The sequence below is a fragment of the Nicotiana tomentosiformis genome, chromosome 8 (genome assembly GCF_000390325.3).
Source record: "Nicotiana tomentosiformis chromosome 8, ASM39032v3, whole genome shotgun sequence".
In the NCBI taxonomy this organism is placed as follows: domain Eukaryota; kingdom Viridiplantae; phylum Streptophyta; class Magnoliopsida; order Solanales; family Solanaceae; genus Nicotiana; species Nicotiana tomentosiformis.
The window spans coordinates 141238590-141382088 of NC_090819.1; the positions used below are offsets into that span (position 1 = coordinate 141238590).

The 143499-nt window shown below is 37.4% G+C and overlaps 8 protein-coding genes and 1 non-coding gene across 14 annotated transcripts in view; 1 reads left to right on the top strand and 8 right to left on the bottom strand.

Annotated features, from left to right (window-relative positions):
- Positions 1-5479, bottom strand: part of LOC104089508 (GDSL esterase/lipase At4g10955-like) — a 5967-nt gene extending 488 nt beyond the window's left edge. The window contains exons 1-3 of the mRNA XM_009594425.4: positions 5231-5479; positions 3709-3791; positions 1-740 (exon numbers count right to left, since the gene is read on the bottom strand). The exon at positions 1-740 is cut by the window's left edge and continues 488 nt beyond it. Of these exons, the coding sequence (XP_009592720.1) occupies positions 1-740; positions 3709-3791; positions 5231-5266 (859 nt within the window). The 5' untranslated portion in view covers positions 5267-5479. The remainder of the gene's footprint in view (positions 741-3708; positions 3792-5230) is intronic.
- An 11437-nt stretch (positions 5480-16916) lies between these two features.
- Positions 16917-21210, top strand: LOC108943237 (uncharacterized). The gene is made up of 7 exons (XM_070184299.1): positions 16917-17554; positions 17735-17883; positions 18046-18279; positions 19441-19635; positions 19798-20168; positions 20289-20538; positions 21146-21210. Exons 1-7 carry the CDS (start codon positions 16917-16919, stop codon positions 21208-21210), a joined length of 1902 nt encoding a protein of 633 aa, XP_070040400.1.
- Positions 21211-32235: 11025 nt separating this feature from the next.
- On the bottom strand, positions 32236-36927 carry LOC104084705 (UDP-glucose 4-epimerase GEPI48-like). Its single transcript, XM_009588629.4, has 9 exons — positions 36416-36927; positions 35501-35550; positions 35067-35202; positions 34875-34976; positions 34377-34604; positions 34078-34156; positions 33645-33727; positions 32980-33071; positions 32236-32705 (listed from the first exon to the last, which is right to left on the bottom strand). Exons 1-9 carry the CDS (start codon positions 36596-36598, stop codon positions 32606-32608), a joined length of 1053 nt encoding a protein of 350 aa, XP_009586924.1. The 5' UTR covers positions 36599-36927; the 3' UTR covers positions 32236-32605.
- A 6066-nt stretch (positions 36928-42993) lies between these two features.
- TRNAA-CGC (transfer RNA alanine (anticodon CGC)) lies at positions 42994-43066 on the bottom strand. The gene has a single exon. It is a non-coding gene; the product is annotated as a tRNA-Ala (tRNA).
- A 3253-nt stretch (positions 43067-46319) lies between these two features.
- LOC104084708 (nucleoside diphosphate kinase 3) lies at positions 46320-50453 on the bottom strand. The gene is made up of 7 exons (XM_033653036.2): positions 50280-50453; positions 49326-49460; positions 47500-47537; positions 47338-47388; positions 46953-47120; positions 46753-46865; positions 46320-46672 (listed from the first exon to the last, which is right to left on the bottom strand). Exons 1-7 carry the CDS (start codon positions 50362-50364, stop codon positions 46549-46551), a joined length of 714 nt encoding a protein of 237 aa, XP_033508927.2. The 5' UTR covers positions 50365-50453; the 3' UTR covers positions 46320-46548.
- Positions 50454-52740: 2287 nt separating this feature from the next.
- LOC117273838 (uncharacterized) lies at positions 52741-60279 on the bottom strand. Of its 4 annotated transcripts, none has more exons than XM_070182901.1 (8): positions 60114-60279; positions 58628-58820; positions 58406-58517; positions 58202-58284; positions 56884-56947; positions 56671-56791; positions 54690-54844; positions 52741-53122 (listed from the first exon to the last, which is right to left on the bottom strand). In XM_070182901.1, the coding sequence occupies exons 3-8, from the start codon at positions 58466-58468 to the stop codon at positions 53090-53092; spliced, it is 519 nt and encodes a 172-aa protein (XP_070039002.1). In that variant the 5' UTR covers positions 58469-58517; positions 58628-58820; positions 60114-60279; the 3' UTR covers positions 52741-53089. The 4 variants fall into 4 exon arrangements, with proteins under 4 accessions (XP_070039002.1, XP_070039003.1, XP_070039005.1 ...); XM_070182902.1 differs by having other exon boundaries at positions 58611-58820; XM_070182904.1 differs by having other exon boundaries at positions 58628-58767; positions 60114-60271.
- A 5356-nt stretch (positions 60280-65635) lies between these two features.
- Positions 65636-66561, bottom strand: LOC117273837 (uncharacterized). Its single transcript, XM_033653035.2, has 2 exons — positions 66070-66561; positions 65636-65980 (listed from the first exon to the last, which is right to left on the bottom strand). Exons 1-2 carry the CDS (start codon positions 66559-66561, stop codon positions 65636-65638), a joined length of 837 nt encoding a protein of 278 aa, XP_033508926.1.
- Positions 66562-73824: 7263 nt separating this feature from the next.
- LOC104084703 (uncharacterized) lies at positions 73825-81683 on the bottom strand. Of its 3 annotated transcripts, none has more exons than XM_009588628.4 (5): positions 80497-81683; positions 78186-79302; positions 75198-76596; positions 75032-75118; positions 73825-74568 (listed from the first exon to the last, which is right to left on the bottom strand). In XM_009588628.4, exons 1-5 carry the CDS (start codon positions 81155-81157, stop codon positions 73942-73944), a joined length of 3891 nt encoding a protein of 1296 aa, XP_009586923.1. In that variant the 5' UTR covers positions 81158-81683; the 3' UTR covers positions 73825-73941. The 3 variants fall into 3 exon arrangements, with proteins under 3 accessions (XP_009586923.1, XP_009586922.1, XP_009586921.1); XM_009588627.4 differs by having other exon boundaries at positions 75032-75115; positions 80482-81683; XM_009588626.3 differs by having other exon boundaries at positions 80482-81683.
- A 42074-nt stretch (positions 81684-123757) lies between these two features.
- Positions 123758-124983, bottom strand: LOC104110476 (NAD(P)H-quinone oxidoreductase subunit S, chloroplastic). Its single transcript, XM_009619977.4, has one exon. It carries the CDS (start codon positions 124845-124847, stop codon positions 124119-124121), a length of 729 nt encoding a protein of 242 aa, XP_009618272.1. The 5' UTR covers positions 124848-124983; the 3' UTR covers positions 123758-124118.
- Between the last annotated feature and the right edge of the window lie 18516 nt (positions 124984-143499).

The following is a 143499-nucleotide window of genomic DNA, read 5'->3' on the forward strand; positions in this document are numbered from 1 at the left end:
TTTCCCTGTGTTGAAAGTAGCCAATGTATTCTGCGCAGATAGGATCAGACGGGTTCACATATAGGCATGGTGTCCATGCAGATAATGCAACGAATGTATCTCCAGATCGAGTATTCACATTTTTAGTCTTTGCAGCAAAAGCAAGTCCAGCTGTTATAACACTGGTTGCAAATCTGATCCCGTGTTTCACTTTTTCGTGTTTAATTCTTTCTATTGGAGCCGCCAAGAATGGTGGATTAAACAAAAATGCATCTAGAAATACACCGGTCTTTGCCATCGTTTTTCCAGCAAGCATTGCCATTGCAGCTCCTAATGAATGACCGGTTAGCCAGATATTTGAGCTTCCAAATGTGGCAACCACATGTCGAACAGCTTGAATGGCTGTTTCAAAGCGAGATGTCTGATGAAGTCCATTTCTGATTATGTGGACATCCAATTCTAAATCTCGTGTAAATGCATCACCTTTGGTTAAGGTTCCACGGAAAGCAATAACAAACCGCGGGCTTTTATCTTTGGAACCATCATCATAAGATTTTGAGGGTGCGAATTTATATATAGCACCAAAAATGCAGGAATCAACATCATCAACAAGCACGCGATATAACTGAAATTGGAAATATTTCCACCACGGAGGAGCAAAAGCTTGAGCTTCCTGCCGCTTTTCTTGCCGGTCTCGCTCTAGGATGTAGACACCCTGAACCAAACTCGCAGCCACTGATCGTCGATGAGCAACATTTTCCCTGCATTAGGTAGCAAATAAATGTCACCAGTAGTCAACTTTCAAGCAAGAGAAGTGTCGGGCAGGATTAGAGTGAGTAGTCCTGAGTAGTCTTGCCCAAAACAATAGCATTAAGCTTCATAATTTGGAAAAGATAAGAAAAGAATGCAGAGTTAAAGCTAATTTCAGCTCCTCCATTCTTTTTTCCTGCGTGCATCTATTTTGTTCATCGGGTGAAAGATCAAGGAAACTTGTTGCTGAAAGAGGACTGGTACACCACCCATTCTATTAACAATATCATGCTAATTTAGGCGCTTGCAGGCATGACATCTTCAAATCCTTAAAGAGAACTTGCCTCTCTCTTCTCACTTGGTAGATGCAGGGCCATAAAGGCAAAATCACCCCGTCCATCCCAAACCAACTTTCTCCTTTGACTATGCGCACAGGGATAGAATGTTGTATACCCTCATTCCGACACTAGATTAGATAGATCTACCCTTATTTATTTACTTTTTGAGAAACAGATCTACCCTTATTTATTCATATTTGAGATAAACATCTTGAAAAAGGGTAAAATATGGAGAGAAAATCTATTATTATAAAGGGGATTTTCTATGACATCCCATAAAGGAAAAGTTCAGAATCAATCTAGATTGGAGGTAGTAATTTGAGTATGAATCAAGCCATTTGATGTTTCGACATCTTCCTGTTACAACCCATATTTTCGTACATGAAAGTATGCCATAAGTGAATTAATGAATGCTCGGGAATGGGATGTTACATCCCGCATTTTCGGACATTAAAGTTTCGTCGTAAGTTATTCGACGCAAGCTCGGGAATAAAATTATTTTGAGGTTACAAATATTATGCTATTTCAAACAAGTGATGAGTAAATTGGTGAAGATGAGAGGGTAAGCAAATCGAAGAAAATGAATTTCGTCGAAGTTTGCCCGGTATTTATGGACTAGTACCCTACAAGGTACCACATGACCATGATAGTGAGGTGTATAAGGTATGTTAAAAGTGAGTAGTATTTAAGTGATTTGAGATAATTCTTAATTATGTGGATAATTGGTTAATTATTGGTTAATGGGGGATTAATTAGTTAAATAAGATAATACTAATTAACTAAGTCTTTAAAGATAAGCAAGGAAAAGGAACGTGGCAGCAAGCCACTTTCCAAATAAGTGACTCTTAGCCACTTTTGATTAGGTGGCAACCTAATTGATAGTTAACAGACACTTAATTCCTTAGAATTTGTATACAAAAGTACTATAATCAAAAACGTTAGAAATTCTTACAAGTTGGTCTCATAAGACATTCCAAGTTTGATTTCCTTCTAATTCAAACTCAAGACATTTCCAAACCAGACGCTAGAACTCCATCTGACAAGCTTTCAACAAAATTCTTGCAACAAAACAATTCCGACGAAATTTCTTAGCACATTAGCAACGCGAGATTTTGTGATTCTAAGAGAGTACGGTGCAACCTTTTCCAAGAATATCATACGGATTTTTCCCTACTCCAGGTATGTTAAGGTTATCCCTTCTTTCTTTTGGCATGATCTATATGACACGAACGAAACGAGCAAATGCACAATTTCCATAAATGACTATTCATAAAAAAATTAGGGGTGTCTATATTCTTGATTCCCCATGTGAATTATTATTATATCTTCTATTCATGGGTCTCAGAAAAATACGGATTTGATAAAATTTATCCGACAGGCATATTATTTTTATGACATTCTGAGAAAATCTTATTAACGTATTTCTTATGCATTTCATGCATCTATACATGTACATTGACCCATGACCATATGGCGTTATATACGCGTATATTATATGTATATGGGAAAAGGTTAAGGCGTTATATACGCACCACCACCTGATCAGCTGGTATACGTTGATGATTTGCCCACAGTGGCCGAAATGATATGATGGGATGCCCTCAGAGGCTTGATGATGTTATGAACGCATATACCAATGCATGGTATGACATTTATACGCATATGCATGACATTATAAAAATGAAATGATTCACAGAGCTATGCAGACGTACATGTCGAGTCTTTTACTCCATGTTTCTCTCGTGTCTATTATTTACGGATTTTCATTCCTTACATACTCGGTACATTATTTGTACTGGCGTCCCTTTTGCCTAGGGACGCTGCGTTTCATGCCCACAGGTCTCGATAGACAGGTCGAGAGTCCTCCAAGTAGGCGATCAGCTCAGCAGAAGATATTGGTGCACTCCATTTGCTCCGGAGTTGCTTGTTTGGTCAGTATGATTTAGATGTGTATGGTTTGGTATGACGGGGCTCTGTCCCGACCTTTATGACAATTATGTACTCTTAGAGGCTTGTAGACATATGTCGTGTACGTGAATGATTGTACGGCCTTGTCGGCCTATGTTTTGAGTTTATAAATGATCATGTTGGCCTATTAGGCCCGTATGTCACGTGTATATGATGAAGTAATAAGAAAGATATGTTACGTTGTTACTCGGTTGAGTAAGGTACCGGGTGCCCGTCGCGGCCCATCGGTTTGGGTCATGACACTTCCTTTGCAAGAACTTGACAGTAATGGCATTTTTAGACTAGTCACTCAGTGCAAAGCAGATCTAAAATCGAAGAGCACAACACTCTTGTGTCCTAAAATGAATAATATTGCACCTGACAATCTATGCCCAACTCCTTACTGGTCCAAAATTTAGTTTTTGCCTTTATCGTTCATGAAAAAGCAGCATAATACTTTCTTCAAGTCTAGCATGATAACTTAGAAAGCCAAGACTAGGGAAACTTGTGTAATGCTGCTTCAATATTCAGTACACTATTTGTCATGGGTTTCACTAATGTCACTTTAGTTACATTCAGTGTTCCATATATAACTAGAAGTTTTTCCTATATTACATCTCTGATAATTCCATCACCTTTATATATGCAAAACCTCTATTTAACTTTTAAAAAAATTGGCAAAGAACTTACACACCAGTCAATAGCAGTTAGATGCAGAGGTCCACATAGGTCAAAAATTTCCCTCTCTGAGATTAATATATTTTGCTCTTCTTGACCCTGCAAAACACAATCAGGAAACAACGCCGGTGAAGATCATGACAAGTGTTGCATATATAAGTAGACTATTGTAACCATAGTATTTTCTACATTTGACTAGCCATACATCTACCAATAGCACTAAGCCATCTGAAGTCATCCAGCTCGGAATAGTCCTAGCAAGATCAACTCCATTATGTAACTTGTACAAAGGGAAGATGATGAGTATTAACCTCAACATTCCAAGTGTCAAAACCATGAATTTGAATATGAGTGTCCAACTTCAAGAAGGTTGGTTTTGCTCTAACCAGTGGTTCTTGTCCCAAATGGTCTTACTCTACAAATAACACTAATAACGTTTCCACAGATAGTCGCGTCTCTAGAGACAATCTCGTGTCTCTAGAGACAATCTCACGTCTCCCCCTATTTAAGCACTCATATGAGTTATAAAGAAAATTATAAGTATACCAAACTTCAAATTCATGTTTTAGGTTATCTCCTGGGGTTCAAATTCAAGGTTCTTCAGCATTCTTCTGTTTTCTTAAGCATCTCGTAAAACATTAGTTTAACATTGCCATCAAAAGTTTCACTGGAAATGAAGTGAACTGCTTAACAAAGTTCACCAACTTCAATTAAATTCTTTGGTATGAATTATATTTATGGTTGATAAGGATGCTTATAATGAACTAGAACCAAAAGCAAGATTTAAGGAAAAAGAATATCAAAGGTAATTCCCATATCAAATGATACTCCGAGTTACTATTTACTCTCCTAATCAAAATATTTGTACATGGAGGGACATTGCATTCATCAATCATATTATCCTATTGATTGATAACCGTTATCTAATACATTGTTCACAAACAACAACTCTAAGCCTAATGAAACATCTATGTAGCAACTGACAAAATGAGGGATGAGCCTAATCGTAATGATCCTCTACCTCAAACCATAAGGTTGGTATTCGAGTCGCCCAAGAAGCATAGTTGACAATGGCTACTCTATGCTCCTGGATGCAGGGGTTCTGCTGTTTTTTTTTTTTTTTTTTTTGGGGGGGGGGGGGGGGAGGGGTGTTTACATATAAAAAAAATTAAAAAGACTATCCAAATAGCAACATTTGCTTTACAAACAAAACCTCTGAATAGAAAAATGGGCAACCTACCCTCAATTTTTGCAAAAAAGATATAGCAAAGTGGAATATCCACATAGTAGCATTTTCTTTACAACTCAAGACACATCTCAAGGTATACAAATTCAAAATACCCTTTTGCCAGCAAGTTGGATCAATCAAAAACAGAGAATAAAATACCACGAACATAAAAAAGATACAATCTTTATAATAAAAATGCAAGGAATACAAAAAAGCTGCAATCTTTAGGGGGGAGGGGGGGGGATGCCAGAAACATAAAAAAAGATTGAATCTTTAGTGAAAATGACAGAAGGGTTGAACAAGATCCGACCTTAGTAGTGGTTAAAATGCCATTTCCGGTTGCCATTTGCTGAGATTTGCTAGAACCCACCTTTGCCTCTATCTCAAACAGCCAAAGGGGGGGTGTTGTGTGCAGGAAGTTGGAGAAGGAGGTGGAACGTTGGCGCTCAACTGTCGTTTTCGATTGTACAAACAATTGATGGTTCTGTCTCTTTCCTCTATGAATGACACAAAAAAGTGATGTTCCTTAATGTTTACTTTGTCCTAATTTAGGTTATTCACTTTCCTTTTAGTCTACTGATATATTTTATATTTAGACGAAATATAATGTTACTTATTTTGTACTTAATGATATGATTTTATTGCATTATATAAAATGGGACGGAAGGAGTAATAGCCCTTTTAGTCCTTTAATTATTGGTAAATTTTAAGTTTGATTATTGTAATATTTGGCAAAGCACATTTAACTCTCAATTAAACTAAATTTTGCATTTATCCATTCATAGTTTATATAGGAAATACATTTTATTTAGACTGTTTTGAAGTATATTACTTTTAAATATGGAGTAACATTACAATAACTGGGCCTGCTGAGTCTGTTTGGAACTCTGGCCCAAATTCCAGACCTGGGTTGCCTTTCCTGCATATTGGAGTCTGCCGCTGTTGATCTAAACCCTACTGGGCCTAGTTTGCTTACCAGCCCAATCGTCAAAGAGTCCAACTCTCTTTTCCTTTACCTTAAAATAATATTCGTTGTTGTTTGCCATTCTATATATGTGTATCTCTGAAAGAGTAACTTTGCTATTGGAGTATTTTGATACTTTGATGGTCTAGGAATAAACCCAACCTCATAGGTAAAAAGTGGGTCGAATAGAATTATCAATAAATTAAAAGTTAAATATGTCTAATCAGAAATTACAAGGACCAAATCAAGAATTTGTTGATATTTAGTCAGAGGCGGATCTAAAATTTGAATATCATGAGTGCACTCTAATTTTAAGTAAAACTGATGTTGATAATAATGTCAAGTGATGCAAAAAATTTAAAATATTTTAAGAGTTACTACATGGTACAGTAAACTTCTGTGAAAATTTTGGAGGCAAAAATCCAATAATCTTATTGGTATTAATATAAATATGACTCAAGGAATTAAATCTTATAGTCACATAAATTATTTATAGTGCTCAAGATAGAGACGAAACACTGATTTAATTTGAAGTAACCAATAGCTAATTCCTAATCCTTTGTTTTTGACCATGAAACCTTGCGGAAATAAAGTTTAATCGGATGAAGTCAAGCAGATTTGGAAAACAAACATTAATAGAAAGGGAAAAGAAAGATAAAATTAAAAAAGGAGGAAAGGAATTACTTTGAGAAAGCTCAATTGTGGATATGATGAAGTGAAGAAGATAGAGAATTCAAAAAAGAAAGGAAAAAGAAAGATATTATTTTAAAGTAGAATGCGAAAGAAAAAAGAAAAAGAAAAAGAAAAACAGAAGAAGAAGAAAGGATAGAAGAATTTATGGACCCGTCACGGGTAGGGTAAGGTTTGAAGTTAGCTTGTTGGACCTATACTATTGATTTTCGAGATTTTTACCTTCCTATACACTATTTGAAATTTTATTATTTTTCCTACTCAAATTTTAATTTAATTACATGATCATATATAATTTACCAATTATATACAAATAAATTTTAAATGAGTATCCCTTTATATTAGGAATTTAATAAGGAATATCGGTTATTTCCTTATCCATTTATACTTGCCCACTTTCTTTCTCTATCTCTCTCTCTCCGTCTCTCTATTCTCTTCTCTGTTTTTTTCCCCATTTTTTCTTCATTTGATGTTCTCTGTTTTTTAATGTTTTCTTGTTGTATAGAGTTTTAATGGAATTCATCAATGGATTTCAATCGTTTTAACTTAGCAATTTCTTTTCATGTTGTACAATTGGTGATCAAATTGAAAGTGTCAATCAATAAATTTTGAAGGTATTTGACTTTCCACCATTGACAGCCATTAAAAAGTTTTGAAGCTTTGAAATCGAATATGGATTTTCAAAAACCATTATTTGTTTGGATTGGGTATTATTGCAAACAATTAAAAATATTGTTTGGAGTTTATATTTCAATTTTGAGGGTGTTTTGGTGAAGATTAGACTTGATTTTGGTTAAATTTCAGATTGAAACTAGAATAAGAAGTAAAGTCGTATTATAATTGTATGTAAATTGTATTCTGTTGTAGTTATATTTTTTTTACTTGAATGTTGTATGAAAGTTAATAAATAGTTGTATAATATATGAATCATTGTATAAAATTTGTATTTAAGTTAGCAATACTATCTTCTACATAAAGTTGTTGATATGTATCAAAATTGTATTAAGAGAGTAAGATTTGATTGAAATTTTAGAGAGGAAAAGGCACACACCACAGACAAAATATATACAAATCAGATACAAAATATATACAAAAGATATACTGTATAAAAATTATATTTAAATTGTATGATATTGTAGTTGTATTTAACTGAGTAGAAATAATGTATAAAAGTTATAGATAAGTTATTGTGAGCACCTGATTTTTGCCCCACATATGAAATTACTCCTAAAAAATAATTCAAAAATAATTTTAATTGTTTTATGAATTTTAAAAGTTTTTCTTTATTTATTTTGTATTTATTCGCATTATTTATGCATGTTAGGAATATCGTAAATCATAAAAAATATCCAAATCTTAATTTCATAGTATTTTAGATTTTAAATTGTATTTTTAGGATTTAATTACATTGTTACATGCATTATTTAAATATCTAAAAATCAAAAAAATGCATTCTTATACTAGTTAATTAATTAGGTCATTAGTCAATTAGTGAGTAAAATATATATAATAGTTTAGCCATACAAATTGGTTTAGTCAAGCCCGTCCCTTTAGAAACCCAATTTTCATGACCCGCCTGGCCCAACCGAACCTCCTCTCTTTAAGGGACCCTAATTCCCCTTCCATTCTCAACACCAGAGACAGACGACCCCCCCCCCCCATTTTTGGAAAAACCCTAACCTAGCAGCGGCACATCCCTCCCTCTTCTTCCTCTTCATCTTCTCAAGAATGAGACCCCCCTCCATTTTAGAACTAACATTAGCCGCCTCTGTTGCTCCTTCTTTACTCTCACGGACATACACATCATTCTCAGCAAAAAATACAAACTCCCTCACTCATTGATAATACACACAGCTGAAACAGAGTTAGGAAAACTTCAAATGAGGATATGAAAATCAAAAAGCTTGAAAAACAAAAGAAGAACCGGAATTTCTAAAGGAAGATTGAAGAAAAAGTTGATTTCAAAACTCGATTCCTTCTTTTCTGGTTTATCGTTAATTCTGGATCTAATTGGAGTTGATTTTGCTATTGCTGCTATTAAACACTCACTGATTAGAAGCTGATTTTCCACTTGATTTTCTTTGACCTTTATTTGGTTTTTGGATTTTCTGCTGATTTCGCATTGATAGGTATGTAGCTATAACTTTGTATGTTTCTGTTAAGATATTAATTTTAAGATCTGAATTTTCAGTTCTCTTTCATATGATATGTTATTCTTACTGTTTGATGAATAACTTGGTTTAATTATAAGGATTTGGTTCTTAGTTTAATTCGAAGTCAAAGTAAATAACCTTGTATGTGTCAATCCGCCAAACACCGTTAAATTTTAAGTCATTGAGCATTCTACATACTTTGATCTTTTATATTTAATTGACCTGAATATTTATAATGTGGGATCTTCTTTCTTGTGTGAGAATTTTACTGTACAAGTAAATTCTAGTAGCTGAAAGACACGTGATTAGAATGGTATATAACTTTAAATGGTGTTATTAACTTATAACTGGGTTTAGTGTATTTGAATGTTTTTTCATGCATACGTAGGTTGATTTAACGTGGTGATGGTTTAGTTTGGTTCTCAATTGTAATTAAACAGTACTGACTTTCATAATCCTCTGAGAATACATAGTATTTACTGCATATATGAGAACTTACAAGTTCCATTCCGTATATTGCAAGCTCTTTTGTGCTAGCCTGGTTGAACTAAATGCACCTCTTACAAGTTATTTGCTGCTATTCCGTCGAGTCTTGGAACCGTTTATTTCTTGACGTTGTAGTCTTGCCATGCCTTGATACTGTTGACATTTTCTTTTATTTAAAAATTCTACTTGGGCATCAGGATCATGGTCATGTGCACTGTTCTTTAGCTTTCAAGTCCAATCCCAAATTTTAGGAAATAAGACTTATAAACACGCGTAGTGTGCTTAGGTGCGATTAATAATGAACATCGTGACTATGGGTACGGTTCCCGTAGCATGGTCACGATACGTAAATCCCAATTCGAGTGTGCGTTTCACATGACTCGACCAGAACTTCAAACAGTAATAAAAATAAGCATGTCGTAAATCGCGGGTGCATTTCATGTGGCGCGGTTTGCGACGTGTGCCAAAACGACAAGTGTACGACATCCTGACTTATTCCAAAAATAATTTCATAAATAATTAAAAGCGGTTAAAAAGTAAAAATGCACAATAGGCTTTAAATATGTAATAACTCAGATAATTAGGTCAAGTATTAATTGTTAAGTGACCGTGCTAAAACCACAGAACTCGGGAGTGCCTCATACCTTCTCCCGGGTTAACAGAATTCCTTACCCGGTCTTCTGTATTCGCGGACCAGAAATAGAGTCAAATTTCCTCGATTTGGGATTTAAAATAAACCGGTGACTTAGGACACCATAAATTATTCCAAGTGGCGACTCTGAAATAAATAAATAATTCCATTTCGATGCATGTCCCTTAAATTGGAAAAATTCCCTATCTCACTGCGGAAAAAGGAGGTGTGACAGCTCTGGCGACTCTGCTGGGGATCGAACCCAGAATCTCTGGTTCAGGGTTTAAAATTCGAGCTTAGAATAACTGTTATACTTGGTTTTTGTCTATTATCTGATTTTTACGTGCTTGAGCCTAATGTGCTAAATGCCATTTTTTACCGCTTTGATATTGTGTGAATTGTATATAAACTGCTACGAAACTCTTCTTCTCTCTAAGTCTTCTAAATCTTCTGGGAAGCGTGCGCTTCGCGTGGCTTCTTTTCTGTTAGAGTCATATCCTAATTTTAGAACGAGGTTCGGACAAGTTGCAAAACCGGTGAAGCTTCTGTATTCCCGGTACGCTGCCCCCCCGACTCAAGTTATTCGCTCGGGTAAGCCAGGTCTAGAACAATACACCCAGGATTTAAACTTAGAATAACATAGCCTCATGCCGGAGCCCTAGTAGGTACGTTTGCTTGCATCACGTGCATTTGACTTAGGGGACTCAACACAGGGGTTGGGTCCGTCTAGGATAGATGTACCCAAAATTAAAGGACCATCTTGATGCATTCTTTACGTGCTACTCGTGCATTAATTTGCTTGGCTTGTATGTTGACCATCTTCTTTAGTTAGAAAAAAAATATAAAAAAAAACAATAGAAGAGAAAAATCAAAGAGTGAGGTAGGATAGAAAAACGTCTGGTTTTGATAATTTCGGTATTCAAAAATCCCGTTAATCTGTCGAAATTTCAAAAAAAAAAAAGAGAATCATTTCAAAACAAATCATATTTTTCTGTGCATCAAAATTGACCGAACTACGCGGGTTTGATTCTCACCGGATGTGAGATACGTAGGCAACCCTCATCGAGTCCGTCCCCGTTTTTGCAAAAATAACCAAAAAATGCGTCATTTTGTCATAAATAAATTTAGGGGATGCCACTTTCTGTCCAAATAGCCAGAAACGTCCCGACGGGACGCCGAAAGGCTTGTTTTGCAAAAATAGCCACCTATGGCTCTTTTTCTAATTTTGACCACTTAGCAAGCACAATTTTAAAATCTTCATTTCTGAAGGGCTGAAGGGTCGTATTTGCAAAGGTGGCCTTGAGTTGTTTGAGTTTTATTTTGCACAAATAATCTTTCTTTTGGGGTCAAAAAAAACATATATAAAAAGTCACTTGTTTTTCACCAGTCGCCTTAAATAAAAATGTGCAGGATGAGAATTGTTGAAAATATACCTTTTCGAGTCATAGACGAAATTCCGCTAGGACTCCATATGTGGTGGAACGACCTAGGGGAGGTCAGCAAGCGTTCTGTGAAAAAGGATTTAGGTGGGCTCACTGGTCTTCTGGAGATTAAACCAAGGGTTGATATAATCGAAGCTTTGACACCGTTTTGGGACCCGACACACAATGTTTTCCACTTCTCTGATTTCGAGTTGACCCCTACACTAGAGGAGATAGCAGGTTATGCTGGTTTCGAAGGGAAGCTAAGGCATCAATATCCAGTAACACCAAGAACTGTAACCCCTCATAAGTTTTTGTACCTCTTGAGTATTAGCCGGCAGGTCAAAGATGAAAATTTAGCCGGAGGATCCTGCACATTCCGTTTCTTATACAGCCGGTATGGGGACCCCTACGGATTTGAGGCTCCGGACACTGGTTTGAATCATCGGGGAAATAAAGACAAATGGGAAGCACGCAGGGGTTTGGCCTTTGTGGTGGCATTTTTAGGCACTCTGATATGACCAAGGAGTGACGGACATCTAAAATTGGGGCTCGTGGGATTGGCCGACTTTATGGTAAAAAAGGTTAATGGCACTATCATACCGATGATTCTCGCAGAAATTTATCGAGCTTTAACCGCTTGTCGAGCCGGAACAAAGTTTTTTTAGGGTTGCAACTTGCTTTTACAAATGTGGTTGGTAGAATATATTTGTCATCACCTAGGCTACATGAACTACGGTCTGACCGGACTCAATTGCATCGAAGAATATGAAAACCGGGTAAACGATCATGAGTTGCCAGAAGGTACTGAGGCATGGTTCGCATATCTGGGTTCTTTAAACGCAAATCGAATTGAGTGGACTTTTGGTTGGCTTTCGGTCGACGAAGTTATTTACATGTCCGCTAGAGTGTGCTTTCTTTTATTAATGGGTATTCGGAGTATTCAGCCATATGCCCCGCATCGGGTCCTACGCCAATTGGGCAGATACCAAACAGTCTCATATGATGAAGATTTGAGTCCACAGGTTATTGAACTATGCCCAAAAGCCATATTTCCAGAAGAAAGGGTTCGCCAGATTTGGCACCAATGTAGGTTCCTGGAACCACAGACTCAAGTACGAGATTTGTCCATGGGTGAAGTAGGATCCAACTACGCCACATGGTATGGTAAAAGAAGTCGGGTCGATCAAGAGCCAGAACAGCCCGCCAAAAGGCCCCATGTCCAACAATTCACTGATGGAGCACGAGAGCAATGGGTTTGGTTAGCTAAAGAAAAGGAATACCGGACTACTATAAACAAACTAGAAGAACAAATTGAAAAAATCAAATTTGATAGTAGTTTGGAAGCAGTTGAAGATGAAGGGGAAAAGAAGAGGTTGGCTAAGGAAAATGAAGCCCTTCGAGCCCAAATCTAGAGAATGAAAACAGCCGCTGAGACACCGGTAAGAAGTGAGAGAGATGAGAAAATTATAACCAACCTAAGGCGGAAAGTGCATGATTATGGTTTTGACTTGACAAAGGCCGAAAGGGACTTGTTAAATGCTCAAGCAAAGTTGGCCAAAAGTGCGGAAGAACATGCTAGATTAGCCCACCAGTTGAAGCAGGAATATGACAAAGAAGTAGCAATTTTACAGAAAAAGTTGGTTGCCCTGGAAAATGAAATGGTCAAGCAAATAAAGGATTTCAAGACAGAAAGAGAGCATTGCTATGCATTGATTTACCAACTACAAGAAAGCCTGCAACAGTTACAAGACCAAAACAATACAGATACACAAGTGTTAGAGGCCCGGGCCCAGCAGATTGGACGTTTGCTTCAAGAAAAGGGTGTCATCAGAATGAGGATTAAAAAGATAGCTGATTATGTTGTAATGAAAGGTCATGAATATGAAGACATGACCAAGTCTATATTTTTTGCTTCTGTAACGACATTCGTTTGACAGGTGATGGTAGACCTAGACCACCTTCAAGAAGATATTGCCCGTAGGCCCGTGCGGAGACCGGCTGATGTCCCGTAAGTCCCCGGAGTACCAGTTGAGGCTCTTATGTATTTTTGACTTTTTTTTTTAGTTAGTTTTTGAGTCTGTATTTTACTTTCCTCAAGTTTTGTTCGTCCTTGTCAAGTGCTTATTACTTTATTTCGAGTCTGTAGATTTTTCTTTTGTAGTCATCACTATTTTTAAGTCATTGTAATAGAAAATCCAAAAAGATGTCTTTCATTAATGAAGTATTGAAAAAAAAATAAAAAAATCTTCATTTCGGATTATATCCCTGAACTACGTAATGATCTGATTCATGCGGCGTCATGATACGTAGGCAATCCCCATAGGATTTGATCATAGTCTTAAAAGAAAATAGAAAAAAAAATAAAAAAAAAGAGGAAAAGAAAAAAGGGAGGGAAGAAAGAAAAGAGGGGCCAAACAAAAGAAAAAAAAGAATGAGAATTAAAAGAGCGAAACACAACAAAAGGAGAGAGGAAAATATCAGGATTCGAAATTTGGGAAAAGAGCCGGGATGAAGCACATAAGCCGTCGCAAAGCATTTAGAAACGTTTAACTGCTGAGGTGCATTGCATCCCCAATATGCGATTCCCTATCTCTTAAATGCTTCAAAACTAACCAAGTTATTGTGTGTGCATAAAAAGACAGGTTCTGTTTAGGTGGTTAGTTTGTTAGCATCCTGGCAAGTCACCCCTATAATACCAGATCAAAGCGCAAGGCAGTCATGACTAGCAAAGAGTCGGACACGGGTGTTGTTGACCCGCCGAGGGAGATTGTAGAATCGGAGTCTGAATTGAAAGAGGAGGTCCACAGGTTGAAGCATCAAATGGCTGAAATGTATCAAGCCTGGATCGTGGGGCATCCCCCACCTTCATTTCCCGCTAACTACACAGAAAATCCCGCTTTCATCCCACCACTGGCACAAGCCCAGAATCCCACTACCGTTGATATTTCCCCTCAGCATGCACCGGGTTTTACCCCTTTCCACCACTACACTGACACCTCGTCCCAAACTTTCCATGCTCCACCAGCCAAAACAACCGCATACCCGGCTCCGACATCTGCTCCTATTTTCGTATCCCCTCCGCGAGCTACCCTCCACCGATCTTCTAGTGAACCCGCGTTCCAAGCTCCAGATACCCAATATTATGCTCTGGAACCAACTTTCAAAGTCACGGATCCTTATTCTTACACCCCTCACTTTGAACCTCCTGTTGAAATTGAGAAACCATCCCGGAACGTGGAGCAGGATGAGATATTCAGGAAAGTGAAGAGTCTAGAGAAATCTTTGAAGAACATGCAAGGGATAGGAAGCCAAGTAAGTGTGGCTTACAAGGATTTATGCTTATTCCCTGATGTCCAACTGCCCGTTGGGTTCAAGATGCCCAAGTTTGACCTGTACGATGGACATGGAGATCCCGTGGCCCATTTGAGAGGCTTTTGCAGCAAGATGAGAGGCGGCAGTGGCAAATAGCGTATTTCAGTTAGAGTCTGAGTGGGGCGGCTTTAGAATGGTACACCCGCCAAGACGCTAGCAGGTGGTACACATGGGACGACTTGGCTCAGGCCTTTGCTCGGCACTTCCAGTACAATATAGATATTATCCCGGATCGCCTATCTTTGACCAAGGTAGAGAAGAAGCCCAGTGAGAGCTTTAGGGAATATGGTTTTATATGGAGAGAACAACCTGCACGGGTCAATCCTCCAATGGAAGAAGATGAGATGGTCGAGTACTTTCTTCAAGCCTTAGAACCTACTTACTTTGGCCATTTGATCTCAGCCATAGGTAAGTCCTTCAACGATATGGTAAAGATGGGAGGAATGGTGGAAGAGGGACTCAAGTCAAGCAAGATCATGAGCTATTCCGCCATAAAAGCAACCACACAAGCAATTCAAAGTGGCACCGGAAGCCTATTAGGCAAAAAGAAGAAATATGATGTCGTTATGTTTGTCTCTGGATCAGGGTGTAGCCCAAGGGGTTCGCCTCACTAGTACACCCAACCTCGCCCCCAACCTCAAGCCTATACCCAATCTCCATATAATCCATCCCAACATTAATTCCCACCTCAAGACCCTCAATATTCAGTCAGGCCACCCCAATACCATGTTCACCATGCACAGTCATATGCGCAACCCCCTCCTTACCCGCAATGGCATGCTCCAACTCCACAAAATCCTTATCCATCCCCACAATCATACCAAAACCCTACTGGTCCAAGCTTTCGATCAAGGTCAGATTATAGAAAAGAGAGGCAACAACGGAAAGAAACCTTCACCCTTCTTGGAGAGTCGTATACCAGTTTGTTTCAAAGGTTGAGGCAGTTGGACGCTTTGAGGCCGATTGAGCCAAAGGTACTAAATCCACCTCCAAGGAACCTTGACTATTCCCTCTAATGCGCATATTGTTCTGATTCCCCAGGGCACGACACAGAGAAGTGTTGGCATTTGAAGAGGGCGATCTAAGAGCCCATAACCCGGAGGCACCAAACATCAACCAAAATACTTTGCCGGCCCATGCAGAGACACATATGATTGAGATAGTTCATAAGGATAGGGAGCCCAAGAATTTTTCCAAGTCTGTCATGATGATCCGGTCTAGCGAAAGTAATCCAGTTAAAGCTCCAAATTCTTCAAAAGCAATGTCGTTGATAGTTGAAGGGGTGTTAGAGAAACTAAGCACGCTCAATGTGAAGCCATCTATATTAGTTGTGAAAGGGCCTCCGACTGATGTTGAAGCGAACCAGGAAAAGCAAAAAGTGGTCGTGCCAGGGGTCCCGGGCAAGCTTGTCATAATCGTGGAAAGGGCTCGTATTACCCCCGTTATTATTAAGCCAGTGACCCAATCACCAATGGTTGACACAAAGGTCCTCCCGTGGAATTACAAACATGTGATAGTAACATATAAAGGGAAAGAAGTAGAGGAAGAAGTCAATCAAACTGGAGGACTGACAAACCGGAGGACTGACTCGTTCTGGGAGATGTTTTACCCCAGTAGAACTGAGGAAAGCCAAGCCATTCAAGGATGGCCACATCCCAGTAAAGAAGCCGGTCACCGAAGAAGAGGCTGAAGAGTTCCTGAAAAAGATTAAAAAGCAAGACTATTCCATCGTAGAGCAATTAAGGAAAACACCAGCTCAGATCTCTCTTTTGTCTTTGCTGATACATTCAGATGAACACCGCAAAGCTCTGATGAAGATTTTGAATGAGGCCCATGTTCCTGATAAGATCACGGTGAACCACTTGGAAAAGATTGCTAACAAGATTTTCGAAGCAAACAAGATCACTTTCTCAGATGATGAACTTCCTATGGAGGGTACAGAATACAACCGAGCTCTTTATCTCACAGTGAAGTGCGAGGATTCTACTGTCTCAAGGGTACTGGTTGATAACGGTTCTAGTACAAATATTTTCCCTCTGTCCACTTTGCAAAAGTTGAAGATCGGCACTGAAAGGATCCACATGAACAATGTATGTGTTCGAGGCTTTGATGGAGGAGGGAAAGATTTTGTCGATGATATAATGCTCTAATTGTCAATAGGGCCAGTTGAGTTCACTATGAAGTTCCAAGTGCTAGATGTGGTTGTCTCCTACAACTTGTTATTGGGAAGGCCCTAGATACATGCTGCCAAGGCAATCCCGTCTTCTCTGCATCAAATGGTAAAGTTTGAATGGGACAGGCAGGAAATAGTTGTGCATGGTGATGAGAACTTATCTGCTTATAATGACACAATTGTTCCATTTATTGAAGTTGAAGATGATAAAGGGGCTTGGGTGTACCAAACGTTTGAAACAGTGTCTGTCGAGAAGATTCTTGAAGGAGAATGCATTCCAGGTCCAAAGCTACCCTCCACGTCCGTCATGGTAGCAAATGAAATGTTGAAGAATGGTTGTGTGCCGGACAAAGTCCTCGGTTCATCTCTGCAGGGTATTGCACATCCGGTGTGTCCACGTGAAAGTTTCGGTACATTTGGTTTGGGATTCACACTCACAGGGAAGGACATGGAAAAGGCTAAAATTTTGAAAAGAAAGGCATGGTCACTTCCTAATCCTGTTCCACATATCTCCAAGTGTTTTGTCAAGCCAGGGGTCGCAAAACGCCCAATATCAGTGGTCCCAAAACCTGTGGTCGACTTTGATGAAGAGATAATCAAGAGGTTCCAGAGTTTGTTTGATAAGGTTAACATGGTGGAAATCGGGGAAGGTTCCAGTAATGCCGATGTGCAGCTCGTTGGGCCAAATGTGAAGCTTAGCAATTGGAAAGCTACTCCTCTCCCCACCCGGAAGGAGTTTTGGTAGTTTGCTTTGTTTTCCTTTCTGTTTTCTAGGTTATTCCACGGTTCTAATCCAGATTTTTTGTTTTTTGCTTGTTTAGATGTACAAACCCTTCTATCATTTTATTTTCAATGAAATACAATTTCCCATTTTCCATTATTCCTGATAGCGTTTCAAATTTTTTTTCTTTTTCTGTACAGTTCTTTTTATGTTGGTTTCAATGACATGACATGCATGAGGAATTTTCAGCCAAATCTTAAAAGCCAATCTAATTCCGAAACAACAATCCAAGAAGTAGAGTGTGATGGTGAAACAGAATATGATGAAGAAGCAGCATTTCAGGAAATCAGTAGAGAACTAAATCACTTTGAAGAAAAACCCAAGCCTAATTTGAATGAAACTGAAGCAATCAATTTAGGAGATCAAGATAATCTCAGGGAAACCAAGATAATTGTGCATCTGGAACCACAAATCAAGGAAGAAATAATCAAAGCACTGTTTGAATATAAAGATGTTTTTGCATGGTCGTATGACGACATGCCGGGTTTGAGCACTGATTTGGTAGTTCATAAATTGCCAACTGATCCAACATTCCCTCCAATCAAGCTAAAGTTAAGGAAGCTTAAGACTGACATGAGTGTGAAGATCAAAGAAGAAATCACAAAGCAGCTTGACGCTAAGGTCATTCGGGTCACTCGATATCCCACTTGGTTAGCTAATGTCGTGCCAGTACCAAAGAAGGAAGGTAAGACCAGGGTCTGTTTTGATTATCGTGATCTTAATAAGGCAAGTCAAAAAGATAACTTTCCATTGCCGAACATCCATATTCTGATCGACAATTATGCCAAGCATGAGATTGGGTCTTTTGTGGATTGCTACGCAGGATATCACCAGATCCTGATTGATGAGGAAGATGCAGAAAAGACAGCATTCATCACACCATGGGGGACATACTGCTACCGGGTAATGCCATTTAGTTTGAAGAATGCTGGGGCAACTTACATGAGGGCAATGACTACCATATTTCATGACATGATACACAAGAAAATTGAGGTTTATGTAGATGATGTGATCGTAAAGTCAAAGAAGCAGTCTGACCATGTTAGAGACTTGAGAAAGTTTTTCCAAAGGCTCCGCAGGTACAACCTCAAGCTCAATCCGGCAAAATGTGCATTTGGTGTCCCGTCCGGGAAACTGTTGGGATTCATAGTCAGTCGACGCAGTATTGAGTTGGACCCATCAAAGATCAAAGCCATCAAAGAATTACCACCGCCAAAGAACAAAACCGAGGTAATGAGCCTTCTCGGAAGGTTAAACTACATCAGCAGGTTTATTGCTCAACTCACGACAACTTGTGAGCCCATCTTTAAGTTGCTGAAGAAGAATGCTGCGGTTAAGTGGACTGATGAGTGTCAGGAAGTATTTGATAAGATCAAGAGTTACCTGTCAAACCCACTTGTGCTGGTCCCGCCAGAACTTGGGAGACCTTTAATTCTCTATTTGACGGTATTGGATAATTCTTTCGATTGTGTGTTGGGTCAACACGACATCACGGGCAAGAAAGAGCAAGCCATTTATTATCTCAGCAAGAATTTCACTCCTTATGAGTTTAAGTATACTCTTCTTGAAAGGACATGTTGCGCCCTGACTTGAGTGGAACAAAAGTTGAAGCATTATCTGTCATCCTACACTACTTACCTCATTTCTCGCATGGATCCTCTAAAGTATATTTTTCAGAAGCCTATGCCCACAGGAAGATTGGCAAAGTGGCAGATTTTACTCACAGAGTTTGACATCATCTATGTGACTCGGACCGCGATGAAAGCCCAAGCCCTGGCCGATCACTTGGCCGAGAATCTGGTGGATGAAGAATATGAGCAACTGAAGACTTATTTTCCTGATGAAGAAGTGATGTATGTTGACGAGGCTGATCATGATGAAAAGCCAAGTTGGAAACTCTTCTTTGATGGAGCTGCTAACATGAAAGGTGTCAGAATAGGGGTTGTACTCGTTTTTGAAACAACGCATCACTACCCCATAACAGCTCAACTTCGATTCTATTGCACTAACAACATGGCTGAATACGAGGCATACATTCTGGGTTTGAGGCTAGATATAGACATGGGAGTTCAAGAAATATTAGTTTTGGGAGATTCAGATTTGTTGGTTCACCAGATTTAGGGAGAATGGGAGACTCGAGATTTGAAGCTCATACCGTATCGACAATATATGCATGATCTTTGTCAGTGATTCAGGTCGATAGAATACAAGCATATTCCCAGGATTCATAATGAGATTGCCAATGCCTTGGCTACTCTGGCGTCAATGTTACACCATCCGGATAAGACTTATGTCGACCCTTTGCATATCCAAATCCGTGATCAGCATGCCTATTGCAATGTGGTTGAGGAGGAACCTGATGGTGAGCCTTGGTTCCATGATGTCAAGGAATACATCAAATCGGGGGTATATCCGGTGCATGCCACACGCGATCAAAAGAGAACCATTCGACGTCTGGCTAGTGGATTTTTCTTAAGTGGGGGAATATTGTACAAGAGAACTCCAGATCTAGGATTACTAAGGTGTATAGATGCTAAACAAGCCTCGACTATCATGGCTGAAGTGCATTCCGGGGTTTGCGAGCCACATATGAGTGGGTATGTCTTGACGAAGAAGTTTTTTCGAGCATGTTATTATTGGCTCACCATGGAACGAGATTGCATCATATTCGTTCGCAAATGTCATCAATGTCAGGTGCACGATGATTTGATTCATTCACCGCCATCTGAGTTGCACACAATATCTGCACCTTGGCCCTTCGTTGTTTGGGGCATAGATGTCATTGGACCAATTGAGCCGACAACATCAAACGGGCATAGGTTTATTCTGGTAGCCATTGATTACTTTACCAAGTGGGTCGAAGCTGTAACTTTTAAGTCCGTGACCAAGAAGGCGGTGGTAGATTTTGTTCATTCAAATCATTTACCGGTTCGGAATTCCCAAGGTAATCATCATAGATAATGCTGCTAACCTCAACAGCCATTTGATGAAAGATGTATGCCAACAGTTCAAGATTATGCATCGAAACTCCACTCCGTATCGTCCTAAGGCAAACAGAGTTGTTGAGGCTGCTAACAAGAACATAAAGAAGATACTTCGTAAGATGGTGCAAGTTTCCATGCAATGGCATGAAAAGTTACCTTTTGCTTTACCGGGTTATCGCACTACTGTTCGCACTTCAATAGGTGTAACTCCCTATTTGCTGGTATATGGAACTGAGGCAGTTATACCTGCGGAAGTTGAGATTCCATCCCTGCGGATTGTTGTTGAAGCTGAAATTGATGATGATGAGTGGGTCAAAACCCGGCTAGAGCAATTGAGTTTGATTGATGAAAAAAGATTGGCAGCAGTATGTCATGGTCAATTGTATCAGAAAAGAATGGCAAGAGCATACAACAAGAAGGTGCGTCCTCGGAAATTTGAAGTGGGTCAGCTGGTATTAAAATGCATCCTTCCACATCATGCTGAAGCTAAAGGCAAGTTCGCCCCAAACTGGCAGGGGCCGCTCATTGTGACAAAAGTGTTGCCTAATGGTGCTTTGTGTTTAACAGACATAGAAGGTAAATGTGTGGATATGGCTATCAATTCCGATGCAGTCAAGAGATATTATGTATGATTTCTTTGCTTATCTTCAATCGCATTTTGTACTAGGCATATTCAAAGTTGGAATGACGAAGGCATTTTATTCTGCTATCCCAAACACTTTTATCATTTGTTATCCCTTTTTTAGCCTTATTTATGTTCTTTCATACCCCTCTTTTAGAATCAGAAGTAGAGCTGGAAATAGAAAAGAAAAGAAAAAAAGAAGAAGAGAAAATCAAAAGAAAGAAAAGAGAAAAAGAAAGGAGAAAAATAAAAATAAAAGCAAAGTAACAAAAACAAAATAACTTTTACTAGTTTGAACTACGTTCGACCTGATTCCTTTTAAGGATACATAGGCAGCCTTACACGGTTCGGTCCCATCAAAATAAAAATTTAAAATTCCCCAGATTCGAAGAAACTGGGACAAAAGTTTTAGTTTTGAAAAAAAGATTTGATTCCAAAAGTTGTAATTTCGAACCCCTTCATCTTAGATTATTTTGAGCCTTCATGCCACCCTTTATTTCTATCCCTGTCCAAAACCTACACTACAGTCCAAAGAAAGACCTTCTGATCAACTTTGAGGATGCCAAGTCAAGTGAGATGGAGGTACTATTTACATCATGGGTAGCACCTTTGTTCATGGGCACAAGGAAAAGTGAATAAATGAGAGAGTCTTATTGGTGAAAACCCTCACGGGCACTATAGGACGATGGTGAGTCGAGAGAAAATTCAAATGAGAGAGTCTTATTGGTGAAAACTCTTATGGGCACTGTAAGGCGACAGTGAGTTGAGAGAGGAGCAAATGAGAGAGACTTGCTGGTGAAAACCCCTCGGGACATTACAAGCCGAATGGGGTTCATGACTTTACAGAGAAATTGAATTATGGAAACCCGGTTTTGAAGTATGAAGACATGGCATGAACTGAAATGTGATTAGTTGGATGGATTAGGCTGTTTAATCTGAAATGCATGTCATGATCATTGGAGCCAGTTGCTTCATTCAGATAAGCCTCTTTTCCATTTTTCTTCAAATAGTCATCTCTGTTTTTTCTTTTTTATTCCTAATTCTCGAAGTCACTTCGCTTCGTTTCTTTTGGGTCTATTTTTCTAAGTCTCTGTTAAATTAGTCTTTTGTTAAGCAAGCAAGAAAGGACTTCAAAACTCATTACCAGTTTTTTATTTGCACCAAGCAAAATTCGGCCAGGCACATCACAAGTGACATGATTTAGAATGAGCAATGCAGTGGTAACTGAAGTTCAGGTGGTCAAGAGATTCGTGAATTTGTAGGAAATGCAAAAGTTCAACAGTTGTCAGAATGAAAGTGCCATACGACGAGTTGAGTGTAAGGGATTCAATACATTCAGAGGTTTTGTGGTCGAAGTCCGATTGAAAGGTCAAATAATTCTTTGTAGCCTGAAGCAGCTAATCAAAATGAAGCGGGGTAGTGGCAGAAGCAGACACTTTCAGCAAGGATGCCACAAACTAACCGCCACATTTTCAAACTGACAAAATTTTCTTTGTTTTAAGCAGGGTCAAGAAATCTTGTTCGCTGTGCCAGGAATCCCCATGAGGAAAACATGTTCCAGATAAGTTCAGTTTTTAAGTTTTCAGGACCCTCCTGGATAATGAGATTTAATTTTAAGTTTTCAGGACCCTCCTGGATAATGGGATCTAGTTTTAAATTTTCAGGACCCTCCTGGATAATGGGATTCAACTACCACTCAAGAATGTTCTTGGCATAAACTGGGGCAGAAAATTTTCTCTGTTTTGTCTGTGTTGTCATGATTGCAGGCGCTCACCTGGAGAACGAGAGAATTCATTTCAGTTTTAAGTCAGCAGGCACCCGCCTGGAAAATGAGGGAATTTATTTCAAGTTTTAAGTTATCAAGCGCCCAACTAGAGAATGAGGGAATTCATTTCAAGTTTTAGAGTCATCAGGTGCCCATCTGAAGAACGATGGAATTTATTTCAAGTTTTAAGTCAGCAGACACCCACCTGGAAAACAAGGGAATTTATTTCAAGTTTTAAGTTATCAGGCGCCCACCTGGAGAATGAGGGAATTCATTTCAAGTTTTAGCATCATCAGGCGCCCACCTGGAAAACGAGGGAATTCATTTCAAGTTCTAAGTTAGCAGGCGCCCACCTGGAGAATGAGGGAATTTATTTCAAGTTTTAAGTCATCAGTCATCAGGCGCCCACCTGGAGAATAAGGGAATTTATTTCAAGTTTTATGTTATCAGGCGCCCACCTGGAGAACGGGGGAATTCATTTCAAGTTTGAAATCATCAGGCGCCCACCTGGAAAACGAGGGAATTTATTTCAAGTTTTAAGTCAGCAGGCGCCTACCTGGAAAACGAGAGAATTTATTTCAAGTTTTAAGTCATCATGCGCCCACCTGGAGAAAGTGTGAATTCATTTCACTTTTAAGTCAGGAGGCACCCACCTGGAAAATGAGGGAATCTATTTCAAGTTTTAAGTCAACATCAGGCGCCCACCTGGAGAACGAGGGAATTTATTTCAAGTTTTAAGTCAACAGGCGTCCACCTGGAAAACGAGGGAATTTATTTCAAGTTTTAAGTCATCAGGCACCCACTTGGAGAACGAGGGAATTCATTTCAAGTTTTAAGTCAACATCAGGCACCCATCTGGAAAACAAGGGAATTCATTTCAAGTTTTTAAAGTCAGCAGGCGCCCAACTGGAGAATGAGGGAATTTGTTTCAATTTTCAAGTCATTAGCAGGCGCCCACCTGGAGAACGAGGGAATTCATTTCAAATTTCAAGTCAGTTGCAGTCGCCCACCTGAAGAACGAGGGAAGTCATTTCAGAATTCAATTCAAGTTAGAAGTACAAAAGCTCGCCTCAAGAATGCAAGTCGACAGTCCGAGATGACCAAAAGAAGAAGTCTCAATCCAGAATCAAAGAGAAAAAAAAGTGAATTCAAAATGCAGAAGCAGATGAAAGATATGGGCTGCTCAAGACATGACTGAAGTCGCAAGCTTTGCATGTCCGGTCTTAATTCAAAAAGCCGAAGAAGAATGAACTAGCACCTGCAGCTAGCAAGAATCGAGGTTCAGATCAGAGTCTGCATGAAGAACCATCCAAGACTCAAGATCACACTTCAAAAGACTCATATAGGAATCTTGTAACTCGTAGCTCATAGGCTTAGTTAGTCTTTTTTATTTTGACTTTGGTGTAATAAGGAACTCAGCAAGCAGTAAACAGCAGCAACAACAGTGAAATCACAGCTTCTCGGTAGTCCTAGCTACCTAAACTTTCAGAACTACACTGACCTGATTCCTTTATAGACAATGATATATAGGCAACCTCCGAAGCAAGGTTCGGTCAAACTTTTCAAAAAAAAAAACGCTTCCCATGGAGTATCAAACGGGCAAAAATTGTTCATGATTGCTCACTTTATCTTTGCCCGAAAATTCTTCGTGTTCCCGAGCAGAGAGGGGCAGCTATGAGCACCTGATTTTTGCCCCACATATGAAATTACTCCTAAAAAATAATCCAAAAATAATTTTAATTATTTTATGAATTTTAAAAGTTTTTCTTTATTTATTTTGTATTTATTCACATTGTTTATGCATGTTAGGAATATCATAAATCATAAAAATCATAAAAAAACCAAATCTTAATTTCATAGCATTTTAGATTTTAAATTGCATTTTTAGGATTTAATTACATTGTTACATGCATTATTTAAATATCTAAAAACCAAAAAAAATACATTCTTATACTAGTTAATTAATTAGGTCATTAGTCAATTAGTGAGTAAAATATATATAATAGTTTAGCCACACAAATTGGTTTAGTCAAGCCCATCCCTTTAGAAGCCCAATTTTCATGACCCGCCTGGCCCAACCGAACCCCCTCTCTTTAAGGGACCCTAATTCCCCTTCCATTCTCAACACCAGAGACGGACGACCCCCCCATTTTGGCCCATTTTTGGAAAAACCCTAACCTAGCAGCGGCACATCCCTCCCTCTTCTCCCTCTTCATCTTCTCAAGAATGAGACCCCCCTCCATTTTAGAACTAACATTAGCCGTCTCTCTTGCTCCTTCTTCACTCTCACGGACATACACATCATTCTCAGCAAAAAATACAAAATCCCTCACTCATTGATAATACACACAGCTGAAACAGAGTTAGGAAAACTTCAAATGAGGATATGAAAATCAAAAAGCTTGAAAAACAAAAGAAGAACCGGAATTTCTAAAGGAAGATTGAAGAAAAGGTTGATTTCAAAACTCGGTTCCTTCTTTTATGGTTCTTAGTTTAATTCGAAGTCAAAGTAAATAACCTTGTATGTGTCAATCCGCCAAACACCGTTAAATTTTAAGTCGTTGAGCATTCTACATACTTTGATCTTTTATATTTAATTGACCTGAATATTTATAATGTGGGATCTTCTTTCTTGTGTGAGAATTGCACTATACAAGTAAATTCTAGTAGCTGAAAGACACGTGATTAGAATGGTATATAACTTTAAATGGTGTTATTAACTTATAACTGGGTTTAGTGTATTTGAATGTTTATTCATGCATACGTAGGTTGATTTAACGTGGTGATGGTTTAGTTTGGTTCTCAATTGTAATTAAACAGTATTGACTTTCATAATCCTCTGAGAATACATAGTATTTACTGCATATATGAGAACCTACAAGTTCCATTCCGTATATTGCAAGCTCTTTTGTGCTAGCCTGATTGAACTAAATGCACCTCTTACAAGTTATTTGCTGCTATTCCGTCGAGTCTTGGAACCGTTTATTTCTTGACGTTGTAGTCATGCCTTGATACTGTTGACATTTTCTTTCATTTAAAAATTCTACTTGGGCATCAGGATCATGGTCATGTGCGATGTTCTTTAGCTTTCAAGTCCAATCCCAAATTTTAGGAAATAAGACTTATAAACACGCGTAGTGCGCTTAGGTGCGATTAATAATGAACATCGTGACTATGGGTACGGTTCCCGTGGCATGGTCACGATACGTAAATCCCAATTCGAGTGTGAGTTTTACGTGACTCGACCAGAACTTCAAACAATAATAAAAATAAGCATGTCGTAAATCGCGGGTGCATTTCATGTGGCGCGGTTTGCGACGTGTGCCAAAACGACAAGTGTACGACATCGTGACTTATTCGAGAAATAATTTCATAAATAATTAAAAGCGGTTAAAAAGTAAAAATGCACAATAGGCTTTAAATATGTAATAAATCAGATAATTATGTCAAGTATTAATTGTTAAGCGATCGTGCTAAAACCACAGAACTCGGGAGTGCCTCACACCTTCTCCCGGGTTAACAGAATTTCTTACCCGGTCTTCTGTGTTCGCGGACCATAAATAGAGTCAAATTTCCTCGATTTGGGATTTAAAATAAACCGGTGACTTGGGACACCATAAATTATTCCAAGTGGCGACTCTGAAATAAATAAATAATTCTATTTCGATTCATATCCCTTAAATTGGAAAAACTCCCTATCCCACTGCGGAAAAAGGAGGTGTGACAGTTATAAATAAGTTGTATAATATATAATTAGTTGTATGGAATTTATTTTTACTATGTATGTTGTTGTAGATATTCAAATTTGCATTAAATTTGTATGAAATTTATTTTTAATTTGTATGTTGATGTACCATATATTATTCTTAGAGATAGAGATTTTATGTGTTTAGATTGAATATAAATATGCAAGTAGATTCAGTAGAAATTCTCTTTTAGATCTTGCTAAAATCTGTCCCAAATTCTCCTTAACTTTCTATATAAAACAGTTCACACTATGCAATATGCAGTTCAAAAACTAAAAGCAAAATTTTAAATTTTTTTAATAAAAAAATTTAAAATTAATAAATAAACTTGCAAACTTTATTAATTTGCATGTGATTCTTCTTCAAAAATATCTATCATATAATAAGCAAAATATATTTCGATGGTAATGTAAGATACTATATGTGTTGTCAACAGTGAGCTTTTTCTTTGGGATAAAGTCACAATGAAATTTTTTATACTCCATGCATCATATTTCTCTGATGACCCGATAGGTCATCTTATGTTTTAGAACCTAATTCTGCGCTATGAAGCCTTAAATACCTCATTCTAGCCTTCCTCGATTTGCATGCGCATTCTTGGTATTTTTTCGGAAAGCTTTTATGTTAAAAACTGAGAAAATATGAAATTTTTGCCTTAAAATCCATTTGAGTTGACTTCGGTCAACGTTTTGAGCAAACTGACCCGGATTCGTATTTTGATGGTCCCGGTGGATCCGTATCATGATTTGGGACTTGGGCGTATGACCGAAATCAAATTCGGAAGTCCCTAACCCGAGTTTTCGCGCTTTGTTGAAATTTGAAAGTTAAAGGCTTAATGATTTTGAAATATTTGATCAATGTTTGATTTTTTGGATATCGGGTCTGTATTTTAGTTCCGAAATATGGTATAGGTCCAATACTATATTTATGACTTGTCTGTCAAATTTGGTGAGAAACGGAGTTGGTTTGACGTGATTCGGACGTCCGGTTGTGAAATTAGAAGTTCATGAGTTTTCTTGAAAAGTTTCTTGATTTGATGCTCAATTCATAGTTCTAGGTGTTATTTTGGCGATTTAATCGCACGAGAGAGTTCGTATGATATTTTTAGACTTGTGTGCATAATTGGTTTAGAGCCCCGAGGGCTCAGGTGAGTTAAGGCTACAGAGTGAAATTTGGACTTAGGAGTGTGCTCGTGTGTTTCAAATCTGGTGCACGCCTCAGACCTCGCAATTGCGAGGTCAGGCTTCGCATTTGCGGCCTCTGATGGGTTCGCACTTTCAAGCAACTTATCGCATTTGCGAAGAGTATCTGGAACACCTCAAGTTCGCATTTGCGAAGTGGGTCCGGGGGGTACAGTGGTCGCAATTGCAATCAAACGGTCGTAATGTCGGAAGGTCGAAGTTCGTATTTGCGAACAAACCATCGCAAATGCGATGTTAGCATAGATGGGGGAGTCTTATCATTTGCGAAGCAATTCTCGCATTTGCTTCGTAATTGCGAACCCCGAGTCACAAATGCGACATGTGCAACTAACCAAATAGCTGAGAAAATGGAATTTTTGTTCATTCTCTCAAATTTTCAAACTTAGAAACCCTAGAGGCGATTTTTCAAAGAACTCTTCTTCCCCAAATCATTGGTAAGCAATTCTAAACTAGTTTCTTTCAATCTTTCATTTCATTTCCTAAGATTTCAACCTAAATCTTGTGTTTTCATAGTGAAAATTGGGGGTTTGGATAGAATTAGGGATATTTGTAAAATGGGGATTTAGACCTCAAATTGAGGTCGAATTCCAAAATAAATTATATAACCGGGCTCGGGGCGTAATCGGGTTTTGGTCCGAATTTCAGGTTTGGACCAAGCGGGCCCGGGAGTTGACTTTTGTTGACTTTTTTAATAATGACCTAAATTGAATTCTTTGCAATCGTGGGTAGTTCCTAAGGCTTAATTTGAATCATTTGGTTGGTAATTTTCTAGATTCTATTGGTTCGGAGGCTTGTTTGAAAGGCAAAGTTGTAATTGAGCTTTGAGTGGACTTTTGGAGCGAGGTAAGTGTCGTGGTTAACCTTGACTTGAGGGATTAGGACTTGTTTGTCTATTTGCTACATGTTTAGATATTGGGTATAACGTATATGTGAGGTGACGAGTACTTATGCGTTGTTGTCAGGTTAAAGCATGCGGGTGAGGTCTTGTTTCTTATAGTTTATTGCTTACGTTGACCTTGTTATCCATGCTTAGACTAGTTACTTACTACATTGATCGTTCTTATTGTGTTTACGGGATTTTTTAATAATTGAGTATTGATTCCAAAGTTGAGATTGGTATTGTGGGACCATTGTTGAAGTAAGGCTTGTTCTTGTTGATTCTAGCTCCCTGCTATTACTTGTTCATTGTTATGTGGTAAGGGAGAGTGTTAATGCACGAAGGGTGATGTCGTGCCATATTGTGAGTGTTAATGCACGAAGGGTGATTCCGTGTCATATTGTGAGTGTTAATGCACGAAGGGTGATGTCGTGCCATATTGTGAGTGTTAATGCAGAAAGGGTGATGTCGTTCCATGTTATGAGAGTTAATGCACGAAGGGTGATGTCGTGTCGTATCTATTGATTTATATTGTGAGGTTGAGAGTAAAAGCACGAAGGGTGATGCCGTGCAATTTTCTTCATTGTGTTTAGTTATTTTCACTGGTTAAAAGCATGTTGACTGTTCTGGTTATCATTTCCGATGTATCTCTTATATCTTGTGCCCCTTTAGCATGTCCCCCTTCCAATAGTACATGTTTAGTTGTTATTGTTATTTTCTTGTACATATACCGTTATCTGCACATGTTTATTATATGGGTGTTTTGTCATAGCCTCGTCCCTACTTCGTCGAGGTTAGGCTCGACACCTACAGGTACATGGGGTCGGTTGTACCCATACTATACTCTGCACTTCTTGTGCAGATTTTGGTATCGGCCCTAGCTGATCGTGAGACTTGGCAGTCCGGACTTGCTTATCGGAGACTCAAGGTAGATCTGCTGGCGTCCGCAGACCTTGGAGTCCCTTTCTAGTTTCCTTATTTTACTGTTTCTTTTCATTTAGAGCAGTTGTATTTCATTCAGACTCTGTTAGTAGCAAATCTTAGAAACTCGTGAGTTGTGACTCCAGATCCGAATTGTATCAGATATTACGGCATTTATGTTATTCCGCATTTCAGTTTAACTTCTATTTAGTTTAATTGATTATGTTATTGAAATTGACTAAAATTGGTTTAAAGAATCCTCTAACACTGGCTTGCCTATCAAGTGAAATGTTAGGCGCTATCACAATCCCGAAGGTGGGAGTTCCGGGTCGTGACAATTTCACTTTTATTCTTTATGTTAAAATCCGTCCCAAAATATGCAATTACTTGATTTGTTTTGTGAAAAATGTTGAGTGTTGGGAGTATCTTTGGTCTCAATATTCGGGAGAGAGGAGGGGAGAGAGGAGAGAGAAAAGAAAAAGGGTATAATTAAATTTCTTGATTGGAGGCACTAATAATGGATTGAGAGCCTTTTAAGGCAGAATGTATATAATTTGTAAGTAATCCTTATTTAGTGAGGGTAATATACAAAATTAGAACAATTTTGGTAAATAAGTTTCAAATACTGTATAGGAACGAAAAAATCCCTTGATTCATTTTGGGTTATTGGCAAGTTAGGTTAGAAATTTATTGAAAATTTTATCTCCTATAGCAAAGTTATACACCCTATTTATTATAAATCAAAATCATTTTAAAATATTATTTTCTATAACTACCTTTTATATTTTATAGCAAAAAAAGTATTTATGGTATATACTATCATTGAGGCATGAAATAAGGCATGAAATACGCTATTACGTTTTTCCTATCTCTTAGACAGCTGGACATATCTATTTTAAGGTGATTGACGTTACTGTATTCATGAATACATGACGCAAATGCATGTGAATACATGACGCAAATGCATGTGAATACATGCGCATACAGCTGGACTGCCCTGATTTTAGGCGCTTTTTACTGCTATATTCATAAATACAACAGCGCGAATACATGCGCGCACAGCTGGACTGCCTGATTTTAGGCGCTTTTGCTGATGTATTCATGAATACATGGCGCAAATACGTGTGAATACATGCGCTAATTGTTTTGTTAAGAAAAACTCCACTACACATGATTTTGATACTTAATGATGAAGCAAATATCATGTACTCGTCTAGTGTAGCTTGACCAACTTCAACATATTATTTTTCTTCTTTTAAATAATCTAATGGTACAAAAAAGAGAGATTACTCTATTCAAATTTAAAAGTAAAAATGTTAAATCATTCTAAAAAAAAGTAAACGTAAATTTTTTAAAATTTCCCATTTGGTATGTCAGGTACTTTCATTGGAATTTTGACTAATTCGAATTCACGATGGTAAGACTATTAGAAGACAGAAGCGCTCTGTACTAAAAGAATTCGTCCGAATTCACGACACATAAGACCTACTAAAAAAGGGAAGCGGTCCGTACTCAAAGAAATTTTATATCCAAGGCTTAAACCCGAAACTTCTTACAAAACGAAAGATCCATATCCATCCAAGACCTTTGGTGATAAGTAATTGAAAACTTACAAAATGGTAGACATATAGTGACGTCGAAAAAGTAGTCAGCAAATTGGCAGGATATATAGTGCACTTCATGAAACTATTTTGCCTTCTAGCCAAATTTAGATAAGTGTATTAGTTAGTTAGGGTCAAGCATTAGGGTTGTAGGTTAGAGGTAGTCAAACTTTTTTCTTCTTCGCACCGGGAATAAGGCTAGTTTGATAGGGTTGATCTTAGACGGCTAGTGGTTAATATTGTGTTCACACTATCCTTATGTTTTTCATAGCACCCGACATTAATTACTAATTATTGTTATTGCTTGTCATCTATTTTCTGGTTTTTATAATGTTATTTCTATGATTTCTGTTGTCGGTATTATCTCTTCTCGTCTTTTCCGTCTTCTTGAGCCGAGGGTCTATCGAAAATAGTCTCTTTGTTCCATCGGATTAGGGTTAATGTATGTGTGCATACTACCCTTCCCAGACTCTACTTATAATTTTTTACTGGGTCGTTGTTGTATTAGTTAGCTAGGAACATAGAACTTAACGAAATTGACTTCCTTCTTTCTTTCTTTTGTTTGTTTAGTCTCTTTTTGGATTTACACCGTCCATCAAGTGACACTTTACATGCGGGCTGCAACATATTATATTGGGAATTGAATTGACTTTTTTCTTAATTGAATAACACCAGCAATTCTAATATAATCGGACAAATGAAATGGTAGGGTGAATGCAAATTTTATCCCCACGTTACGAAGGTAAAAATGTTCTTTTCGAAAGACCCTACTTAAAAAATAACATAGTCACAATATAATTTTAAAAAGCAGTAACTTTCTTCTTATCGAAGAATTTACCAGAGATATTTATGTGAAGATGACTAAAGTAGATATGTCAAGTGAGTCACCACGATAATAATTGTTGCACCATAATAAAAGGAGATAAATAAAGAACATTTCGCCTCAATATAAATCAACCACGCCTCAATCCCAAACAAATTTGGGTCGGCTATAGTGTTCTAAAACAAGAAGACTAAAATGCTGATAATTACAAGGAAAGGAATGAAAGAACAAATGAAATGCTGCTATAACCTTAAACTGAACAAGCTATTATTCATCAACTTTCCCTTTTTATCTTTCACTAAATAATGAAAACTCCACTTACTACATTCTGAAACTTTAAGTTAGATAATATAAACATTCCCATCCCTCTACAATCCTAATACTTATTAGTATATTCTAAATCATCCCTTCAAAGACTGATGGCCACTGGTTGGTAGAATAATTGTATGGATACATTGTGCAGTTTGACTTCAGTTACAATTTGATTCTGGAATTCCTTCATAACCATAGGGATTATTACTAGCCCAATTCCACTGATCTCTGCACATCTCTTCGATGCCATATTTCGCCCTGCAACATAAGTCAGACTGTTTAAAGGCGGATTCACGATTTAAAGATAGTGCGTGTATCTATTAATACACATCTGTATTTTTAAAATTTTCTCTCAATCTTCTATATTCATATATATTCTGAGTTTGGGATGAAGGTAACATGTGCACCCATTGCTTATATGTCGGAACGGCCTATGCTATCGGTGTGTTAAGAACCTTAAAAAGGCAATGTAAACAGATCACTTAGTTAACTACATTTTGCATGAGTATATATATTTGCAAATGTCACTTACTTCCATTTTAATTCACGTTCTGCTTTCTCTGTAGCAGCATATACAATTTCAGCATCCCCAGGCCGTCGACCAGACATCACCAATGGAATTTTCTAAAAGAAGCACAAAGAGAGGTAATTAGTCCACCACCATAAACATTCATAAAGGCCTTTACAACAACTAGAAAGTTCCAGAGGCTGAAAAAGAAAAATGAATATCACTCGGGATGACATGGAAAAGAGCTAGCACTCGCCTAAGCCTTCATAGAAGGAGTTACTCGATACAATGTCCTTGTGGGAAGTAGCAACTATCTGGTGGATTAGTTGAATTGTGCCTAAACTAGCTCAGACACCACCATTTTAACTAAGAAGAAGGAGGAGGAGGTAGCATTTGTATGAAAACACTAGTAACCACAAAACAGCCTCACAGTTTTAGGGGTTTAGGAAAACCATGAAATCCCTTTCCTCCACCATCGAGAATAAATGAAAGTGCTGCATTATACACCCATTTGAAGTTTCAGGAACATGCTCCAAACTCACAAAATCGAAGGACAATTATTCGAGATAGGAAGACTGAATTTAAGAAAACCAAGGAGTGTACATTATCCTCAACAACAATCAGAATATAAGCTTGCAAAGGTGGGCCTAACGATATAAGTATAAAGGAGAATGCAATAAAAAGACTACCTTTCCTGATGCCTTCTCAAATGCAGCTACCATTTCCAAGACCGAAGTTCCTTTTCCAGTTCCCAAGTTGTACACTTCACAGCCTAAAAGGATCAATCAAAATCAGCATAGCCCAACAACTCTGAATCAAGCCAATGCTAAAAAAATTAAACTACCATGATAAAAACTCTTGACGTATCTTCCATAATATCACGTATGGCAGATTTGTGTGGCTGCCTTGTTAATGACACGGGATCATAAAGCAGAAAGAAGCATGCATTATTTAGAAAATAAACTTTGTGATTGGAAGAACATGAATCCGAAATTATACTTTTCAAGCATATGGTATTCTGCAATTACATCTCAGGTAGTTCCTAAGCAAACTAGCACCTGACAAGAAATTTAAACACGAATAGAAAAAGAAACCAAGTATAAAAAAATAGCAAATACACACCTATGGAAGGATCGGATAGCTTCTGTAAGGCAGCTATGTGTCCATCTGCTAAATCCACAACATGAATATAATCACGGACCTGAAAAGACATCACGATATAATCATTCTCCGAGGAAAAGCTCATACATGAACTGTATTGCAAATCACAATTTTATAATCAATTAATTTAAAAAGTGTTTGAAAAAATGTTGACATCTTAAATCATAATTTTGTCATATAAAATAGGACGAAGGAATAAAACTGGAACTTAAAACATTTCTAACACAAGTAAAGATTTGCTATTGAAAATACAGTCATACCCCTGTACCATCCTTTGTTGCATAATCAGTTCCATAAACTGTCAGCGCTGGTCTTCTGCCTACAGCAACTTGTTGAACAAATGGCATAAGGTTGTTGGGAATTCCACGCGGATCTTCACCAATGTGGCCACTTGAATGAGCACCAACAGGATTAAAGTACCGCAGTAATATGATTTTCCATTCAGAGTCGGAGGATCGTACATCACGGCATATTTCTTCAATGAAGAGCTGACAATTGAGTCTTGTTAGATTATGAACAGACAGGAACAGAAACAGAAATAGAATTCTTTCATACATGGGAAAGGAACTACAGCTTTCCCCTGTCAAAACCATGAAAAAAGAGGGGATATACATTTTTTGACAAATAATAGGAGGATATACAAGACTTGGCCTTTTATCAGCAAGCTAGATAGAAAAGCAGCAAAATGAGGCTACATTTCAGTGTTGGACTTCAACAAGTTGAGCGCTAAAATTGCGAGATCAAACAATTGAAAGTACCTTTGTCCGTCCATAAGGATTTGCAGCACTTAGCGGGAATTCCTCAGTACAAGGAACCTCCTTTGGCCAACCATAAACTGTAGCTGACGATGAAAACACAAGCTGCAGATATGGAGAAGTAAACCAGTTAAGACAATGACTTGCAAGAAAAGAAGATGTATCTTAAAAGTTCACTGAAGTGTGAGGAATTACCCTCTTGCATCCATGCGCTGCCATGACTTCCAGGAGAGTAATTGTTCCTATAAGGTTGTTGTTAAAATACATCAAAGGTTTCAGGACACTTTCACCTACTGCTTTTAGTCCAGCAAAATGGATAACAGCATCAAATCTGCATCGAATACGTAATTGAAGGCAAACCAATGTATCAAAAGGTAATATATTTGAGCAAAAGAGTCAATATGTTGATGTAGACATTAAACACCTCCATAGCTTTGTTTCATGTGAAACAGTACATAATTCATGCAAAAACACTGATCAAATTGAGACTCAACACACCAAATAAACTATCGCACGTACAATGTAACTATGTAGTAATCAATATTGAGGAAGTTTGAAATAAAAATCCAGTTTTATAAGAACCACTGAGGCAGATATTTTTTCTTTTTGTGAGGGGTGATAGAACTTACTTGTTAGACCGGAAAATCTCCTCAATTGCAGGCTTATCACGTAGATCCACCTGCAGTATAAGACAAAACAACCATAGAATTCAGTCACCAACTTTTAAAAAAAATAGAAACAAAAAATCAGCTTAATCCTTGTAAAGTAAAGGTACTGTTATACAGGAAAACTATAATGAATTAGAGGCAATAACGGTAAAGGTGTTCAAAAAAGAAAATTTTACTGTGGACTACACAATTATTACCACCAAGCAGAAAACACCAAACTAAACAGACTACTGAGAATAATTTGCACCCAAATTTCTGGATTGTTAACAGTTTTTCTACATATGAAAAGAAAAAACAGTTTGACAGTTTGTTAAATGGAGAAAGAAGCACATGATACACCAGAAATAATTATTCTACCTTACAATTCAAAAAGAAACAAGAACACAGGGATTGACCCACATACAAAACTTTTTACTGATTAAACCAATTTCAGAATCTAATAAAAATCCAATCTTTACATTAAAAAACAAAACCCAAAGCTCAAATTTATACAAATCCGCCCTTTTCCACAAACCCCAGAATAATTCTCCTTATGTTCATGGCATAAAATTCAAAGAGAAAAAAAGAACAAAGAGATTGACCACCTAGCAACAGTATACTGACTCAAACAATTCAAGAACCCCATAAAAATCCAAACTTTACATTAAAATAAGAACCCAAAACTCAAATTCATACAATTCCACCTTAACCATAATAATTCTGAACACACACACACAGAGACCCATGAAAAGGAAAAACAGAAAAATTCAAGAACCCCATAAAAATACAAAATTTACATTAAAATAAGAACCTAAAACTCAAATTCATACAATTCCACCTTATCCTTAATAATTCTGAAAACACACACAGAGACCCATGAAAAGGAAAAACAAAGACCTTGTGAAAGGAGAGGTTAGGGCCACATTGAGAAGCAAGTTCCTGAACCCTTTTGATAGCAATTTCAGAAGAATTATCCAAATTATCAATCACCACAGTTTTGTAGCCACCAAGCAGTAATTGCAACACAGTGTGACTCCCAATATACCCTGCTCCCCCTGTCACCAATATACTCTTTGACATGATGGTATATCCCAATTAAAAAAAAAAACTAACTCCAACAATAAAAGAAGAAGAAGATTTGGGTTTTGGTAAAAAGAAGATATAAAAATCCAATCTTAAGTTATTGACAAGACTCAGACTTGAAAGACTCCTGGTCTCCAAGCCTTTTATAGGTGAAATTATGGCAAAATAACAAATAAAAAAAAAGAATTACTTTTAAACTGTTTACTTAAGTTGGGTCAAAAGAATTTTCAAGGGAGACGCTAAGAGAGGAAAAGAGGAAGAAGAAGATGAAGAAGAAAAGGGACACGTGTAGTGTAGGTCTAAAGTCTAATGGTGGCTTGAGAAAAAAGTGTTTATATGGGGGATTGTGTCTAGACTTAGCAGGACTCTCTAGATTCTTGATTCTTATTTGCTCCAGAATATATTCTTCTACTACTGTTAACTCATGATTAACCCAAGTTCCAAAAATAATATAATTATTTTAACTATTTTTTTCTAATATTTTATTCCACTTGTGTCAGTTTCTATGTATGGTGACTAATTTTAAATCCGAATAAAAAGAAGAATTATGGTAAATAAATTATTTATTTAAAGTAATCTAGTTATCTGAATACTATTTTGAATACATGTCATTGACCTTAACCGGTTGAAATTGGTAAATAGTTGATTGATTAAAACTATTTTCTAATATTTAGTTTCACTTATATTAATTTATAACGCTTAATTATTTTTACATTTTAACCATGAAAATATGTAATCGAATGAATGGGATCCATCTTTTCTTAATCGGGATCTCAGGTTCGAGCCATTTTGGTTAAGCTATGAGTCCTGAGAGTGACCAAATTGTATTAGTAGAATCAATGCTAGATAACTAAATGTGTAGCCCAAAGAAAACTAGCTTTCAAATGAATAAAAAGAAATATTAACTTTAATTCTGAAATTAACGAGGTAAGTAATTGGTTGATTTAAATATTATGTAATATTTGTCTTTATTGTCTTTAATTCTGAAAATAACGAGGTAATAGTCACCTAGATTCGTGAAAATATATTTTTTATTTCTTCTTGTCCAGTCCCAGGATCTTTATTTTCTGTTAGCAGTTCTTTTGGATCATATTTTATACAAAAAAATACAACATTGGAAGTTGTGGCGAAGGTAAAAAAAAATTATTATGTGGTATGTTGATTTTCGAGGGGTATGTTTCCTTGTGTTCTTGCTTCTAGATTTCTCATTTTGACATTCTTGTTTTTAAAAATATATAATATATTTATATATTTGACATTGTCTTTTTCTATTTGTTTTGGTTGAGTCATCAAGTCATTTAATGTTTTGTTTTTATGCAAATCTTATCAACAAAACCTGTAATCCGTTGAAATTAACGTTTTTTCTATTTTTGCAAATCTTATCAACAAAACCTGTAATCTGCCGAAAGTAGCAACAATGCATTTTATTATTATTCTTTAACAAACTTTCCTTACGTATGATATTATTTTGGCAGAATGGTTTTAATGCAAGTATATGACCTTTTTTGGCGTTTTGAAATTCAATGCAATTGTTAACAATCATATGACACTATAAAAACAAAAATGACGATACATATTGGTACTGAAATTCATAAATACTTCATAGTTATCCTTAGTATAACAAAATAGTATTATCAATTATTCTCAATAATTTATTAGTTGGAGTCGAATATATCGTTAAGAGAACTGATAATAATCGAATTAAATTTTTTATGTTTATGTTAACTTACCATACCTTCATCTTTTATTCTTTTTGGGACTAACTATACTTTATGTAACTATAGACGGAATATCCTTAATATCTAAATGGTGTTAAATTTTCACATTTGTGGGCAAAGTAACATAAATAATATTGATGACATTGTACAATCTTTTGTCAAGAGAATTTAGGCATATTCCAAAGAATTATTTGTAAAAATTGGAGTCATATATCATGTTAGCATAATTTGTTACTGAAATGCGTTTATTGTTGTATTTGTTTTTCCAATAAACGCATGACTTATAAAAGTTGGAGTCACACTAAAACGCTAGCATATTAGTTACCAAAATGCGTTTACTGTTATTTGTTTTGGGGGGGCTAAAAACACATAAATTACAGAATTTTTTATGTTAACATTTGGTATTAAACTTCCAAAAGATAATAGAAATTCTCATAATCAGAATCCATATTGAAGCTTAATTTCAACTACAAGGATTATGGGGAAATGATAAGTACTCCGTCATCTTTAATTAGAGGTCTGGGGTAAGTACCCTTAATATGGGACTTCTAAGTCAAATTTGAATTTTATCATACTCTAGTGTAGGCAGTAAATACTGAACGGAAAACAAAAAACTTTCCGTGAAATTTTTTGGAATTGTTACACAAATAGCCGGTCAGATTCAATATTTTCTTTTTCTAGCTGGTATACATATATTGATTATAGACAATTACACATATATTATATATGAATTATACATATATTATATATCTACCGACTATTTATAGTTTACAAGATTAGATTGACAGCTATTTTGGTTAATTTTTTCTTTCTAGGTTTGCCAATGGGGATGGTGCAGATAAATAGTATGTTCAAAATTTAGCTGTACACATTGTGGTCCAGTTTGTTAAGCAATTTGAGGGTACCACACCTTTTACATGAATAACAACCAAAGAATGTTAAAAGTAACTTTATCTTTTTTGCCACATTAGCTTTATTCCAAAACAGAGTAAAAGTATGGTTTATCACATTCCAATGGGATCTTTAAAATTCTCCCTTCTATTTTAAAATACCAAAAGAATTTACTAATAGTAAAAGGCCAAAAGATTGTCTTGATGTACCCTACACAAAAAGGGGCAAATTAAAGGGTTCCTCCTAGATTAAAGGAATGTTTTTTTGAGCCCTAATTTTTTTTTTATCTTTGATTAAATCCCCAAAATTTAATTTTTCTAGTGACATACTATCTACTTAATATGTTCTACTTTATGTGTAATAACTTCCCTATTAGTGCGTTATAAAAAGAACAATATATTTAAAAATAATTTAATATTAAACTTATTTCAATCTTAGTATACTTTTATAGACACCAAATCTCACGATATATACAACAACAATAACAACAAAAACTCAGTGTAATCTTATAAGTGAGTTTGGGGAGAGTAGTGTGTATGCAGACCTTACAGCGGTCGATCCAGGATTTAAGCTTTATGGGTTTAATATTCAAGATTTTTGGCATTGAACCTATTATATTTTTAAAGTTATGGGTTCATATATATTATTTATTGCAATTTTAGTAATTTTTACTCATAAATTTATGATCCGCATCGAAAATACTGGGTTCAGTTGAACCCGATAACTTTAAGCTCCATCCGCCCCTGATACCTTATCTCTACCTTGTAAAGATATAGAGACAAAAAATCTCATGATATATATAAGATCATAAGTTTCCAAAAAAAATATTTAAAAAAAAACCCCTCATATTTTGTACCAAGTCAAATATCGCTACATAAACTGAGAATGGACGAGTAATTAAGTATTCTTTTGAAGAGAATTTAGTTGAACAACTAGGATAAAAGTCATGAATTATGATTCATGAACCACCTTTACTGCATTTCCAAGTGTCAACTCATAAGTGATCGTATGACTTTAGTCTATTTTAGTCTTAATTAGGAAAGACTTATATTAAATTTCCTTCCAAGAAATTTACCTTTTTGGTAGTTGTCAACTGTCATATTGTCACCTTCCTTTAATTATGGCTAACGTGTTGTAACTGAAAAAAACAGTTGATTTCTTGAGGATAATGAGGTATCATCCTCCCTTTTTGACTGTCACATTAATTTAGTAATATCAGCCACGTGAAATCCACCCACCCTCTTGGAAAAGAATATAAGTAATATAATTAGTTCAAGAAAAGGCAACTTTCTTTTGGTTTGAAGGAATTAGAAAGGTCTGAGTCAAACCTGTAAATGGCGCAACAATATACGTTGTGTATTTTTTGTTACGATCATTTAGTATTCGAAATCCTCTAATTTAATTAACGAGTCTAATTCATATTCACATTACGTAGAGCTTATTATAAAAAAAATATTTTTTATTAAATTAAAGTTTTAATTCGAGATCTCTAATCATCCTTTCATTCATTCTTCATATCTAGAAACTATTTTATTTGGAAGATATTTCGGAAAAAAAAAAAAAAAAACACTCGCACTCCATCTTTGTATCAACTAAATTAAAGATGTAAGACATGTGTTCTATATATATTTTTTACTTAATCCCATGGTTAGATAATGAATATTTTTACTTTTATTTATAGCTCTCATGATTATAAATTGATTTATTCGTGGTAAATACAAATGTATATATTTCGTGATCTTTTCTCTCATATATCTCACTTTTTGAAAAAGTTTGAATATAGCGATGTTTACCTAACTTCATAACTATAATAACTACTAGTTAGAAGGCGACCGGCCTAGCTTCCTAATTGGACCACGAATTTTACATGTAATTAGAAGGACAAAGAAAGATTAAAAGATGAATGTGGATTAGGAGCTAACTTCTAAGGATTAAATATTTAAAAAAATAAATAGTTCTTACAATGAAGATTTATTTAAGAGAGCAATTTTGGTGATTCATTACCTTTGAGAATGAAGGAAAAAATAGATTTATATTTTAATAGGGAAACTTGGTTGATATTACTACCATTTGAAGAGTTGAACAATTGTTTTAACTATGATTTATTTAAATTAGAGTGTGTAAAGTATGTAAAGTGTTTTAACTCTTTATGTAATTTCTAAATATGTAAAGTGCACCAAAATTATCAATGAATATATTGATATTTAAGATTTACACAAAATTAGATATATTGATTTTCGTATTTAATAATTCTCCAGTATATTCGTAGGAAAAGAGAAGGAAAGAAAATATGATAATTGATAACCTAAGATTTATAGCAGGAACAGTCTGTTTCTTTTTATTTTCTTATTCAAAACTCAATAATGTCGAAGTGAAGTAACTTTTGTCTACTTTTCTTTCTTCCATATATATTCCTTTTTTATTCATTACGTAGTCAATGCTAAACATCACATTAAGACTTGAACAGTCAGCATACGAGAATCTTTGGTTCGGTTCGATCAATTATTTATATTTCTTTTTTATTCATTACGTAGTCAATGCTAAACATCACATTAAGACTTGAACAGTCAGCATACGAGAATCTTTGGTTCGGTTCGATCAATTATTTTATAAAATTTGTACCATATCAATTTTTTGGTTATTCTATAATGTATAACAAAAATTAAACTTTTAGAAACCATACCAATCAATGTCGGTTTCTCTTCGATAATGGTACAGTTCGGTTAATTTTCTGTATTTTTTTAAATGTCATTAGTAGAAGCAGAATGCAACAACATACGCACTTTTATAGGACTTAGCAAAACTCTCTAAACATTTTTACTATTTAAAGGCTGATGAATTAAGAAAATATGAAAGATGGTCAGAGTATAGATCCATCAACTATTCTAAAACAGAAAGAAACTAAGCAAAGAAAATATAAATCACACGAATGGAAAGATATTAAGTAAGTTGGGACTAAAGAATAAAGTCTACAAAAGATTAAATATTCGAAAATATAAATTTACGAAAGAAAAAATATTCAATACATTGTAGTTTGCTACTCATAATCGCTAGAATACCTTGTGTCATGCTAGTGAATATGTTGAAGATAATTTAGTTTCAATAGTAGCATAATATGTTTGGGAATAAGGATTTTGAGTTTAATTAATTGTTGGCTCGTAATCGTTTTCATAATTTCAAGGCCCAAGAAAAATGTTAATGCTTTATTATTATTAAAGTTAATATATAAATATATATTTTTCATGTAAATTTATTAGGTACGGTCCGATATTCTTTCGGTTTATTTTCATAAAATAAAAAACTTACCCTAATTATCGGTACGATTATATAAAAACCTACGGTTTTATTAAAAAAAACTTAAAATTTGGTTCGGTATAGTACAGTTCGATCGATTTAGTCAATTTTTAAATATCCATTTACCCCCTACTTGCATCCCACAAATTCATTTATCAGTTCTGTTGACATAAACAACATAAGTGTATCTTTACAAAAAATGCCAAAAGAATGGTAAAATGACTGAGTTTAACTTCTTTACATTATATATTATTAGATCATCTAAAAGGTAAATAAATGTGACTATTCCTAACAAGTGAAATTAATACTCTATAAACAAGAATAATATGTAATAAAGGGTACACCTGCAAAGCTTAATTTTTACAGATTGGCAGTGGTAATAAAATTCTTCAGAAAAATGGTAATAAAAATTCTTTTATTTATCTCAAAAAAAATAAAAAAAATGAGGCCATGTGGTGCTACAAAAAATTGGAAAAAGATTTAAAAAAATGGAGGTGCGGGGAATCGAACCCCGTGCCTCTCGCATGCGAAGCGAGCGCTCTACCATATGAGCTACACCCCCTTACTATTGAGTAATTGAAATCAATTTATATCAACGTGTTTCCGAGAACCCTACATAATTAAGTCACTAAATAAGTATTATCATTGTTTTAGTTTATCATCTTGTATTCGGAACCCATTAGCCAAGTAATCATGATCGAGCCTATTAGGGAAGCACTCTCTGCCTTTTTTCGATCCCTAAGACTCGAATCCAAAATATTTATTTAATAGCGGATGGATTCTATCAATCCCGTCACATATATTGATGGTACTAACTAATTATATTCTTAGTTTTGTTTTACTATATCACATGGTTATTCATTGTTCTAGTATTACTTCAATCTTCCGTGTTTTATATTTTTAAGTTCCAAATAGTAGAGTGACAAAAAAGTTAGACGGATCAAGTACCAGTGGCGGAATCAGAATTTTCGTTAAGGGGTGTCAAAATATATAAAAATAAACATACTAGAAAATTAAAGGGAGTCAATACATAGTATATTTACATATAATTTATTTTTTTACCTAGCTACACAGTGTATTTTTCCCGCAAAGGGGTGTCATTTGACACCCCTTCGTATAAGGTGGCTCCGCCACTGTCAAGTACAATCAAACTTCTTTATAACAATTATCTTTTATAATAACATTCACTATAACAACCAAATTTTCTTTGGAATTATTTTTTCATATTATGTTATATTATATATTCTCTATAATAGTATTTTATTAAATATAGCAGCCAAAAAATATCGAAACAAACACGATTGTAATAGAGAGTTTTGACTGTAATATTTTTATTCTTTTTTCCTAAAAGAGACGTATAGGCCACCCCGTTTTCAGTTGTCTTAAAACCGTCTATGCCTTTGAAACGTAAAAACATTTTGGTTTTCCTTTTCTTTTCCCACCTTATCAATATATACTTGGTAAAAATTTACCCACACTCATTATTTATACCAAACTAATGAAAAGATATTTGCACATAAAATTTTATCACGTAACCATTTTTGATTAATGCATGTTCTTGCTTTTCTCATCTTCTACCATCATCTCATTAAATTGGTTAGAGTCCTCGGAATGAAAAAATTCATGGTTGTTAGGTTTCCCCTTAAAAAAAGAACGTCCAAATACCAAATGGTTAAACAACAAGAATAAAGATGCGTCATAGGAATTAGGACTACCTTTTCTACTTAGAAATTGCTATTACCGTCTAGTTGTATATCAAATTCAGTCGTTTAGAACTCGTTGATCTTTTCTCATCTTCTACCATCATCCGAATTAATATTGTACCTCAAAACCGAAATGGGACTTATTTTTATTTTTACCAAGCAGGTAAGCACCCTCATACCACTTCTAATCGAATCGAAAAGCACTTCACAACTATCCTACATTCAAAAAAAAAAAATCAGGCCGGTGCACTAATCTCACGCTATGCGCGAGGCAGGCTAAGTAAAATAATATACTGGTGCTATTGATTATAGAATCTTATGAATCAAGCACGTCACACTTTCTATATCTCCTCCGTCTACAAGGTAAACAACTTTTGAACCAGTTCCTCACAGGTGCTTTTGTGGCTCTTCACTCCAGCCCTGAAGTAGTCTGTGAGCCCATTTTAACGTGGTTTCTCGATAGTCCAAAACTAGTGATCTAGGCTTCTCCAGCAAAGAATCGACGCTTGCCGAGTAGATTACAATTTGTGGCACCATATCCTACCTATCCCGAAGGGAAGTCTCCAAAGTGGGATTGTCTATTAACTCAGTCTCTGACGAAGAAGGTTCAGGCATGCTTCGACTTAGCCCTATGATCCGCTAATTCATCTCTTTTTCTGGTATTCCGCAAAGGAGGTGGATAGGGTCAGCGAAAGAAAGCAGGGAAGAGGACTAAGCTCTGTTCGAGAAGATCGGGTATTCAACTTCATTCATGCCGAGCGGCAAGAGGGGTAGCAGGAACTGGAACGGATTATTCGACCTGATCGATTTGTCTGCCTTCTACAGCTTAATCCGCAGGCGAAGGAGCAGCAAAAAGAGCTTTTGCGGCAGCAAGTCTCAAGGGAGACTAGCTCTACAGAGCCTTACTGCTTGGGATACTGTGCCATAAATGAGAATAGGTCCATATGATCGAATAGGGTCTCTGCCAACCAGTGAGGAGGGCTTTACGTTCATTCAACACTGCTACAACCTCCGCACGCATTCGTCGACCGGCAGAAGTGCTTTTTCAGTTTGTTATGGGTTCCAACCCATGGACTTGGTAGCACACGGTTCGGACGATGGTTATGTCCTGAACCCAGTCAGCAGCACATCTCCTATCTCATAGAGAAGTGGCTGAACAGCTGCGAGCCGCTAGTTTCCCGAGCAGCCTCACTCCTTAATCGGCGGGGAGGAGCATCTCAAAGTATGGGGCAAAGGATGTTGCGTTTTGACTTTGTCTCCCGGGATCCACCACAGGTTGGGTTTGAGAGCCGTGTGATGGGTGACGAAACCATTTCTCAAAATAAAAAGGAATCCTCTTCTTGAGGTTGTAACCTAGCCCAAAACCATGCTCATGGGAAAAAAGTATGGGGAAATTAAAAGAGACCTTGATGTCTTCGCCCTAAGCGCATGCCAGGAAACTCATTCCTCTCATGATTTCCATGACACGAATAGAATTTTACTTTCCGGAATCCTTGCTCTTAGCTTATATTCACATAGGCCACTCATAAGAATAAGACGTTCAACTCCCTAAAACACGTGTAACTGAGAGAGTCATCATATCAGTGCCTTGGGGAAATGCCTACCTTCAGGAGAAGATTACCGAATGAGTTTCAAACCTGTCCTCTTCGCTTCCCGCCGGACCACAACTATCTTGCATTCCGCCACGAGGAAATCCGGCCAATAAACGAATCCCCGTGGAAGTTATTTTTGACACCATCTCTCATGTAAACGTCAATGTGTCGTGTAGTGGTGGCAAAATGGGTCGGGTCAGATAATTATCTTTTTTTGCCTTTTTTGCATTACCCATTTTGACCCATCCATATTCGAACCGCCCCGCCCGCTTGCCACCCCTAGAGTCGTGTATGCCAAAATTGCTAGTATTATTATTAAAAACTATTGAGTATTTGGAAAAAAATCCCAACAAGTAATGGGAGATGGAGGACCTGTACAATAATCATTTTGCAAACTAGGTGCGAGTTAAATAGGAGTTGGAAGCGAGTGTCAATGATGCAAAAGGGTGCGACTTATAACATGCCACAATCCATAACGTAGTGTTAACGAGTTAGTTAAAGTAAAAGCAAAATGGATCAATAGTTCCAACTGATCTTCCCATTGGGAACAGGAAAAAAGATGTTCACGAAAAATGGGTCCAATATTTGAGTACAAATGATTATTGGAGTGATTCACGTAACAGTATGCTAGAGGTAATGTTGCTACCAGCCTAAGGAAAAATGGCATCCGATTTATTCTGATAAATTATGAGTATGCTACCCTTCATGCCGATCTAGTGGCAATTTAGATTAAGGTAGAATACGTTCGCTCAGTTGTCACCATATACCCACTTCTCTGAATTACTTGTGTAATTAACCAACTCTTCTGGTTTAAACCATAGGTTGATCTCATCCTTGGCAGTCTCGGGGCCATCGCTACCATGGATGATGTTCCTGTAAAGCAGCTTGTGTTAACATTATTATGAAATCATACGAGCAGAACGACTTTGGAATCAAGGGAAAAAATTTATTACCTTCCGACTACAACAGCTAAGTCACCTCTGATGGTTCCAGGTTCGGATTTTTGTGGATCTGTGGCTCCGATAAGCTTCCTTCCATATCTGATTACTCCTTCACCTTCCCAAACCTGAAGAAAAGTTGTATGGAGTTACTCATAAAGAAACAGTTTTGGCAAAAAAGTAAAATGACATTTGACTGTTAAAATTTCTCTAACCATTGCTAGGACAGGGCCAGAGCTAAGGAAATCACATAGGCCATTAAAGAATGGTCTCTCTGACAAGTCATGATAGTGCTTCTGCGCAAATTCCTTGGAAGGAATCACAACTTTGATTGCAACCAGCTTGAAACCCTTGCGCTCAAAGCGTGCTATGATTTCTGAAATCTAAAATGCAACAACAATTTATCTACCAATCAGAAAGAGAATATATTTTCCCATCACACAAGTGCTAGACGGTAGGATTGTGACTAGAGATGAAGAGAAGGAAAAGGCATCAAAATATGAAAATGGCAAGTACTTAAGCTGCCACTTCAATAGGGGAAGCACATTAATGTGAGGTTATATAAGTAAAGGAAGCAGCAATGAAAACCAGTTATCATACCAGGCCCCTCTGCACTCCATCTGGCTTGATGGCAATAAAGGTGCGCTCCATCTTAAAAGAAGGGAAAAACAGATCATGTATGTTATTAAAAAGAATGAATGTGATTAAAAAGAGAAGAATGATATAACACCTCAATCAAGAGGAAGGCTGAGTATAGGGTACCTGAGCAGCATGTGCTTCTTGCTCTTGGAGCATGTAAGCTAAACAATGAAGAGAGGGAAAAAGTGAAATTAGAATACAAGTTACTATTTTCCCGATAAGGAAACAAAGCAATTGCCGTGATCACTCGTAGAGGTGGCAATGGATCTTTGAAAACCGACTACACCAAACCGAACCGTACCGATTATTAGGTTTATTTTAATAAAATCGTAAGTTTTTATATAAACTTATAACCATACCGAATAATAGGGTAGGTTTTTAGTTTTATAAAAATAAACCAAAAAAATACATAACCGTACCGAATAAATTTATATATGAAAAATATATTTTATATTCATTAAGTTTTTTTTCCATGGGTCTTGGGATTATGGAAATGGCTACAAGTGACCAAATAATTAATATCCAAAGTCTCAACTTTCAAACCTATTCTACTACTCATCTTGAATAGCAAGCCACTAGGTATTCCAACGATCTTCAGTAGCAAGCCACAAGGTATTGAATATCTTTCCTTCTCGTATAATTTAGATTTCTTTTGTTGGTTACTAATCTTTCAATAAGCTCTATTCTTGAGTCCCAAACTTCGATTAGTATCTTTCCACTCACATGATTTATATTTTTCTTGTTTTTGCTTAATTTATTTTACGCTATCATTGAATAGTAGGATGAATCTCTATTCTGGACGTCTTTCATGTTCCTTTGATCATCACTTTTAAAATAGTAAAAATGTCTAGAGAGTTTTGCCAAAGTCCTATGCAAGTAAACATTATCGAATTCTAACTTCGACTAGCGACTCTTGCATGACATTTTAAAGAAAACACCGAAAAATTAATCGAACCGTACCGACATCGAAGAGAATCCGAGATGATTGGAACGATTTCGAAAAGTCTAATTTTGGTTGGAATAACCGAAAATTTGCTATGGTATAAATTTCATAAAATAACCGGCCGAACCGAAGCATTGACACTCCTAATCACTTGTAATATGATTCTATTCTTTCCTTTCCTTTTTCTTTTTAAACAAGTTCAAACATGATTTCACTCTTAAAACACTCTGTATATGCATGTGCTAAAGGATAGAGGAGAAGAGAATGTGAGTGAGTTTTTTTTTTTAGAAGATAAGTAGCTTGTGCATTGAAAAGGAGAGATGTGAGCGAACATTCTTATGACTCGAGAGGCATATATAACCAAAATGAGAAACAAAGGAGGACAAGTTATAGCTTTTGTACGGGAGAAATGGAACGAAATGCTCATATTATGAGCACAAGTACAGCAAACAATTTCACCCCATACCCCTGCACGAGCATTGACTATTTGTTATAGAAGAGGTTCCAGATGCCATAATGCCAATATTAAGCAAGAGACAAGACTCCTCTTCTTCTGATTTCCCACTTGCACCACATTAACTATAAGGAGAAAAAGAAAAGAACTTTACTCTGAGCCACATGAAGCAATTAACCATTATTCTTCTAAGTATAGGTGATGGTACTTAACCCTCACACTTTCATGGAATTTTACTTTCTTAATACGAAGACCTTTTCCCCTAGCCCCACCACTAAACCGAAAACAGAAATAAGGAAAACCGGTAATAGAACTGAGTATTTCTGGCTCCTCAAATAGGAGCAGACGAGGTTTTGACAAGACTCTTGTTGTAATTGTCCTAGCAAGGCGTACATAGGCACATAAATGGCAATAACTACTTCCTAGAAAAGGTACACTGGTACAGGAAAGAAGTTCACTCAAAAATCAAAATTTTGCCACAAGAGGCTTCACATATGGGCGGGCAACAAGTCCATGAGAAATAAGCTCGAGGAGCAACATTATAATACAAACCTGCTGCAGGAAGGGCAAGGACACCAGAAATCCAAGCTCTAGATGCATTTCCAGATTCCGTCCTGCCATATGAGGCTAGAGAAGGCACCACTCCTCTCAAAGAAACTGTGGCTGCTGCAGCTGCCGCTCGCCCCCCTGCAACAAAGATAGCTCAGAAATACATCTTTTATTCGGACTCTTCTAATTAGTATTCCCTTTTAATGGAAATCAGCCTTTTTTATATAAGCACATATATATAGTCTTTAAACATAAATGACACATAAGGGATCCATTCCCAACAAGTAATCAAACACATAGGAAAATGGATCATCTTCAATTAGCAAAGCTAGGTGACTTAAACAAGTTGCAAAAGAAACACTATCTTGATCACTAGAACAAGAAGACGTACAATACATTAGTCATACAAATCAGTGGGAGGTAAATCCATAATTTGAAGCCACAGGTACACCACTTAAAATATAAACAAATTTTAGCTTTTCTACTTAATTTTTTAAATACAAATATATAGTCCAAGTTTGAGGCAGATGCACATGTTGGATCCACAGTATACTAAAGATCAAAATTAATCCTCTTTTATACACGAATATAAATGTTGAAACAAGTAACAACCACAATCTATAACTAAAACATTTACAATATATATATACTAGAATATTTTCTAAACGCGAAACATATATACTACTCAAAAGTAAAATAGCTCCTTCTCCCATTACTAGTTTTGAAGCATTTTCTAAAATATTATTCACTAAATAGATTTTGATTCTTATGGTACTTTTACATAATTTCTGAGTATATATAAATTTTACATTAAAAGCTCAAAACTGCACATTTTTTTAAATAACCAGCTCAAAATCCATCAATTAAAAATGATTGCAATTACAAACATCAATACATCCTCAGATTATAAGTTACATAATTAGCAATGAAAATGAAGAAATGGAATGAAAAATTTACCAGAAAAAGCACGAGAACCCTGCTTGGAGGCAGAAATAAGAGACTTAGCAGCTCGGGAAGCAGATCTGCAAATCTGAGAATTCATCTCTTCGGCTTTTACGAGAAAAAAAGAGAGAGAGAGAGAAGCCAATTGACGTGAAGTGTGAGAGTGTGAGAAAATAGAGTTGAAGCAAATTTATGTGATAGTTCCCAATGTTGATATCTGAGAAGGTCATATCTGCACGCGCCTTTGGGAGCGTGAGAGCGAGGAGTATGGGATTCGGCTGGGTTTAAAACCCTAGCCCAATTTGTTGGGCTGAAATCAGAATGGTTTGATCATAAACCGAAATTATTAAAACGAATCTGATTCGTTAACTATGCTGTCGGTATAAGCATTGTGTGTACGACGTCGTATATTCTCTTAACTAAATCTGTATGTTTAAAATCGTCTTTTTTCCCCAACTAGAACTAAATCACGTTTTTACACATTGTTAATGAGAAATATGGAGGCCAAATAGGTGACAGTGCTTAACAAGTTAATTGAGTGATTAACAAATGATTCAATCAATGAGTGGTGTAACATGAGTTCAACATCCTTTTCTAGTATAATGAGCTTGTCGTTACTTAAGGTTGAGTATTCCGACAAAATGGTTTCAAAGAAAGTGAAATGGGAAATCATTATGCAGTTATTGTTGATTTGAAAAGTTGATGGAATGTGGTGATTCTTGACATCATTAGATTTTGTTTCTTAAAAAATTATTGTGTTCTTGTTTATCCCCGATTAATATTTATCACCGGACATCCCTTTATAATTATTAAAGAAAAGCAGTCATTGTGCCATTGCATTATTACGAGAACACAACTTACACTATTATTTTTTTTAAAGACATCTGCTATCCAAAACACATTGATCCTGACTAATTTGAATTCACGTCGAAAATTGAATAGGCCTTTAAGGTTAAACGCTTTCGAATAAGTTCTTTACTCCCGCAGTTCGAGCCAAGGCCTTTTGTTAAGAAACGTTCTCTAATAAGTCCTAGCAGGGAGAAATATTCTCGTGTCACCACCATTCAAAAAATAAAAACGCTACAAATGGTCTTTTTGTTTACAAAATCTTGATCTAGTTTGGGGATAAGATGAGAATTTCAGGAACTAAGAGAATTTATAATAAATCCAAAAGAGCCTGTTTTTCCGATACAAGACTTGTAGTAGTAGTAGATGACAACATTTAGTCTTATCATTTCAGAAGCCTTAGGCACATTATCGAAGCTTGGAAAATATGGTTTGTGCTTCGTACTTAAACGGTCGAGTTTTTGTCACTTTACTATTTAAACTATTCGGTATTCCCAAAATTCTCCTGAACTATATTACCCTTCATATTAAAACTTCCTCATTGCATTCTTAGAGGTGCGTCTAGTACACGCTCCTAATTGTCTAAAAAACGTGCCATGTAGCACTATACATGGCTATTTAACTCAGCCTAAAACCCGTCTAAACTATCACTTTTTCCTCAGTTACCTACTTAAACTATTTGGTGTCCCCAAAAGCCCCCTAAATTATATTCTCCTATATATTAAAACCTCATATCGTACTTTTAAAGGTACATCTGTCCAACTATATTAACTTATGGTTTGTACAAAAAAAATTATATAGTTTATTCATGATATATTACTCTTGAATGATTGATTAATTCTAGGAGTTTTGGCCAAAATAATATCTAATGTACGGTGTTAATTTTAGGTTTAATTGTGATTGTGCTTTATGCTACACTCCAATTGATAAGTCCTTATTTATATTCACTTTGTAGCACAGTTAAAATATAAATAAAGGCATATAATGTTATATTTCTTAAAAGTCATCTTGTATTGCATAAAAAAGATTACACAAAATAAAATTTCGCAAATAAAAAATCAATTGCTCAGCAATTATATTCTCTAATTCTAGATTACATAAAAAGGTTCAATAGATTAAACTTTATTCTTTACAAGGTGTTGAGTTTAATAAGATGATTTAAATTGGTATTCTTTTAACAATATGTGTAAGGCATGAAAGAAAACTAAAACAAGAATAAATAATTTCAGAGGAAACAAGAGAGAGAAATTTTTTCAGAGGAAACCCATACGAAGAAATGAAGAAAAAAGGTTAAAAATGAAGAAGGTGAAAAAAACAAGGAAGAATGGTGAAAAATGAGGAAGAAAGATGGATATAATTGAAATAAGGAGAATATTTATTAAAATAAATAAATTTGAAAGAGGGATGTTTGGTGGGTCATTTTGATGGCTTTTTTCAGCTACCACGCGCTCCAAAGCGAGTATCTACGCATGTTATGTCAGTTCAGCGACGAAGGGGTTTTAATACAAGCAGCAATATAGTTCATGGGGGTTTTGGGGATACCGAATAGTTTAAGTGGGTTTTAGGGTATTAACTCGTATATTTGCTGAAAAGGGATCACAAAATCAATGCATATGAGACGGAGAAAAACTTGCACGAAAAGGGTGTATTATCGGCTATGAGATGGAATACCTTATTCGCTTTGACATTCCATTAACAATCTGAAAGACATTGCTTTGTTTCCAGGACATCATTAATGGATGATAACAATCCTTAAACTGGAAACATTTTATTCAAATGGTAACTTGAACGGGCAGTTAGATAGGCTATGTACAGAATAATGGTGAAAACTAACAATTGGCAATCGACTTCCAAGTAAATGATAATGCCTTTGCTTCCATTTTTGACCTATTTACAGGTTCTTACAGAATACTGATAGAAGAACTTGTCAAGTCTTAGTTAACTCATCAGGTGCTGTGCTATTAGATTGCAGCTCAGACTCAATTCTGTAATGTCGCCAACCAGGAATCAACCTGCAAAAGGAAGCATTCAGGTAGATGATAAAAGGAGTATGAATCTATAAATCAGATTTTGGTTGTTAGTATACTACAACAACAACAACCCAGTATAATCCACTAGTGAGGTCTGGGGAGGGTAGTGTGTACACAGACCTTACCCCTACCCTGGGGTAGAGAGGCTGTTTCCGATAGACCCTCGGCTCCCTCCCTCCAAGAACTCCCCACCTTGCTCTTGGGGTGACTCGAACTCACAACCTCTTGGTTGTTAGTATACTGTATTTGTAAAATAATTCTGGAGAAGAAAAACAACGTATAAACAGAAATGTAGAAGAAGTAGAAATTAATCCGAGCTCACTGAATTTAGTGTTTCCTTAAGGAACTTAATCCACTCCTAGTACCCGAGGTTATGAATTATGTCCTCTCAGGATAGAACGGATTACACATTGGTGTAGCGGTACTTCAAACCCAAGTGTTTCAACGAACACAAATGGCGGCAGCAATCACACTTACGTTGTTTGTTTTGTAAGAAAATAATACAGAAAAGAAGAGGAAATTTCAGAATTTTCGTAAGGAAAATCTGAGGGAATGGCCTTCTATATTATAGTCAGCAGGTTAGGTTTAAATGATCACGTAAAACGGCTATTACGTAAATGACTATTTACGCAAAAATGAAACGGGAAAATAGTATCGGAGGGAAACTTTAAATTCCGTTACAGAAACAGTCGATTTGGATTAAAGATTACTCCCTCCGGTCCACAATAAGTGACCAATTTACTTTTTCATTTTGGTTCAAAATAAATGTCCATTTATGTAATCAAGAAAAAATTCAATTTGTTTTTACTCTTTTGCCCTTATGTGCATATCCCTAAAAAGTTTTTTTACTCCTCACATTAATATTTAATTAAGGGTAGTTTAGTCATACTATGTATTTTTTTGTATAGAATTTAGTATTTTCTTAATGGGCGTGCCTAAAGCAAACTGGTCACTTATTGTGGACCGGAGGGAGTAGTATTTAACAAATAAATTTGATCCGAAGCCGAGCGACGATGACGACAGCGCGATGCTTGCCTTCTTCTCAACTCTTTAAGAGCTAGAAGAGTAATCATATACTCAATAAATGAGCTTTCTTCCTCCAATATGTGACAATGTTCCCTTGTAAAGGAGGGAAAATTAAAATTTCATTTTTACCTCTATTTCCCATTCACCTTATTTTAAGCTCTAAAAAGCTTATAACCCAACATTGGTAAATACATGTATTAGTTACTGTTAGAAGTACTCGGTCCATTTGTTTATAATGATCTGGACTTGAAAATATCTAATCGTCCAGGGAAGACTAATTTGAAAAGACAAGATTCCAATAAAGCATTTTTATGTTCGGATATCAAGGCAATACATTTAGTCTTTAGTACTACCAACAGGCACTTCGAAATCCATCATATCATGCATAGAAATAATGGAAAAGATCAATATATGCAGAGAGGCGCATATGAATTTGCATGTACACGCATGGTCTATAATCAACAGATAGTAGAACGAACAAAGACTGGGTACTCACAGTAAATGATCCAGATACAACCATTACCTGTATTTTAGAAACACTAGAACATTCATATCGCAACCCATGACGAGTTGAGATATAAAAGCAATACCGAGTTTCACCGTCTTCTCGTGTCAGACAAGGCAGGGCTCCAACTTCAACAACATCTGATAGGAGGGTCGAATCTTGAGGGCTCAGATCTGCATCATGTTTACTCAAATTTATTCACGAAATAACCTCTTTGTAGTGTTAAAAGATAACAGAACACTCTTCATGGTGTTACTAGATATCAGAATATCCAAGTACATAAAGAGATTATGGCAGTTTTTAAATCAAGAGAAGATAGCGAGCCGCAAGAGGCTCATGAGGAATTAAGAGATATGAAACTACAAAGTCAGCTAATCCCAGTATAACTAAACGGTGAGCCATATCAAATATAGATGGCAATTTCAACATCAAGATGCTTTGACGGCATGATTAATTAAGCATATGCAAGCTATAATGTCAGTCAATCCCAATATAACTTAACAGTGAGCAATACCAAATAGAGATCGACAATTTTTACTCTTACCACAGGTACTTTTCCTCCTCCACCTACATGAACAGGGGAATTGGAGGATGAACTTTTGGAATTTTTTCAACCATATAGACTGCGGGCGGGGGAGGATATCATATAAGGTACACCATTCTCTACCCACACCGAATAAATATTTCCTCCATGTTTTGGATAGCTGAAACTTTTCAACTAAGTTTAACGCGCACATCAAACTATATGAGCAAATTTTAGGTGAGTACTTACGGGGAGGTACAGAGGAGAAGAAGAAGACAACACTAATATCTTGGGATAAGATCTGTGTGCCTAAAAAGTTTGGAGGACTTAATATTAAGAGCTGTCGACAATGGAATATTGCATCTGTTGGCAAGCTTATATGGCAACTATCAGAGAAGCAGGACTCCTTATGGGTGAAGTGGGTACATGGTGTGTATATGAAGCATGACAATAATATTTGGACACATAGGCCCCCTCTGGATTGCAGCTGGTATTGGAAGAAGATAAACTCTCTGAAGGATGACATGATCACTTGGTACTTAAATGGCAAATATTCTATTACAGGAAGCTACATTGCTCTCAAAGGTAATCTTACAAAATGGCCTACTGCTGACCTGGTGTGGACTGCTATTGCTCAACCAAAGCATCGGTTCATTCTATGGTTAGCTGTACAGAACAGACTCTTGACGAAAGATAGGCTTCGACAACTGAGTATTCAAGTGGATAACAGTGAATGCTGCCTATGTAGTACACACACAGCAGAAACTCCCTCGCATCTATTTGCAGAATGTGCATGGACCAGTGCACTTGAGCATCCAACTTCAAGCAGGAGAGGTGAAGAGGGTAATGGAAAGAATCAGAAGTAAGCATTGGAAGCAAGCAACTAAGGAAACAGTAGCGGCTATATGGAGTGCTATCATTTACCATACATGGAGGGCAAAGAACTGGGCAATTTTCAAGAAACAAAGTGTAAATATTGAGCTAGTTGTAGTAAAGATTCAGAAGGAAACTGTACATAGATTAGAACTTCTAATCCAGACTAGAAGAAACTATAGGAACAATAGACTGATACAAAAAATCATGTGTAACTAGAAAGTCTTTTCTGAGGCCTAATTCTCCACATTAATCTTCCTAGAAGGTCGATGTGTGGTTAGGTGCTCTTTAGGTGTATTGTGAACTCATGATTGTTGGTATGGTAATATTCACAGTTATTACCAAGATTTTTTTTTTTTTAGGTGAGTCCATTATACTACAATGAATACCATTACTCAGTATAAGCTGATAAGAAATCATTTAAGATTTCCCGGAAATTAGTTGAAAGATTCTGCCTCTTATGGAAACTCAAAATTGGGAGAAGAGAGAAAACACATAGCGTCATGCTACATCATCAAAAGTTTTGAATAATGTACTACCACTAATGTAGGGCAATACCAGAAAATGCATGACACTTGAAACTGAATGTTTCAGTGAAATTACCAGTGGATGATGAATACAAGAAAATACACGATCCCTGAAGGACAAGAAATCTAGGAAGCCAGTCATCAACTTCAGTGTCATCATCAATTGGAAGAGGTTCTCCTGGTAAAGCCGCCCATCTCTGTCGAACAAAAGCAAGAAAAAGATTGTCACAAAGTTAATCTTGAAAATCCAAGAGATATCGAGAAAAGGACAGATGTTTGTGTTCAGTACCGTTCTCACAAATAAATAACCCGACAAGCGAGCTGACTGCAGTATTTCATCAATATGTTCTAATCTGTGAATAGAAAGATATACGTAGATATATCAGAACTGACATAAGAGTACTGCTTAGACAAATCCATGAGTTCTCAATAAAATATACTGGAAGTTGTTCCAAAGCATGCCATCATATTGATAACTCATGTCTTCTCTCATTATCTAGAAAGCCAGTTATGCCATGTAATAATATTAATTCGATTTTCCTATCGACAATACTCACTTCCCAATATGTTTTTTCTTGTTTGAAAAGCATGGACCGGAAGTGCGTTAGTTCATTGAAGACTGAAGAGAACTCTCACAGCAATATCTAGCAGGATGTTCACTTTTCCTGCTATTTTCCCCTTTTATTTATTTCTTTTTATAATGGCAATGTCCCCACTAGCTAGCATGCACCTCGACTAATCCACCGAGGACCAACTGCCTCCCACGAGCCATGTACTAGGTAGCTCTGCCGTCAAGGCTTAGGCAGGTGGAAAGAATTCATCTAATTAGCCTCTGTCAGGATTCCACCCTTGTTCTCAGTGGTAGATGAGAAGAATTTCCCGCTTTCTTCCATTTCAAGGGAAAAAAAGGAATTTCCTGCTTTCTGTTTTCCTCTTTTATCCACTCAACTATCCCGGATGGTTCTATTTTAGCCAGATGTGGAGAAAGCACTTAGAATGCATCCTCTTACCGAAGGATTTTCATAATCGAAGACTGAAGCAAGTCACACATGGAGAGTTCAGGTGTATAGCACAGTTTTATTACACGTCATGTCATAGTTCCACCTTAGCACATTCATAGAATGTGCAAAAAGACTGTTCAAAGGCCAAGTCAGCTAAGGAAAATAAATAAATAAAACTTGGCGAAGCTTCTATGCTTTTGCTCGTAAACCTCTGATTTTACACTGCAGCCAATGTTGGTTATATTTATATCTATGGATGTGTTCATACTTCACATTACACTGATAATCTACCTGACTACCTCCAAAGAGATGAAGGAATAGGTCCTCCTATTCCATTATGCAAGAGGTTTGACAGTAACTTACTCCATGATTAAAACTTCCCACATTACAAAGCATCATAATGAGAAATTAACAAAACTATATGACCTAGAAATATGTGAGCAAATTAACCAGCAAAATGCCTGGGAACCCTTCTCCTTGCCACAGGTAATAAATCAAAGCACAATCACATCAAAGAGCCAACCACACCAAACACAAATGTGTTTAAAGAAAATAAAAGAGGTGCACGAGGCATAATATGAGAGCACAGTGAAAGCATCAACTTACTGCGCTTTTAAATGAGCTTCTCTTTCTTCCAAAGCAGCAATTTCTGACCGAAGAGATTCTACTTCTACAGCAGTTAAAACTACCTGCAGGTCATGATAAACACAATGTTCCTTCACTACACATTGATAATGCACGAACTTGCTAACGACTAACTAGGCAATACTAAGTTAGATGGTTAGATGATAACCAAGTAAAAGTTAGAACCTTTTTCTGACCATCTGTACCAGATATCCAAGGTAGCCTCCTGGGACTAAACAAGTTCAACATTGATGCAGAATTTTTCAATTTTCTTCAAGTCCACGATCTATTAATGGATCTATTCAAATAAGGGGAATAGTGAAGAGCAAAAGGTTGAGATTAATTTCAGGAAGATGACACTTTTTTCACTTTAATAATGTTTAATTTATACCTCACAGAAAAAAATACCTCCCAATCTCTAGACAACTCTGGGCTCTGAATAGAGTTATCACCAAATGTTGAAGCTTGAAAATGATATCTAAGAAATTCTACTGCTCCAGGACCATCACCGTGAAGTATATATTTGCCAACAAACCCACCAGTCGTGACTGGATAAAGTGCAACCAGAATTACCGCCAAATCAGCATTTCCAACTTATAAACTGCATAATGGAAAATAGCATTTTCATGACAATCAATATTTGTAGAAGTTTCACAAGTGTTGTTATTGCTGTACTACAATGAGAATAGAGACTCAGCAAATAAATTAGAAGGCAAGGCAGGGTTTCCGTCTCTTGTGGCATAAGGTTTTGCTTCTTGATTCTGATAATCGATTCAAACGTTTTTAACCATTGACATAGAAGTGCCTTACAAACAACGTAGCATTCCCTGCCATGGCCGAAATGCAATAGTAGCTGTCAAGCATCTGTATATAGCAGTATCCCGTACACATTGGCTAGCTCAAAAGCATTATAACGGTCCTGAAATGGAAACCAACTATTGCGCTTGCGGATTAACTTTTTAAACTGTACCTTGATGAGGTGATGGAAGCGGAAGAAGTTTATAAATAGCAATCACTTCCAATTGCAGAAGGAAGTAATACCACTTTGCAACTCGGCATATAATAGGAAAAACAAGACCAATAAGCAGATCTACACACCAGATTCCCATAGAAATCAGGAGGCATTACAAGGAAAAGCTATTGCCAAAGAATTTGACTTACCAGCTAGAGTTTCAACATTTTCCTTTCTCTAGTCTTTCTTCCATTACCAGTTTCAAGCTCCTTTTACACTGCATATTGGTTTAAATTTATGTCGATTATCCATGTCAGCTATATACTCTATCCCTCACACAGCCCAGGATTCAATATACGGCCAACTTTGAGCTATATACCACTTCTTATAGAAGGTCACCTTTGAGCTTTACCTCAAACTCTGTATGTCATAACTAAAATGTCTAGAGTACAATCAGTGAATCATAAAACTACTCGAAAAGTAACCTAAAGCTGGTATCAGTAAGACAGTAACCAATTATGAATTAAACATGGTCGAGCATAATCCCCAACGCGATCAATCGATCAATTAACTACCAATCGATCCCAACTAATTGGGGTCGGCTATACAAGTTAAATTCAGCTAAAAAGAGGGGAAAATAAGTCTATTTCTGAAAGGGAAGCAACGTTAAAAAACAAATTAAAGCAAAATAGAAACAAATTGCTTTTAAGAACCTAATAAAGAGAGCAAATAATTTCTGGGATCACAGGCACTAGAAATAAAGCTCAAGCTTTTACATTAGATAACCTAATTAAAGCAGGAAAAAAAAAAGCTTCAAAATTCACAAGTTTCACCTTACTTCTGCTATGAAGATAAAGATTATTATACTAAAAACAACTGAAAAAACTTAATTAAATTCAACAAACTATCCTAGTGATCAAAGAAAAAGGAAGAAATTGAAACCTGTATTGGTATAGAAAATTGACTTGGCGAAGACGAAGCTGTGCTGCGAGGGGAACGAGGAGAAAACTTTCTGCGATGGTTTTACGAAATCGTTTAACATATGGGGTAACACACACGGAAGTTATCATCTTGTTTGGTCTCCGTTATCTACGATTCAATCCGTCTCAAAAACATTTTAGTATTAGTATAAATATTTTAATTTGATTAATTTTTTAAAATAAAGTAAAAAAAGTAAAATAAGTGCACAAGTGATTACGTATTCAGGTAGGGTCCACCAAGACATATGACCTATAGCCTATAGGTGGAAACAAATAGTTATGTTAATTGTTTTTAAAAGATTTTAATAGGAAAAGTATCATGAGTTATCATTTTTTAAATCAAAATGTTTAAACGATGTTATGCTAGGTGGCCGCTTAAAGGAGTGATACGTGGAGTCAAAGGCGGAGGATAGTTAGGACCGAAGGCAACTGTTCCGTTTGTAACCGAAAAGAATGATGTTCGTAAAGATGCAATAAATACCTTTCGTCCAATAGCATTTAATGAAGGATATTCCACAATATTTAGTACATTGTCCGTTATACAGAATTTGTCATTTATACTCACCGTCACACCTTCTTCGATGGCCCTCATAATTGACATTAAAGAAGGGCATGATCCTAGGACCTTATCCCCTATGTGCAGCTATAAATAGTGAGCTATGTTACCATTATAAATGATACGAATTTTCTGGCAAACTATCACGACCCAAATTCTAACCTGTCGTGATGGCGCCTATCTCGAAACTAGGCAAGCCGAAAATCTCAGTAAACCACAATTTATTTTAAGTTTGAAAATATAATATTTAAATAAAATCCACAAATCCTACAAATACCGATACAACCACTCCCAAAACCTAGTGTCATTGAGTACATGAGCATCTAATAAGATTACAAATCTGGAAAATACGGTTCATAATAGTCTCAGATCAAATAGAGGAAACAAGGAGATAGGGAAGGAGAGGCAAGGTCTGCGAAACACGGCAGCTACCTCAGCATCTCCGTAAAATCAGCTGTGCGAAAGAATCAATACCCGTTATGCCCGGGAACACCTGGATCTGCACACGAAGTGCAGGGTATAGTATGAGTACAACCAACTCACCAAGTAATAATAATAAAGAAAGAACTGAAGATAGTGACGAGCTACACAGTTATAGTTCACTTTCAGTAATTCCAACAAAGAATAGACATGCTTTCAAATCCGGAAGTTTAAGTCAAATCAATTTTATACAGTTCAAAACTTCAAATTCATGTAATCTGGATATAAATCCTTCAAATATTTCACAACAATGACAGATAGGAACCAAGTGCAACAACAAATGCAAAGCAAGTACAGCCTCTCAGACAATAATTACTCAACTCATCACAACAGCTCAACCACTCGGCCCTCAGCACTCACACTCAATGGGTACCCACGCTCACTAGGGGTGTACAGACTCCGGAGGGGCTCCTACAACCCAAGCGCTATAATCTACACAAACAACTCACGTGTTGCACGGACAACTCACGTGCCATAGTATAAATATCTGAATCCGCACGGACAACTCACGTGTTGCACGGACAGTTCACGTGCTATATAATACAAGGATCCGCACGGATAACTCACGTGCTATAATATAATATCTCACAATCAGGCCCTCAGCCTCACTCAGTCATAATTCTCTCCAGTCTCTCGGGCTCTCAATAATCAAGAAATCAGTCCAAACAACAATGATATGATTTATCAATAATGAACAATAGAGGCTGAGATAAAATAAACAAATAAATTGTGACTAAATACAAAACAACAATTACGCAGGTAGTTCAACATGTACACGACCTCTGTGGGTCCCAATAGTACCAACATTAGCCTAAAAATAGTTTATAACATTATTTGCAGTCAAATCTCTATAACACAGAGAGCGCATATAGCTAGCAACAAGATATACAACTTTACAGTTTCACGGAATGGACCAAGTCCCAATTTTTACGGTGCACGCCCACATGCATGTCACCAAGCATGTGTGTCATCTCCAGAATACTCACATAATCCAATAATCAGGGGTTTCATACCCTCAGGACCAGATTAAAAACTGTTACTTACCTCAAACCGTAAAATTCTTTATTCTACAATGGCTTTTCCTCGTGAATTGGCCTCTGAACGCCTCGAATCTAGCCACAAATAATTCAATTCAGTCAATAAAATTTATTGGAATTAATTCCATAAGAAAATGCTAATTTTCCATAAAAATCCGAAATTTAGCTCAAAAATCGTCTGTGGGGCCCACGTCTCGAAACCCGACAAAAGTGACAAACTATGAACGCTCATTCAACCACGAATCTAACCATATCAAAATTACTAAATTCCGATAATAATTCGGCCCTCAAATCCTCAAATTTATCCAAGAGGGTTTTCAAACTTTTCCAACTTAATTCACCAATTAAATAATAAAAATAAGGGAAAAGGCCCAAAAATAACCTTATGGTATTTGAAATTGATCAATTATAACCTCCGTTTCAAATTGAGCCTACTAATACCCCTACCGTTAAAGAACGAGCCTAATTCTATCCTTTTCCACTAACAGCTACAACTTAAAATATTTACTTTGTCCAAAAAAATCAGAAAATGACAAGTGTCTTAATCAACCCACCCCCAATATTATTTTACCAACCCCACCTTACTTATTTCACCCACCCCTCCTCACCTTTTTATCCCCCATTCACTTAATATCTTTTAACCTAAAAAGTCAGATATTTCATTGTTATTTCCCCCCATTTTCCTTCTCTTATTCAATCGGCTCTCCTTGGGTTTTCTGACTAGTGAAGTACGGTGGATCGAAGGAGAATTCCAACTGAAGTTCCGTCTGAAGAGTGATATAACACATCAAGGTAAGTTGTATTTTACTCTTTTATCTTGATTTAAAAAATTTCATGGGGTGTTTTAGGTTTGTTTAATACATATGTATAAAGGCCATGTACATTTGTTTGATAGGATTCACTATTTCAAGCTTTCTTCAATTCCAAATTAGATTAGGCTTCCACCATTATTTTCGGCCTCCTTACTTGGTTAATCCATTGGTCCATTGATAAGTATGTCTCATTGTTCTAGTTCATCATATGGGTCGAAGAAGAGGTGTCTTTGTGGTCTTATTGCCCACTGTTTTACGGCATATACTTCTGAAAATGCGGGTAGACACTTTTTTAAGTGGCCAAAACCCGAGAGGTAAGCATCATTTATGGCTAATAGCGTTCTTTGAATTCTCAAAAGCTTTACTTGTAGTGTTCTTAGGATTCTCATGAAATATTTTGGTTTATTTTTGTTGCATTATTTTTACAGAAGAAATCATGTGGTTATTGGGAGTGGCAGGATGATGAATTACCTCCAAGAGTTGTGATTTTGATTAGTAGTCTTAAAAGAAAATTGGAAACTGCTGAAATGCAAAGAGATATTTTGAAGAAGAAGATGGCCGATTATGATATTGTTGTTGGCGTTGAGGCTCAAGCTATAGCAAAATTGAACGAAAAAGTTGTTGAAAGAAATATTTTGAAGAAGAAGATTGTTGAGGTTGAGTGTGTTGCTGCTATTGATGCCGGAACTATTGCAACATTGAGCAAAACTGTAGCCCATCAATGAATGTTAATTTATGTCTTATGTGGATGCTTGATTGGATTCATTGCATTATGGTTGTTGTTATGAAGTATGAGTTTAGGATATAATTATAGTTAATCTGTATAATATATTAATTCGTGTAGTGTATTTTGTTGAATAGTTATAAGGATTGTAATGATATTGTTTTCCTTCTAATCTTTTAGAAAAATGCTTGAATGTTGATTTAATTTTCTTAAGTTGCTGGAATACACAAGTATGGAAAAACTATATTTCCAGTAAAATTCATTCACATGTTGCTAGGCTATTGAATTTGTTGAAGACCTTATTCACATATAATATCACAACACAATATGAATGACCTTTTGTTTTCTTCATTCTGTTAAATCTAACATTTTGGTCATGGAGATAAGTGACCAAGAAAAAGGGAAAAGCAAAAATGTCGAGAGAACATAACAAATAAAAATGCCATAATCCCACACAACACAAACAAGATACTAAGGGGAGATTGTACATCCATTGTGACATATTAAATTTAACCAGAATAACTGTCATAACCATTATAATTGGTTAACCACAAATACCAAGTTTCAAAGCTACCTAAAACCTACGGGTGGTTAACCCCCCAAAAGTACAAGTTGCAACCATATGAAATCACAAAAAACACAAGTTTTAGCTACTTAAATTCATAAAAAGCACAAGTTTCAGCCACATTTCAATTACAAAAATCACAAGATCTTCAAAAACCATCCATCATGACTACATTATGCAAGTGCTCCCTTCCCTTTGCTTCCCATACTTTTGATTATTTTCTTTCGTCCTTCTTCTTGTAGTTGGCTTAATGTCATTGCCTCTTTTCCCTTCCATGTGCACTTGATTGGCGAATAAGGCAGGTTAGTTGGATTTGAAGCACCAGTGTGATCTCCTCTAAACTCGATCTTCCTTGTATTAGCTCTTGCCATTGGTGCAACATGATTTGTCTTCCTTGGCTCTAGCCATGTTTGTGTCTCAGACACAACCATTGGCCGCAAGAGGGGGTCTTCTTCATTCTCAACTTCTGGACCGTATGCAAATGACTGTTGCATTCCAGTTTGAGTGTCAGACAAGGATGCAAATGATTGTTGTGTTCCAGCATCCAAATGGTCTTCATAAGGAACACTTTGGTTATCATTACCAACTAAGCTTTGACTTTGAGTTTGACTGCAACCTTTCCCTTTCCTCTGTTGTGATGCCTTTCCAGTGAAGTTGTCCTGTCAAATTTGAATAAGACAAATATTAATCAAATACTTAAACACAAAGTTTATCCTAAACTCTATATAAATGATTTACCTTGTAACATCTTCTTGCATTGTGGTTAAGTTCACCACATTTGTTGCATGTGACTGGAAGACCCTTTCTAGAAGCACTCCACTTTCCCTTTCTCTTTCTTGCCTCATCTAGCTCCCTGTTTCTCTTTACCTTGGGCCTTCCAACCAATTTCACAATTTTTGGTGGTTCCATATGTTGTGAATGATCCATTTTCTAGAATTTTTGCCCTCTCACAGGAAGCAACTTGTGCCTATATGTTCTTAAGTAAGCTTCTCTGCTGTAAAACCAATTAATTTCCGTCAGGGGTTCCACTTTCTTGTGTGTCAATGCTTTGATAGCACGAGGGCATGGAATTCCACTCAACTCCCATAGCCTACATGTGCATCTTTTGGGATCAAGGTTGACAGTATGTGTATCTTCACCCTCTGCTATCTCATAACCATAATCACCATTAAATATAACTACACAACCTTGTGCAACTACCCTATAGTCATTGTATAGCCTCAAACACTGTGGACTGAAATGACCATTCCAGCTCCTCAACTTTTCTTCATTGTTAGCCAACATTTCCATTACCTTGACTCTGATTTCCTCTAGCATTTTGATAATTGGACGTATCTTGCCTCTAGGATCCATGAGTTGAAAGACTCGGTGAAATTGTTGTCTACCATCACGTTCTTGCATTGAGTGTCAAAATATGCTCTGCACCAAGCTTTTGGAGGATATTTGACCAAGTCCCTTGCACTATCTTCATCAAGCTCTCCCAAGCTTACCAACTGATCCTTAAATTCCTCTTCATAGGTGCTCCAGGCACACCACCACATCAGTTTCTTCATTTCACCACTTCTCCAACTTTTACACCAATTGGCTTCAATGTGCCTCACATAGAATTTTTTATTTGCTTCAGGCAGTACAACACTAACAGCATCAAGCAAGCCCTACCATAAATCAGAAGAGAAAAAAATACAACTAGTTAATACAAAATAAATAATCATAAAACATAGACATAAATTCTAGAAAGGCTAACCTTTTGCATGTCTGATATGAATGTCACTCCAGCACCATCTTTCAAGTCCAAAGACATTTTTAAGAGCTCCAAAAACCAGCTCCAAGTTGTGCTAGTTTCTTTGTCCACCACTGCCCAAGCAATTGGATAGAACTGGTTCATACAATCTTGCCCTATGGCAACCAACAACTGACCTTTACATTTTCCCTTTAGAAAAGTACCATCCAAGCCTATTAGTGGCCTTAAGCCATCTTTCCATCCATGCTTCATAGCTTGGAAGCATATGTACATCCTCAAAAACCTTCTCTTTCCTTCAGCCAAAGCATCCTTTGATATGTTAATGACTACATCACTACCAGGATTACTATGCTTAATCTCCTGTCCATATGCCTCAAGCTTATTGTAGTCATCAAGAAAACTGCCCTCTAGCTTCTCAAGAGCTAATCTTTTTGCCCTTTTTAGAGTGGACTTAGTGACATTCAAACTTAAATCAGTATCCAGTTCTCCCCTCATATCCTTTACCTTATACTTTGGATTATTTTGTACCTTGTTCTTAAAATATTGAGCTAAAGTCTTTGCACTAGCTCTTTTATTTTTGAAGGTTTGGATTCAAGGTTTTGATTTTGTACCCAGCAGTCCTACCATCCTGGGATATGAGACATACAAATGGGCAACCTGTATCACACTTATATCTACTTCTTGTTGAGTCACGTTTAACAACCCATAACCCTTTCTTGTTAGCTAAAGCATAGAAATTGATAAATTGTCTAGCTTCTTTCATGTCCTTAAATGTCATCCCAAGCTCCAACTCCTTGAAGTTTTCTAACCTATCAGACACTACTCTCTTCCTTTGCTTGTTAATACTCTCAAGTTCTTCATAATCATAGCCATTACAATCAGATTCAGAAAAATCATAGGAACCAAGGCTATGTTCACAATCACTGGCCACTTCAACATCTACACCATAAGTTTCAGTGTGGTATGTAATGTCTTGTGCATTGACTGTCAATTCAGACTCAGGAGAAATTACCCAATCACCCCCATAATTGAAAATAATAGCGACTTTATCAATCATCCTTCAACAGTGGGTCACATGTAAAAGAGGAGACCAAAAAAAACAGAGTCCAAATCAGTCATTTATGTATAACATGCATATCAAACAAATTCACATGGCCTTTATACATATGTATTAAACAAACCTAAAACCCCCCATGAATTTTTTTAAATCAAGATAAAAGTGTAAAATACAACTTACCTTGATGTATTATATCACTCTTCAGACGGAACTTCAGTTGGAATTCTCCTTCGATCCACCGTACTTCACTAGTCAGAAAACCCTAGGAGAGCCGATTGAACAAGAGAAGGAAAATGGGGGGAAATAACAATGAAATATCTTATTTTTAGGTTAAAAGATATTAAGTGAAAGGGGGCTAAAAAGGTGAGGAGGGGTGGGTGAAATAAGTAAGGTGGGGCTGGTAAAATAATATCGGGGGTGGGTTGATTAAGACACGTGTCATTTTCTGTTTTTTTTGGACAAAGTAAATATTTTAAGTTATAGCTGTTAGTGGAAAAGGGTAGAATTAGGCTCGTTCTTTAACGGTAGGGGTATTAGTAGGCTCAATTTGAAACGGAGGTTATAATTGATCCATTTCGAATACCACAAGGTCATTTTTGGATCTTTTCCCTAAAAACAACCATGGGTTCGGGTAATTTAACCAATATTGAGTTAAGAACACTTACCGCGTTATTTTTCTCTGAAAATCCCCCAAAAATCGCCTCAATACGAGCTTCAAATCATTAAAAATGTCTGAACTTAAACTTTCTCTCCAGACCTCTCTTCTTCGCGAATGTGGCTGGTCCCTCGCGTTCGTGAAGCACAACTCGGCTGCCCAGAATTTAACCCTTCGCGAACGCGTAGAACAAGGACCTAGGGGTCTCCAATTGCCTCCCTCCTCTTCACAAACGTGACACCACTCCCGCGTTCGCGATGCACACACAGACTATACCTTCGCGTTCGCGTCCTCCCCTTCGTGAATGCGAAGAAAAAAATCTCACCACCCGCGTTCGCGATGCACCCACAGACCATACCTTCACGTTCGCGTCCTCCCCTTCGCGAACGCGAAGAACAAAATATCACCACTCTTCGTGAACGTGAGGGGCCACTCGCGAACACGAAAGAGGAAATCAGAAAAATGCAGCAGCAGATATCAGCAATCTCACCAAGGCCAAAAATAATCCGTTAACCCCTCGGAACTCACCCGACCCCCCGGGGTCCCAAACAAACATACCATCAAATAATTTTTCGGACACGCTCCTAAGTTTAAAATCACCATACGGAGCTATTGGAATCATCAAAATTCAAATCCAGGGTCGTTTACACATAAGTCCACATCCGGTCACTTTTCTAACTTAAACTTTTTAATTATGAGGCTAAGTGTCTCATTTCACTCCGAATTCTTTTCGGACCCGAACCAACTAACCCGGTAAATCATAAAACAATTATAACGTATAAATTGAGCAGTAAATGGGAGAACATGGTTAAAATATTCAAAATGACCGGCCGGGTAGTTACACAAACTTATGCTATAATCAATTCAAAGCTTTATACAATTTTATCTTCTTATTCCTTGATTTCATTGATGTTGCGTATTTCTTCAGTTATTTTATTATTTCAGGATCGAATTAGTTTACTTCTCTAGAAATCACGTATAAATTCAACTGTATCGTTTTACGGGTAAACAACAGCTAGTAGAGTTTTTGGGTAATGTAACTAAAATTTTGAGTTATTAATCAATTGTACGTTTCATAAATACAGAACTTCTAATATATTATGTGTTTTTGTGTAATATTGACCTGAAAAGAGTTTAAACGAAATAATATGGCCCGTAAGTTGATGTTGTAGTATTATCTTACGAGAAATTTGTTAATACAATTAATATAATATTAGAGCACGATCTCTTAGGATTTACACATGTTTTTTCAAAACCTTTTAACTTAACGACAATTAGTTAAAATATACTCTCACCTAATCTCACACTTCAGCTAAATTAACATGATTTGATTCAAAAATCAACATCATGTGCAACGCCGTGACTTCTCCAATACGGTCTAATTACTTATAGTCTGAATTTTATTGTGTTTTTTAAGCACTTAAATATTTCCTTTCCAACAACCATCCGAGTTTTGTTGTTACTATGATTTTAAGTTACCACCAAAGGATGTGGTGCAATGGACGGACTGTTTTTTTTTTTTAACCAGATGTCTCAGGATCGATTCAGGGGTATGAAAAATCTTTGATAGGGAACGCTTCCGTCCGAATGGGCGCCGACATAATACGAATCCGAATATAGTCAGACTCTAATGCAGGTACAAGACACCAGGTGAGAAACAAAAAAAAACTATGATTTTAAGTTTGCAACTGAAGGTTGGGAGAAAAAGCTCACAATTTATGTTTCATTTTGCAGCTTTTGATGAAAAACATTTACTACACAGGCTGGGCCGGCTAATGTGGGCCTCTACTTTCAGCTGAGCCCAAATATAAATAGAACAAAAAGTAACATAGTATTTTATTGAAGAATTAACTTAAATAGCCACTTACCCAAACGCTTAAACTTAAAATAGGGGGATTTGCAGTCGTACCTTATATTTGTGCCACCTTTTAACATGTACCCTATTTTTAAAAATTATGATTTGGTAGCCAGCTGATAAAAAAATCTATAATAATATGACAATTACACCCCTAACAAAAGATATAAAACTTGCATCACGCATTAATCACGTGATCTGCAACCTCATTCGTGAAAAGGGATCTCCTCATCTACTCTTAGCGGCTTTATCAAAAAACCAAAAACTTGTCCAGATTCATCTTCAGAATCACACTTGCATGAAGTTGTTTCACCTTGAAGCTAAAAATTCATGCTAATGTAGCATGAAGTTGTTTCATACTGAAGCTAAAACTCCATGCTAATGCATGTTGAAATTATTTATCCTCCAGTATAGAGTTTTGGCTTTATTAAAAAACCATAAACTTATTCAGATTCATCTTCAGAATCACACTTGCATGAAGTTGTTTCATCTTGAAGCTAAAATTTCATGCTAATGTAGCATGAAGTTGACATTGAAGCTAAAACTTCATGCTAATGCATGTTGAAATTATTTATCCTCCAATCTAGAGTTTTGTCATGAGTTTTATCTGAAACTTCAGTCTAAACATGTTGAAGTTATTTAGTTAATTTTCTAACATTTCAATCTAAACATTCTGAAGTTATTTAGTTCATTTGCTAAAATTTCAGACAAAACACGCTTAAGTTTTTTAGTTCATTTGCTAAAACTCTAGACTAAATATGCTTAAGTTATTTAGTTCATTTGCTAAAACTTTAGACTAAACATGCTTAAATTTTTTAGTTCATTTGCTAAAATTTCAGACTAAACATGCTTAAGTTTATATCTTGCGGTATGTAATTTTCTAATGAGTTTTTGCTAATGTATGCTGAAGTTATTTAGTTCATTTGCTAAAATTCCATACCAAAACATGCTGAAATCTTGTCATGCAGTCTACAGTTTTATCATGAGTTTTATCCGAAACTTCAGTCTAAACAAACTGAATTTTTTTAGTTCATTTGGTAAAACTTCAGACTAAACATGCTTAAGTGTTTGTCTTGCAGTATGTAATTTTCTAGTTAATTTTTTTATAATGCATGCTGAAATTATTTAGTTCATTTGCTAAAATATCATACCAAAACATGCTAAAATTTTGCCCTGTAGTCTTCAGTTTTGTCAATAGTCTTTTATTAAAGAAGGACAAACTTGTCTTTTTAAAATATTTTAAACAAAAAATAGGTACGGATGCAAACGGAAAAATAAAACGGGTATAAGTTAAAAATAGGCGATCAAATAGGGAATTTGCAGCCGTAGCCTATATTTGTGTCACCTTTTAACATGTACCCTATTTTTAAAAATTATTGATTTAGTAGCCAGCTGACAAAAAATCCGTAATAATATGACAATTATACCCCTAACAAAAGATATAAAACCTGCATCACGCATTAATCGCGTGATCTGCAACCTCATTCCTGAAAAAGGATCTCCTCTCCTCTCAGCGGCTTTATCAAAAATACAGAAATTTGTCCAAATTCATCTTCAGAATCACACCTGCATGAAGTTGTTTCACCTTGAAGCTCAAACTTTATGCTAATGTAGCATGAAGTTGTTTCATGTTGAAGCTAAAATTTCATGCTAATGCATGTTGAACCTATTTATCTTGCAGTCTAGAGTTTTGACATGAGTTTTATCCGAAACTTCAGTCTAAATATGCTGAAGTTATTTAGTTCATTTGCTAAAATTTCAGTCTAAACATGCTAAAATTATTTAGTTCATTTGCTAAAACTTCAGTCTAAACACGCTAAAGTTATTTAGTTCATTTGCTAAAATTTCAAACTAAACATGCTTAAGTTATTTAGTTCATTTGCTAAAACTTCAGACTAAACATGCTTAAATTTTTTAGTTCATTTGCTAAAACTTCACACTCAACATGCTTAAATTTTTGTCCTTGAGTATGTAATTTTCTAATGAGTTTTTGCTAATGCATGTTGAAGTTATTTAGTTCATTTGCTAAAACTTCAGACTAAACATGCTGAAGTTATTTAGTTCATTTGCTAAAACTTCTAATTAAACATGCTTAAGTTTTTTTTGTTCATTTGCTAAAACTTCAGATTAAACATGCTTAAGTTTATATCTTGCGGTATGTAATTTTCTAATGAGTTTTTGCTAATGTATGCTGAAGTTATTTAGTTCATTTGCTAAAATTTCATACCAAAACATGATGAAGTTTTGTCATGTAGTCTATAATTTTGTCATGAGTTTTATCTGAAATTCCAGTCTAAACACGCTGAAGGTTTTTAGTTCATTTGCTAAAATTTCATACTAAACATGCTTAAGTATTTGTCTTGCAGTATGTAATTTTCTAATTATTTTTTTATAATGCATGCTGAAGTTATTTAGTTCATGCTAAAACATCATACCAAAACATGCTGAAGTTTACCCTGCACCCTATAGTTTTGTCAATAGTCTTTTAATAAAGAAGTGCAAAATCGTCTTTTTAAAACGTTTTTAACAAAAAAAATTGGTTCGAATGCTAACGGAAAAACAAAACAGATATAAGTTAAAAAGGGACGACCAAATAGGGCGCTCCATGCAATTTTTACCTTAAAATAGCCGACAGATGAATAATATATGTATAATCCATATATAATATATCTATAATCAGGCATAATTATCGTATAATCTTTGTATGCTGACTAGAAAAATTAAATAGTAAATTCAACCATCTATTTGTATAAAGATCCCTTTTCTTTAAAAAAAAAAAGTTGAACAAACTCAATCAGAGCGAAGGACAATCATGTTTGGTGTATTATAATCCTTTAAGATCGTAATCTTCTTTTTTTCCATTTTTAAGATCGTAAATCAAATAATAGAATTCCCAATGCGACCAAATAAGTTGAAATGACCATGAAAAAGGAGTACATTCTACAGAATAGGAGTGTCAAATGGGTCGTTGTACTGAGTTTAGGCAGGTCAAAATGGCTAAGTTAATAAGTGAGTTGATTGGAACAAAATGGTTAAACAATGAATCATAGACTAACCAACCCAAATCTTTATAAGTTTCAATTTCTAAATTTGTTTTCTTATAATTTATTTTTATTATCGAACAAAATTAATAAAACTTTTATTATCTTTATTGTAGTTATATATAACATATTAAATAAAAATATTAAAGAATAATTTTACAATATATCTCATAGGTCAGTCTGGGCTAAATTTAGCCCATTTTAGATGGGCTGAGTTGTGCATGTCAACTTAACGAAGTTGAGCGGGTCAAAATGAGCAAGTTGGATGGATCATATTTTTAAAGCTAATTTTGCCACCTCTACTACATAACTTGAGACGAATACATACATGAACACTTCTTAGAAACAATTAAAAGAACACAAGAAAATCAAGTTTACGAATTCTCTATCAGAGTAAGAAGAGATTCCCCACAGTAATCACAACGAAAGTACTTGCAAAAATCACGAACACTCAGATATCAAGGTATTTGTTTTATAAAGTACATTGTAGATAAACAGCACAAATGTGTCTTAACTATCTTCCCGGTCTCCAATATTATATATAAGCACTATTTACTTTCTAAATTGGTGGCCAGTTCACAAGCATTTTTTTCAAATGAGAACTTCAAAATAGCAATTACCAAATAGCATAAGGCAGCATCAATGACATACAATATAAACACTTCCACGGTTCTACTGGTATTTTAAAAAAGAATTAAACACTATTTTTTTTACCTAAGGAAAACAACATTTGAAAATATCAAGATATAAGGGTAGCAAAAAAAGGTAGAAAATAAAAAATGTAACTGGCGTCAAATGGTCCAAAGCAGTAAAGCAGAGATGCATGCAAATAAATATATTGGAAAAGGGAAGTAAACGGAAAGCAAGGAAGAAAAAACGAAAAAATAAAGGATGTAACAGGAAATCAGATAAAAAGACAAATAGTTGACGTCCATACCAGAAATCAGCCATGAGCATGGTGAGGTAGGCGTCTAATCCTTGCGAAACCTAAAAGCACTAGTGAGGAATTGTATACACCAACATCCCAAATAAAGTTGGAAACCCAAATAGACGAAAAGGTTAAAATCCCACAACGTATTTGTAGTAGTAGTAAGGGTTGACGTTGCTTTCTGGGAACAGAAACACAAGAAGAAGAAAAAAGGCAAGAGCATAAAATGAACCGAAATGTTTTATTGATTAGCTACGAGCAGCAAGCAGACAAAACATATGATGGAAACATATGATGGATTATAAGCGGCATTTCAAAAACTCAGGAAAATAAATTGTCTCAATGTGTACTTTCAGGAGAATGATGTATCCGACTTAAATTTACTGACCCAGACTCAATTGACTCTGGCATCACTGCCTCAAATACCTCAGAAGACACATCAGGGTGTCGCAAGGGACCACATTTAGCATCAACAGACTCCTCTTCCTCTTTGACATTAACTAGAATTGAAATGTCGGTCCTTATCAAATCTTTAGATACCTGAGGTGCAGGGGCATCAGATCTACCCACCTCTCCGAGAGACGAGGAGTTCTCTTCAATTTTAATTTCCTGCGACACACCCGGAACGGTATCCCCGTCCATGCCAACTCTTTCCACCACGGAAGGAGGGAGATCTGATTTCTCAGTTGTGTTCAGACTCATTGGCTCACACAGCTCGTTACAGGTGGTGGTTTGTGAAAGCACTACAACTTCCTCAGAACTAACAGGGAGAGTAACCCCCTTAGCACCATCTTCTGCTAGCGCATTATCTGCTGGAGCAGTCTCCTCAACTTTAACATAATCTGAACTTGAATTCTCTAATTTAGGTGCTGGATAGGACTCACCTAGCCGACCAGAAAACGAACATTTCACATCGTTTACGAGTTTAATTTCTTCTCTCCTCTTCTTGTAAAGGGAAATGGCTTTCTGCAATTGGGTCACATGGGATAAGGGAAAATTAGAAAGCAGAAATTTAAGTATATAAAGACAAAATTGATTCACTCTAAAACTGAGTAACCAGATTGGGTAACAAACCCATGAAAAATCCTTACCTCATCTCACAAATAAAAATTAAACAACTCCTATCCCCCATTATTTTCTTTTTTAAACAACTTATAGAGCACATCAGTGAGAAGGACCAAGTAGGATTGTTCCTCTCATTGCTTTTCTCCTAAAAGGTGAAACAGAATATGTGCATCCAATAACACTGCAAGTAACCCCAACAAACATAAAATGTATTTCATAGTCCTCATAAAGACACTAATCCAACAGGTGGTTCTGCATAAACGGCCTAGCAATAGCTGATAAAATCAATACAAAAGAACATAGTTGATCAAAATATATCACTTTCCAACTCGATATGCATATGCAGCTGGCACAAACCACACACCTGAAAAACAGAATCAGCCACGGTAGCAATGACTGAAGCACTTGAAAATTTGCCGGGCAGCACCGCATTATGTTCCACAGTACCCTGCTAGAGGAAGAATGAGCGTTACACTTTTGGGGATGAAAGTGATAAATTTGCAAAGAAACGATTCTGTTATCCAATTTACCTCCAAGAACAAAATTTTAGAGATATCTACATCAGATGTCATGTTCTGATCAACATCCATTAAGCTAGCACATTGATCAAACAACTCGGGCTCCGTAAGATCTGCTGATATATCAAGCTTTTCGAGGTAAACATTGCAAAGGCGAGCCTCTTCTTTCCTGGAAGGCTTCACCTCAATTGGCTGCTCTTTAGAATTAAGTTTCAAGCCTTCTGGAGTGCTCCTTCCAGGAACAATGCTGGACTGACTGATATCATTGCTTTCAGCGTCTTGATCTGTCTGCTTTTGCTCACTCTGGGCTTGCTGAGCCGACTGAGCAGCAAAAACATTATCTCCTGGGCCCTGAACTGAACAAACCTCCTTCTGTGAACCAGATGGCAGCTCCACACTGGTGCTTCTTATTGGCCCTTTCCATACATCACCACTAGTCTCCCAACTGCGACTATTGTTGGACAGCGTCCTACTCTGGTCCCAGTCTGGCCTCCCATAAAGGTGAGCTTCTTCACCAAAATTGTTAGCATCCCACCCATGCAATGGAGGCCCGCATGAATCATCCAGTGGAGTTCGCCAACCCCCCATCGGGCGCCCATGGCCAGAAAAGCGGTCTGCATCTGGTATATGGTAAGGAACCCCAGAGTGACTCAAGTCCATTGAAGGTCTGACACCAAACATTGGCGGTCCAGGAAACTGCTGCATCACAGGATGAAAACCAACAGGAGGTGGACCATGCTGAAAAGGCATGAAACCATTTGCCAGAGGTGACGGCCAATTTGGAACCCCTTTCCAAGCATTTCCTTGCATTCTTCCAATATTGGGATCATTAATTCTTCTGTGACGGTTGGCCGACTTCCCTCTACTATCATCCTCCAAAGTGCCAAACATTAATGGGCTGTCAACTCCAGATCTAAATGGGGGAGGGGGAGGTAAAGCAGACTTTGAACTGCCCGAGAAGTGACTCCCTCTGATAAAAGGTGAAGAAACAGAGACGTTATCTCCGTCCATTTGTGATAGTTCCTCACCTGCAAATGCATCGCCAGTAAAGTCACGGTTTCCTCTGCCGTCCTTTACTTCCCTGGAGCCACCACTTCTCTGTGTTGATTCCTCAACATCAAGACTCCGGCGAACCTCAGATCTACTCAAGTGTCTTCGCTCGTTGCTCGCTGAAGAAGGAGATCTATCCACCAACTGCAGGGGAGAACTACGAACATCTGCTTTAAGCCGCCGTTCAGCTGAGAACTCTCCATGAAAGATATCCTCCTTCTGAATCAACTTCTCCGTTGATCGAGATGAAATCCTCTCCATTGATCCCCCAGAACCAGCATAATCTCGAGAGGTTCCACCATGTCGAATCCTTTCTTCATAAGGATAATCCCTGTACTTAGACTCTTCTTGCTTTGACAGCCTGGTAGGCAAAGAAGGTCAGTACATATCATTGTCAGCTTTTGTTAACATAAAGCAGACAGACAGACTGTTGGTAACAGAATATTAATCATCATTAGCATCATCAATAAAGCAGAACACAAGGGCCAAATAAGACAAAACTAGATCTCTGGATTGGGATCAAGAAAGTTTTATCGAGCAAAATTCTTAAATGCTCTGGTGTAATGCACAAGATTACCAACGAAACAAGCACCTCTATAATGTTTGTGAAATATAGCTTAAATGACTTAGCATCCAAATGTTGCACTAAAACAGAGAGTAATTATGTTCATGAGAAAGGCATGAGCATATGTCACCTCTGATTAAGAACCTACACAGAAGATCAACAATTCCAAGATTATTTTTTTGGGGCAAGGAACAATTCCAAGAAAATTTATTACAAAGCAAAAGAACAGAAACCAAACAGAGTTCTTAGCCCTTTATACCATTCTGACCAACTAATAGATTACCCAAATATACAACGCTTAGAAGCCAAAAGTCAGTACAAAGACTACCACTACTAAAACCATATAGCAAACACAAGTAGTGGCCCCATCTTCCTTCCCCTATTTCACATGAATATACCTTCAAACAGTATAAAGAAAAAAGCTTCTGAAATGCACAGAAGGAAATGGTTGAGCAGAAAATTGAATAATTCCCTACAGGCATCCATTTTTCAGTCAACAACAGGCCTATCTCTGAACTACATCACAGGCCCATCAATCACAACCAGAGGAAGCAACTCTAAGTGATAGGAAAGCCAGCATACATACATAAATGTGAGTTATTCTACAAATCACAAAAGCCACTCTTGAAAGAACCCAAAAGGTCACTATTTCATAAACAAATCTAATTAACCTTGCAGAAATAGCACTTATCATAACCAGAAAACTTAGCTAGCTTTCCCAAAACTGAGCAGATCACGCATAGAGACATAGATTTATCTCTACTCATGGAATAAGCATGCAGCTGAACATTAAATTATAACAAGCCAAAATGGATTTTAGCATATAGCTCGCTCTGCACTGACTGCGACGTTGTATTCAGTTTCAGCATATTTTCAGAAAAATAAATTCCTACTTCTCATATTTGAAACTGGTGCAGTCTAAAGAGGTCAATCAAACATCCTCATCATTCCATCAACCCGCTACAAGTTTTCTTAATAATAAACCTCTCCTGCCCGGGAAAGAACAACGATACCATTCAAATTGTAGTAGCTTTTTTTATTTCAACAAAGGCGGTCTCTGAGAGAGCTAACACACCTCGACACCTGCTACAACACACGAGCAGGTGATGTATAAAATAGGCTCATATTGAGGGTTCTTGCCGCAATCCTAGACTTCAACTACTTAGCCAACCGTGTGGGACAATACAAATTGTAGTAGCTAACGCTAGGTTCAAGCCCTATAAAGTTACACCAAGGGGGAACAATTAAAAGGATAGCATGATTATTCAAGAAATCAAGATCATTCAAGTAATCAAACAGATGATTTCAGTTCTAGCTGATGAATCAGCTCTATATTGTTGACATATATGAAACAGCAGGAAGAAAGAAAACTGGTAACTACTTGCCTGTAATTATCCCTAGTATGAGGGCCGGCACCGGGTGAAGTCCTCCACCTGCTCTTTTTTGGAGTAAGTTCTACATCAGCATTCCTTGAGGTAGACCTTCCACGATCGGTGACAGACTCTACTCTAGAACTGATGGATCTCTTCTCTGTTTCGGAGCGCTGCTCTTTAGAACCCCGAGACCTAATATCCCCGAGGTCCTCTTTATCATGAGTTCTCCTTCTTCCAAGCTCATCTTTATACCTTGTACGGTCATCATAACCAGGGTTACCATCATGCAAACCTGATTTCCTTAAATGCAAATCAGAAGCATGACCCTCATCCCTAGAACGCTTCGCATCAGACCGGTCACCTGAATGGTCTCTTGGAGCACGTTCGTCCCCGTACTTGGCATCATTAATTCTCCTCTTTTTATCACTTTCATCTGCTTCATCACCATCTTTGCATCTTCCATGTCTTTCAAAATCTTCCCGGTACTTCTCATCCTTGCGTCTTTTATCTCTTTCACCATCTTCTTTATGTTTGATGTCCCTCTGCCTATCATCCCTTTCACCATCTTCTTTATATCTATCTTCATCGTGACGACCATCTTTTTCTGCATACTCTCGATACTTATCATCCCCATGCCTGATATCACTGTCACCATCTTCACGATATTTTCCATCCCTACGACGACTATCTCTTTCATCATCTTCTCTATACCTGTCATCTTTGCGTCTATTATCTCTGTCACCATCATCACGATATTTGTCATCCCGGCGTCTGCTATCTCTGTCGACATCTTCCAGGTACTTATCATCTCTACGTCTAATGTCTCTGTCACTATCTTCCCGATATTTATCATCACGTCGTTTCCTGTCCTTATCAACATCCTCACGATACCTATCATCCTTGTGCCTATCATCTTTATCACCGTCTTCCTTGTATTCTTTATGTTTTTCATGCCGGTGTTTTTCATCTCTAGTACGTTCGGATTTCGAAGATAACCGCCTGTCATCGCTCTCATTTATATCATCTTCATATTTATCTCGATCACCAGGGACTTCTCTCCTCTTCCGTGCCTTCTTTTCAGTTTCCTTGTCCAAGTCAAGGTTCTGTACCTCATTTTGGATAGACCACTCTGTAACGGTCAAAGAAAATTTTTGAGATAAAGAAGGTTAAACACCTAGCAATTTCTCCTTTAAGGAAAATCGGAAAAAAAAACTAACCAACATACTACAATTAAAGCAATTACGCAATAGAAATAATAACACCAAAAGTATTTTGATACCTTAAAATTTAATACTGGACAACCTATAACACCAATCTTTACATGTCTCCCACAGTACATAGGCATATAAGATCATACAACTTAATCCTCGTCTACCATGATATTCCTACAGCTTGACTTAGTATATCCAGGGCAAACTTGACCATTTAAAAGAAAAAAGAGTAATAATGCACCAAACGGATAATAATACTGCATCTAGCATGTGCGGAAAAGATGATCCTGACAACAAACAGCTAATGCAAATCAATTTCATTGACTTGCAATATTCAAGCTACAATGCCAAGCCAAAATCCACCATTCAGAGGGGAGAGTAAGACAATCCATCTTCACCTCTGTTTCCCATCAAGTTACAAAAAATACAATCTTCAATACACGGATGCATTGGGAAAATGCCACAAATGGGCACCCAAATATACATATTTCTTACATACGATAGACTAAATGAATGCAACAGGAACATAACTACAGCCGGGTTCCCTTGAAATTCTCCCCCCGTTCCCCGGAAACAAGATCACTTTTTTTAACAAGGACCCCCGTAAACAACATCACTCAACAAGAAAGCAAGGGAGGGAGCCTTTTTATTCCTTATTTCCATGAAGTGCTCCTAGTTTAGGATATGGAACTGTCTCCCACTATTGTCATCTGCCCACTTAACGCAGTGAAGAGTCATCTAAATTTCGAACAAATTTCACAAGGAATCCTACTATTCTTATACCAGACATAGAGAGGACTTCTGCCAAGAGAGCTTCAACTTGCGCATCTCTACAGCACATTCTCTACCAAACAATAACCAGATGCTTGAACAACAGAAGGTTACAGAATTCACTTTCCTAGAGTCATACCGGACCAGAATATTGTCCCCACTATTAGTCTCGGTTAGACGTGCAGAAATTGAACAAAAAATGCATTTTTTAATATTTAAATCCTTTAAGGTTTCCAATAGATTATATGGGAATATTCAGACTAACAACAACTCACCAAAAGCTTAGACACTCCAACAACAAATACTACTCAAATAAGTTACCTTACCAGCAGTTTCTCTACCTTTTTTGTTCTGCTTTTCCTCACAAACATCACCTAATTGAGACCCTTGCTTCTTCACATTGTCCACATCATCGCGTTTACTCTCATGACCTTTCTTTTCCCTATCTGACCCTCGCTCCTTTTCCTTCAAATCCTTGCCCTCTTTTCGAGCAGAATCCTTCTCAGATTTCCTCTTTGACTCCACTTTTCCACTACTCTTGCTCTCCTCTTTCTCCACCAATGAGACAATACTACCTTCTTTCTTACTATTTTTACTCTTGGAATCGCTTGAACTCTTCGTTTCCTTCCCTTTAGAACCCTTATCTGCATCACATTTCAAACTTTCTACCTTCATTTCACTATCCACAGCACCATTCCACCTATCTGCGCCACCACTAGTCGCCTCTGCAGCCTTCTCTTTGCGCCTCTTGGACGAAGTATACTCCTCCGAAACATCACCATTTCCACAGCCACTTAGATCTTTACCTTTCCGCTTCTCACCAGAAGCTACGTGGCTTGAATCCTTAGAAACCCTAACCAAATTCTCCTCTTTACTGCTCTTCTCCTTCTCTTTCTCCTTCATCTTCACATCCGAATCCGAATCCGAGTACGAGTAATCCTTACCCTCTTTCGGACTATGTTTGCTCTGCTTGTGCGATTTATGCTTTGAACTTCGAGGCATAACTGTAAATATACCAAAAACTAAACCTTTTTTATTCTCCGAAACCCCAACTCTCTTAACGTTTCCACCAGAACAACAACAACAATAACAACAACTCTCAATCAAATTCCATTACCATCACCAGCTCGCCGCCACTGTATAGCCAATTCGAATCTGGACAAGCACCGCCGGTTTCCGTCACCGGTAATAAAATGACAAACTTCCAGAAACCCTAAATCTCTTGCAGTTCAAAACTTAAACAGATTCCATTACAATCACGCGCTGCGCTATAGAACCAAATCAAATGCAAAACACGCCGCCGGTCTATTTCCCTGAAATCTGAGAAAGTCGTTCAAATCGGTCGATATCGCCGAAAGCAACAGAGATACATACAACAATAGTGTACAGTATACGTATAAATACAAGTCTAGATAGAGAGCGAGAGAGAGAGAGAGAGAAATTATTGAGAGGAGACTGAGAAGAGAAAATTGGGAAATTTTAAGAGAGAAGATCGGAGGCGATGGTTTGCTGCTGCTGGGCTGCTAAATTAAAATGTGATTCGTGTTGGGGTATCGCAGATAATAGGATGTGTTATGTCGAGAATACCCTCAATCAGAGTTTGTATTTACTATGGAGTTAGGGCTGACACGCACTCCCCTACTCGACCCATGAGTACTAATAAAGGGGTATTTTATGATAAAATTTCTTATCCTTTTTGTTTTTCGATACGATATTTAATATTTATACAGATTCCACTAATCCTATCGGATCCCTATCAAAGATGACTTTATTCACAGGCTCGAATGATTTTTGGTTAAGAGTGAGAAGTACTTATCGATACCTATCTTACTTTGATTTGATTATAGATCAAATTGAGGTCAAGTGCTAGGAAGGCTCAGCCTTTTATATTTGGGAGCAAGAGACATCAAATGCTATCTAAGCAAGACGCTCTAAAATTTCATTATGTAGGAAAGAATGACCTTATGACTTCTCAATTAGAATTTAACTTTGATAAATTAGAACACTCGCGAATTCTTCTCCTTTAAGTCTTCAACTATGGTCAACGCTTTGGCGACCAACACCATCGACATGATGAATAGGTTGTTGTGATGGCGCAAACATTTGATTCCTTAAAAATTGTTGATATATTACTTATAAGTTTAATTTCAACTACGTCTTATATTGCATAAAATAGCATATTATTTTATAAAATTTGTGCAAATATTAGCTATTAATTAAACCTTGGTATTAGTTATGCTAAAAAAGTTATTTCTTGTGTGCTAAGCCAAACTATAATACTTATATAAAATTTTATGCTGAGATTATATTTGTGTACAAGACCAACCAAACAATCCTGAAAACCTAATTAAGATGCAGTATTTAAATTATAATTCATGATAAGAATAACGCAATCTGAACAAACAAAATTAAACATGGTTGTAAAGCTTCAAACTTGGTTTGGCGCACTAAAGCGAGCTCTAAGTTTGAGCTCAAACTTTATTGGATGGAGTTTTAAGGAGTTTAAACTTATTCGTAAATTTAGTCGATATCAAATAAAGCTAAACTTCGTTATTTATTTCACACACTTTTCTATTCTTCCGGATATAAACAACACTATATACGGTCAAAACTGATTAGTCCGTCATACGGACTGGTCGGTATGATAATACTTCGATCGAAGGGCGGCTTCGTAATACCAGATCAAGGTCTGAAGTCAGGTCATCAAGCTTCGAGTTCCAGGACCGATCAAGACAAGCTCGATATTATTATCGAACTCAAATCGAACTACGAGGCAAAGCGAAATTAGCGAGCCTAAGATGTATAGACCGGCCGACACTGACTTCGAATCAGTACCAGACTCTGAGTCAGAATCAAGCTCGAGTCAATATAGAGGGCTCGAGTCAATATCGAGCTCGCAGATAAGAGTTGTTGCAACCGCACTAGGGAGAGAATCCTGGCAGGAATTAAGGAAAAATTAATCCCTCGCGGGTTCCACTATGTATTTTTTACTATATCTAAAGTAGAATCCCCCCACTATAAAAGGGAATGATTGTTGTTTCTGTAAGAGAACATTCACACATTGTAACAAAAGACTATTTCTTGTATTGAAAAATCAATTCTTTGAGCCCTCTTTCTTCATTTTATTTGGTTCATTCATTTTCCTCTTTTCAACTATTACATCTTTCGTTCTTATAGTCAAGGATCGGATATTCCTATTTTCTCTTTACGATTGTGTCAAATCATACCACATACCCTTAGAACTACGTATAAATTCAACTCTATCCGATTTAGAGGGTAAAGAGTTTGGCGCCCACCGTGGGGCTGAGGGTAACAGTGGATGTTTGATACAAACCTGCGACATACACTGTTTAACGCTTGTCTTTGAAGAGTATCTTTGACTTCAGATTAGCAATGGCAAACCCCCGATTAATGGCTTTACCTATCGACAACGAAGTCGGCCTTCAAGATGAAACCAACAACTTGACGCCCACGGCCGGAGGGTCGCTTGTCGACGTCGTTGAAGCTCGAGTCGAAGTACCACTAGGCGTTAATTCGCATATGGCCCTTGAGGCAAACCAACATTCTGAACTTGAACATAGCATTCGTGGTGGTACTCGATCCGCAGCTCGAGACACTCATAACATTGAGGAAAACGGCGTCAGCTTGCGAATGATTTTTGAAATGTTGCAAGCCCAACAAGTAACGATAGCTCAGTTGTAGAGCCAAACCCAGCTATCGAGCAGGCCGAATCCTAATCCACCTCGAGAAATTTCCCACAGAACGGAGCCAGCCATAGTAAGGTCAAACGAGCAAGAATCGGGAACAACTCCCGAAATTGCTAAAATACTCGAGGAGCTCACAAAGCGAGTCGAAGTCAAATATAAAAAAGTAGAAACGTATAACTCTAGGATCGATCAGATCCCGGGGGCTCCACCAATGATAAAAGGATTGGATTCCAAAAAATTCGTGCAAAAGCTTTTTCCCTCGAGTGCATCCCCAAAACCAATCCCCAAAAAATTCCGTATACCTGAAATTCCCAAAATAACGGAACGACCGACCCCAACGAACACGCCACCTCTTACATGTGTGCCATCAAAGGTAACGATTTAGAAGACGATGAAATCGAATATGTGTTGTTAAAAAAATTCGGGGAGACCCTCTCAAAGGGAGCAATGATTTGGTATCACAACTTACCACCGAATTCCATCGACTCATTTGCCATGTTAGTAGATTCTTTTGTAAAGGCACACGCCGGTGCCATAAAATTCGCTACAAGAAAATCAGACCTTTTCAAAGTAAAACAAAGGGATAATGAAATGTGCGGGAGTTCGTGTCCCGATTTCAAATGGAACGCATGGAATTGCCACTGGTCACGGACGATTGGGCCGTTCAAGCTTTCACCCAAGGTTTGAACGAGCGAAGTTCAATAGCATCACGTCGGTTGAAACAAAATTTGATCGAATATCCAAGAATAACTTGGGCAGATGTACACAATCGATACCAATAAAATAATCAGGGTCTAAGACGACCAATTAGGAGCTCATCCCGGATTAGCACATCCAAACAGGTCGGTTATATTGACTATTAAAAACCAAAGGGACATCGACAGAGAGCCAAGCTCGAACAGAGACCGATATCAACCATACATCTCAAATCGAAGGAACAATGGTTCAAGACGCAATTCCACTTGGAGCAATCGAAGAAATGAGCGAGGGAAGAACTCCCGGGGGCTTATGAATAATAGTGGTTTTGACAAATATGTCGATCCTATAGAGGCACCATGGTTATCAGAATATAACTTTAACGTCGATGCATCAGGCATTGTATCGGCAATAGGAAGAATCAAGGATACCAAGTGGCCCAGACCCATGCAAACCGATCCTTCCCAAAGAAACCCAAATTCTATGTGTAAATATCATGGTACGCATGGCCACAGGACCGAGGATTACAGACAATTAAGGGAGGAGGTAGCCCGCCTATTCAATGAGGGCCACATTCGAGAGTTCCTCAGCGATCGAGCCAAGAATCACTTTAAGGAAAGGGACGCCAACAGAAAAACCTCAACATATCATTCATATGATCATCGGTGGGGTCGACACTCCACAAGGGGCCCGTATTCAAACTCAATAAGGTACGAACCACTGGGGTAAAACAAACCCGAGATTATGTGCTCAAAGGCACTCTATCATTCGATAACGAAGAAGCATAAGGCATTTCTCAGCCCCACAATGACGCTCTGGTAATCTCTATCCTATTAAATAAAGTTCAAGTTAAGCGTGTTTTAGTGGATCCAGGTAGCTCTGCGAACATCATCTGATCGAGGGTCGTGGAACAGCTCGGACTGCAAAATCAGGTCGTGCCCGCAGCTCAGGCCTTAAACGGTTTCAATATGGCCAGTGAAACAACTAAAGGGGAAATTATTCTAGCGGTGAACGTGGTTGGGACCATCCGAAATACCAAGATCCATGTCATCGAGGGCGACATGAGGTACAATGCCCTACTTGGAAGGCCTTGGATCCACAACACGAGGGCGGTACCTTTGACTCTCCACCAACTAATGAAATTCCCGACCTCGGACGACGTAAAAATGGTATACGGGGAGCAGCATGATGCGAAGGAAATGTTTGCAGCCGATGCGATAACACTGATATCAACACTCTCAACCTCGGAAAGATCGAGCATTAAAGATAAACGAGAAGTCAAATAGCAATCACAGCCGCCAGTCTCGACCGAATCGGGGAAGTAGGAAATGGAAGAAGATGAGGAGGATCCCTCGAACTTTTATCACCCTTGAAGATTCTGAAGCCACCAAATCAGCGATCGAAAAATTGGAACATGTTATATTGATCAAGCATCTACCCGATAAAAAGGTATACCTGGGGACCGGATTGACCCCCGAACTCAGGAAAAAACTCATTCAATTTCTTATTAATAACATAGATTATTTTGCTTGGTCCCATTTAGACATGGTAGGAATCCCGCCATCGATAACAGCGCACCGGTTGAGCTTGGACCCTAGGTTCAAACCGTTGAAGCAAAAAAAAAGACCTGAGTCCGAGATAAAGCACACATTTGTAAAGGACGGGTATAATGAAATTCAAATGAACCCGGAGGACCGAGAAAAGACATTATTTATCACCAAATATGGAATATATTGATATAATGTAATGCCCTTCGGGCTAAAAAAATGCAGGAGCTACTTACCAACGCCTAGTGAATAAAATATTCGAAGAACAAATAGGTAAGTCAATAGAACTTTATATTGATGACATGCTAGTTAAGTCCATGCGCGCAGAGGACCATTTGACTCATTTGCAGGAAACGTTCGAGATTTTAAGGAAATACAACATGAAGCTCAACCCCGAGAAATGTGCTTTCGGGGTTGGTTCGGGAGTTCCTTGGCTTCATGGTATCAAATCGGGGAACAGAGATCAACCCCGATAAAATCAAGGCCATCGAAGATATCACCATTGTGGATAGTGTAAAAGCAGTGCAGAAGCTAATCAGACGGATAACTGCCTTAGGCCGGTTCATTTCGAGGTCATCGGATCGAAGCCACAGATTCTTCTCTCTACTAAAAAAGAAGAACGATTTCGCCTGGACTCCAGAATTCCAACAAACATTAGAACGATTGAAGCTATACCTGTCGAGTCCACCATTGCTTCACACTCCAAAGGCAGACGAGAAACTTTACTTATACTTGGCGGTATCGAAAATCGCGGTAAGTGGCGTCCTAGTTCGAGAAGAGCAAGGTACGCAATTTTCTGTTTATTATGTAAGTCAGATCTTAGGAGAGGCAGAAACTAGGTATCCTCACTTAGAGAATTTGGCACTTGCACTGATAAGCCCCTCTAGGAAGCTAAGACCATACTTTCAATGTCACCCCATATGCGTTTTAACTACTTACCCACTTCGTAATATTTTGCACAAGCCCGAACTATCAGGCCGATTGGCCAAATGGTTCGTCGAACTCAGTGGGTACGATATCGAATATCAACCCCATACGACAATCAAATATCAATTTTTAGCGGACTTCGTGGCTGATTTCACACCAACCCTCGTACCCGAAGTTGAAAAAGAACTCTTCTCAAAATCGGGTACAACATCGGGGGTTGGACCCTCTTCACATATGATGCTTCGAATGTGAAGGGGTCCGGACTTGGCATCGTGTTGAAACCCCCTACAGGTGGCATTATTAGGCAATATATCAAAACTTATAGATTGACTAACAATGAGGCCGAGTACAAGGCCGTGATTGCAGGTCTCGAGCTAGCTAAAAGCTTGGGAGTAGAAGTCATTGAAGCCAGATGTGACTCTTTGCTTGTGGTAAATGAAGTAAACAAAACCTTCGAAGTTCGAGAAGATATAATGCAAAGGTAATTGGATAACTTACATGTAATTTTGCACCGTTTTAAGGAATGGACTTTACAACATGTGCCTCGAGAATAAAACAGTGAGGCTGATGCACTCACAAATTTAGGGTCATCGGTCGAGGAAGACGAGTTCGACTCGGGGACTGTCATCAAACTCTCGAGATCCATGATCGAGGAAGGTCATACCAAGATAAATTCTACAAGCTTAACCTAGGATTGGAGGAATAAGTATATTGAATACTTGAAGAACGGAAAACTCCCATCGAACCCTAAAGAATCAAGGGCCCTATGAACCAAACAACTCAATTCACGTTGGTTGAAGATGGAACACTATACAGAAGGATGTTCGATGGACCATTGGCAGTATGTCTAGGACCAGGAGACACCGATTATGTCTTACGAGAAGTTCATGAAGGTACTCGTGGAAACCACTCCGGCGTCGAATCACTGATTCACAAAATCATCAGGGCAGGATACTACTGGAATAGTATGGAAAAAGACACTAAGGAGTTTGTTTGAAAATATGATAAATGCCAAAGGTTTGCACCGATGATCCATCGACCCGGGGAGCAACTTCATTCAGTACTATCCCCGTGGCCATTTATGAAATGGGGGGTGGATATCGTCGTCCCTCTACCATCGGCCCCAGGTAAAGCTAAGTTCATTTTATTTATGACTGGCTATTTCTCTAAATGAGTTAAAGCACAGGCATTCGAGAAAGTGAGAAAAAAAAAGGTTATAGACTTCATCTGGGATCACATCGTGTGTCGGTTTGGGATACCCGCAGAAATAGCATGCGACAATGGTAAGCAATTTATCGGCAGTAAAATAACAAATCTCGAAGACCATAAAATAAAAAGGATATTGTCAACACTATACCATCCTAGTGGGAACGGACAGGACGAATCGACAAACAAGACTATCATCCAAATTTTGAAGAAAAGGTTGAACGAAGCTAAAGGGAAATGGAGAGAAATTTTGCCCGAGGTCCTTTGGGCATATCGAACAACATCGAAGTCCAGTACGGGGGCAACTCCGTTTTCCTTAGTGTATGGCTCTGAGGCCTTAATCCAGTTGGAGAATCCAACCCAAGGTTTCGACATACATCGGAAGAATCAAACCACAAGGATGCTTTAGGTTAACAGATCAAATTTAGACTTAAAACCACTGCTAGAAATTTTGCTTATGGTATTTTCGCACCTGCGGAGGTCTGATCGTAGGTGCGAAGCCGCATGTGCTTAGAAGCGACCAGGCGTGAAGAGGGGCAGTGGTCGTAGGTGCAAAGAAATTTCCGCATTTGCGAGGTCGCAGGTGCGAAAGGGAACGCATAGAAGTGAAGGGAGCATTTTGGGAAATCACAGATGCGGACATTTCGTCGGACCTGCGAACCCGCAGGTGCGACATGCCCTAAAAAGAATAAAATTGGAGGAGTTTCGAGCTTTTGCCATTTTTGGAAATTTCAAGCTCGAGTTGGGCGATTCTTGCGCGAGAAATCACGGGAAATCTTGAGGTAAGTCACTTCTCATCATTTCTACTCCATAATTTTGAATTATCCTCGAATAATTCGACTAGATTACATGTTTTTGAGGTGTAAAACTAGGGATTTGAAAATACAATTTGAGAGTTTGGTGGTCGAGTTGAGGTTGAATTTTGGTAAAATTAGTATGGTTAGACTCGTGGTTGAATGAAATTTCGGATTTTGTAACTTTTGTCGGATTCCGAGATGTGGGCCCACGTGCTATTTTTGAGCTAAATTTCGGATTTTGTTGGGAAATTAGTATTTTTTATGAGATTAATTCCAATAAATTTTATTGACTGAATTAAATTAATTGTGGCTAGATTCGAGGCGTTTGGAGGTCAAATCACGAGACAAAGGCATATCGGAGTAAAGAATTACACGGTTTGAGGTAAGTAACACTTCTAAACTTTATTCTGAGGGTATGAATCCCCGAAATTTGGTATGATATAAATTGTTTGAAGGTGACACACACGATAAGTGACGCATATGTAGACGTGTACCACAGAAATTGTGTCTTGAATAAATCATGTGCAATTGTAAAATTAATGAATCATGTTATAATCTGAACGCGTTCCACGTGGGAGAGAAATTGAGCCGGGGCTCTTATTAAATATTGTGTTTAGTCTATGTGCCAATATTTTGGGACCCATAGGGTCGTGTTACTGTTGAATTAATTGTTTTAAAATTATACATTTCACACTCAGTCATATTTGTTCATTGTGAGGATATTTATGGGATCGAGTTGCGCGCCGCAGCAGGTCATATTGGCTTTATATATGTTATCATTAAATGAATCGGGGCTGCCCACCTGCAGCAGGCCAAAATGGCTTTATACATTATTATTATTATTGGATCGGGGTTGCTCGCCTGCAGCAAGCGTTATAGGCTTTACTATTTTGTGGATCGGGGCTACCCGCCTGTAGCAAGCCTTATAGGCTTTATTATTATACGGATCGGGACTGCCCGCCTGCAGTAGGCCATAAAGGCTTTATATCACGCTTGGGCTGAAGAAGCCCCTCCGGAGTCTGTACATACCCCAGTGAGCGTAGATGATTATATATATTCGGGTTGGATTTCCCACGGTATGGACTTGCCTTACTTATTTATATTGTAATGAATTTAGGGCTGGGCATATATCGGGTAAAATCGATAACCCGAACCGTTAATTATTTATTGGGTTATCGGTATTGGGTTAACGGTTTAGAATTTTTTTCACTATTGGGTTATCGGTTCGGGCCTCGGTTTGACAATTCTGTTATTGGGTTAACCGATAACCCAATAAGGATTAATGAAATTACTATTTTACCCTTAAGTATATACATATGCAGATATGCTAGGGCTTCATTCTTTCCTATTCTTTCTCAGCCTCAGCCGCATTCTTCAGAGTTCAGACTCTTCACTCTTCAATTGCTTCACAATTCACATTTCTCAACCGCATTCTTCAGCTTCATCTTCATTTTTCGTGTAAGTTTTTAGTTGCTTCATCTTCATTGTCTATATGGAACTTCATTGTCTAGGAAATCGTAGAATCAACTTTAAGAATGAAAAACTTCTGAGAATATTAATTATAAAATCACAGAGAAAGTAGGTGTAGGATAAAACCAATATGTATTTTGTTCAGTTGCCTTATGTCTAGATTCTTTTAATTCATTTTTAAGATTTTGTCATGAAAATAGAAACTTACTGGTAGTGCATTCACTGATCAAAATAAATTACTGGTACTGTAGTGTGCAGTCAGTAGTAACATATTTGATTAGAAACCCTAAACGTGTGGGCCGAGTCCTAGTCAAACCCGGAACGAATTAAGTCTTCAAAACTCAAATTGGGCTTGGCCTCAGGCCTGGCGTCGCCAGCCTAACGCCTGGAATTTGGCTGGCCTCGCAAGGTCTCTCCTTTTCACTGTTCTCGAGCACACTTTCAGCGTTTAAGTATCTCTTTTTCTCTACTTTCATCTCCAATTCACCTACACATAAAATAGACTCCATTATACATAAATAAAGTGTAATCATTAAAGCATGTAAAATGCAAGGCACATAATGTACGAAACTATGGAATTATAGCCACACATCAGATTGCATTGGAATAACCATGCATTACATTGCTCTTTTCTTTTTAACTTGAATTTGAGCTATTAGTACTATGTTTGGACTTGTTAATCTTAAGGTGAAATTGCTACTACTTTGTATTGTTATTAATGTGTTTGAACTATTAGTTGTGTTTGATTCTATCGATGTCATCCCTACTCTTTCAAACAATTGGACAACTGTTTGTAGTGTTGAACTATTAGTTGCAAATTTTATGGCTTAGCAGCAACATTATGTTGATGTTTGTAGTGTTGGAAACTAGAAAGTTGTAGCAGTAACATTAGGTTGAATATTAGTTGCAGATTATTTGTTCAATGTAGTGTTTGATTATGTTTGTTGCAGATTCTTTGTTCAATGCAGTTTTGATTACGTTGAATATTAGTTGTCGATATAAAACTATTTTAGCACAATTGGTAAGACATGTGATACAACAACTGTATTGCAGAGGTCAGATTAAGTCAAAGCTAGCAGGAAGATTAGTACAATTAGTTGTGTCCACTGTCCAGAACTGATATAAAACTGTTTTATAAAACTGTTTTTGTTGTGGCCAAAAACGAGTTTTAAAACTATTTTACTCTTCTCTTTTTTGCTTAACTCTAGATTGAGTTATCTTATTGGGTAAACTGATAACCGAACCGATAATGATCGATAACCGATAACCGATAACTAATATCTTATCGGTTTGGTTATCGGTTTATCATATTTGTAAACCGATAACCGATATGCTAAACCAATAATATTCATAATCGAACTGAACTGACTGATGCCCACCTCTAAATGAATTTACCTGGACATAGATCTTGTCCGTATCATTTACATTTGGGGATAAATTACCTCAGGGATGGATTGGCTATAAACAATACCGAGTGACCGAATAATTTATGACCAGTATTTACATGAGGTCTTTCTACTGAGATGTCATATTGCTCATATCATGCAGTATTGATCTATTTCACTTGTATTGAGTTTAATTGTTGAACTTGAAAGCATGCCTACATTTTTGTACCATTATTTATATTAGATTGTACTTGCGGAGCTCGTCACTACTTTCAGCCCATAGGTTAGTCTTGTTACTTATTGAGTTAGTTATACTCATACTACACTTTGTACCTCGTGTGCAAATCCATGTGCTCCCCGATACGGCAGCTACTAGATTTCGAAGTTAATTCTGTTGGGGACTATCAAGGTAGTTGCTTGACGTTCGCAGACTCGATTCCTTTCCTGTTTAATTATTGCACAGTTTTATATTTTCATATAGTGATTTTAATCCGTCAGACTTTGTATTCATATTAGATGCTCATGTACTCAGTGACACCGGGTTTTGTGAGTGTTATATTTGAAATTGTGAGTTTCTTCCGCTGAATTTAATTATTTTATTTTCAAACTTAAAAGATATGGTGGTTTATTGAGATTGTTGGCTTGCCTAGTATTGAGATAGGCGCCATCACGACATGTGAGATTTTGGGTCGTGACACATATAAATAGAACAATATCATTTTTATGTTTGCAAATTAAAATTTACATTTGTTAAACTTGTTAAGATTTGCAAAATTTGAAGGAAAACTATACCATATAATTTCTCCTAAAAATAATATCATGTAAAATATATATTAAAATATTAATGTATAATATATATATATATATATATATATATTTAACTAGTGAATGTAATTATTTTTAGCCGAACGTCCAAATATATAGGAGCAGGTCAGGGTCGTTGGGTATCTTAAAAGATACAGGTGGATTTATTTAATACATATAATATACGTGGCGGATTAAGAAAACGGCAAAGGGCCAAATATGCCCCTCTAATTTCGAAAATGGTCTAAGATTACCCTTCGTTATACTATTGAGTTATATATACCCATGTAGTCATACTTTGGGTTCAAATATACCCCTCATTTAAACGGAGGGACACATGTCATCGTCCTGTTGGTCAATTTTAAATATCTCATAATTAATTAAAAAGATCCATTACCCATACCCAAAAAATAGTTATTATTATTTTGTAAAAACTAGAAAAAACTAATTTTCTTTTTACTAAAAACTGGAAAAAAGAGATATATTTTTATCTAAAAAATGAAAAAAAATAAAATACTTGTTTTTTCAGTTTTTACAAAAACATTGCTTTAGAAAAATCTTTTTAGTTTTTTTTTTCAGGTTTTACAAAAATATTGTTTTAGAAAATATTTTTCAGCTTTTTTTAAAGCAAGTTTTTTGTAAAAACTGGAAAAAATATATATATTCGTTTTTTCAGTTTTTAGTAAAAACAATTTCAGCTTTTTTTAGTTTTTACAAAAAAATTGCTTTAGAAAATTGCTTTTCAGTTTTTTTTTTCCAGTTTTTACAAAAATATTGTTTTAGAAAATATTTTTCAGTTTTTTTAAAGTAATATTTTTGTAAAAATTGGAAAAAATATATTTTTGTTTTTTCAGTTTTTAGTAAAAAAGAAAATTAGTTTTTTCCAGTTTTTACAAAAAAAAAAATATTTTTCGGGTATGGGTAATGAGTCTTTATAATTATTTAGAAGATATTTAGAATTGGCCAACATGACGATGACATGTGTCCTTCCGTTTAAATGAGGGATATATTTGAACCCAAAGTATAACTGTAGGGGTATAGATAATCCAATAATATAACGAGGGATATTCTTAAACCATTTTTGAAAGTAAAAGGGTATATTTGGCCCTTTACCGTTAAAAAAATATCACATGGCGAAGTTAAAGTGAAAAAATTGATTAGGTTTGTTATGTTAGATATATGGGTGAGTTTGAGCCCCAAAACAAACGTTAGGGGCATTTGCGGACCAAAAAGTCAACGAAGAGTATTTTTTAGCCATTTTCAATATGTTAGGAGTATTGTTGGCCCTTATGTTAGATATAGGGATACGTTTGTGCCAAAAAATAAATGTTAGGAGCATTTGCGGACCAAAAGATTAACGAAATATATTTTTGAGTCATTTTCAATACGTTAGGGGTATTGTTGGCCCAATATAAAGAAACTCCCGTATATTACTGAAGAAGCAGGGAAGAAGGCTAAAATGAAATATTAACCGAGAGAGCCAAGAAACAAACAAGATGGGGAACAGTGATAAAAGAAAGTGCGCGTGAGTAACACGTATTTTCTAATCAAAGCAACAACAACAACAACAATAATAACCCAGTAAAATTCCACTAACGGGGTCTGGAGAGGGTAGTGTGTACGCAGACCTTACCCCTACCCCGAAGGAGTAGAGAGGCTGTTTCCGAGAGACCCTCGGCTAAAAAAAAATGACAAAAGGGCAAAAAGGGAGACAATATTAGTATCACAACAACAATCATAGGATAAATAGGAACACCATGAAATCCAGAAGAAAGATGCAAAGTAAAGGGAGACAATATTAGTAAATATTAGTATCACCACAACAGTCATAAGAAATATAGGAACACCATGAAATCTAGAAGAAAAATATAAACCAAAAGCGATAGCTAGTAAATAGGACCTGCACTGAAAAACCCTACTAGTTAGTCCCACAACATTCCCACTAGTTATTTTAGACAAAAACCCTACATGGCTAGTCCCACCATGTTACGAAGTAAGGCACGACTCAACTACCTTCTAACATACAACCCTAATACTCGACCTCCACATTTTCCTATCAAGTGTCATGTCCTCGGAAATATGGAGCCTCGCCATATCCTGCCTAATCACCTCTCCCCAATACTTCTTAGGCCGCCATCTACCTCTTCTTGTGCCCTCCATAACCAGCTGCTCACACCTCCGTACCAGAGCATCTGTGATTCTCCTCTGAACATGTCTGAACCATCTAAGCCTCGCTTCCTGCATCTTGTCATCAATGGGAGTCACATGCACCTTCTCCCGAATATCATCATTCCTAATCTTATCTATCCTAGTGTGCCCGCACATCTGCCGCAACATCCTCATTTCTGCTACTTTCATCTTTTAGATATGTGAGTTCTTAACGGGCCAACACTCATCCCCATACATCATGGCCGGTCTAACCACCGCTTTATAAAACTTACCTTTGAGTATCGGTGGCACTCTCTTGTCACACAGGACTCCGGATGCTAACCTCTACTTCATCTATCCTACCCCAATACGGTGTGTGACATCCTCGTCGATCTCCCCTCCCCCTAATAACCGAACCAAGGTACTTGAAGCTGCCTCTACTCAGGATGACCTGCGAATCAAGCCTCGCATCCACGCCCACTTCCCCTGGCTCAACGCTGAACTTACACTCCAGGTATTCCGTCTTCGTCCTGCTCAGCTTGAAACCCTTAGACTCAAGAGCCTGTCTCCAAACCTCCAGCCTCTCGTTAACACTGGATCGCGACTCATCAATCAAAACTATGTCATCGGCGAATAACATGCACCATGGCACATCCCCTTGAATATAGTGTGTTAACGCGCCCATCACTAGGGCGAATAAGACGGACTGAGCGCAGAACCTTGGTGTAACCCCATTACAATCGAAAAATGCTTAGAGTCGCCTCCTACTGTCCTAACCCGAGTCTTAGCCCCATCATACATGTCCTTAATTGCCCATAATGTAGGGAACCGACACACCTTTTGCCTCCAGGCATCTCTAGAGAATTACTCTAGGAACCTTGTCATACGCTTTCTCTAGGTCAATAAACACCATGTGCAGATCCTTCTTCTCTCTCTATATAGTTCCACCAACCTTCTAACAAGGTGTATATCTTCTATAGTCGAACGACCCGGCATGAACCCGAACTGGTTGTCGGATACAAACAATGTCATCTGCACCCTCGCTTCAACCACTCTCTCCCACACTTTCATGGTATGACTCAGTAATTTGATACCCCTATAATTGTTACAACTCTAGATATCACCTTTGTTCTTATACAATGGAACCACTGTACTCCACCTCCACTCATCCGACATCCTTTTCCCCTTAAAAATAATATTAAACAACCTAGTCAACCACTCCAAACTTGCTCTCCCCACACACTTCCAAAATTTCATCGGAATCTCATCTGGCCCGGTCGCTCTGCCCCTATTCATCTTATGCATAGCTCTCACGACCTCCTCAACCACGATACTCCTGTAGTACCCAAAGTCACGGTGACTCTCGGAATGCTCCAATTCGCCTAGCACAATATCCCGATCCCCTTCTTCATTCAGAAGTTTATAAAAGTAAGTCTATCATCTCCTCTTAATCTGGGCATCTTCCATCAATACTCTACCATCTTCGTCCTTGATGCATCTTACTTGGTCCAAATCCCGAGCCTTCCTTTCTCTCAACTTGTCCAGCCGGAATAACTTCTTCTCCCTACCTTTTCCCCCCAATTCCTCATACATACGACCATAAGCCGCAGTCTTAGCATCTGTGACCGCCAGCTTAGCCTCCTTCCTAGCTGCCTTATACATATCCATGCACACTCGCCTCTCCTCCTCACCTATGCTCCCCACTAACTTCAGGTACGCCGCCTTCTTTGCTTCCACTTTACCTTGGACCACTTTATTCCACCACCAGTCTCTTTTGTGCCCACCAGATACGCCCGTCGAGACCCCTAATACCTCTCTCGCAGCATTCCTAATACAGTCTACTGTCGTTGACCACATATTGCTCGCGTCACCACTGCTCCTCCAAGCTCCCATAACCGACAACCGCCCCTCCAACGCTTGGGATTTATCCTTAGTTAAGGCTCCCCACCTGATTCTCGGTCGTCCTCGAGTAGACCTTTTCCTCCTCTTTAACATAATACCAACGTCCATCACCAAGAACCTATGCTGCATCGCGAGTATCTCACCCGGAATCACCTTGTAATCCTTGCACAACCCTCTGTCACACCTCCTGAGGAGGATATAGTCAATTTGGGTCTTCGCCACCGCATTTTGAAAAGTAACCAAATACCTCTTCCTCTTCTGAAAGCTAGATTTCGCAATCACCAACCCCAAAAGCCTTAGCGAAGTCCAACAACGGTGTACCTCCTCCGTTCCTCTCCCCAAAACCAAAGCCTCCATGCACCTCGCCATAACCACATGCGGTCGACCCAATATGCCCATTGAAATCCTCTCCTATGAATAGCTTCTCAGCAGGCGGAACCTGACTCACAATCTCATCTAACCCTTCCCAGAAGCGCCGTTTAACCTCTTCATCTAGGTCCACATGCGGCGCATAGGCGCTAATGATGTTTATGGTGCACTCTCCAACCACCAACTTAATAGTCATCAATCTATCATTCACTCGTCTAACCTCAACCACAGACTCTCTAAATTCCCTATCCACCAAGATACTCACTCCATTCTTACCTTTCTGGACTCCTGAGTACCAAAATTTATACCCATCCACGTCCCTCGCCCTCGACCCTACCCACCTTGTCTCCTGGACACACGCTATATTAACCCTCCTCTTCTGGAGGATCTTCACCAACTCATTATTATAGCTCAAATTACCAAATTACGAAAATAAGTAGTATAAGGGGTGGCTCAAGACGAAAATACGCAACCGGGCCACCGAAATTACGAAAATGCCCTTCATTATTATAGCTCAAAAACTCACTCATTATATGCTACTAGTGCTGTAATTGTATTGTAGTTGCTGGTGATATTGTGTGTTATAAGGGGTGGCTCAAGAGGAGGCTAGTAAAGCCTAACCCCTAAATTTTTGGACCCCAAAAATTTTTTTGGTAGTGAATTTACTATTTTATTGATGCTTATAGGAAAAGAAAAAAAATTACAAAATCCTTATAAAAATTTATAGAAGGACTACTTATTTTTTAACAATAGAAATAATTTAGAACTTTAAATTAAGATACTCACATCTTCGTATTGATAAATAATGTTTTTTTCAATAAGATTCAAGGTAACAAATTGCAAATACATGGCTAACATCTTATTAACTTGAATTTTATTACCACGGTGAATATTAATATTATATTTTATAAAATAATTCCACTATAGACAAAAAGAAATAAAGAAGAAAAAATAATATAATATTAATATTATATTTTGCAAGATAACTATACTATAGAGAAAAAAAAATTAAAACCCCTTATTAAAAATTTGCTTTAAGCCACGAGTTTCATTGGGACGTCTTTGGTGTTATACTAGCAACATCATCAAATATTTCATGTGATTTAAGCGCAAGTTGTTCATAATATAATATAGCATAGAGGCAATAAAAGTTTTTGAATTTCATTTCAGATTATACTTCTTTCTGCAATTACAGAATTCAAACAAGAACAACACAAACAAAAAAACTCTGGTTCAAAATTTTGTTTACAGAAAGAACCGGAGAGAACAAAACCGTAGACTTGGAGACTAAAAAAGAAATCTAAAAAAGAATACTACTAAAAAGAGATAGGAGTACTACTTTCTTGTGGCGCTCTCTCCTTCAAATAAATAAATAAATAAATAAGTTAGAATAAACTCATCAAAACAAAAACAAACAAAAAGAGATTTAAGAGTTTTAGTAACAACTAACTCGGAATGAGCATCATTGTGATGCTGCTCCATAGCAGCTTCATTTTCAAACTTATACGAACATGTTTTCTTTTTACATTTTAGTCAAGAGTAGGTTGCTTTAGTGGTGAGCATTCTCCAATCACAATTAAGAGGTTGTGAGTTCGAGTCAACCCAAGAGCAAGGTGGGGTAGTTCTTGGAGGAAGGGAGCCGAGGGTCTATCGAAAATTGACTCTCTACCGCATGATAGGGATAAGGTCTGCGTGCAAACTACCCTCCCTAGACCCGACTAGTGAGATTATATTGAGTTGTTGTTGTTGTTGTTGTTGTTTTCTCTTTATATTTAACAGCGCAACTCTTATGGCGGTTCATGTAGTGGTCTTTGATCCCCACTTTGCTGCAGTGGTGAGGCACACCAAACAGGGGAATCTCACACCTGCACAAGGTTAATTATATGTTAATAAGTAAACAACGCACGGTAACTATTAAACCACAAGAAAAATTTATCACCATTAGTATCATCGTTCACTATCGCCTCCTCCACTTTAAAACATCAACTTGTCCTCTGTAACGTGAAAGAAAATCAAATAAGATTGTTACTATTACCAAACAAATGATATGCTCCGACTATAATTTTGAAAATGCTACTTTAAAAACTAACTAAGCAATTGACTTTATAGGAAAATGGCTGAGAGGAGTTTCTTATTCCATTAGAGAGATCAGAGCTTTTTGGTTGTAATTTGTAAGTCGGAGCTTGTTAGTTTCGTGAGTGAGAAGTGAGAGAGGGTAAATATATGGATTGTGCGGAACCGGGAAAATTAATAGTTCCCCCTAATTACTATTTTCAAGTGTTTAGAATGTGAGGGATTTGTGGTTCAGTTTGAATCGATTTTTTCCTAAAAAAAATAAAATCAAGTAAGTCGTTTTTTAAAATAGTTGAACCAAACCAGATCAATAAAGTTGGTTTTTTATCGTTTCGTTTTTGTCGTTTTTTCGGTTATTTTTCGATTTTTTTCTTAAATATGAGACATACACTACCAAAGACGTATTCCGACGACTACATTTTCAACGTAACACTATCAAACCAATTGTTCTTTGAGAAATCTATCATTTACCAAGATATATTGATAATAATTAAATCAGATGAATAATTTAAGTACTCAATTAAAAATTGATTATTTTTAACATGAAATAAATTCTTTTACTTAGCAAAAAAAAAACTACCAATCAAACTAGAAAGTAAAGGCATAAAATTAGATTATTATAATAGCAAATGCCTAGACTAAAAATACAAACGACTAATATGTATATAAAAATATACATACATATATATATATATGTAATAATAAATTTGAATAGATACTTCTATAGTCGGTTTGGTTTATTTTTTCCGGTTATTTTTTATTAAAACCAAAATCAAACCAAGCCAAACTTGAAAAGTAGCGAGTTTTTTTTAGTCGGTTTGATTCGATTTTTCGAATTTTTATGAACACCTCTAGTAAGGGGTCGTCTTGGCTCTACCTCTATTCCTATATAAAATAATAGTATATCAATTATTGCATAACATAGGAAGATAGTATTATTTACAAGGAAAACAACAAAGAGTAATTACCAACAGTATAACTTTATTCCTATTTCTGTGGAGACTTTACCTGTTTGTCCATAAAAAAAATTTATATGAATTTCAAGTTTGAAATGTGAGTTTTACCACTTTTTCAAGTAAAACATTATTTTTCTTATAAAATTGTAATATTTTTTTCAAATAAATGCATGTCCAAACATAATTTTAAATTTTAATTACTCTTTTTTCAACGTAACTCAAAATATTATTTTTTTCAAATTCACAATTTTTATATCCAAACGCCTACTAATTCGCTTCTACTCAACCAACCATTATGTAATTTACTGCAGATTTGTATGGGGAAAATGGCAGAAATAAGAAACTTCAATGCATTATCGATTTTTTAATCCCCGTAGAAGTTTGCTAAAAAGGTCCCGTCAAAATATTAAAGTTCGATTACTAGGATTTTGCCTTATTCACAAAATTTTAAAGCACACAACCTTATGGTGATGGTCAAGATTTTATCACAAAATTATGACGGATCACCATAGTTTTCCAGTATTATGGTTTAAAATTATAGTGATTGTCATGATTTATGGTGCATCAAAATTCTCCTTCAACTATGTTAAATAGACCTATTTAAAACCATTATTTATATTTAACTCTTTTAAGAAAAGCTTTTGGAAAATAACCCCGCCTCAGATTTTTAAAACACTCTTACCAGAATTTTAAAGCACCTGGCAGAATTTCGAAGAACTAAAAAATATGATGATTAGTGAAATTTTTAATGATAGAATTTTAAAGCAACAGAAATCATGACAATCACCAGAATTTTGAGTCAAAGTGCTAAAAAATCTGATGGTGATCCATAAGAATATTATGCTAAAATCATGACAATCAGTTTAATGTTGTGTGCTTTAAAATCTTGGCAATTGAGGAAAGTTATAGCAAGAGAACTTTTAAATTTTGGTGGGATCTTTTTCCCAAACTTTTGTTACGGAATAAAAAAAATCAATAACAACACTGAAATGTCCTATTTTTGTAATTCGTGGAGATTAGTTGTGCTAAATCCCCAACCAAACCACCCCTTAAAATTACTAGTTGGGTAATTTTTTGAGTCCAATTACATGGATTTAATTAGAACCACCTTTAGTTGGATTGAATAGTTAATTTTGGACCTTACAAATAAAATTAGGGATATTTTTTCTGTAAGTATAAAAATAAGACAATATTTATATGCTTTAGCTAATTCTTTGGGTTTTCAAAAAGTAGCTTTGTTTTATAAAAATATATGCAAATTCGATCAAAACATACAATTTGTATACAACCATTTGTTGTATAGAATCCGAACAAAACAAACAACTCTTATACAATGTGCATAAAAATTGAATATATAATATGGTCAAAACGTACAACGCGCATATAAAAAATCTGTATAAAATGTTTTCAAAACATACAATTTACATAAAATTATGTTTGTTATATTGTATTTTGTGTTATGGGATTACACTAGGTTTTTTTTTTTTTGTTGCATATTGTATTTTGTATGTCGTATGTACACCCAACATACAAAATAAATACAATTTATTTATGTCTCCCTCTTCATATTTCAGTCTGAAATTTCAGTCAAAATAACTTGAGCCTTCACCAAACTATCTCAAAGTTAATTTATAAACTCCACATGATATTCCTAATATTTTGTAACTAAACACGATTGTGATGACCCGATAGGTCATCTAGAGTTTTAACCCTTAGTTATGTATTTCAAAATCTCAAATAGCGATGTTTAACCTTTTTCGATTTGCGTGCGCAGTCCGTGTCTTCTTCCGGATAGTTTTTATGTGAAAAATTGATTAAAATGTGAAATCGTGATTTAACACTCATTTGACTTAGCTTCAGTCAACGTTTTGAGCAAACGGACTCGGATCCATATTTTAACAATCCGGGTGGATCCGTATCGTGATTTAGAACTTGGGTGTATGCCCGAAATTAAATTCGGAGGTCCCTAACTTAATTTATCGCAGTTTGTTGAAAATTAGAAGTTTAAAGGTTTAAAGAAATTTTAAGTTTGACCAAAGTTTGACTTTGTTTCTACCAGATTCAGATTTTGGTTCCGAGACTTGGAATAAGTTTATTACTGTATTTACGAATGGTCTTCAAAATTTGGTGCAAAACGAAGTTGATTTAGCGTGATTCAGATGTGTGGTTGTTAAAACGAAAGTTCTTAATTTTTATTGAAAATTTCATTCGTTTTGGTGTCTAATTCGTAGTTCTAGGATTTATTTTGGTATGTTGATTGGGTGAGCGAGTTCGTAAAATATTTTTGGACTTGTGTGCATGTTTGGTGTGGAGCACCGAGGGCTTAGGTGAGTTTTAGATATGCTACGGGTGTTTCGGACCTAGAAATTTTTGGGTTAATTGAACTTCTGCTATCATCTGGTGATTTCTTCTTCGCGATCGCGAAGAGTAATTTGGGTTGGGGTATTTTCCTTAATTGCGAACGCGATAGCTGGGTCGCAAATACGGAGCAATGGGGGACTTACCCTTCGCGAAGACGACCAGCTTCTCGCGAAGGCGTATGGGTTTGGACCTGGGAAGGGAGACCAGTGCTTTAGTCTACGCAAACGCGCGCCCAGGCTCGCGAACGCGAAGGTGTGGTGGGTTAAACCTACGTGAGCGCGTCGCGTAAGCCAAATGGGCAGTACCCTTCGCGAACGCATCACGTATCTCGAGAACGCGATGAACACTTGCCGCCCAGTCATTTAAACATTTCAAAAATGGGATTTCACTCATTTTTTACCGTCTTTCCATTAGAGCTCGGCCTAGAGACGATTTGGAAGAGAAAATTCATCATCCTTTCATAGGTTAGCATACTTTTACTAATTTTCTTCCATTTCTAATATCACCCATTAGTTTTTAGCCTTAATCTTTGTCCTTTCATGGTAGAAAACTAGGGATTTTGGAAGAATTGAGTTTTTTTATTCATGATTTAGACCTCAATTTGGGGTCGGATTTCGAAACTAATTACATAATCGGGCTTGAAGGAGAATGGGTAAATGAGTTTTGGTCTGAATCTCGAGGTTTTACCAAGCGAGCCCGGGGTTGATGTTTTTTGACTTTTTAGGAAAAAGTGTAAAAATCTTAACTTTACGTATTGTAATTGATATCCATAGTATTGCTTGATGTTAATGAGTAAATTTTGGTTAGATACGATTGGTTTGGAAACGGATTATAGAGAAAAGTCCCCAGTAGAGCTCTGAGTTGATGGCGGAGTGAGGTAAGTGCTGGGTTTATTCTTGATTTGAGGGAATTAAGAACCCTTGAGTTATGTGCTATGTGAAATTCATGTGTTGTGGCGTATATACGAGGTGACGAGTGTATATACGCTGCCAAAATACTTGTTTCCCCGTTTTCCGCATTTCACTAATTTTTTCATTACATGCCTTAACTGTTACATACTTTAGATACTTCCTATGCCTTTATTTGCTACTTGTCATTTATTATTTTCGTGTTAAAAATATTAGATTCTCCCAAGATTCCATGATTTACTGCTACTTGCCTTTAATGACTTACGTGTACCCTTTAGTTGTCATTTTTTTGATGTGTCTTACTGTTTAGCATTAACCATAATGAATTCTTAATCAGAGACGAGATTTCCTTTCTGGTTCTGCTTCATATCTATTAATCGTACATAATTCTTGTGATTCAAGCTGTTAAATTGATTACACTTATTGGTTTATTCATATTGTAGGGTGGGATCGGGTTGCGCGCCGCAACAAGTGAAATAAAAGTGGATTGATATAGCAAAATAAGGGTGAATTTATATTGATATGGTGGGATCGGGTTGCGCGCCGCAACATATGAAATACGGGTACATTGATATGGTGTAATAAGGGTGAATTATGATATTAATTTCGATTATTTGGTGAAATCGGGATGCGCGCCGCAACATATATTTATTCATTATTGTTGATATTATTATGGTGGAATAAGGGAGGATTGTGTTGTACGGTGGGATCGGATTGCGTGTCACAACAATCTATGTGTTTTTATTCCATATTGTGTTGTGTTGGCTTCAGTATTTTCATACGAGATTCTAAGGATTTGTATTCTGTCATTTACTAGTTTTCCTTTGGAGATTGAGTTACTTTCATGTGTTAACTGTTTTAATTCATTTTCGTATTTTTCTTTCATGTCTTTATTTTATATTGCGTACAGGTTATTGTAAGTGACTGTCTTGGCCTTGTCACTGCTTCGTCGAGGCTAACTCAACACTTAGAGAGTACATGTGGCCGATTATACTCATACTACACTCTGCACTTCTTATGCGGATTTTGATATTAGTCCCAGCTATACGTGTGTCACGACCCAAAATCTCACATGCCGTGATGGAGCCTATCTCAATACTAGGCAAGCCGAAAATCTCAAAAAATCACCATATCTTTTTAATTTGAAAAAATAATTTTTATATTCAGCTGAAGAAAATCTCACAAACACAAATATAAACACTCCCAAAACTCGGTGTCATTGCGTACATGAGCATCTAATATAAATATATAGTCTGACCGATAAAATACTGTCTGAAAGTATAGAACAATACAATAACTGAAAGAAAGATAGACAAGGTCAGTAGACTCTAGGCAGCTACCTTGATAGTCTCCAACTGATAGCACTTTGAGATCTAACACATGGATCTGCACACGAGGTGCAAAGTGTAGTATGAGTACAACCAACTCAATAAGTAACAAGACTAACCTCTGGGCTGAAAGTAGTGACGAGCTCCGCAGGTACAGTCCAGTATAAATAATGGTACAAAAATGTAGGTATGCTTTCAAGTTTAATAGTTAAACTCGGTACAAGTCAAATAGATCAATACTGCATGATATGAGGAATATGACATCTCAGTAGAAAGGCCTCATGTAAATACTGGTCACAAATTATTCGGTCACTCAGTATTGTTTATGGCCAATCTAGCCCAGGGATATTTTGTCACGTATATATATACACATCGATTGACAGTAGTCACTCAGTACCGTATAAGGCCAATCCAACCCTGGGATAATTTATCCCCAAATGTAAATGATACAGACAATATCCATGTCCAGGTAAATTTATTATAATATAAATAAGTAAAGCAAGTCCATGCCCTAGAAAATCCATCCCGAATATATATAATCATCTACGCTCACTAGGGTGTGTACAGACTCCGGAGGGGCTCCTTCAGCCCAAGCATGCCATAAAGCCTATATGGCCTACTGCAGGCGGGCAGTCCCGATCCGTATAATAACAAAGCCTATAAGGCCTACTGCACGCGGGCAGCCCCAATCCATAAAATAGTAAAGCCTATAAGGTGTGTTGTAGGCGGCAGCCCCGATCCATATAACAATGTATAAAGCTATTCTTGCATGTTGCAGCTGGGCAGCCCCGATCCATTTAATGATAACATATATAAAGCCAATATGGCCTTCTGCGGCGCACAGCTCGATCCCATAAATATCCTCACGATGGACGAATATGTCTGAGTGTAAAATGTATATTTTTGAAACAATTAATTCCACAGCAACACGACCCCATGGGTCCCAAAATATTGGCACATAGCCTAAACACGATATTTAATAAGAGCCTCGACTCAATTTCTCTAACGCGTGGAACATGTTCAGATAATAACATGATTCTTTAATTTTACAACTTCACGGGATTTATTCAAGTCACAAATTTCTATGGTGCACATCCACAAGCCCGACCTATCGTGTGTGTCACCTCCAAACAATTTATATCATACCAAATTCGGGGATTCATACCCTCACAACCAAGGTTAGAAGTGTTACTTACCTCAAATCGTGTAATTCTTTATTATGTTATGCCTTTGCATCGTGAATTGGCCTCCAAACGCCTCGAATCTAGCCACAATTAATTCGATTCAGTTAATAAAATGTATTGGAATTAATTCCATAAGAAAATACTAATTTTTCCAATAAAATCCGAATTTAGCTCAAAAATCGCTCGTGGGACCCACGTATCGGAACCCGGCAAAAGTTACAAAATCCGAAATATCATTCAACCACGAGTCTGACCATATAAATTTTGCCAAAATCCGACCTCAACTCGACCTCCAAACCCTTAAATCTTATTTTCAAATCCCTGATTTATACCTCAAAAATACGTAATCTAGTCGGATTATTCGATGATAATTCAATGTTATGGAGTAAAAATGATTACAAGTGACTTACCTCAAGTTTCCCTTGAATTCTCTCGAAAAATTGCCCCAAAAACCGTGCTTGAAGGTCCAAAAATGGCAAAACTCGGAACCTATCAAATCACGTCTGATTGACCTCAAATTTTGCACACAAGTCATAAATGACATAACGGAGCTATGAAAATTTTCAGAACTGGATTCTGATCCCGATGACAAAAAGTCAACTCCCCGGTCAAACTTCTCGAAAATTCAATTTTCGCCATTTCAAGCCAAATCCCACTACGAACTTCCAAATAATTTTTCGGGCACGATCCTACGTCCAAAATCACCATACGGAGCTATTAGAATCATCAAAACTCTATTTCAGGGTCGTTTACACATAAGTCGACATCCTGTCAGTATTTTTACTTAAACTTTAAACCTTAGAACTAAGTGTTCTAATTTATTCCAAAGCCTCACCGAACCCGAACCAATTAACCCGATAAGTCATAAAAACAACTATAAAGCATAAATTGAGCAGTAAATAGGGAAACAGGATTGTAATACTAAAAACTCCCGGCCGGGTCATTATACTCTCCCCCACTTAAACATGCGTTCGTCCTCGAACGTGCTAAGAGTTGTTTCCATGCCATCAACTCACTATTCCATCTTGCCACGCATGTACCCGGGGGTGATCCTACGTCACCCTATTCTATATAGGCCTCACAACACAATATAACTGAAAATCATTAATTTAGCCTTAGCCCATAAACTTAGAACCCAAATTTCCAACATCCAGAATTCTTTTCAAGACACGAATCTCATTTCTACACATTGTATAAGTTTGAACAAGTTGTATCAAGCCATAAACACAACCCCAGATATAATCACGTAACATACTACACAACTCACATGTTCGCAGCACCATTCCCGATCACATTAACTACTCAAACCAATTGGTACTGGTATTAACCCCATATCAAACAAAACCTCATTCCAAAACCTTCGTACACTACTGAAAATGGAATACATACGCGGAATCTCATAACCCTTTATCAGATCAACAAGTCATGGAGCTCTCTCGCCCCAACCAGAACCATAATCCCTTTCTTAACCGACTTTTAATGTCATCTTCCCAACTATATCGTAATCAAACCTGACAGTACCCATTCTAGATCCAATGACCATATATTATTAAATGCAACTATCCCATAGACATGACACACCAATATAACTCAAGCCACAACTGCGCAATCTGTGTACCCAAAAATAGAAAATGTCTCAAAGAAGAGAACTGTATTGCGAGTTCAACAAGCACCGCCACAACTGCAATGATATAAGCTCATTATATATAGTAGAATCAATACACACAAATTTAATAACAGTAACCAGCTCTTCTAGAGCTCACATTAACATCACTCGCACGGACAACTCACGTGCTATAGTATCAATATCTAGACCCGCACACAACTCACGTGCCAATAATATCAGTATATGGATTCGAACGGACAACTTACCTGCCAATAACATAATCCACCTCGCATGGTCACATGCCTCCAGTACAAGCATATCATAGATGAGCAATCAAATAAGTACACATGTATATGATAAATGAAATAAGATTCACATGCTCCTAGACGTGTATAAATAACACGCCATAGGGTAGGCATGTGCAAAGTGTGATGTCACAACTCAAATCAGTAATTAACACAGAAATAGTAACTACCCAATTTATTCAGGGAATTAGCCTCTTTGTAACCTCAAGTGTAGCCCGGATAGTTCTCGACAAAGGTACAAATACGAGAAACATTATAACTTTACGCTTAACAGTCAATTCTAGGCATATCTTTGCCTAAGCATTCTTCCGAGTATGAATACTTTGCCCCGATGCCCGCACATGGGCTCAAATCTCACATATATGCACACTCATAGCGCATAGCTATCACAATTAATTAACGCAACCGGTTCCTCCACTGAGTTTAAATAAAACACTCACCTCAAACAGGCCGCAACCCTGAAACAATATGCTTCAGAGAACTCCCAGTTTCCAAATTCATATAATACATGAACAACCGTAACTAATCCCAACTCCAGTACTCGAATGACTAATACATCCTTCATGCACGATCATCTCACGAGGAAATTTTTCAAAATTCTTTCGTGCCACATAGCAATAATTTGAATATCAGTAGTCTATCAACCATGTGAGTACCGCAATACTAATTTAACATTTGTAAGTCAAAATATAATGCACCTTCTGAAATACGCACCCTTCACATACAACACCAAGTAATAATAGTATTCATCTAGTCATTTGGAACCGCACATGTTGTCTAAGAATTCATGACCATTCTGCCCAAACTTCGTGACCTTCTTTCAAGACTGAACTGCCACCTTATACATGTAAATCTAACTTCCGTACAACACATAACATCTATCTTGCCATCATATGAAAAGCACAAGAATCTCATTATTAACTCTGGGTCACCAGTAAGTTACATATTCGGTTAGTTAGAAATCTCTCTCTTGCTTCTTTCCAGGAGAAAATCACAACATAAAACACGTTCCCCACACTGATAGAGAATATCTGGCTCAACCCATGGTGGAAACCATCAAGAACTATTCGAAATCCATTTGCACCTAACCAAGCTATCAGAACTGAAATCCTCTAACTCGACCAAGCCACGCAGGTCACCAAACCCAAGAATATCAACACCGAAACATCTGTAAAAATCTCACCACATCATAATTACCAAAAGAACTGATCATACCATTACCATACTTATCCAACTTGTTACCAATTTCTCCTATTATCTTCGAGTTTCGTCTGAATTACCCTCAAGTTGACATTTCTCCTTATCAGAACACTACTATCCTTACCCACAGCTCACTACAAGACATCCTAACATAAAACTATACGGCCCTAAGGCCCATAAGCCACTGTATTCTTCTTAAGCACCACAAAAGTACCACAACCGAGACCCCCACACTGAAAATACCTTATGCGGATTTAAAATTGTTCCTTTTTACCTTTCTTGCACTGAAATATAGAATCCATAGTCATACAGAATTAGCGCAAGTCCCGGCACCATCCAGTGTAAATAACTGATTCTAGCAATATACAAATTTCAAATTTCAATTGACACATATACATTTTGAATCCATTAGAACCCTTTCGAAAGTCACCCACTATGCTCAAATCTAAATTGCACCGTCCAAACGGGCAGAAAGACACAATCCCCATTAGCACAACAACCCCCAAAGAAGTAACCCTGCCTTAACACCACCAATCAAATTCATATTTTGTGCGCACTATATCCTTCAAAATAATAATTTAATCATTTCATGATTTTACATATTTTCATAAAGTGCAATATAACCCTCATTCAAGAAATTGTTTTACTCGAGTCATCCCCGATATCAACCTCTACAAGTCATAACCAATCAACAAGTATGCCTCGGACCAAAACCAATACCGCACATAATCGTGCAATCAAATCATAGATAGCAAACTCCTTCACTTAGCTCAAAGTCATATAACAAAACATCTGATAACTCACCATACACATACTCTACTATTGTCATAATCCCGTAGTCAATTCCACGAAAAGTTTTCACAAGCTCAGGTAACATAAATCATAAAATACCTCAAATCATCTACTAAGCTCGACTTTATTCTTTTAACACTCAAGTCAACTTTCTCAACCAGATTCAAATTCAAATATCAACACACATACACTCCGCTGGTATAAAAGAAACTCTACACTCAACATTATAAGGAACACACCTATGTAGATTACTCCGTAGGAGATAACCCACCTGCTTAGCCTCAAATTGGCATCTTGATATACCCTTTCGCATCTACAATTACTATGCAATCACTTAATCTTTTAGAGTCTAAACTAATTAACAAGACATGAGAATTTAATTTGTCCCACAATTTAACTGAAATATCCTTCAAAACATTCATACTCGAGACTGTATGTCACAACAAAATGAAAATCAAGCACTTAATGGCCCTTTTTACATTTCAAGGAAATGCTTCTCGTCACATTCAAATCGTCTTAACATATCCCGCAGTCACATCATACTCATCACAAAGCCATTCCACGGCTCATCGAGCCACCAATTCCACCCGTAGGGACATTACCTGACATATAAGTCCAAATGTACACGTTACAACTGAAGCTACTAAACTTAAGTTGCGGTCTAACCCTGGCCTCGAGTCCTCCAGACTGGCCTATCACCAAAACACAAAATACACATCTCGAACCTCATCCCTAGAATCACAAGCCGGCGATGCACAACTGATATCGAGCGCTCACATGCACACACGAATGCGTGGAAGAAATTCAAATAGTTATGTTTCAAGCTAAATCAATTCCGCATGATAGAATACAAGAAAGTGAAATTTTCCTAAGGGTTCGGCAGCCTCTTGAAAATAAGTACAGACGTCTCCGTACCGATCCGCAAGACTCTACTAAACTTGCTCATGACTTGTGAGACCTATGTAACCTAGAGCTCTTATACCAACTTGTCACGATCCAAAATCACACATGTCGTGATGATGCCTATCTTAAAACTAGGCAAGCCGAAAATCTCAATAAACCACCATATCTTTTAAATTTGAAAACATAATTTTTATATTCAGCGGAAGAAAACCTCACAAACACAAATATAAACACTCCCAAAACCCGGTGTCACTAAGTACATAAGCATCTAATATAAATACAGAGTTTGACTAATAAAACACTGTCTGAAAGTATAGAACAATACAGTAACTCAAAGAAAGAGAGACAAGGTCAGCGGACTCCAAGCAAGTACCTTGATAGTCTCCAACTGATATCACTCTGAGATCTAACAATCACCGTATCTGAAAGCACATGGATCTGCACACAGGGTGCAGAGTGTAGTATGAGTACAACCGACTCAATAAGTAACAAGACTAACCTTTGGGCTGAAAGTAGTGACGAGCTCCGCAGGTACAGACCATTATAAATAATGGTACAAAAATATAGGCATGCTTTCAAGTTTATTAGTTAAACTTAGTACAAGTGAAATGGATCAATACTGTATGATATGAGGAATATGACATCTCAGTAGAAAAACCTCATGTAAATATTGGTCACATATTATTCGGTCACTCAATACTATTTATGGCCAATCCAGTCCAGGGATATTCCGTCCTGTAAATATATACACATCGACTGACAGTCAGTCACTCAGTACCGTATAAGGCCAATCCAGCCTTGGGGTTATTTATCCCCAAATGTAAATGATACAGACAAGATCAATATCCAGGTAAATTCATTACAATATAAATAAGTAAGGCAAGTCTATGCCCTGGGAAATCCATACCAAATATATATAATCATCTACGCTCACCGGGGTGTGTACAGACTTCAGAAGGGCTCCTTCAGCCCAAACGTGACATAAAGCCTATATGGCATACTGTAGGCAGGCAGTCTCAATACATATAATAACAAAGCCTATAAGGCCTACTGCACGTAGGCTGCCCCCGATCCATAAAATAGTAAAGCGTATAAGGTCTGGCAGCCCCGATCCATATAATAATAATGTATAAAACCATTTTGCCTGCTGCAACCGGGCAGCCCCGATCCATATAATGATAACATATATAAATCATATATGGCCTACAGCGGCGTGCAACTCGATCCCATAAATATTCTCACAATAGACGAATATGACTGAGTATGGAATGTATATTTTTGAAATAATTAATTCCATAGCAACACGACCCCATGGGTCCCAAAATATTGGCACATAGTCTAAACACGATATTTAATAAGGGCATCGGCTCAATTTCTCTAACTCGTGGAACATGTTAAAATAATAACATGATTCTTTAATTTTACAACTTCACAGGATTTATTCAAGTCCCAAATTTCTATGGTGCACGTCTACATGCCCTTCACCTATCGTGTGTGTCACCTCCAAACAATTTTATCATACCAAATTCACGGATTCATAACCTCAGAATCAAGTTTAGAAGTGTCACTTACCTCAAATTGTGTAATTATTTATTCTGTTATACCTTTACCTTGTGAATTGGCCTCCAAACACCTCGAATCAAACCAAATTTAATTCGATTCAGACAATAAAATTTATTGGAATTAATTCCAAAAGAAAATACTAATTTTTCTAACCGAATTCGAAATTTAGCTCAAAAATCGCCTGTGGGGACCATGTCTCGTAACTCGATAAAAGTTACAAAATCCAAAATCCCATTCAATCACGAGTCTAACCATATAAATTTTACCAAAATCCGACCTCAACTCGACCTCCAAACTCTCAAATCTTATTTTCAAATCCCTAGGTTCAAATCCTCGATTTATACCTGAAAAAGACGTAATCTAGTCGGATTATTCGATGATAATTTAATGTTATGGAGTAGAAATGATCACAAATTACTTACCTCAAGTTTCCTTTGAATTCTCTCTAAAAATCGCCCCAAAAATTGTGCTTGAAGGTCCAAAAATGGCAAAACTCGGAACATATCAAATCACGTCCGATTGACCTCAAATTTTGCACACAAGTCATAAATGACATAACGAAGCTATGCAAATTTTCAGAAGTGGATTCCGACCCCGATGACAAAAGGTCAATTCCCCAGTCAAACTTCTCGAAAAATTAATTTTCACCATTTCAAGCCAATTCCCACTACAGACTTTCAAATAATTTTCCGAATATGCTTCTAAGTCCAAAATCACCATACGTAGATATTGAAATCATCAAAACTCCATTCCAGGGTCGTTTACACATAAGTCGACATTCAGCCACTATTTTAACTTAAAGTTTAAACCTTGGAACTATGTGTTCCAATTCATTCCAAAACCTCATCGGACCCGAACCAATTAATCTGGTAAGTCATAAAATAACTATAAATCATAAATTGAGAAGTAAATGGGGAAATGGGATTGTAATACTAAAAACGACCGGCCGAGTCATTACAACCTGAGGTGCAGTAGCTCGGATTATCACATTTGGAGACTTGAGGTAGATCTGCTAACGTCCACAGACCTTGAGGTCCCCCTCCTCTTACCTCTTTTCCTATTCATTTCATTCGAAATAATTGTATTTATTTCAAACTCTATTTGTAGAACTTCTAGAATCTCGTGCACTTGTGACACTAGGTTCGGGGTTGTACTTAGATATTTTTGTCGTTACACCTTATTCCAGTTTTATTTCAACTTAATTAGTTTTAATTACCCGAATTGTTTAAAAAGTTATAATATTTACTCTAATGTTGGCTTGCCTAGCGAGTGGAATATTGGACGCCATCACACCCCGAAGGTAGGAATTCCAGGTCTTGACAAGTTGGTATTAGAGCACTAGGTTACCTAAGTCTCACGAGTAGCGAGCCATCTTAGTAGAGTCTGGAGGATCGGTACGGAGACGTATGTACTTATCTTCGAGAGTCTATGGAGTTTAGGAACAATTTCATGTATATTTTTCTCTGTCGTGCGATTGTATTCTATCATTGATGATTAAATTCTTTTATTCTTGTTCTCTCACAGATGGCAAGAACACGTACTGTATCTACAGCAGGACAGCAGCCGGAGCCCCTAGTGGCAGCTCCTACCAGGGGCAGAGATCGAGGCTAAGGTCACGCCAGAAGCCGAGCCCAACCTAGAGCTCGAGCAGCAACACCAGCAATGAAGCCTCAGTAGATTTTGATGAAGAGGTTTCAGCTTATACAGTACCCGTTGGACCCGTTCAGGTTTCGGAGGGGTTCATAGTCATTATAGTGCTCCATGACGCTCTAGTCCGTTTGGTGGGACTTATGAAGAGTGTGGCCCATGCTGGTACATTTCCGGTAGCACCGGCCATCTCTCAGGTTGGAGGAGGAGCACAGACTCTCGCTACTCACACTCCGGAGCAGATGGCTCCCCAGTATCAGACTCCAGCAACCCCTCCAGTTGGGGTAGTTCAGCCGGTTGTTGCGGCACAAGCCGATGATAGGCCCATAATGTCTTACGAGGCTTTGTTGAGATTATACAACTTTACCAAGCTCTTTCTAGTTCATTTTAGTGGTGCACCTTCTGAGGACCCAAATGATTATCTTGACCACTGCCATGAGGTGCTACGGAACACGGGTATAGTTGAGACCAATGAGGTCAATTTTACTGTGTTTCAGATAACGAGTTCTGCCCAGAGGTAGTGGAGAGACTATATGTTGACCAGACCAGCTGGGTTACCTGCACTTACTTGGGATCAGTTCTCACAACTATTTATAGAGAAGTTCCTCCCTGTCACCTTGAGGGAGGAGCACCGCAGGCAGTTCGAGCGCCTTCAGCAGTGTAATATGACTATTACTCAGTACGAGACCCATTTTGTGGACCTAGCCTGTCATGCCATTATCTTGCTTCCTACTGAGAGAGATAAAGTGAGGAGATTTGTTGATGGACTCACTTACACTATCAGGCTACAAATGGCCAAGGAAATCGGGAATGATATTTCCTTCTAGACGGCTGCAAACATTGCGGGGCGGATCGAGATGGTTTATGCTCAAGAGAGGGGGCAGGTGTCAAATAAGAGGCCTCATCATTCTGGTGGTTTCAGTAATGCCTCATCTATAAGCAGAGGTAATTTTGGTAGAGGCCATCCTCCCATGCCATTTCTGTCAGTGGTTCAGGCATCTTACAGTGCTTCATGGATGTGTGGTCCTTATGTGCCTTATTTTGGGCAGCCAACTTACAGTGAACCACCAGCTCATATCAGTGCGCCTCCGATTCAGAGCTATCATCGTGGTTATCTGGCCTATTTGGGTCAGCTTTAGTTTCAGCAGCCACAACAGCAGGATGGATGTTTTTAGTGTGGTGGTATTGGGCATATTAGAAGGTCATGTATGAGATTATTGGGCGGCATGCCACAACAGAGTTCTCGTGCCATGATTCCGGCACTGGTTGCTCCACCGCCCACTTAACCAGCTAGAGACAGGAGTCAGACAGCCATAGGTAGGGGTCAGGCTATTAGAGGTGGAGGCCAGCCAGCTAAAGCCCATCATAGAGACGTAGTTCATAGTGGTGAGGCCCAACCCCAATTTTATGCTTTCCCTTCTAGACTTGAGGCTTAGTCATCTGGCGCTTTTATCACATGTATTTTTCCTACGTTTCATCCTATTTTGCTTCATATCTGGTTGTGCCTCATGATTATTTGAGTGCTCATGTGTATGTGTCCACACTTGTGCGAGATTCTATTGTGGTAGATCGTGTATATCGCTCGTGTGTAGTTACTATTGGGATTCTTCAGACTAGCGTAGATCTCTTACTTCTTGATATGGTAGATTTTGATATCATCTTGGATATGGATTGGTTATCACCGTATCATGCTTATTGGATTATCATGCCAAGATAGTGACCTTAGTAATGTCGGGATTGCCTCGATTAGAGTGGGGGGAACTCTTGGCCATTCTACCAGCAGGGTTATGTCTTATGTGAAGGCTCGACCCTTTGTCTAGAAGGGGTGTCTAGCTTATTTGGCTTATATTCGTGATTCTAGTGCGCAAGTTCCTTCCATGGATTCAGTACAAGTTGTCCATGAGTTTCTAGAGGTGTTTCCTGCAGATCTGTCGGGGATGCCACCCGACAGAGATATTGACTTCTATATTGATTTAGCTCCAGGCACTCAGCCGATTTATATTCCGACATACTGTATGGCCCAGCCAGAGTTGAAAGAATTGAAGGAGCAACTGCAAGACTTGCTTGATAAGGGCTTCATTAGAGTTAGTGTCTCGCCCTGAGGTGCGCTTGTATTGTTCGTGAAGAAAAAAAATGGATCGATGAAGATGTGCATAGATTATCGGTAGTTGAACAAAATCACCAATAAGAATAAGTATCCATTGATGATGATTGATGACTTATTTCATCAGCTTCAAGATGCCAAGGTGTTTTCAGATATTGATTTGAGGTCTAGCTACCATCAGTTGAACATTAGGGCATCTGATGTCCCTAAGACATCTTTTCGGACTCGGTATAGGCATTATGAGTTCTTAGTGATGTCATTAGGGCTGACAAATGCCCCCGAAATATTTATAGATTTGATGAACCAGGAGTTCAAGCCCTATTTGGATTCCTTTGTGGTTGTATTTATTGATGATATCTTGATCTACTCTCGCAGTCGGTAGGAGCATGAGCTGCATCTTCAGATTATGCTTCAGACTTTGAGAGATAGCCAGTTATATGCCAAGTTTTAAATGTGAGGTTTGGTTGGACTCAGTCGCCTTTTTAGGTCATGTAGTGTCACCAGACGACATAAAGGTAGATCCCAAAAGATTGAGGCAGTTCAGAACTGACCTAGACCTATTTCAGCTACAAAGATTTGGAGTTTCTTGGGTTTTGCGGGTTATTACCGCCGGTTCGTGGAGGGGTTTTCATCCATATCAGCCTTATTGACTAGATTGACCCAGAAGGGTGCCCCATTTATATGTTCAAATGAGTATGAGTTGAGCTTTCAAAAGCTCAAGACTGCTTTGACTATGGCGCCAGTGTTGGTGTTGCCCACAGGTTCAGGATCTTATACGGTGTATTGTGATGCATCTCGTATTGGGCTCGGTGTGGTATTGATGCAGGATGGCAGGGTGATCGCATATGCGTCACGGCAGTTGAAGGTTCATGAGAAGAATTGCCATGTTCATGACTTAGTGTTGGCAACCATTGTTCATATGCTGAAGATTTGGAGGAACTATCTTTACGGTGTGTCGTGCGAGGTATTCACGGATCATCGTAGTCTACAGTATTTGTTCAAACAAAAGGATCTCAACTTGAGGCAGAGGAGGTGGTTGGAGCTGTTGAAAGACTATGATATCACTATTTTGTATCACCCCGGAAAGTCCAGTGTGGTGGCCGATGCCTTGAGTAGAAAGGTAGTGCGTATGGGAAGCCTTGCATACATCTCATTTGGTGAGAGACCGCTTGCATAAGATGTTCATGCTTTGGCCAATCAGTTCGTAAGATTAGATATTTCAAAGCCCAATCATGTTCTTGCTTGTACAGTCGCTCGGTCTTCCTTGTATAAGCGTATCAGAGAGCGTCAGTATGATGATCCTCATTTACTTATCCTTAGGGACACAATACGACACAGAGGTGCCAAGCAGGTTACTGTTGGAGATGATGGGGTTTTGAGGATGCATGGTCGTATTTGTGTGCCCAATGTAGATGGACTTCGTGAGTTGATTCTTGAGGAGGCTCACAGTTCCCGGTATTCTACTCATCCGAGTGCTGCCAAGATGTATCAAGACTTGCGGTAACATTATTGGTGGACAAGGATGAAGAAGGATATAGTTGCATATATAGCTCTGTGTCTAAATTGTCAACAAGTTAAGTACGAGATGGTGGTTTGATTCATAAGTTAGAGATTTCTAAGTTGAAGTGAGAGCGTATCACTATAGATTTTGTTGTTGGACTCCCACAGACTCAGATGAAGTTCAAAGTGGTATGGGTCATTATGGACAGGTTGGCCAAGTCAGCACATTTCATTCTAGTGGCAGTTACCTATTCTTCAGAGCGATTAGTTGAGATCTACATTCACGAGATCGCCCGTCTTTACGGTGTGTCTGTGTCTATCATTTCTGATCGAGGTACGTAGTTCACCTTGCACTTTTAGAGGGAAGTACAACGTGAGTTGGGCATGTAGGTTGGGTTGAGCATAACATTTCATCCCCATACGGACGGACAGTCGTAGCGCACTACTTAGATATTGGAGGATATGCTTTGCACTTATTTTATGGATTTCGGGTGTTTTTGGGATCAGTTTTTGGTGCTTGCGGAATTTACCTACAATAACAGCTAACAGTCGAGCATTCAAATGACCCCCTATAAGGCATTATACGGGAGGCAGTGTCGATCGCCGATGGTTCAAGCCAAGGGAGGCTCGATTGTTAGGTACAAATTTAGTACATGATGCTTTGGATAAGGTCAAGATTATCCAGGATCAACTTCGCACAGCTCAGTCTAGGCAGAAGAGTTATGCCGACCGTAGAGTTCATGATATTGTATTCATGCTTGGAGAGAGGGTATTACTCCATGTTTCACCCATGAAGGTGTGATGAGGTTCGGAAAGAAGGGAACGTTGAGCCCTAGGTACATCAGACCCTTTGAGATTCTTGAGAGAGTAGGTGAGGTGGCCTACAAGCTCGCATGGCCACCTAGTTTATTAGCAGTTTATCCAGTGTTCCATGTGTCTATGCTTCGGAAGTATCATGGTGATACGCCTCATGTGTTAGATTTCAGTTCAGTCCAATTAGACAAGGATATGACTTATGAGGAGGAGTCGGTGGCTATTCAAGCCCGACAGATCTGATAGTTGAGGTATAAGAGTTATCCTTCAATTCAAGTGTAGTGGAGAGGTCATCTGATCGAGGCAGTCACTTGGGAATCCGAGTCGGACATATAGAGTAGATATCCACACCTTTTCATCAGTCTAGGTATTTTTTTTATGTTTGTTCGAGGACGAACATTTGTTTTAGAGGTAGAGAATATGATGACCAGATAGGTCATCTAGAGTTTTAACCCTTAATTATGTGTTTCTAAACCTCAAATAGCTTTGTTTAGCCTCTCTTGATTTGCGTGTCTTCTTCCAGAAGGTTTTTATGTGAAACATTGATTAAAATGTGAAATTGTGCTTTAAAACTCATTTGAGTTGACTTCGATCAATATTTTGAGAAAATAGATCCGGATCCGTGTGTTAATGATCCCGGTGGGTCCATATCATGATTTGAGACTTGGGCGTATACTCGGAATCGAATTCGGAGGTCCCTAGTTTGATTTATAGCAATTTGTTAAAAATTAAAATCTTAGAGGTTTAAAGAAATTTCAAGTTTGACTTTGTTCCTACGAGGTCCAGATTTTGGTTCTAGAACTTGGTATAAGTTCATTTCTGTATTTACGACTTATCTACAAAATTTGGTGCAAAATAGAGTTGATTTGGCTTGATTCGGACGTCCGATTGTTAAAACAAAAGTTCATAAGTTTTATTGAAAATTTTATTTATTTTGATATCTGATTCATAGTTTTAGGCGTTATTCTGGTGTTTTGATCGCGCGAGCGAGTTCATATAATATTTTTGGACTTGTGTGCATGTTTGGTTCGGATCCCCGAGGGATCAGGTGAGTTTAGGATAGGTTTCGGGTGTTTCGAACTTAGAAATTTATTAGTCGTTTTGAACTTCTGTTGTCATTTAGTGTTTTCTTCTTCGCGATCGCGAACAGTAAACTGGGCTGGGGGTGTTTTCCTTAATCACCAATGCAATAGATGGTGGGCTAAACCTACGCGAACGCGTAGAGTATGTCGCGATCGCGTAAGCCAAATATGTAGTGCCCTTCGCGAACGCGTCAGGTGTATTGCGAACGCGATCTACACCTGACGCCTAGACATTTCAAAAGGGGGATTTCACCCATTTTTCACCATCTTTCCATAGAGCTCGGCCTAGAGGCGATTTGGAAGAGAAAATTCATCATCTTTTCATAGGTTAGCATACTTTAACTCATTTTCTTCCATTTCTAACATTACCCATTAATTTTTAGCCTTAATATTTGTCCTTTCATAATTAGAAAACTAGGGATTTAGACCTCAATTTGGGGTCGGATTTTAAAATTAATTACATAATCGGGCTCGGGGGTGAATGGGTAAATGGCTTTTGGTTCAAATCTCGGGGTTTGACCAAGCGAGCATGGGGTTGACTTTTTTGACTTTTTAGAAAAAAGTGTAAAAATCTTAACTTTACATATTGTAATTGATTACCCTAGTATTGTTTGATGTTATTAAAAAAACTCAAGTTGTTGTGAGAATTTCCACGCACATCTTCTTGTTGTTGTAGGTTAGTATTTATAGTACAAAGGCTATTTTGTAGGATGAGATGAGATCCCATGTTATTAGGGATTACATTACAACAGAAATATATTCAATCAAATCTGAGTTGGTTGTGATGATGCCTTATCCGTATTATCTTCTTTAGTTATCGAGTCGATTTTGGTTAGATACGAATGGTTTGGAGGCAGATTCTAGAGGAAAGGCCACGGTAAAGCTATAAGTTGATTGCGGAGTGAGGTAAGTGTTGGGTTTATCCTTGATTTGAGAGAATTAGGAACCCTTTAGTTATGTGCTATGTGAAATTCATGTGTTGCGGCATATATGCGAGCTGACGAGTATATATACGCCGCCAAAATACTTGTTTCCCTATTTTTCCGCATTCACTAATTATTTCATTACATACCTTAATTGTTACATGCTTTAAATACTTCCCAAGCCTTTATTTGCTACTTGTTATTTACTATTCTCATGTTAAAAATGTTAGATTCTCCCATACTTCCATGATTTACTGCTACTTGCCTTCAATGACTTACTTGTACCCGTTAGTTGTCATTTATTTGACTTGTCTTACTGTTTAGCATTAACCATAGAGAATTCTTAATTTGATACGAGATTTCCTTTCTGGTTCTGCTTCATATCTATTAATCGTAGAGAATTCTTGTGATTCGAGCTGTTAAATTGATTACACTTATTGATTTATTCATATTGTAGGGTGAGAGCGGGTTGCGCGCCGCAACAAGTGAAATAAAAGTGGATTGATATGGCGAAATAAGGGTGAATTTATATTGATATGGTGGGATCGGGTTGTGTATCGCAATATGTGAAATAAGGGTGGATTGATATGGTGAATTATGATATTGATTCTGATTATATGGTGGGATCAGGTTGCGTGCAACAACAATCTATGTATTTCAATTCCTTATTGTGTTGGGTTGGCTTCGGTATTTTCATACGAGATTCTAAGGATTTGTATTCTGGCATTTACTTGTTTTCCTTTGGAGATTGAGTTACTTTCATGTGTTAACTATTTTAATTCGTTTCCGTATTTTTCTTTCTAGTCTTTATTTTATATTGTGTGCAGGTTATTGTAAGCGACTGCCTTAGCCACATCACTACTTCGTCGAGGTTAGGCTCGACACTAACAAAGTACATGGGGTCGGTTGTACTCATAATACACTATGCACTTCTTGTGCGGATTTTGGTATTGGTCCCAGCTGTACGTGAGGTGCACCAATCGTATTTGGAGACTTGAGGTAGATTTGCTGACGTCCGCAGTCATTGAAGTCCCCTTCCTCTTACCTCATTTACTGTTCATTTCATTCGAAGCAGTTGTATTGATTTCAGACTCTATTTGTAGAACTTCTAGTAGCTCGTGCACTTGTGACATCAGGATCGGGGTTGTACTCAGATATTTTGACCGTTACACTTTATTTATTTCAGCTTAATTGGTTTTAATTACTCGATTTGTTTAAAAAGGCAAACTATTTACTCTAGCGTTGGCTTGCCTAGCGAGTGGAATGTTAGGCGCCATCACGGTCCCGAAGGTGGGAATTCTGATCGCGACAACGGTTGAAATATATAACAATTTCGTAAAGCATGATTTTCAAATTCAAAACTTTGAACATTTTTAATAGTGTTTAACCTCTTATCTTCACGTTTTCACGCCCAAACAAGATCTAGTTTTCTTAAAATAGCCTAAGTTGGTAGTTTACTATTAACAACACGGTTGCAACCACACACACAAAAAACGAGTTTGACGTTCCACGCGAGTTTCAAATACCAAATATCCATGTTTACGCTTTAATTTTGAATTAGAGCTAACATTAGATACATTTTATTACTTTAAAGCTGCATAAATTAACCCTAGAAGTTGAATCAAATGGATAATGAGATTAGGGAGAGAAAATAGGGAAGGTTGAAACATAATCTCTTACTTTGTATACAATTGGTAAATACGTTTATGTTAATTAAATAAAACCTTGTTAATACTTAATAGTGGTAATTAGGATTATAATTTTACATATATAGGTAAAAGTCCGTTAAATTAGTCTATTTAATATTTTCAAGCCGAGGGTCCACTTCATTTAGAATTTTTTTATTATTTTATCCTTAATAACATGCTTTTATAGACACAAAAATTTCATGCATGATTGATGCCACAAGTTTTAAAAGTTTTTCATTTTTCTTGAACTCCATCGATGTCAAACTACATAACATAAATTGATACGGAGGGAGTATTAGTTAGTTTTCATGTATGTGCATTTCTCGTGGTAGTAACAAAAATAGAAAAAGCTTATCATTTTCTGGGGATATGCTTAGGGACTATAGGAACCCTTTGATAAGATAATCGCCTATAAATCATAAATAATATTTTTAAAATTTTATAAATCAATAAGGTTGTTGTATTTTCTTCAAGCTTATAACGAGTTCGAATATAACAAGTTCTATTCTTTAATTTTATTACATAGTGTGAGAAAATTGATAATCCCCAATATATTTCTTTTTTCTTTTTCGATATACTACTACTAGGTATTTATAAATGGTTCTAAAGAGTTTCGAATAGATTTTAATCATCCTAACATATTCTTTTTGTAGTTTTCAGTGAAACCTCTTTGTCCCAATTAATTTAATGCAATTTGAGTTTTGAGAGTCAAACTACTTTATCTTTGATTGTAACTTATTCTTGTAGCTTTTAAATAGTTTAAGTTATTGTTAACTATGGTGATGTATAGTATTAGTACATAGTTTACAAATATATAAATTTTATTTTAAGAAACTTATAATTCTTTGTCTAAATTCGCGATTGAACTAAAAAAGGTTGACTCTTGAAGTTAGAATTACATTAAATAATTTGGGATCGAGGAAGTAGTTTATTTGCAACTCGATAGATATTGGCATATCGTTCTACACTTTTCCACTTACATACCAAGTTCTTTTCTTCAACATAGTTCAAATATGTGATGTGTGCTTAAACCACATATCATGTTTTGCTTTCTCACCACGTTCTAAACCCAACTCACGTACCACTTGGATCGGCGAACAAACGAACCCTTGGGACCTTCGTCAGCCCCAAAATTTAATGAGTCGAAATCGAAGTGCCAAACGACTCGTCAATAGTAGCTCTTGGGAGTTATCAGCATGTTATCCCTCGGGTACCTTTGATCCGTTGAACGAGAGCCCTTCCACACGGACTCCCGAATTACTATGGCCCACTTTTGTCTCTATTCAACCGGTCGGTCTCACAGTTAGGCAAGCCAAAGCCTTGAAGGCTCAATCTGCAGTCTTGTTTACTCTGTCTCATGCTAGCTAGCATTATTGAAATTGTTATGAAACCTGAAATATCCACCATATGGCATCAGGGACATTCCCTTCATGATTGTGAAAAGTAGTTCACCCCCTAACCCCTACCGGCGCTGCAGGGGAAGGCGGGAGCTTGTTATTCACTTATATACTTGTGTCAGTCAAGATGTAGGTAAATCTACTCAAAAATTTCATGAAGTTGGTTGGAAATTTCATATAGAGAATTAAAATTTCAATATGATAGTGAGTTGCCCGATATTCGAACCCCAAACTAGTCGAAAGGAGTAGATTGAGTCATGTGTTATTTAGGTAGTGTATGCTATTGAATTACCCATAACGAAAGGAAAAAGTTTCAACAATGGAACAAATATTATTATCAAAAGCAATAGAATTACAATCTTCGTACACAAAGCATTTCGCATTTCTTATTACATCTTGTATGTACAACAACCAAAAAGACAAAAGAAACAAAGGATCTAACTAAAAGGGCAGTTCGATGCATTAAGCTCTATGCGCGAGGTCCGAGAAAGGACAGGACCATAAAACCTTATTGTATGCAGTCTTACCCTGTATTTTTACAAGAAGTTGTTAACACGGCTCGAACCCGTGACTCCATGATTACATGACACTATAACAACTTTACAAGTTACACGGAAACTCTCTTCCAAACAAAGGAGCTAACTCAAACTGGAAATTAAAAAAGGAAGCATATCAAGCTTCAGAACTCTTTTCTAACATGGTTTCAAGTATCGCAGACCTAGGATTTACCATTGGTGGTCCTTTCTCTCTTCTTTCCAACTCTTCAAGCCTAAAAGAAATCAATCTATCCCAATTCCCACCTTCAAAAAGCACAGCAGCTTTTCCATCAGTAATCCTTTGCACAATCCCACAATACATATAATATGGATTATTAGAATTCTTAACTATAGCAATCATCCCAGGTAACAAAAGTGGTAATTCAGGTGGCTTTGGTTTCTTCACAAGACTGAGATTAAAACCCTCCATTCTTGATTCTGTTTTCTTAGGAGGTGGATTTTGTTCTATGAATTTCTTTAAACCCTTTTCACCTCCAGGAAATCCACCTACTAACCCCATCATTTCTTTCTCAAATCCATCTTCAGGAAACTCCCCAATTTCCTTCTTTTCTTGATTATTATTATTATTATCATCAGTGGCTGATTTTGCCGAGGATTGTTCTTCTGAAACTGACTTCTTTAGCTCTTTTTGTATACCTTCTTCTCCATTACATAGACCTCTACCTCCAAGAATCTCATAAATATTGAATTTTGCAGTAGTAATTGAGGTTGAAGATGGTTTCAGAGTTGATTTGGTATGAATATTAAGGTTGTGAGATTGGCCTAGAAAGCTGGATTTTTTGAGAGGTGGGGTTTGAATTTGGAGACTTGAGAGTTGAAAAGAAGAAGAAGAAGAACAAGCCATGATTTGTTTCTCAAGAGAGTTGGATTTGGGAAGAAAGGTGGTGAGAAGTGTTTTGTAGAAATGAGAGACTGAATTCTGACCACGAATTTGTTTGTACTTTGATATCTTCAATTGACAAATGAAAGACAATGGTTCAGCGTTACTGTATACATTTGTAAGAGCTGTTTAGATTTTGTAGATAGTACATTATCTTTTCACTTCCGTCTTTTGTTTCTCCTTCTCCACAAAAAAAATAAGTAGTAATTATTTACCCTTGTACTTGTATTTACATTAGATTATACTTATTAATTATCATTGATTAAATTATCAATAGAGATGTAATAATATTTCATCCGTCTCAAATTATTTTTCACATTTCACTTCTCAAATGTTAAATTATATGAACTTTAATCAATGTTTTGAAATATATTTTTCATCATATCGGTATGAGAAAAATTGTAACTTGTAGTATTTTTTATATAGTTTTAAATATCTAAATTTAAAATTTAAAATATTGAGTTACAATTTATTTTCGAAGGTTATTCAAATTGACTCTCGAGAAGCGAAATAGGATAAGTAATTTGAAGCGAAGGGAATATATATTAATTAGATATAGTAAAAATAAAAACTACATATAAAAGACGCCAATCATGTGCTTATTGACACTACTAAAAATCTGCTAAAAACCGACCAATAATTTCCGACCAACGTTGGTCGGTCAAAAAATGCGACCAAAAACCGTCCGGGTTGGACGGAAATTGGGGAAAAAAAATATTTATATTTTTTAAAACTAAATACCGACCAACGTTGGTCGGTAAATTGGTCAATGAATTGACCAAGCTGGTCAGACAAGAAAATTTTGGATTACCGACCAACGTTGGTCGGTAATCTGGATCCAATTTTTTAAATTTTAATAATTATTTTATTATTTAAAATATTTTATAATATTTAAGAATTTATATTTAAAATTACCGACCAACGTTGGTCGGTTAATGTAGGGAAGTATTTACCGACCAACTTTGGTCGGTAATTTTTATTTTCTGCAAAATAACCGACCAAAGTTGGTCGGTTATTACGTCAACAATATTGATCAAACTTTCGAATTACTTTTATATTTACTATCTAAATAATATAAATGTAATTCGCTAACACTTTTGTAATAGAAATAATTAATACACTAACATATACTATATATAACATGCTATTTGTAAATTGATTCATCGACTTATAACTTACTTAATTAGATGCATCGATGAATATTAAAAATAAAACGTTTGACCTATATCGACTAATAGTAAAAACAAAACGTCTCGACTTATATCGATTAATCTAGCTATGCCATGTATTATTAGTGATGAATGAATGAAAAATAAAAGAATTAATACTAAACATCTGTGACACACACACACACACACACACACACACACATATATATATATATATATATATATATATATATATATATGGATCACAAATTAAATAAACGAAAGAAGATATTAATATTAAGTAAACAAGTTAAATTAATAGGTCAAACATGGTCAAACTTTAACAAGCTATATATATACACACTAACATATACTATAACAAGCTATATATATAGTTAAAGTATTACAATGAAGTGTGTTTGTATGTGTGTATATATATATATAAGAATATGAAGCGCTAGGATCACAGGGTCGGGTTCTTTTAGGGATAGACTTGGGAAGATACTAATTAGTATATATACTTTATCATCAAATATATCTATTTGTAAATTGATTCATCGACTTATAACTTACTTAGATGTATTGATGAATATTAATCAATGATTCATCAAAACGTCTCGACCTATATATCGATTAATCTATGTCATGCATTATTAGTGATGAACGAATGAAAAAAGAAGTTATTAGCATCAATTACAATATAGTGTATGTGTGTGTGTGAGAAATTACTCACATACTTAATTATAACTTAGAAAATTTACTTAGATAGATGTTATTATAATTTATTAAAATTAAATAGTTAATATAATTATTTATAAAGATTATGCTTATAGTTTATAATTATTTATAATAATTGCATAGTTAAATAAAATAAATGCTTGTAGTTTTTAATATTTTTTTTATAATTTATAATATTTTAAGAAAAAAAACACCAAAAAAAAAGAATTTTTTTTAAAAAAAAAAACCCCGACCAAAGTTGGTCGGTTTTTGGTCAAACGGTCAGCACTTAATGTACCGACCAAAATTACCGACCAACTTTGGTCGGTAATTCTAAAATCAGAGAACTCAAAAACGGGAGAAACCCCCATTTGTCTAAAAGTTTCCTCTTCAATTCCCTCTTCTCTCTTCCCCTCTCTCCTTCTCCCAGCCCTCCCCCTCGCGTCCAGCCCTCCCCCTCGCCGTCGCCGCGCCGTCGCCGTCGCCGTCACCGCTGCCACTGCCACTGCCGCCCCTCTCCTTCTCCATCTCCTAAAAATTCTAGGTTTGAATTATTACAACCCATTTATTTATTATTTCTAGATTTTGTTAATTAGTTATGAATTAGTTTCAATTGATTAGTGTTTCAATTATTTGAACATTGCATTTTATTGAGGATTAGGGTTTAGGTCTTGTTTTAATTAGTTTTATTAACTAATTAGTTTTGTTAATTAATTTATAATTGTAGAATAGATTAATTTATTGTTGTGAATCGAACTTTTAGGGTATGGGTTGAATTTCTTTAGTTTAGTTAGTTTATGTTTAAACTCATAGGATATGAATTGAAATTTTAGTTTTTAGGATTTGTTCTTGTGAATTGAACTTTTAGGATATGAATTGAACTTTTAAGATATGAATTGGACCTTTTGGATATGAATTGAACTTTTAGGATATAAATTGATGTAATTAGGAAAACATAATTATCTTGAATTAACTAAAAAGGATATAATTAATTTATAATTGTAGAATAAATTAATTTATTCTTGTTTTATTTGTATAGATGGAACATCGTACTTGGATGTACAATAGAAATTATCCTAATCGGCGGGGATTGCGGGAGGATTTTGTAGAAGGGATTGATGACTTTATTAGACATGCAATGTCACTTCCACCATACCAAAGTGAAGGAGTAATTAGGTTCCCTTGTGTCAGGTGCGATTGTATGAAGTTTAAAAAATCGGAGGAAGTTAAGCTTCATCTTTATAGGAAGGAGTTTATAGAGAATTACTTTGTGTGGACTAATCATGGAGAGATAGATGGTAGCCGTGGGATATTTCATAACATGGTTGTTGGTGAAAGTAGTAGGTCGGTGGAGAATACAAATCTTGATTCTAGAATTCAGGATATGGTTGCGGATGCTTTTGGGGGTGAGCTCAATGAAAATGTTGAACAAACTCCTAATGATTACGCAAAATGTTTTTATGAACAGTTAGAGGAAGCTAGTCGTCCACTACGTGAAGGAAGTCTGCACTCTGAGCTGTCTGTTGCAGTTAGATTACTAAGTATCAAATCTAATTGGAATATTTCTCAAGCAGCCATGAACTGTTTCATTGACCTTATGAGTGAACTAGTTGACCCTAATATCAACTTACCTGGTGATTTCTATAAGGCGAAGAGATTGGTTTCTAAGTTAGGACTTTCGTCAATGAGAATTGATTATTGTGAAGATGGTTGCATGTTATATTATAAAGATGATGCAACTTTAGACAGTTGTAAATTTTGCGAAAAGCCTCATTTCAAGAGGCTTTCCAGCGGGAATATGGTCGTTGTCAAGGCAATGCATTATTTACCTCTTATACCTAGGTTAAAAAGGTTATATGCGTCGATGAGTTCTGCTCCTCATATGAGATGGCATTTTGAAAATAGAAGACCACCTGGTGTTATGTGTCATCCTTCAGATGGAGAAGCTTGGAAGCACTTTGATAGGACATATCCAGATTTTGCTAGTGAACCAAGGAACATTCGGTTAGGTCTGTGTGCCGATGGATTCACGCCTTTTTCTATATCTGCGACACCATATTCATGTTGGCATGTCTTTCTTACACCTTATAATCTACCACCTGAGTTGTGTATGACTAGTCCATATATATTCTTAAATTGTATTATCCCCGGTCCACGTAATCCGAAAAGTTTGATTGATGTATATTTACAACCTTTGATTGATGAGCTAAAACAATTGTGGTATGATGGTGTTGAAACATATGACATATCAACAAAGCAGAATTTTAATATGCGTGCTAATTTAATGTGGACTATTAATGATTTTCATGCGTATGAAATGTTGTCTGGGTGGATGACTGATGGGAAGCTAGCTTGTCCTTACTGCATGGAAAATAGTAAAGCGTTCACTTTGAAACATGGCCGAAAGCAATCATGGTTTGATTGTCACCGTCAATTCTTGCCTGATGATCATGAGTTTAGAAGGATGAAAAATGCATTCAAAAAGAATAAAGTGGAATATGATTCTCCACCTCCGATACTTTCAGGTGAGGAAATTTGGGAGAGGGTCCAGAACTTCAGTAAAGTTACTGAGGCTCCACCTTATAGATTCCCCGGATATGGTGTTAATCATAATTGGACGAAACAGAGTATATTTTGGGAGTTGCCTTATTGGAAGGATAATCTTCTCCGACACAACCTTGATGTCATGCATATTGAGAAGAATTATTTTGATAATTTGTTCAACACAGTGATGGATGTTAAAGGTAAGACAAAAGATAACCCGAAGGCTAGAATGGACTTACAAGAATATTGCAGGCGGCCTGAATTATACTTGCAGACAGCAAACAATGGTAAGGTGTTCAAGCCCAAAGCAAGTTACACATTCACTTTGGAGTAAAGACGACAAATTTGTGATTGGGTTACGAAATTAAAGATGCCTGAGGGTTATGCGTCGAATCTTGGAAAAAAAGTAGATATGGAGGTAGGGAAGTTGAGCCATTTGAAAAGTCATGACTGCCATGTTTTCATGGAGACCTAAGTGCCTATTGCATTTTGTGGTTTGCTTGAAAGAATATGGAAACCCATCACAGAGATTAGTTTATTTTTCAAAGACTTGTGTTCTACCACATTAAGGGAAGAAAACCTACTTCGGATGGACCAGAACATCCCTGTAATTTCTAGTAAGATGGAAAAAATATTCCCATGTGGTTTCTTTGATGTGATGGAACACCTTCCAATACACCTTGTACACGAGGCACGACTTGGAGGGCTTGTTCAATGCAGATGGATGTATCCCTTTGAGAGGTAATATTATAAGTTTGATGTACTATTCTATTTTATTTGAATGTTATTGGCTAACATGAGATTATGTAGGACAATTGGCAAATGCAAACAATTTGTTAAGCAGAGGAATAAGATTGAAGGATCTATATGCGAAGCCTATCTTGCAAAGGAAACTGCACATTTTTGTTCTTATTATTTTGAGAGTAACGTGCCATGTTCTAGGAATAGGCCCAATAGGCACACGGTCGAATGTGTGAATGATCCATTATATCCACCAATGTCCATATTCAATCAACCAGGCCGATGTTCTAAGGATGTTAGAAAGAGAAGTTTGAGTGATATGGAGTACAAGTCAGCTACACTTCATGTGTTGCTAAATTGTCCCGAAGTTGTACCATTTCTCAAGTAAGTATTGATTTATTAGTTATCAAAATGTAAAATTTACTGTGACTACATATTGATGCAACTACTAAAAATATTTGATATGTCACAGTCACTTCGTGGGTCAATTTGGCTATGATGCTGTATATACGAGATTTGATACGTGGTTCAAACAGTTTGTAAGTGTATATATATATATATATATATACATATGTAGTGAATGTATAAAAATTGATTCATAAGTTGTGCTAACTTATGACTTTTTTTAACTCTATGTAGGTAAATAATCCAAATAATGGTGTAAATCAATTTTTGAAAGATATATCTTGGGGACCTGTGCTTCAGGTCACAACAATGTCTAAGTACGTAGTGAATGGTTATAAGTTTCATACAGTGGATTGCTCTAAAAATAAAAATAGCAACAACAGCGGGGTGTGGGTTCTAGGTGGTGATGGCAATCAAGTTGGAGATATTGATTATTATGGTGTGGTCAAAGAAATATTACAACTAGAATATACAGGTTGGCCATATAAGAAATTGATACTCTTTAGATGCAAGTGGTTTGACCCAAATCCAACAAGAGGTACAAGAGTACACAACCAATACAACATAATTGAGGTTAATCATACGAGGGAGTATGATCGCTATGATCCTTTCATAATTGCACATAACGTTAGGCAAGTGTATTATGCTCATTATCCATTGCGGCGGAATAAGTCCGATTGGTGGGTTGTAATAAAAACTAAGCCTATAGGTAGGGTGAAAGTCGAGAATGTGTTAGATGTTGCATATCAAAACGATATCTCCAATATTCACTAAATAGTGGACGATTAGTTAGAAAATGATTTGGAACATCCTGAACGCATATTGGAAGAAGTTGATATAAATGAAGTAACAATTATAGAAAATGAGGACGAGGAATCAACTGATGAAGCTCAAACAAGTGAGGACGAAGAATTCTCGGATGAGGAACAATACGTCGATGAGGATTAAAAAGTTAGTTTTTTAAAGCACTCTCGTTTTATAGCTAGTTTCTTATATGTTTCAATCTAAATGTGTATTATATTATGCAGATGGCAGGCAAGGGTCAAGGTAACAATGACCCTACTAGTTCTCGGGGTCGAGAAAAGGGTAGGAAGGGAAAGAGGAGGGTAGAAAATAATACTCCCTCTTGTCCACCTTTTTCAGAGATGCCTATGTCTTATCCTCCACCACATGGCTATACTGAGCTGCCACAGCATCACGAGCCGTACACCTTCATTCAGACACCCAGTCTTCCATCACAGGGTCACAGGACTATACGTCCGACATACAGTCCAGCTGCCTCACAGCCATCTGCATCACATCCACATGGATCACATCCCTACATATCACAGCCACATGGATCGCATCCACCCATGTCATAGCCACTCGGGTCACAGCCATCGGTATCACATCCACTTGGGTCGCATCCAGCTATGTCGCAGTCACAGGGATCGCAACCATCTTCATCATCGACTCCATCTATTGCAGGCCTTCGCCTGGGAGGCATTAGCTCTGACCCGCCTACACCGTCTTCACATGCATCTGATACACATGCTTCGGATGGTGATGACGAGGTAGTGCATTATGATCGATATGGCAGGATCATCATAGTCCCTGAGGGGTGATGGGTAAGTGTTATTCATTATTTTTGCGTCTATTGATTTGTAACATTTTTACTAAGATATTAATGTGTTTTTGTTGTTAAATTGCAGGTTCAGGCCGGGTAATAAAACTACGAGGATAATCACCAATGCCATCAGAAAGCTTTATGATGGCCCTTATGCGACTTGGACTGATTGCCCATTCTCACTGAAGGAGCAAATTTTCAATCAATTTAAGGTATAAATGTTCTTTTAAACAGTTTAATAATTTATACTTATGATGTTTCCATCTAATATTTAACTTTTGAAATACAGAGCAAGTGTGTATGGGAAGACCGCTATAGCGCGGAAGTGGCTACAAATTTTCATCATAAAGCTCGCAAGAGATTGGCGGATGCTTTCTCAGATGCTAGAAAGAAGAACAAGAGGCCTGGCTGGTTACTTGAGAATTTGTGGAATGATTTGCAAAGGCAATGGCTTACCGCAGAGTTCTTAGAGAGGAGCGAAAAAGGAAAGAAATCTCGTGCATCCGAGAAGGGAGGCTCCTTGCACACTGGAGGTGAGATCAGCCTAGGGACAATAAAAAGAAGATTGGTACGTAATTGCTTAAATTATTTTACTTTTCTAAGTATATCTATTCTGTTTATTAACTAAATTAATTTGTTTTCAGGAAAAGAAGTATGGGCATCCAATGAGTCATGATGAGCTATTCAAGGAGACACATGTTGTGAAGAAGAAGAAAGAGGGGGATCAAGATAGGTGGGTCGAGGACCGGGCCTCGACTGCATATGTAAGCTTTCAATTTTATTTAAGTATTATAATTTACTTTTATAAACAACTTGAAATACTGATTTAATTTAAAATAATATAGGGTCGCTACCAAAGTAACGTGGAGAAATTCATCCGTAGTCATCCAGCTGGTGAATCGGGTGAGCCAACCCAACCTTCGGACGAGGATGCTGAAAGAATATGGTTGGAGTCTGTTGGCGGTCCAAAATGGGGGAAGGTATACGGGCTTCCTACTAAAAACTTTCATCGCTATAAGTGTGGAATGCGAGGAATAGGGACTTCCTCGCATGGCGAGCAACTTAATAAGGAGAGCCTCTCCGCTATACGGAAGACAGTGACAAAGCTCACATCAGAGCTAGAAGCGGCCAAGGAAAGAGAAAGGCTTAGAGATGCTCAATTATTTGGCATGCAAGCTCATATCAGAACTCTCCTATCTAGTGGAGCTTTTCCGTTGCCCCGATCTCGTGAGTCATCTCCAGAGGGTCGACCTCCACGTGATCGTTCCTCCCGCCCTGCTCGTGATCGTTCCTCCCGTCCTCCCCATGATCGTGCTTCCCGTCTTCCACAAGACCGTTCTCTATATCGTCTTGTAGATGAAAGTTCATCAGACGGTGATGATGATGTTGTACAAAACACCCCTTGACTTTTATATACTTTGAACTAGACAAATAGAACCAGTTTTGAACTAGTTGTAATTAGTTTTAACTTGGTTTTGGATTTTTATGTTCAATTGAACTTTAATTTGTTAGTTTTAAAGTATTTATTGATTGTTTTGGTTGTTGTTGTTGTGTTGTTGTTGTTGTTGTTGTTGTTGTTGTTGTTGTTGTGTTTTTGTTTTTGTTGTTGTTGTTGTTGTGTTGTTGTTGTTGTTGTTGTGTTGTTGTTGTTGTATTTTTGTTGTTGTTGTTGTTGTTGTTGTTGTTGTGTTGTTGTATTGGTATGCTGGCAGGTGGTTTAGCTGCCAAAACAGACATTTTATGCCAAAATTAATCCCAGAAAAATCGACCAACGTTGGTCGGTTTTTAATAAATAAATAAAATTATTCCAAAATACCGACCAAAGTTGGTCGGTTAATGAACGTTGAATTCCCAGAATTCAAGACTACCGTCCAACTTTGGTCGGTACTTTGCTTGCATTGTTGAGATTACCGACCATAGTTGGTCGGTAATGTTTAATTTTAATTAGTTTTAAAAAATATATTTTTTCAATTACCGACCAAAGTTGGTCGGTTTTTTTAAATTTTAATAATTAATAAAAAAAGATAATCCGACCAACTTTGGTCGGTAAAATTAAACTAATAAAATATGTTTCCGACCAAAGTTGGTCGGTAAGTAATTAAACTTGTCAGATGGTCGTTTTAATGTACCGACCAAAGCTGGTCGGTAATTTCCGACCAACTTTGGTCGGTAAGCCGTTCCGACCATCAAAATACCGTCAACACCGTAAAGGTCGCGTTTTGGTCGGTAATTTGCCATAACCGACCAACGTTGGTCGGTATTTTTGGTCGGTTTTTATCGAATTTCTAGTAGTGTGATTTAATGTAAATGTAAAATATGTGTAACATTTTTTCTATTATAGTCACAACTTGAGGGAATAGCAGGAGTTGCAACGGAAAGAGTGACGTCCTTTAAAACATACTAGCTAGACCATCCAAATTTTACATGTTCATTTTTTGCCCTGTCACAATTTTCGTAAAATGAGCATATGTAGTTCTATTAATCATATTACTTGTACTTTTAACAATGATATACCAAAATCTTCACAAAATAAAAGAAATCCCGAACGCGATAATATCATTTTTTGCTAAAATAATTTACTTTCTATAGGTTAATTAGCTAATTAATAATACTTACATGAATAACTAGTGTTGTATATTGAACAGGACATACTCAAAGAGAATCTTGGCCTATACATGACATTTTAATTTCAAAGTAATTAACTGTTGGGGTGAAGTTTGCCTTTGTAGTTAGATTTACTAATTACTAATTTCTTATGATGTTGAATTCAATTGTTTATGACTCTTAAAGCAACAAATTCTCAATTCGTAGTGTACTCGCGTTTCAAACATTGAAAATAAGTTGACAATTCTGGTAATGACTTGTTAAAGAATCAATAATTATAATTAGCACAGGACACTCTTGATTCTTGTTAGTTATTACACGAACTGGACTCAAGGCCATTATCAAGACTGGTTACTAATTAGCCTAACATTCTTTATTACGACACTGAAGTTTGGTTAATATATAACTCTAATTTCAGAAAATCTCAAATCTATCTATACAAAAGACAATTGATTATCGAAATGAACTGAGACTTAGTAGGGAGCAACAAGTATAGAAAATTAATATAATCGACATCAAAGAGGTACTAATCGGAGCACAGCTGATTGATTAGTTAAATTCAACTTACTTAAGAAAAGATGTTGTTTCATTAATTTTTAGTTATTCTTCGTATTAGCATCACTCTCATTCCGTAAATTATTTCTATTTAATGCGATACTAAACCCAAAAAAAATTTGTAAGTGTTTGTTTACACTCAAAATCGGATAAGTTGAATTTATACGTAGTTCTAAGGAGATGTGGTATGACTTGACACAAAGTGTAAAGAGAAAATAGGAATATTCAATCCTTGACTATAAGAACGAAAGATGTAGAAGTTGAAAAGAGAAAAATGTATGAACCAAATAAAATGAAGAAAGAGGGCTCAAAGGATTGATCTTTCAATACAAGAAATAGTCTTTTGTTACAACGTGTGAATGTTCTCTTACACAAACAACAATCATTCCTTTTATAGTGGAGGAATCATACTTTAAATATAATAAAAAAATACATAGTGGAGAACCCTTTAGGGATAAACTTTCCCTTAATTCATGTGAGGATTCTCTCCCCTAGTGCGGTTGCAACACCTCTTGTCTGCGAGCTCGATATTGACTCGAGCCCTCTATCTTGACTCGAGCTTGATTCTGACTCGGAGTCTGGTACTTATTCGGAGTCGGTGTTGGTCGGTCTATACATCTTAGGCTCGCTAATTTTGCTTTGCCTCGTAGTTCGATTTGAGTTCGATAATAATACAGAGCTTGTCTTGATCGGTCCTGGAACTCGACGCTTGATGACTTGACTTCGAACCTTGATCTGGTATTACGAAGCTGCCCTTCGATCGAAGTATTATCATACCTACCAGTCTGTACGACGGACTAATCGATTTTGACCGTATACAGATAGTCCTCGCGTTCTCGGGAAGAATGTATCGAGAAACGATAAAATTTTCCAACGGTACGATTAGATATATACTAACGTGTGCATTGAATCTGATTGTGATGTACACGATAGTTGCCCCATTGGTTTAGTTTACCGAGGCATTTAATGCGTGTCAGACAGTGGTCGGACATTACCGATATTGGACCGCCACTGCTCATCCTATAAATATCCTCTTCTTCCACCATTAATCACTTTTACTTCTTCTAATCTCAAAATTTCCTAAGTATTTTCTCGCACCTTCTGAATTAAGTGTGAATTTTTCCTGGTTTTACTGCAAAATCTTTCTTTGAAACACCACATCTTTATTTCTTTCTTCTCAATTCAAAAATGGTGAAAATATCAAAAACCGTCCCTAAAAAAGAAAAGGCTTCTTCTTCACAGCATGTCGCCGATAAAACACTGGTGGAGCCACGGCCTGAGGAATTTGTTCCTAGAACGTGTCTTCTTACCATCGATTTTAAGGTCGATAAGGGCCGGTTGGTTCCTGGTCGGTGTGAACCGGTATCGAGGTATTTGTGCTCGATAACCAAAAAGCAACTTGAACTTTCAACGGATTGCAACTCGGATAACAAGGAAGTGGTAATTTCGTCTCCTGACGAAGATATTACCACCCAAGTGGAAGGGTTCCTTAGTGTGTATACTTACCCTTTTACGTTAGGACCTCTCGACCTTGTTGTCATCGATTTTTGTTGTCAATACCGAATAACTCTAGGTCAGATTCATCCATCATTTTGGCGGATTGTTATCCTGATCTGTTTCTTTGCAAACAAGATCGGGGGGATGCCTTTCACCCTCGATCATCTTATCAGATTGTATAGTCCTCGCCTCTTTCAAGGTGGATTAGTAAAACTTCAACACCGGGCTACCAAGGTACTGTTCTCGAGTATAGATGGGGACAAGAATCGAGGTTGGATGGGCAAGTTCGTTCGAGTTCGTTCGAGTGAAGACTTCGGACCTGATTCCAGCCGAGATGATGTCATTCCTCGAAGAATGGAATATGAAGTGTAAGTGTAATTATACTGTTTATTCCCTATCGCCTTGTCTATTTGTTTCTCTCTTGCTGATATCTCTTTTGTGATACAGCGGTTCCTTGGATGTCTGGTGTCGTTCCCAATCTTAAGAGCTGGGTACAGACCCTAGCTTCGACCTCCATACGCCGAACGTTAGTGGCGTGATTTGGAAAAAGGCCAATGGGAGGCCAAAAATCATGGTAAGCCTATTTCTCATGTTTCGATAGTTTGAACGGAATATTTTCCACATATTCAACTGATTTTCTTGTGTGTAGGCCTAGGCAGAGATGCGGTTCTGAGGCCCCTGCTCGGCGAGGAAGAAGCCTCGGACCCGGTTTCTAAACCGGCCGAGGGAAATAAGAGAAAAAGGACCTCTGCTTCCGAAAATCCAAAACCGAAGGCAAGGTCGACTCATAAGTCGAGGAAAAATACCATCTCTTTCACCTTAGAATCGGTTCAACGTCTAAGGGATGAAGATGAGGAACAATAAGACGACGGGTCCGTACTGGTGGCCCGATCGAAGAAGACCACTGATGTTCCACATGCAGCTGGATCGATGGTGGTTTATAAGGCTCCGCCTCGAACTGAGGATATATCGGAGAAAGATTCGGAAAAAGTCCATGAGTCGTTAGAGATCGGGGATGCTTCCCATCGGAGCCAACGGATGGGGGATATATGAGAAGGGGCTCTCCCCGAATCCCTTCGAACCGACGAGAACGCCCTAAGTGACTCACTTGGGGCAGTAGCAATCGAAGACTCGCCCACCTTCCCTGCTTTTTCCGAAGGGATGATTCGGGAAGCCCAAGATTTGGGGGCCCTCGAACTAGACATGCCTCATGAGAGGGAGGATCCCTTTTATGACCTGTGTACCGGTGTCGAGGTTACTGCCGGTATTAGTGATGCATCAGATCTTTTTCACGGAGTGCATCAGGCTTTGAATCAGGTAAGCCTTAAATTATTTTGTTGGTATTATCTCTTATATCTTTCTTTTTTTTCTTACTTTGTTTCTTCTTTCTTCGTAGGCCGTGGCAGCTCATCGAGAAGCATGTTCTCGATCCCGAGTTGAGTTGCGTCGATACGAGGCAGATCTCCAACGGGCCGTGGAAGAGAGGAAGACCCTTAAACTCCTCTTAGGGAAAAGGGGAAAAGAAATCAAGGACCTCCAAGCTGAGTTGGCCAAAGCTCACTAAGATCAAATCGATCTGTCCGAGCAGGTAATGACATTATTAAAAGCCTATGGACTCGATACTAGAACGATGGCTAATTTTTCGGTCTCACAGCTGCAGCAGAATCTTGAGATGATCGGGAAGCTCCGTAAGGAGGTCGATATGATAAAGGCGGAGTCCTTAAAATGGAAAGGAAATATGGACCGCTTTGTTGCAGTGAAAGAGGCTGCTCGGACCCAATTATCATCGGTCGAAAGTCAACTTCAGAGTCTGAAGGAGAAAAGCTTGGTTCAAGCAAGGAAAACACAGGAGCTCGAGGCTCGGTTGGCTTTTGAACTTGCTAAGGCTTAAAAGACAAAGGCCGATGCAGACGCAATTGTGGCTGTTTATCGGGTCGATGTTGAGGCCGTTCAGTTGCATGCGAGAGAAATAGCCGAGACCGCTCGAACTCGAGCACATTGGATTGCCGAATTAGCCAAATGCCAATCTCTGAGGGAAACCCTCGAAGAGGTCCATGCTCGAGGCTTCGATTTTACTGAAGAGATAACAAAGTCAAAATAGCTTGAAGTCGATGTTGGGCCTTGGCCTCTGATGATGATGATGATGACGATGATGATGATGATAACAATGATAGTGATGAGAGCAAGAACGGGTCTTAGAGTGGGGAGGAGCACGATGGAGAGAAGACTTCTCATGTAGATAATTAGGTTTTTTTAATTTTGATCTTCTCGTGTAAGGTCCTGATCGGACATTTTGTAAACATCGTCGTATATATAAAGGTCTCTTATTTTCCCACCTTGTCTCTGTTTCCTTTTCTGCCTAGTGAAGATTTTTACTTACTTGTGTCTTATGAAAATGTTCATAAGTTTGAGGATTTAGTTGAGTGAATGTTTGCTCAAAATTTTAGTAAAGTAGCCCTTAGGCTTAATAGCCGAGTGAGTGATTGCTCGAACTCAAAGTAAGATAGCCCTTAGGCTTTATGGTCGAGTGAGTGGTTGCTCAAACTCGAAGTAAGATAGCTCTTAGGCTTTATGGTCGAATGAGTGGTTGCTCGAACTCGAAGTATTGCAGCCCATAGGCTTTGTGGTCAAATGAGTGATAGCTCGAACTCGAAGTAAGATAGCCCTTAGACTTTATGGTCGAGTGAGTGATTGCTCGAACTCGAAGTAAGATAGCCCTTAGGCTTAATAGCCGAGTGAGTGGTTGCTCGAACTCGAAGTATTGCAGAACATAGGCTTTGTGGTCGAGTGAGTGATTGCTCGAACTCGAAGTAAGATAGCCCTTAGGTTTTATAGTCAAGTGAGTGATTGCTCGAACTCTAAGTAAGATATCCCTTAGGCTTAATGGCCGAGTGAGTGGTTGCTCGGACTCGAAGTATTGCAGCCCGTAGGCTTTGTGGTCAAGTGAGTGATTGCTCGAACTCGAAGAATTGTAGCCCGTAGGCTTTATGGTCGGCCATTGAGCCTGTTTGAATCATGAAGTAGAACGAATTTTGCAAAGTATGAGATATCGGTAAAGAAGAAGTTTTCCTTTATAAGTCATTATACATGTGTTCGTATTTTGCGCACATGCTCAAGCAAAACTATGCGGGCATAGTTCGTTTTGACCATTTGGCCCTTACATTTATCTCTATCGAGACCTTGTCTGACATGAATTTGATATGAAATAACTTTGTTGTATCGAACTTGATTTATTCGATGGTAAAGCCCCCCACTATTCGAGGTTGACTGTAAGGAGGCCTTGGATACTGTTGAATTGTCCTCACATAGCACATAGTTGTTGCCTCATTAAAACCCTCATCGGAAAAACCTAATTGGGATAAAAATCGATCGAAGGGGAAAATAATAGAACGCGTACTTTAAAACCTGAGGTCTCGATGTCTTTGGTCGAACTCTTGCAATGTGTTAGCGTCAAATATATATGGACGAAAGGAGGGAGAAAATCATACCTTAACAATACTATCGTTTGAGAAGTGATATGTTCCAATTGTTTGGTAGTGGTTTTCCATCCATCGTTCCGAGTTTATAAAACCCTTTTTCGACTATATCGAGGACTTGATAGGGTCCTTCCTAATTCGGCCCAGCTTTCCTTCAGTAGGATCTCGAGTGTTGATGGTGACCTTCCTTAGGACTAAGTTTCCTACCCTGAAGGGGCAGAGGTTAGTTCGGACATTCCTACAAGATGTTATGATCAAATACCCAAAGGCTGGACTGTAGCTCGCGGGGCTGGTGTAAGACCAGGCTTTAGCCTGGCAAGGCCAGCCAAAAGCCAGGCTTAACCACGCTTTAGCTTGGTGAGTCCAGGGGTAATACCAGGCTTTAGCCTGGCGAGGCCAGGCCTGTCGTGCGCTAAGACCAGACTTTAGCCTGGCGAGGCCAGGTCTGTAGCCCGGTCCAGAATTTCGAAGTATCCATTTTCATATGTTTTAAACCTGACGCTATTCCTTTAAAACACCTACCTTGGACCATTTGAAACATATTTTCTGATATTTTGAGAGTGATAGAGAGAGAGTCCTAGAGGGAGAAGTGAATATTCATCAAAATTTCTCTTCAACTCTCACTTAAAACCTTGAAGATTATCAAGAGGGGCACCTAGGTCTTCTTCCTAAGAGGTAAGATTATACATCCTAACCCTTAATTTTAAATTTTGTCTAGAATTGGATAATTAGCAAGATAAATTTTGGGCATGAGAGTTGTTTATTTTATATGCATGTGTTATCAAAGGGTGTAGGAAGATTGATGAGCTAAGAATGGTAAAGATTGGGTTGGGGGATGATGGAATCCTCCGTAAAAGGACCTTGAAACCTTGATGCACACCTAGTGTTTGATAATATGCTCAAATGATGGATACTGGAATACCATGAAGGCGGACAATCTCTCTGATATAAATCTCAGCCAACCTCTCAGAAGAATAAGTGGTCAACACTGGAATAAAATGAGCTGACTTGGTTAGCCGATCCACGATCACCCATATAGCATCGAACTTTCTCAAAGCCCGTGGAAGTCCAACTACAAAGTCCATGGTGATCCTCTCCCACTTCCACTCAGGGATCTCTAACCACTGAAGTAATCCACCTGGCCTCTAGTGCTCATATTTGACCTGCTGACAGTTGAGACAGTTGGCCACAAACCCAACTATATCCTTCTTCATCCTCCTCCACCAGTAGTGCTGTCTCAAATCCTAGTACATTTTCGTGGAACCAGGATAAATGGAGTACCGCGAGCTGTGGGCCTCCTCGAGAATCAACTCCCGAAGCCCATCTACGTTGGGCACATAGATCCGGCCCTACATCCTCATCACACCGTCATCACCAATAGTTACATCTCTGGCATCACCTTGCCAAACCCTGTCATGAAGAACTAGAAGATGAGGATCATCATATTGGCGCTCCCTGATACGGTCATAAATAGAAGACCGAGCAACCACACAAGCTAATACCCAGCTAGGCTCTGAAATTTTCAATATCACGAACTTGTTGGCTAAGGCCTGAACATCCAAGACTAAGGGCCTCTCAACTGCCGGAAGATATGCCAAACTTCCCAAACTCTCTGCCCGGCGACTCAAGGCGTTGGCCACTACATTGGCCTTCCCCAGGTGGTACAATATAGTGATATCATAGTCTTTAAGTAGCTCCAACCACCTCCTCTGACGCAGATCTTCAGAGTCCCCTTCTACTCCCTCGCCTAAAGACTTTATTTATTATCTTTAGACTTTTGTATAGATCTACATAGATTATAGCAGCTTGTGACTTAGTGATATTCCGGGTCTTGGAAAATTATTTTGTATATGCCGAGTGGTACTACTCTTGGCTATTCACAATATGTTGTTTATCCTTAAAATGTTGTGTTTTCTTTACATTTCTTTTGTAATATTAGGCTTACCTAGTCGTAAAGATAGGTGCCATCATGACACCTTACAGAGGGTTAGTTTGGGTCGTGACAATAGGCCTAAATCATCAGGAGAAAATAAAGATAGAATTGATTAAAAACTTAGCAGGCGTTTGGACATAAAAATTGTAATTTTTGAAAAAAAAAAAAATCAACAGTTCTTGCAATTCGTTTAGACCAAGGACCCGTTTGGCCATAGATTTTGCCAAAATACACTTGAATTTTATTTGGCAAACACATGTTTGGCCATAGATTTTGCCAAAATACACTTGAATTTTATTTGGCAAACACATGTTTGGCCATAGATTTTGCCTACATTTTGGCCAAATCTCAAATCCCAAAACCAGCTCAATGGGCCAAAATATCACTATTCGTTTTTTTTTTGGTGTGTATTTCAGTACTTCTTCAAAAGATAGGTTGTGATGCAAAATTCTCAATTCAATCACTTGTACTACTAATGTTATGGAGAATCTTTAGTTTCGTTATCGTCAATTATTAGCTAATAGTTCAAAAATTGAAATTGCTATCGTATTAATAATGTTTGACTCAAAAGAGAAAAGGAGATCGTACTTATAGACTTTATTTCCTTAACAATTTGACCAATGTAACAAATGCAAAACACCAAAACCCCACACATCTCTCAAAAAAAAGAATTGTACCAATTATACAAGTGGTCATATATTGCTAAAGATTTTGTTAAATGGTGTCAAAATCTAAAAATTAAACACACAAAAGATTAAGAAGATTCTAACATATAGTATATATACATTAAAGTTTTTACTTAATTGCTCAGTGTAATTTTCGCCATTGGTAGCACATAGGTGTGTGCAAAGAATTAGGCAATTAGCTACATGTTGCAATATTTACACTACAATATTGTACTTAAGCGGAGAAAAGATGAGCTTCAACCAATGCCCAAGATGGTCTAACTTGGGTTGACAGGGGCATCAGTACAAGTAGGGGTGGCAAACGGTCGGGTTCAATATGAACGTGTCGAAAACAGGTAATTTTAAAAATGGGTAAATTATCCGATCTGATTCATATTTAATACTGATAAAAAACGGATTATCCGGCGAATAATATTCTTTTGGGAGAATTATAGTCTCCCAAACTTGAGGAACCCCCAATTTGAATCTTTACAAATATAAAAGTTAACCCATTAGTTATCAATTTTCTATGTGGATAATATGGTTCTTATCCATATTCCACTCGTTGTTAAAAAGTTCATTATCCAACCCATTTATTAATGAATAATATGGGTGAATAACTATTTTTTTAGAATCATTTTGCCACCTCTAAGTACAAGCCCGGCATTTCAAACCTGAGCAGTGAATCCATTAATTTGATAAGAATTAGGTAATGAGTTTTACTC

Coding starts and splice junctions, on each gene's coding strand:
- LOC104110476 (XM_009619977.4), bottom strand. CDS start 124,847: ATGGCTTGTTCTTCTTCTTCTTCTTTTCAACTCTCAAGTCTCCAAATT.
- LOC108943237 (XM_070184299.1), top strand. CDS start 16,917: ATGGTAAAGTTTGAATGGGACAGGCAGGAAATAGTTGTGCATGGTGAT. Junction 17,884..18,045: donor AGCAGCATTTCAGGAAATCA/GTAGAGAACTAA, acceptor TTGAATATAAAG/ATGTTTTTGCATGGTCGTAT. Junction 19,636..19,797: donor ATACGAGGCATACATTCTGG/GTTTGAGGCTAG, acceptor TCAGGTCGATAG/AATACAAGCATATTCCCAGG.
- LOC104084703 (XM_009588626.3), bottom strand. CDS start 81,157: ATGCCTCGAAGTTCAAAGCATAAATCGCACAAGCAGAGCAAACATAGT. Junction 79,303..80,481: donor AAAAGGTAGAGAAACTGCTG/GTAAGGTAACTT, acceptor TGACCGTTACAG/AGTGGTCTATCCAAAATGAG. Junction 75,119..75,197: donor CTAAAATTTTGTTCTTGGAG/GTAAATTGGATA, acceptor TTCTTCCTCTAG/CAGGGTACTGTGGAACATAA.
- LOC104084708 (XM_033653036.2), bottom strand. CDS start 50,364: ATGAATTCTCAGATTTGCAGATCTGCTTCCCGAGCTGCTAAGTCTCTT. Junction 47,389..47,499: donor AAGAAGCACATGCTGCTCAG/GTACCCTATACT, acceptor CCTTCTTTTAAG/ATGGAGCGCACCTTTATTGC. Junction 47,121..47,337: donor ATGGAGTGCAGAGGGGCCTG/GTATGATAACTG, acceptor GTTGCATTTTAG/ATTTCAGAAATCATAGCACG.
- LOC117273838 (XM_070182901.1), bottom strand. CDS start 58,468: ATGTTGAACTTGTTTAGTCCCAGGAGGCTACCTTGGATATCTGGTACA. Junction 54,845..56,670: donor CTTGTATTCATCATCCACTG/GTAATTTCACTG, acceptor AACATGATGCAG/ATCTGAGCCCTCAAGATTCG. Junction 53,123..54,689: donor CTAGTGTTTCTAAAATACAG/GTAATGGTTGTA, acceptor TTCCTTTTGCAG/GTTGATTCCTGGTTGGCGAC.
- LOC117273837 (XM_033653035.2), bottom strand. CDS start 66,561: ATGAGGGGAGAACTGGATACTGATTTAAGTTTGAATGTCACTAAGTCC. Junction 65,981..66,069: donor TCATATCAGACATGCAAAAG/GTTAGCCTTTCT, acceptor GATTTATGGTAG/GGCTTGCTTGATGCTGTTAG.
- LOC104084705 (XM_009588629.4), bottom strand. CDS start 36,598: ATGTCAAAGAGTATATTGGTGACAGGGGGAGCAGGGTATATTGGGAGT. Junction 35,551..36,415: donor CTAACCTCTCCTTTCACAAG/GTCTTTGTTTTT, acceptor CTTATACTGCAG/GTGGATCTACGTGATAAGCC. Junction 34,157..34,376: donor CAACAAAGGATGGTACAGGG/GTATGACTGTAT, acceptor ATGTCTTTTCAG/GTCCGTGATTATATTCATGT.